Source organism: Trichomycterus rosablanca, chromosome 1, assembly GCF_030014385.1.
Source record: "Trichomycterus rosablanca isolate fTriRos1 chromosome 1, fTriRos1.hap1, whole genome shotgun sequence".
Taxonomy (NCBI): Eukaryota; Metazoa; Chordata; class Actinopteri; order Siluriformes; family Trichomycteridae; genus Trichomycterus; species Trichomycterus rosablanca.
In genome coordinates this window covers 32736550-32880728 of record NC_085988.1, presented here as the reverse complement: position 1 = coordinate 32880728, position 144179 = coordinate 32736550, and the positions used below count along the sequence as shown (strand labels likewise).

At 38.8% G+C, this 144179-nt stretch overlaps 8 protein-coding genes across 9 annotated transcripts; 2 read left to right on the top strand and 6 right to left on the bottom strand.

Annotated features, from left to right (window-relative positions):
• Window positions 1–6341: 6341 nt before the first annotated feature.
• On the bottom strand, window positions 6342–14041 carry sall1b (spalt-like transcription factor 1b). The gene is given in 4 exon segments (XM_063001808.1): window positions 6342–6835; window positions 6837–7141; window positions 7854–11074; window positions 13936–14041. Coding segments are annotated over 4 exon segments (3681 nt in total). The 5' UTR covers window positions 14018–14041; the 3' UTR covers window positions 6342–6762.
• Window positions 14042–37172: 23131 nt separating this feature from the next.
• rbl2 (retinoblastoma-like 2 (p130)) lies at window positions 37173–68290 on the bottom strand. Of its 2 annotated transcripts, none has more exons than XM_062991545.1 (22): window positions 68025–68290; window positions 64819–64949; window positions 64051–64251; window positions 61270–61334; window positions 57564–57692; window positions 56901–57052; window positions 56241–56305; window positions 55871–56042; window positions 54273–54436; window positions 53000–53112; window positions 51382–51485; window positions 51138–51275; window positions 49172–49336; window positions 45232–45325; window positions 44875–45105; window positions 42715–42974; window positions 40576–40752; window positions 40386–40457; window positions 40196–40295; window positions 38693–38910; window positions 38415–38579; window positions 37173–37625 (listed from the first exon to the last, which is right to left on the bottom strand). In XM_062991545.1, exons 1-22 carry the CDS (start codon window positions 68160–68162, stop codon window positions 37452–37454), a joined length of 3228 nt encoding a protein of 1075 aa, XP_062847615.1. In that variant the 5' UTR covers window positions 68163–68290; the 3' UTR covers window positions 37173–37451. The 2 variants fall into 2 exon arrangements, with proteins under 2 accessions (XP_062847615.1, XP_062847606.1); XM_062991536.1 differs by having other exon boundaries at window positions 37174–37625; window positions 38693–38916.
• Window positions 68291–76114: 7824 nt separating this feature from the next.
• Window positions 76115–80675, bottom strand: LOC134320417 (dynein light chain roadblock-type 2). Its single transcript, XM_063001798.1, has 4 exons — window positions 80603–80675; window positions 77009–77084; window positions 76484–76651; window positions 76115–76369 (listed from the first exon to the last, which is right to left on the bottom strand). Exons 1-4 carry the CDS (start codon window positions 80603–80605, stop codon window positions 76326–76328), a joined length of 291 nt encoding a protein of 96 aa, XP_062857868.1. The 5' UTR covers window positions 80606–80675; the 3' UTR covers window positions 76115–76325.
• Window positions 80676–81050: 375 nt separating this feature from the next.
• rccd1 (RCC1 domain containing 1) lies at window positions 81051–86477 on the top strand. Its single transcript, XM_062991514.1, has 8 exons — window positions 81051–81317; window positions 82186–82401; window positions 82903–83068; window positions 84017–84138; window positions 84256–84354; window positions 85870–86016; window positions 86098–86127; window positions 86218–86477. The coding sequence occupies exons 1-8, from the start codon at window positions 81107–81109 to the stop codon at window positions 86376–86378; spliced, it is 1152 nt and encodes a 383-aa protein (XP_062847584.1). The 5' UTR covers window positions 81051–81106; the 3' UTR covers window positions 86379–86477.
• Window positions 86478–86565: 88 nt separating this feature from the next.
• cib1 (calcium and integrin binding 1 (calmyrin)) lies at window positions 86566–90844 on the bottom strand. Its single transcript, XM_062991525.1, has 7 exons — window positions 90639–90844; window positions 90341–90375; window positions 88983–89082; window positions 87708–87861; window positions 86965–87083; window positions 86787–86875; window positions 86566–86695 (listed from the first exon to the last, which is right to left on the bottom strand). Exons 1-7 carry the CDS (start codon window positions 90687–90689, stop codon window positions 86674–86676), a joined length of 570 nt encoding a protein of 189 aa, XP_062847595.1. The 5' UTR covers window positions 90690–90844; the 3' UTR covers window positions 86566–86673.
• A 3439-nt stretch (window positions 90845–94283) lies between these two features.
• On the top strand, window positions 94284–105918 carry metap2b (methionyl aminopeptidase 2b). The gene is made up of 11 exons (XM_062991504.1): window positions 94284–94501; window positions 97313–97414; window positions 97516–97575; window positions 97674–97776; window positions 97993–98154; window positions 98734–98915; window positions 99017–99111; window positions 101915–102011; window positions 102098–102201; window positions 103859–103974; window positions 104893–105918. The coding sequence occupies exons 1-11, from the start codon at window positions 94348–94350 to the stop codon at window positions 105143–105145; spliced, it is 1428 nt and encodes a 475-aa protein (XP_062847574.1). The 5' UTR covers window positions 94284–94347; the 3' UTR covers window positions 105146–105918.
• Window positions 105919–111367: 5449 nt separating this feature from the next.
• LOC134318095 (galanin receptor 2b) lies at window positions 111368–112291 on the bottom strand. The gene has a single exon (XM_062998884.1). It carries the CDS (start codon window positions 112289–112291, stop codon window positions 111368–111370), a length of 924 nt encoding a protein of 307 aa, XP_062854954.1.
• A 2626-nt stretch (window positions 112292–114917) lies between these two features.
• Window positions 114918–117042, bottom strand: pthlhb (parathyroid hormone-like hormone b). Its single transcript, XM_062998775.1, has 2 exons — window positions 116921–117042; window positions 114918–115284 (listed from the first exon to the last, which is right to left on the bottom strand). Exons 1-2 carry the CDS (start codon window positions 117040–117042, stop codon window positions 114918–114920), a joined length of 489 nt encoding a protein of 162 aa, XP_062854845.1.
• Window positions 117043–144179: the final 27137 nt, after the last annotated feature.

The following is a 144179-nucleotide window of genomic DNA, read 5'->3' as shown; positions in this document are numbered from 1 at the left end:
ACCAGCTACAGTGTGTGCAAACCTGATGAAGACTTACAGGAAACATTTGACCTCTGTCATTGCCAACAAAGGTCATGTTACAAAGTATTTAGTTGAACTTTTGTTATTGACCAAATACTTATTTTCCACCATAATTTACAAATAAATTCTTTAAAAATCCTACAATGTGATTTCCTGGATTTTTTTCTCTCATTTTGTCTCTCATAGTTGAAGTGTACCTATGATGAAAATTACAGACCTCTCTCATCTTTCTAAGTAGGAGAACTTGCACAATCAGTGGCTGACTAAATACTTTTTGACCCAACTGTATATGCTCTAGTGTCTACTCATCATTGCTCATGTCTAAACTATTTTTACCCTCTGAGCACCAGATGTCATAATCTAACAGCAACATCATACCTTTTTGTTTCTTCTTATCATATCTCCATTGAAATATATAATATTAATCACTATATTACAGTTGTAATGACAGCTCTGTTAGCTTATGTGCAACTGTAATGACATTACATATACCTGTAACAACACTGTTGTAATACCTGACATCAACTGTTATGACACCTTGTATGACAGGTTTATGGCATGCTTATGTTAGTGTAATGACGATTGGTACATTAATTAATTAATTCATGCGTATATTTATGGTTTGTTGTACCACCTCTTTATCCTGGTCAGGGTTGCTGTGGGTCAGATTTACTGTATTGTATTTTAAAAGGCAAAAAGCAAGTTGATTTTCCATTGTATAGAAATCATGATTGAAAAATAACTGTGTTTGCTTAGATAACACAGCTAATATTGAATTAATCAACAGAGAACCTTAGTTTTTTTCACATACTGTCCAAAACTGACATCTGTAATACAGTGTACAGATCTAGAGGGCATAATAATACCTGTACATGTAAATACTCACACGTTATTATACTTTAAATATCTAGTTAACCAAACATACTATTAGAACAGCAGCCTTACATTAATTCTATAGTGTTGTTAATACAATATGAGCGGGTGGCACAGTGGCTCAGTGGGTAGCACTTTCGCCTCACAGCAAGAAATTTCTGGGTTCGTTGGGGTGGTCCAGGCCCTTTCTGTGTGGAGTTTGCATGTTCTCCCTGTGTCTGCGTGAGTTTCCTCTGGGAGCTCCAGTATCCTCCCACAGTCTCAAGACATGCAAGTGAGGTGAATTGGAGATACACAATTGTCCATGACTGTGTTTAACATTAAACTTGTGAACTGATAAATCTTGTGTAACCTGTTCTGTCATGAATGTACCCAAAGTATGTAAAACATGACGTTAAAATCCTAATAAATAATAATAATAATAAATACAATATGAGACACAGAGTGCTATTTAAAATATTATAGTAATTAAATATCATTTTTTCAAAATTTCATGTGATTTTCATCAATCGCTTTATAATGGTCAGGGTTATAAAGTGCAAGTGCAAGACAGGAATAACCTGAATAGGGGGCCAATCCATCACAGGGCTTTGGTTATCCCTCTCAGCCAATCATATCTGTGTATATGCCCGGCCATCCAATAGCACTGCTTAGATTCGATCCCAGATCTAAGCATTGAGGGGCTAGCATAATAGACCTCTGCACCATCTGAGCATTAATAGTAATTAAATATATATATTTACCAATACTTACCACCATTTTACTAATACTAAATCAAAAATAGAGTTAGTGTGAATTATATAGGGATTAAAATGCAGAAAAATGCTGTTGATGGCGTATTCTAAAAAGTCATTCTACTATTAATTCACATTAAAAATGCTGATTAATTAAAACATATTATAGTAAACCGATCTTATTCAAAACATAGAAATGGCACAATATTGTGAGCACATGTATCGTTTAGGGCCAACAGAATCATCCATGAACTAGGAAATCATTGAATATAATGCAAATTGTTAGATTAAATGTTGCATTATGATACATAAAATATAGAGATATCATTACAAAGAATACACTTTTAACCCCGTAGCTATTTACACATGTTATTTCTACAAAACATGGCAGAGCCAGCGCTGATCTTGTCTCTGGAAAGTACCACAGCAGACACCAACTGACCTCACAGCACAGAAACAGTTGACTAAGCTTATATGATTGATATGATCTGAGCCATACATGCACCCAGCACAAAGCCATAATCACTGTGCTATCAGTAGGGTTGGGGTAAATAGGTTTAAGCCCCGGTGGAGATTTGGCTGCTGCACTGTTATTGAATATTTCCATTGTCAGGCTAACAAAAGTATGACGATCATGCAGAAAATCCTTACAAAGGATTTGCTTTATTTGCATTGTAAACACTGTGCTGATCTCAGCAGTTTTAAAGAGAAATAAGAGAAGATTGAAAAGTGCTGTTTTGTCTGCATGTAATGAGTCCTCAGAACATGTGTCCAGGACCAGAAAAAGTCTCTCACTTTGATAGAGACACAGCAATGTTCAAGTTTTGTTGGTTTAATTTTATTATTTGGTTGATTCCATAATTAAGTTAAGTTTACACACTTAACCTGATACACATTTGCAACGATACATACAATATTTATTTATTAGGATTTTACCGTCATGTTTTATACTTTGGTTACATTCATGACAGAAATGGTAGTTACTCATTACACAAGGTTCTTCAGTTCACAAGTGTAATGTCAAACACAGTCATGGACAATTTTGTATCCCCAATTCATCTCACTTGCATGTCTTTGGACTGTGGGAGGAAACCGGAGCTCACGGAGGAAACCCACACAGACACGGGGAGAACATGCAAACTCCACACAGAAAGGACCCGTACTGTCCCACCTGGGGATCAAACCCAGGATCTTCTTGCTGTGAGGCGACAGTGCTACCCACTGAGCCACCGTGCCACCCGTTGATACATACAATATAAAAATGTATTTGAAAAACAACACTGTGCAGATGTTTAATGAGTCCTGTTTAGCTAAACATTAGTCTCAGGTATTTGATGTCTTCCTACATTGGAGAAAAGCAAATTTAAGATTATATTTTATTTTCCAAATGCTGAGTGTTACAGTGAAAATAATATAATTTTGACCCATTAAAGTTTGTACATGATTTTAACATTGCTTGTCAGAAATTGCATAAACAAACCTCAAATAGTTCTTGTTAGAAAAAAGTAAAAAGTTTTCATAATGGAACATTTTAGACAACTTTCTCCTGATGCATGTGGTAAACAGTGGAATGAATACAAGCATGTTCCATGGGCTTTTAAATCACCTTATTTTACATCAGTGAACATTTATACCGATCAGCCATCACATTAAAACTACCTCCTTGTTTCTACACTCACTGTCCATTTTATCAGCTCCACTTACCATATAGAAGCATTTTGTAGTTCTACAATTACTGACTGTAGTCCATCTGTTTCTCTACATACTTTGTTAGCCCCCTTTCATGCTGTTCTTCAATGGTCAGGACTCTCCCAGGACCACTACAGAGCAGGTATTACTTGGGTGGTGGATCATTCTCAGCACTGCAGTGACACTGACATGGTGGTGGTGTGTTAGTGTGTGTTGTGCTGGTATGAGTGGATCAGACACAGCAGTGCTGATGGAGTTTTTAAACACCTCACTGTCACTGCTGAACTGAGAATAGTCCACCAACCAAAAACATCCAGCCAACAGCACCCTGTGGGCAGCGTCCTGTGACCAGTGATGAAGGTCTAGAAGATGACCAACTTAAACAGCAGCAACAGATGAGTGATCGTCTCTGACTTTATATCTACAAGGTGGACCAACCAGACAGGAGTGGACAGTAAGTGGACAGTGAGTGGACACGGTATTTAAAAACTTCAGCAGCGCTGCTGTGTCTGATCCACTCATACCAGCACAACACACACTAACACACCACCACCATGTCAGTGTCACTGCAGTGCTGAGAATCATCCACCACCTAAATAATACCTGCTCTGTGGTGGTCCTGACCATTAAAGAACAGGGTGAAAGCAGGTTAAAAATATATGTAGAGAAATAGATGGACTACAGTCAGTAATTGTAGGAACTACGAAGTGCTTCTATATGATAAGTGGAGCTGATAAAATGGACAGTGAGTGTAGAAACAAGGAGGTGGTTTTAATGTTATGGCTGATCTGTGTATTTCTGAACTGCAGACTATTAAGTGGGTATCATCCTAGGACTTTTATAAAAGGGTTTCAAGATGTATGTTCTGAAGCTGTTCTGAAGGTGATGGCTGCTTCAACTCTTTATTTGGTCCATAACAACTTATTGCTACTGGCTAATGTTAATGCTAGTGTTTCTGATCTTTTACTATTCAGAAAACCATTCATTTTATGACCTTTTAATAAGTGACTTCACTCTACAAATTACTTAACATGTTACTTCGTCAACAATGTAAGTAATTTGTTATTAACCACACCAAAATAAAATAAAAAATCAGTTGTCAACACAAACCTTTGTAAAATTTGCTTAGGAATTCAAATGCAGGAAAGAAAAGCATGTCTGTTTTAATTCAAGGCCTGCCTTCTTGTCATTATTCAGACACTTATCAGTCACTGCATTTGAGCCAAAGTTGCAGAAAGGCACCCCATCTGTCTGAGTAAGATATGTATCTTATGAGTAGAATGTATTTTCTGTATCATTCCAGTTGATTGCTCATTTTATAATGCTAATGGGCACAGGCTGGTGTTGGGTTTCCCTGCCAGCTGGCCACTGCTACCAAAGGAAGATGCTTAATAGGGGTTGACAGCTCATGGATCAGAACTCATTCAGCATGGGTTCTGGTATGTAAGATAGTGGTGGTATCAAAGGAGTTCAATGCACTATAAGTTGTTACACATTCACATCATCACAGTATTAAAATTATCTGCAATTTGAACCACAGTAGCCCTTCTGTTGGTCCGTACCAGACGCTATAGCTTTCGTGGCCATTGAGTCTGGGCTTGTCCCTCATTGAACCACTGTGAGGTACTCACTGCAGTTGCCTCTTAACACCCCTTGGTGTTTTGGAGATACTTCAATCCAGTAGTATGGCTATAAGGTCTTTATGTTGTTCATATATGCTGCATTCAACATGTACTACATTCAACTACATTCAACATTCAGGGTTAATAAAACTGAATATCTGATATGAATCTAAACAGAATTTTTGATCTAAATGTATTTTAAGTGTTCAGGTTTTTTTCTTATACATTATTCAAATTCAAATAGATTGGTATTATATTTATTCAAATATCTAGATCTCAAAACATGTGGAAGCCATATACCATTTACACTAGTAAAAATATAATTAAGTATAAATATAAGGACAAAAATGGTTTAAAACACTTCTGAATAACACAAATCCTTAATACACAGTATTGTTACCAACATGGGTTTGTACTACCATGGTGCATTTACCGACCTTGTGGAGTTGTTTTAAAGTCATTTACTGTAGTGATATATATGAATTATATGCCATTTAAATGTATAGGTCTTTTATTTAATTAAGGTAGCAGAAGAGCTATAGCACATTATTATTACTGGGTTCATTGTAATGTAAATTCAGAAGACAGAATGTCCCAGATTGAAATCACAAGTGAAAGATGTGCCTTTGGTTGGGCTGGTGGAAACACTGACAGCATTATATTGAGGTGTACACAAAACTCTTACAGTTTACTGCTAACTTACAGTACTAACAGATTTGTATAGAAATAGACAGTAGATTAGCTGCAGCATAAAAAATATGAAATACCACTTTTTATATATTTTTATATTATGGTTTATATCAATGCTCATGTTCATAGTTTGATTACAATAATGCCTTCTGAGCTAAAAATAAGTGAGAAACATGTTACCAATAATTTTATCAGTGTTTTAAGGTTATGCATTTTGACAATGCAGTCAGTTTCCCTGTCATATGTGATTAATAAATTCAGTTTTCAGAGATACGATTCAGTTCAGCTTTGACAACATATTCCTAAAACAGCAGAAAGTAAACAGAATCTCAGCAATGTCCACCATGTAAAAATTTCAAACAGGATCAGTCGCTTCTCTAAAACAAGTGGTGACATATATAAAATTTAAATGTTGAATAATCAGTTCATACCCTCAACAACACAGTGATACACAACCTGAAAAACCTGCTATAGCATCACATATAAACTGGAATAAGTTTTTATTGTACAAAGTAAAGACTTTTTGTGTAATGGTATCAGATATGTGCAAAATATTAATGCAATTAAACTGTTAGTACAAAATACTAACTAACAGTACCAGGTGAACACTGATAAGGCCTACCTTAAAATTATTAAAAGGAACCTAATATGAATAATAAATATTGAAAACAATAAATAATTAAAATTGTTAATAATATATCACACCTAGAAAACTGCAAAATATAAACTTGTTAAAATACAAACATTTGATTTGTGCAGACAAAACAATACATCAGTGCACCCACCGAGCAGCAAAATAGTATGGGTGCTACACAGTTCCAGGGCTTTGGGGACATACGTTCAAACCAACTATCAATGTCAATAAGCCTACCTCTAAAACAGCATGCTGAAGGTAAACTGGCCACTGTAAATTGCCTCTAAATGTGTGTAAGTGAATAAAAAGGTGAATGTGTAATGCCCTAATGCCCTGACAGTGGTATATTCCTGGCTTGTGTCTTGCTAGACCCACAACATCCATGATTAGGGTAAAGCAATTGTTGAAAAAGAATACATGAAATTTTAATTATGATTTTATAATAAATCATGAATGTTTTGTTTTCAAAAAGCCTGTTTAGAAACATTAGTTTTACTCTTTAACCAGAACTGAAATTAAAATTTATCCCATTCTCACTAAATCTCTCAAACCAAGGCTGAGCTTTTTTAGTTGACATGATACAGTTTTTCTATACATGCTGTCCATCAACCAATTATTGAACTCTCTCCATGCCCAACAGAAAGTGATAGGTGTGGAACACTTCAATTTTGAATCGCAGAGATTTCATTGCTTTTCAGTGCAAAAGGCGTTATTACATACTGATTCCAGATGCCAACAGGCTCACTAATGCTGGTCTTATCTTTTGTGTGAATCTCTGGAACTTTTACTGAACTGGATTTAAGGAAGCTCAAAGAGCCATCGACAAAGATTCTGCAGCCACGTCGTGCACCGTTCCCCATATGGGTTCCCAAATGAACCTGAAAACAAGTTAAGAAACATTGAGATTAGTGCACCACTTTATGAATATAATATATGAACCCCAGACTTACACATGTCTGCAGTTCTTACACCTAAAATTCAGTCTAATCTTTAGGTGGGTTTTTAGTGTGATATTTAAAATAAATAAACAGGATTGTCTGTGGCATGTTAATAACACTAAAGAAAAAAGATCTTAAAAATCTTACCATAATCATACCCCACAGTTAGGAAACCTTATCCTAACTACAAAGCAAGGTAGAGAAAGCCTAATGGTTTTAAGGCAGCCACAGGGCTTGAACAAACTAAAGTTACAATGAATTTAACATTGTGTCAAGTAATGTTTCAAAGAAATGTCAGGGTAGTGGTCTTTAACCAACATCTGAGGTTGGATGATGTAGCAAGACAATGATATAAATCAACATTCTTTTTCTGCCTTACTGTAAATGACAAGGTAACCAATTGTTGTTTTTTGACTGCTATTACAATTTGGGGCTATATCTAAATCATCATAATTCTTTAAAATAAAATTCAAAAAAATATATATTTGTAACTGGATTAAAATGTATGAAATTTTAGTCATTTGATCCAACCATTGTAAACCATACTTCCAATAAAATAATACAAATAAGTATCAGTATTGGTGTTTTGTTATTATAATGTTACAAGTGAAAACACAATATTAGACCATATGCAACCTGTAAGTAACTATACCTTTAGATTTCCTTTGGTGGTAAAGGCACGTCCACAGATACTGCAGGCGAAAGGTTTCTCACCAGTATGAGTTCTTTCATGAATCTGCAAAGCACTGGAGGAAGAAAAAGTCTTCCCACAGGTCTGGCAGAAATGCTGCTTGGCTGTCCGACGTGGTGGATATGTTGATGCTTTAAGATTTGCCACTGGAGGAGCTGAGGAGGTCATCATTTCTAATACAGGTTCTTTGCCATCTTTAATTAAGATGCTATTGAATTCCATCCTAATTTTTGATGAAATTAGGTGTTCCATAGAGGAACTTTCATTTGCTGGCTCAGACAAGACTAAACCTTGAATGTCTTGCTGCTTGTGGGTCAGCATGTGTTGTTTTAAGTTCCCTTTAGTGGAAAAACCTTGGTTACATGCAGTGCAAATAAATAGCTGCTCTTTGGTATGACTGCAATAGTGAACGTCCAAGGCACTTTGACAGGTACAAGTCTTGTTGCAGACATCACATGCATAGCTCCTAGAGGTTTCCTGCTTCCAAGACGAAAGCCTCATGGTCATGTCATGGTTCAGGATATCTGCAGCATTCAAATTAAGTGGACTTGTTAATTTAGTCCGGTTTGACTGTAAGAGACTAGAGCTGGTGAGCTCTTCAGATGATTTTTGAAGGTGTGTCTCAGTTGTGAGCAATGTACTATTGTTCAGTAATGAGCTCTTTTTCTGGAAAAGGTCACAGACTATTGATGACTTGGTGCATCTAGATTTTGAGCTAATCTGGTCATTACCAGATGTTTTTAGCACCAAATAGTTTCCATTCATTGAGCCATTGTCCAACCTAACATTTAGAAAACCATCCTCTTGCAAAACTGTCTCTTGAATCTCAGAACCACATGTATTAATTGTCTGGCGTAATGTGGAAGGTAGTAGACTGTCCATGGGAGGCTTTGCATCTTTAGTGTCAGAAACACAGTTGATTACTTCCATCGTTTCATCTGAGCAATTCTCATCCTGTTTACTTTCATCCCAAGATTCCTGGTAGCTTTCTGTCAAGGTTTCATTAGGAAGTTGTCCAACCATGTGCATGCGTATGTGCTGTTGTAAAACCATGGCATTTGTAAACTTCTCTTGGCAAATGGGGCACGAATGCTGCACTGTTATTGGTTGCATGGCACGATGAATGCTGTAGTGTGTTTTGAGGTTGCCTTTGGTTGTAAAAGTTCGTCCGCAGATCTTGCACTTGAATGGCCTCTCACCTGTATGTGTTCGGTAGTGCATTTTAAGAGCACTTTGGCAACTAAGCACACGATGACAGACCATGCATTTATTGGGGTCTATGCATTTTTTGTCTATGTTCTCCACTAGCTGCTGCAGCTTGGTGGTTTCTGAAGCTTCCGTGGAATCAGTAGGACTACCAAATCCAAATTTTGGCTTAATATCTTGGAAGAATAATGGGCTCAGTGAATTTGTATGGGTTGAAGCTGTGTCTGTGCAGTCTTTTGAACCATTGACAGAGGAATTTAAACTTGTGGCAATGCTCAAGGATGTTTTGAGCTCTTCACAACTCCTTTCTTTATCTTTATTGTTCTTACTGTTTTCAAATGTCTTGATCCCATTTAAAGCACTTATACCAGGACATGGAGGTCTGTCAATTTGTACCACTTGCATCTCTCTTTTAATAACGCTTGGAAGACTTGGCAGGGATGAGGTTAACAAACCAGGTAAGTTGGTCACAGATGGTTTGCTGTCTAACCACTTGGATGCCGACTGATCTGGCAACATGGACATACCATATGGGATGCCTGTATTTGTTGGAACATTGTCTAAGTACTCTGGAACTGGGTAGGGATTCATTTTTATGTTTGGATATTTCTCTTTATGGCGCTGGAAGTGAACTTTTAGATTTCCACGAGTTGAAAAGCGATTCCCACAGACGTTACACTTGTACGGTCTCTCTCCAGTATGTGATCGTAAGTGTATCTTTAAAGCACTGTCACTTCCAAATACTTTGGCACAAAATCTGCACTTATGCTTAAACAAACCTTCATCAAAAAAGCTTTTGTGTTTGAATGAAGTCACATTGGGCAGTTTGTGCTTTCTTTGCTGAGCTACAGCATTCAAAGAATTCAAGTCCTCTACAATTTCCCCAATGTTGGGCAATGTTTTTGCCACAATGTCATTTCCAGTAGATCTATGAGGTAGACTGTGATCATTCACTAATTTTGGTTGACTGGCATCAGCTGCAAAGGAATGGGAAGGTGAAAGACTGTCAATCTGCTGACTGTAAAATGCATTGTCAGGGGAAGATGGATAGCTATCAATTCTTCTTATCAAATGCTTGCTTTTATCTATATCTGTCATTTGGACCCCATATCTGGCATCTTTGGACCCCAAGATTGCTGTACCATCCTGGTTGCTGGATGAAACTGGGAGCTTGCTTTGTTTGATTTTGTTAATGCTGGCAGATTGATTTGGAAGACTTTGTGCTAACCCTGCAGCATCCACTAGCTGCTGGGAGAGGTGGGTGCTGAGTGTCATAAGGGGGTTAATCAAAGAAATTCCCAATGTACCTTGACAGGTGGGGTAGATTTCTGATGTATTTGGATTTTGCGATGCTAACAGTAAAAGTTGATGTTGAATTTGTTCAATGAGCCTTAACTGCTGTGCCTGCTGTTGCTGCAAGGCCAAAAGTTGCTTAATCAGCCTTGGTGTGACTGTGCTGCAATTATTACTACTGTCACTGTTAACCTCTGCATTCAGACATAGCTCCTGGGAGAACTGAGCCACAGCAACTTTTGTACTTTCTAAATTCTCAATAAAGACGTTGGTGCTGGTACACGAGGCTATACTTAAGTCAGGTGGAGAGTCTGCTTCAGCCAGAACTGATAAAGACACTGAAGTAAGTGGGGCAGTGGCTGTACAGTCATTTCCAACTTTATGGGCATCTTCAAAACTGATGCTCTCGGACATCGGTGTGGATTCCTTGTTTTCCTTAAGTAATCCTTCAGTACTGATGTTGTCATCCCTCTGTTCCTTCATGTGCTGATGAGGTGGACTAAACGTAAGAGATGAAGCTGGAGATGCTGGTGCATCATTATCACTTACTATTAGAACTAAATCATTCTTAGTGCAACTCATTTGATGCTCTTGGAGATGTGAGAGGGTAAGGAACTCGGCGCAGCAACTCTCACAGGCGTGGACATTCCATGGTGGAGACGTGGTACTGATTTGGGTGTCATCTGCATTATAATTGGAAAAAAAGACAAGAATTGTTGGTTTAAATAAACATTCTCTAAGTCCATATCCTAGCTTGAAGATGATCAAATCTTATTATGCTCTCATTAATAATATTGTAATGACATCAATCGCAACAACATGACACGCCTTGCACATATAAAAATTACATAGCAAAGACTGATTTTTTATATAGTGTTTTTGATAGTTATATACAATTCATATATTTTTAACACTTTTTTTTTTAAATGGGTGCTCTCAAATTAATTTGTTGAATATTGACTTTATTTTAATGTTATTACTAGGGATGTAACGATACACTACCCACGATGCGATACGATTCACGATACTGGGTTCACGATACGACTTTTTCAGATTTTTTAAACAAAATGAAATTGAAGACAAATTATGACAAAGTTTCCTTTTATTATTTGTCTTAAGACAATAAAATAAAATACTGTATTTGTGATTATCTTTTATTTATCTAAATAATGAATGTCCTCTTATTCTGAGGTAGGTACAAACTATGCCAAATAATACTTATTGTGTAAAAATTTTTTTTATACAAATAAAGAAAGTATCCTCACATGAATAAATTTGGCTGGAAAATCGATTCATCTTAAATGAATAATCGATTCGAATCGTGGCACATGTGAACCGATTTTTAACTGTCTTGTGGTGCATCATTACATCCCTAGTTATTACATATTTCACAAATGTATAAACGACTTGAAATATTCCACAAGCTTTAATTAAAAATGTTTGCATTCCCAAAATGTTAAGGGGTGATAAATTTATATTACTCTTTAACAGAAACTTACATAGAAAACCTCACAATACTCAGTGTTAGATAAGTGCATCCCTTCTACCTTAAGGGCATTATATTTTAGTTTTTTGCCTATCAATTATTATGGTATTTGTACTACACACTAAATAGTATAATAGTTAAAATAAAAATTAGAATAAAATGTAATATTAAATAAAACAAATGTGTATGCAGGTGCTCGGGTGGCACAGCTGTAAATTATACTAGCTCACTACCCTGGGATCCAGGATTAGGAATCCCCAGCAGTTTTATTGACCAGTCAGGCAGCTACATACAGACATGATTGGTATGTCTGAGGGAGAGGATGGCCGAGGCCCCATGATGGATTGGTGTCCTGTCTGGCATTTGTTACTGCATTGTGCCAAGTGATTCTGGGAAAACTAGATCCACCACGACCCTAACCAGGATAAAGCAGTGGTAAAACATGAAAATAAAATAAAAGAAGTGTAAAGCTCCATGCTCCTGGGGATCCAGCCTTCAGTCACTGTCTGAAGGCATCTTCAGACAGTGATGTGGACAGTAATGTGAACAGGTTTTTGAATTTTGAACCTCTGTCCAGTTGCACAACCCAGTTACACCTCACCTTAACTCAGATCTAACAGAGAGTGAAACTCAGCTTTTCCAATATAATTGTTATCCAAATTCTGATACAGCAAAGCACTCCTGCATCATCACGCCTTGTTGTCCGAAAAGTTGTTGCATACGTGTGAAGGCACCATTGATGCAAAGAGGTACATTCGGGATTTTAAGAAAAAGTGAGATCTCCCGGGAGAGCATGAAACTCCACACACGGAAGGAGCCAGAATGCTTCAAACAAATCAAACCCAGAACCTTCTTGTTGTGAGATGACAGCATTACCCACTATGTCACCATGCCACCTATATAAGTAGTTCACATGCTTTGAACTACTTTATCTTGTCAAAACAGTTTAATATATTAAAATATGGCCTATACATGCCCCAGAATAGTTAAGCTGTCTGAACCTACTGAGGAACAAGTATATAAAATGATATTAAACATAAGCACTAATACAAGCTATGGTGAACAGCATTAATAAAAACAAGTACTGTTACGTATTTGTTATTTTAATAATTATTTGTACAATCACAGATAATAAACTGGCTGTTGTACTGTACCAGACTTATTATTAAAAGTTACACATCACAAAGAGAAATCCTCATTAACTGCTTCATTCTGATCATCACTATGGTAATTTTATTTAATGAATTGTCGATAGCATGGTGGTGCAGCTAGTAGAATTGGTCCCACACAGCAACATGTAATGTCAGTCTGGGTTGCCTGAAATCACAGCTTTTCCAAATAGACTTTGCTTTTATCCCAACAAGTGCTAGTAGAGGAACTGGGGCAGCACGGTGGCTCAGTGGGTAGCACTGTCGCCTCACAGCAAGAAGGTCCCGCGTTCGATCCCCAGGTGGGGCGGTCCAGGTCCTTTCAAAGACATACAAGTGAGGTGAATTGGAGATACGAAATTGTCCATGACTGTTTGACATTAAACTTGTAAAGTGATGAATCTTGTGTAACCTGTTCTGTCATGAATGTAACCAAAGTGTGTAAAATATGATGTTAAAATCTAAATAAATAAATAAATAAATAAATAGATAGCAAAGGAGCTGGCTACTCTAAACTGTTCTTTGTTGTGACAGATTGATTAAATCACTGTAAGTATTACTGCTTGTGCCTATTGTTTCTGGATAGAACCAGGCCCACAGTAACACTTACCAGGATGAAGTGGTTAATGAAATAAATAAATAAGTAAATAGTTAATTAATTAATTAATTTGACGATTTAAGCAGCTAAACAGGTTCAGTAGAAATAAAAATAAAAATGATTGTTAAGTTTTAAAAAGACAAATTAAAAAACTTTTTTTATTGAGTCAGAACAGTCAGATAGATGGACTGACTACACAAGCTAAAGAAATGTTTTGTTGTTTGAATCATGATCTTTTATTGTAAATCAATAATAATTTAATAATTTAACAAAAACATCAAGCCATACTCTGGTTGCTCAGGTAAAACCTACCTGATTGAGAGTGTTGAGTAGAGGTGAGAGGAGGAGAGTCCATGTAAACACACTGAGGGTTGGACTGTTTTCTCCGGGACATGCTGTTCCTTCATCAAACAGAATTGAACACTGTTCCGTACTTTATAACTTCTCCACTGAGGTAACGTTTACAACAATACTGGTTATATATATAAACTACATAACAATGTTAACAACCACCCGACCGATAAATAATTCTAATCCATCCTCACAATCAAGCGGGTCTGTGCCAACTACTAAAGCGAGAGTAAAGGTGTGCATTCTCTGAGAGGAAAGCCACACCCACCTGCATTCCTATTGGACACTGCTACAGAGAGGCGGGAGCGGGAGGAGTAAATTAGGTGGTGACAGAATGAATCAGAAGACAGCGTGCACTGAATCACATATCAAGTTAAGCGGTTGTACACTCTATGATGTCAAAAGTATATGGACGTCCCTTTTATTACTTCACTTGTTGCAGCCACAGACGTTCTTAACAGATTCACAAAATTAATTCAATAAACTTTTTTTTGTTTGCCTTCTTTATGGAAACATTTTCTTGTTCCAGCGATACTGTGCCCTTGTGCACACATCAAGGTCCATAATAGCATTGTTTAACACACTTCATTTAGGATCAGGGGGGAGTTCAATAAGCTCATCATCATCATCATCATTATCATTTACTGCATAAATGTGATGCAAAACAGAACAACTAAAACTTAACTTAAACTTAAGAAGTGTGTACGTGTCTTTTTAGTTTGTAGGTGTCTATGCCCAATGCAAATAAAAAGCCAAACTAAAGATAAAAAAAGAAAAATACATATATATTTTAACAGTAACAGTGATAGAATAATGCTGTTAAGACACTATTCTGTGTCAATAAATTAGGAATGGGCGGCTTGTGGCGCAGTGGGTAGCACTGTCACCTCACAGCAAGAAGGGCCTGGCTTTAATCCTATGGCTGGCCAGCCAGGGTCTTTTTTGTGTAGTGTTTCTTCTATGTGTGTGCCCTCTGATCAACTGGCAACCTATCCAGGGTGTTTAGTACTTTTCGCTCAATGAATCAGACCCGCCATGACTTTGATTACATTTTCTTTACAGACAAATTGTTAATTTTTAAATATTTGTAATGGTTTAAACTTTTCTTATAGTTTTTTGTTGACATGGCCAGATAAAAGAAACTACAGTATTTCTTGGCAAGTTACTTGGCAATGATTTGTTTCTGTCCTTGACTCACATAATTTATATTATGAAATCAGATTCACAAAAAAGCAATAATAAAAGTTTTATTTATTTATTATTATTATTTTTTTTAGCATGTTTTAAACATCATGGTTGTTTCTAATTTAGCAGCCCTTATGGTCATTTCTAATTGTATTGTATTTAAGCTTTTCTTTGCAAATTTTAAATGACTTTAATCATTTAACTGGATATAGTAAAATGTTAAGTGAATTATTACATATCTCTTAAAATATCAGAAACAAAAATAGTATTACAGATATACATCTGTGCCTAAAATTACATTATTGAAACAGTAATAGAAAGCTGAATATTAATATTATTAATATTAATAACACATCAACAACAACAACTACTACTACTACTACTACTACAACTACTACTAATAATAATAATACCTGCATTTTAAATTTTTTGTACAGTGTTACAAATTATGACATATGTGGCCTGGCAAAATAGATCAAACCATGAACAGTGCAGTTTTTAAGTTTGGTTTAAATAAAAACACTGGTGGGATGAAACGGATCCATTAAAGTGGTAGTACCACTCTATCATAAACTAACAGCAAAGTTCTCATACACTGTAAGTGTTTCTTTTTGAGTGTAATATGAGCATATTTTACAATGAACAACACTGTCACACAAACAGCACATTTTTCTTGTACTATCACTCCTCGTCTTTCAGTTTTATGAACAAAGGAGTGTTGACCAAAATGAACTGTGTAATAGGTTTGGAATTTTGCTTTTCCCTTTGATGGAGCATAAACATGACTATTACTGTCAGCTTGATCTTTTGATTTATGTTTCCTCAGTGTAATGGTCAAATACATAAATATATAGTGTATATATTTGTAAATGTGTGTTAAGGGTGTGTATGGGGGTGTGTGGATGTTTTTAAGTGTGTGTGTGTGATACAGAACACACCTGGTGTACTTCACTACATCCTATGAGTCATTTGTTGCTGTCATTAGATATGAAGGCCTCTGCTGAGTGCCACTATGCCTTGCCTGAGGTTTGTAACAACAGATAGGAGAACGACAAATGACACCTTTACTTCCTGTAAACAAACCTTGCTAATCGTCTCTATTGCTGTCAGACAACAGACCCTCATGCCAGACATGTACAAATCTGTTAATGTTTATTTATCATTGGAATATAATAGCATTACTCTAGAGCTTGCTTTGTAATGTACAGTAGTTTAAAAGATTCCAGGATAATACTGGGATTTAATCATTTATATTGGACTTTTGGAAAATGAAGCCTGAGAAAGTGTTGTGTTAAATGGTAAACAGCCATTTTTAAAGAGCCTTAATGCATATATATTAGGTTTTCTTTATCTCAGTCCTGAATGTGTAGAATTGTGTATTTGCTAATGTGAATACAGTGAAGGTCAAAATTTTACAAACACTTGTCAAAAGCATGTTATGTCAGTCTTGCAGACAGTTATTTTTCTGTGACTAAATGATTAAATAACGTAACTGTTTGTCCAAAAATGTCTGAAATTAAATGTATGTCCACAGAACTACTTTCTTTGTTGTGACGATTAGTGTGCATGTTGGGGCTCATGTCTGTTACTGTTAAATGGACATAAGCTAATGGCGGATTAGTGAAGTATATAATAGGACAGTGTATTAGAGCATGTAATTAGAGGTGAGAAAATGGAAATTCACCAGAGCTCTCTATGTGGAGCATTCAAGACAGAGTTGCCAGGTTCTCTGTTTTCTTTGTTTGATTAATTCATTATTTCAACAGTATGTGGTATATATGTTAAAACCCCATCCAAATACTGAGTTTAAGTGTTTCAACCACACCTATCAGCTAACAAATGTATAAAATTAATGTAAAATACATTATATGCCTCCGACTTTGTGGAACTAATTGAGAAAGGTATTTTTGTATTTCAGCCTGACTGTGTACAAATTCAAGTTTAATAGTCCAAGAGGCTTTAATGTCAGTTCATCCTTATACAAGTACATTATGAAATCAAATAGCATTCCTCCAGGACCAGGGTAAAACTTAGGCCAGTGCAAAAAATACAAAATAAAAACAGAACTACACAATACACAAACAAGGCACATATTCTAACAGCGATAGAACCAAAAGACAAGTGTAGTGTTGGCCAGTACACAGTACTGAGTAAATATCAAGTAAGAAAAAACCTATTTTGATATATAAGTAACAGTGTAGCAAAGTCAACAAAAGCACGAAACTCCACTAGTCTTGAATCATTGCTCACATGTCTATCCTTCCATGTCTATCTAAACATCATTTCCTGACCTTTGACTAAATTGACACATATTCCCATAGACACACTGTAAAATCTCCAAAAGCCCTCCTCAAAGATTGGAGATTGTTAAAGCTGAAAAAAGTGTGGGGGTGGGGAGAAATTCCATATTAATGCCCATATTCTTGAAATGGAATGGTCAATACATTTATGGTCAGATGTCCATACTGTATTTTTAAGAATATAGTGTATATGCATGCATATAATTTTCTTGTGTTTAAATGTATATCATCTACTATTTATTTTTTGGAATATCTATCTAAATATAAGAAAAATATTAAATAAATGTTATTAAATACTTTTCAGTAGACTCATCTAGCCATTGAGCACTTCTGAAAAAATACATATGTGCTTTCGCATATACTGATTTTATATTTAATATGTAAACATTGCATATATTGTTTTATATGTAATATGAATACCTTGCATATATTGTTCTCCAGATGTAGGGCTGGCACACTTATGTAGTGACATGATTCCCAATGTCCTCAGGTACTATAGATTCCTCCCATATTTTAAAACATGCTGAACTGCTCCAAATTGACCCTAGAATAAGTCTTTACAGGGTGTCCAGTGTGTATTCTTGAATAGTACCCAGTAAAGAAGGAACTAAAAGTAAATGCATAAATGATTATATTTATTTTTACTTACTGCCTTACCCTGGTCTTCATATTCTAGTCCTTTTTTTAAATGGCTGTTTCCTGTTTATTAAAGCAAATTCCAATAACCTTCAACCATAAGGGCATAAGTGTCTATTGTCTAGCATCTGTTTGCATAAATGTATTCCATATTTATAGTTTGTCATTCATGTTTGGCAGGTCCTAGGTTTATGCTGTAGTAAATCTAGCTAGTAAAGCTGTCAAAAGGGAGTGTATTTTTAAAGACTGGCAGGTAATGGAATGGCAGATTAAATATTTCTTTAGTAAATCCATATATATCATCCTTTGTATTCAGCCTAAAAAAACTTTTCAATCTCCCATCTTTTATGACACTATCATTTATCATGGCCTAAAACACGGAGTTGCTACTTGTTATGTACATCAGTCTTGTTCCTGTACTGGCCATTTCGTCAGATACGCCCACCAAATAGGTATTGGCAGGTATACAATTACTGATTGTAGCCAGTCTGTAAAGTTAAAGCTCCTGTGTTACCATGATTCGTCACACCCCTCTAGTGATCACCACATGAATATTTACTGCAGGTAATAGTTAAGGTGCTTGTAGACATTTTACAACACATTACAGACAGTGATACAGCAATGTGTGTGTTATGCTGACATCATATACAGATGGTGCAGCATTATAATGAGTACCTAGATAAGATTGTACTACTGTTGCAAGTTTCCTCTATTGGTAAATGCTCCTGCTATGGTTGGATAAAGTCCATAGGTCTTACAAATGGCTTTGCATCCCTGTCCAGTCTAATATATTTGTTAATACATTATGTATCATAAGATCATTCATTGTCATAATATGGGAAGATTATTTGGACGTTTACATGTGTGTATATGCATGTTCAATTTTAGTTTTTTCTTGTAACAAATTTACCATTTACCCATAATCTGTTAAACCTTTCTATCTGTTCTTGTTTCAGATTTGGTCATGATCAGGAATATATTAAATGTTGAAGGGAGTTACTTATGGTAAACATGGTCAAATCATTATGGCCAGATGACAGCATTAAAGCATTTTAAAAATAGCAAGGAGTGCTTACAGGCAGCTGTGGTGAGCATCCACCGACAGCCACAAACTGCTGACAGGGTTTTGGGCAGACAAGACTCACTGATAGCAGAAGACATGAAGGCTTTGATTTTTGGTATAGACTAACAGAAGAGCTAAATTGGCTTATTTAAATTAATTACAGATAATTTTAATACTGGGGATTAGGCAAATGTATCAATTGTTTCCTTCTGAGCACCATCAAAGGCACCTACAATGGTCACACAAACAACAGACCTGGACATTGGACATGGCAACAGGGTAAACTGTGAGGCCCAATGGGCCTAATGTTTTGGCTCATCAGTTTGAATTAAATAGCACAAGCTGCATTTGTCTACCACCAACACCTATGTCACTTTTGTTTCAAACATGTATTCATACAGCACATATTAAATGTGAAATTAAACACCCAGTGTAGATGCAAATGTTTCAGGAATCCCAGTTTTAAATATGCTGCTGAAACTATTATATCTTGAGACATAAACAGTGTGGAAGCATCCGTGATTAACAAGGGTTCAATGCACATTAAATAAATGAATGAGTGAAGTATTACAACACAGCATGTAGTGAAATTTCAGACAGTGACCTCACACTGACTAACACACTCAGATATGTGGGTCTTTCATAGAGTCCATAGTATGGACACACACACACCCACCCAGCCACCCCCACACACACCCAACCCCACCCACACACACAACCACCCACCCACACACACACACACCCAACCCCACCCACACCCACCCACCCACACACCCACCCACACACACCCAACCCAACCCCACACACACACACACACTGACAAACTTCCCAGAAGCACTGAATCAGTCTGAGTCAGCCTTGAGATGTTCAGTACAACACAGGTGTTACTCATCAGTTAATTTTTAGTCCACATTTATACTGATAATCTCGTACAATGATTTATTTTTACTTACCATGTTTTTTTGGAGGTGGGAGGAAACAAAAGTATCTGAAAGTAAACCACACAGACATGGGAAGAACATGCAAAAACTTTCATGGTCAGTAACCAGAGGTAAGATTAAACCCTTAGGACCCATGTTGATGTGCAGTGCATACTAGAAAAGCTGTGCTTTAATAATTATAGCTTTCTTGCATTATACATACTGTCCAAACATTTTTACAATTGAAGTTTGTATTATTATCATGAGCTGGGATTCATGTAGTCAAAATTATGCAGATTCCAGTGAGTTGATTTGGTCATTTCTGTCATGCCCAGTGCAATCAGGTGCATGAAATTAAGCTTATGATCAAACAATCTACATAGACAATTACTGAAAGATGTTATGTCACCTTTCTGTAAGTTCTGTTATTCTAAAGTGGAAATATCTAGGAGCCACAACAACTCAGTTAAAAAATGGCAGGCAAGACAAGTTCACAGATCAGGATCACAGTATTTCCTCTCATTCTAATGTCACACTTTGTTTCATATCATGAAAAAATAATAATTTAAGAGAAAGACAACCTCTAAATATATACAAATACAGTTTCTAATAAATGATTTATTAAAAGAAAACAAAATATCCAAGACTAACTGGCCTTGTGTGAAAAGTAATTGCCTATTTAGTTACACAATTTACCAATTAGCCAAATTTACATTTTCGGCATTTAGCAGAAAATGTAAGTCGCTCTTATCCAGAGCGACTTACAGAAGTGCTTCCATAGTGAACATTACCTAAATCTATAGTTTAGGAAGACAACAGTTCAGGAATACAAATCTGCAGAAAACCCTGATAGAACCAAAGGTCTTTTTTAATGCAAGAAATAAATAAGAGCGTTAGTAAGTACATGTCAGCTTAAGTGCTAAGTAAAGAGAATTTTAATCGTCTTTTGAAGACAGCGAGAGACTCAAATGTTCGTACAGACAGGGAAAGCTCGTTCCAGCACTTGGGTTGAAGTACAGAGAGGAGCCTTGGATGCTTGTGTTCGTCGAGTTCTGGGTGGAAGATCAAGTCGAGTGAGACTAGTGGCTCGGAGGTTGTGTGGTACAGATTTAAATAATAAAACACATCCAGACTTGGTTACTGCCAGCCCTGCGTACATACAGCCTCTGAGTTCACCTTTGTCCACTGTTGGAACCCTTCTGACGAAAAGGTTGAGAACTGTCGGTTTCCAATATTGTAGCACTAGGTTTAGACTGAAAGTCACGATGCAAGCATCTCCCACCATGTTAAATATTGCAGGTCTGATTTAGAACTAGTAGTTAGCAGGACTCCATCTAGTGGTAAAACACAAGTTAACGTCTTGGGGTTATTGTATTCAAATTCAGAAATATGCAGTCATATAAATATATATATATAAATATACAGTGGGGAAAATAAGTATTTGATCCTGTCACGTGGGAGAAAGGAGGACTCAAACGCAGAGATAATATAAATTAAAGATCTTTATTTTTATTTGATAAACAGAAATATAACAGGAAAACAAAAAACCTAAACTAAAAAACCGATCGGAACCTCCGACGGAAGCCGCCGGTGAAACCGGCAGAAAAAAGGCAATAAGAAAAACTAAAAGAGAGCGGACACGAACCCCGGTCTTTTGGGTGAAAACCGGGGACTTAAACACCGCGCCAACCAGGCACGGAATGAAGATACGCGTGAGCGCAGAAAGCGCTACTGAAATCGGCAGCGGAAGCTACAAGCTCCGCTGAGCGTTGACCCCAGCACAGCGGTAGGCTGGCGGGGAAGTGATGCGGAGCGCACGGCTTACGGTCGCGGTGACAGGGGCACTCCGATCTAAAAAGGGGAAAAAGAGACAAGCACAGTTAGGAAGCTCCACTTGCGGATTCAAACCGGGGTTGGTGGCAGACCGGCCAAGCGCTTAACAAAGTCGCCACCCAGCGGTTACCGAATCCAAATATAATGTTCCATAAGAGATACTGCAGCAAGGTAGCACCAGCGCCACACAGTGGTCCGGTGCGCACCCGCTAAGCTAATGGCTAACGAAACAACAATAGGCAGTTCAAAGACTGCGCGGCATCGCACCACCCTATTTCAATGAAGACAAAAGAAAAACCTCAATACCTCAAACCTTGCGGTTTCTACATGCCCGAATGGCCTTATGCCACCAGGGCTACCACCTAAGGCTACGAGAACGGCGTGGGCGAGCTACCACCGGCAACAGGAAACAAACAAAAGGTGCGACACCCGCCACTGTGTGATGCTGGCTTAAGTAGTCATCGCCACAGCTGCGGGTGATCAGCCCTAATTGGTGACCCACTACTTATGGCCTTGTTTACTGAGCTCTGTAAGACCTGTTTCGCTGGGAACCCGGGGCACGTTCACCAGCTACTACAGGCTTCGTTATAGAACCCCCTCCTCTAGGGACAGCTCCTGAGGTCCCAAGACCCGCAGCTAGGTTCCGTCGGAACTCGCGGATCAGTTCCGGGTCCAGGATCTGGCGAGCCGGTACCCATGAACGTTCCTCAGGGCCGTAACCCTCCCAATCCACCAGGTATTGGGTGCTACCCTGAACCTTCCTGCTATCCAGCAGTCGGCGAACCGTGAAGGCAGGGGCCCCCTGGATGATACGAGGGGCGGGGGGTTTGGGAGGGGGTAAGACTCCCCCGCACATAAATGGTCGGAGATGGGAGACATGGAAGGTTGGATGCACTTTCATGTGGGGAGGAAGCTCCAACCTATACGTCACCGGGTTTATTCGCTTTACCACCTTGAATGGACCAATGTACTTGGGTGCCAGCTTGTGTGGGGCACCTCGAACGGGGAGATCCCTCGTCGAGACAAGTACTCTTTGGCCCGGCCGGAAGGTAAGAGCCGGCTGCCGCCTGCGGTCAGCCTTGCGCTTCATAGAGCGCTGGGTGGCTACAAGGGCCTGCCTAGCTTTCCGCCAGGCGGCGTGGCAGCGGCGGACATGAAGCTGTACAGACGGGACCGCTACCTGCTGCTCCTGCTCAGGAAAGAGCGGCGGAGGGTACCCGAACTGAGCTTCAAACGGTGACATACCAATCGCCGAATGATGCAGGGTATTGTGAGCAAACTCTGCCCACATCAGCTTATCCGACCACGTGGTCGGATTCCCTGCCGTCAGGCACCTGAGCATCTTGCTCAGATCCTGGATCAGCCTCTCCGACTGCCCGTTGGACTCCGGGTGATACCCGGAGGATAAGCTGACCGAAGCGCCAATAAGTTGGCAAAAGGCCCGCCAGCACTGGCTTACAAACTGCGGGCCCCGATCTGACACAATGTCTGATGGGACCCCATGCGCTCTCACCACATGTTGCAGAATGATTTGCGCGGTACCCATGGCGGATGGCAGCTTGGGCAGCGGAACAAAGAGGCAAGACTTGGTGAATCGGTCGACAATTACCAATACAGCCGTGAACCCTCTGGACTTTGGCAAGCCTGTCACAAAGTCCAGGGAGATGTGGGACCACGGTCTAGCAGGTATTGGTAACGGATGAAGAAGGCCCCTTGGGCGTTCTCTGGGGCTCTTGTTCAGAGCACACACAGAGCAGGTACGGACAAGATCACGTACCTCATTCTCCATCCCCGGCCACCAAAATCTTCGGCGCAACAAAACCAGGGACTTAGTCACGCCTGGGTGCGCCGCAAACGGGGAAGCATGAGCCCATTCAAAAACCTGACGCCGTACGGATGAAGGTACGTACAGTCTGTCAGGAGGTCCCCCATCGGGGTCGGGTTCGGCCCTTTGGGCGTCCCGAATGACCTTAGAAATGCCCCAGGTGACTGGGGCCGCTATCTGGGTCGAGGGGATCACGGGATCAGGTCCGGTCTCCGACCTAGTCGGCTCCCACTGTCTAGACAGGGCATCCGGTTTAATGTTTTTGGATCCCGGTCTGTATGACAGTGTAAAGTGGAACCTTCCGAAAAATAAGGACCACCGGGCCTGACGAGAGTTCATCCTCTTTACTTGTTGGATGAACGACAGATTCTTGTGATCCGTCCAAACAAGAAAGGGATGTTTGGCCCCCTCGAGCCAGTGTCGCCACTCCTCTAATGCCAATTTAATGGCCAAGAGTTCCTTGTCTCCAACCGGGTAATTCCGCTCGGCTGGAGTCAAGCGGTGCGAGAAGAAGGCACACGGATGCAACTTCTTCCCTGGCCCCACTCTCTGGGACAGCACTGCCCCTACTCCAACCTCAGAGGCATCCACTTCGACCACGAAGGATTCCTCTGGGTCAGGTAACTGCAAGACAGGTGCAGTTGTTAAGAGAGCTTTGAGCTTATCAAAAGCTTGTTGGGCCTGCACCGACCATTTGAAAGCGCCCTTACCTGTAAGGGCCGTCATTGGAGCAGCGATAGAGCTGAAGTTCTTAATAAAACGCCGAAAAAAATTTGCAAAGCCCAAAAATCTTTGCAGTTGGCGTAAAGAACCTGGAGTTGGCCACTTCTCCACAGCAGATACTTTAGCCGTGTCCATGCGCAGGGTGCCCTGGGAAACCACGAACCCCAGGAATGAAACCATGGGGGAGTGAAAGACGGACTTCTCCAACTTGACAAACAAATGATTGTTGAGCAGGAGCTGGAGAACTCGTCGGACATGCCCTATGTGTTCGTCGATGGACCGACTAAAGATAAGAATGTCGTCTAAGTAAACATAGACGAATTTACCAAGAGTCTCCCGCAAGACCTCATTGATAAATCTCTGGAAGACTGCGGGGGCATTCATTAACCCAAATGGCATCACCAGATACTCATAGTGGCCAGTGGGCGTAATGAACGCAGTCTTCCATTCATCCCCCTGCCTGATCCGGATCAAATTATACGCGCTGCGAAGATCGAGCTTTGAAAAAACAGATGCTCGCTGAAGGGCTTCGAAAGCCGTGGCCATCAGCGGCAGCGGGTATCGATCCTTGATCGTTAAGGCATTTAGACCGCGGTAGTCGACACAGGGGCGCAGGGTGCCGTCCTTCTTACTTACAAAAAAGAACCCTGCCCCAGCTGGGGAGGACGAAGGACGGATGAACCCCTGTTTGAGGGCCTCACGCACATACTCCTCCATAGCGACCTTCTCTGGACCGGAGAGCGAGAAAAGGCGCCCTCTAGGGGGAGTAGAGCCGGGCAACAAGTTGATGGCGCAGTCGAACGGTCTATGGGGGGGCAAGTCCTGCGCCCGGGACTTGCTAAAAACCTCCCGTAAATCATGGTACACAGGAGGAACTGTGGTCAGATCCGGGGTCTCCATTCTGAGTACTGGCGGAGTGTGCCTCGTGCCAGCCTGAAGCAGGCACGAATCCTGGCACCGTGTTCCCCAGATGAAGATTGACCCGGTGACCCAGTCGATCTGGGGGTTGTGTCTTTGCAACCACGAGTGACCCAAGACCACCTGGAGGTGAGGAACGTGAGTCACTAAAAAGGTGATCCGTTCCTCGTGGTCATCTAGGCGCAACGTTAACCATTGCGTCCGATGGGTAACCGGGCTGCCCGCTACGGCTCGACCATCCACAGCATGGACCGAGACCGGCTTGGTTAGCGGTTGGACCTCTATCCCCAGCCTGTGTACCAGATCAACATCTATAAAACTCTCCACCGCCCCCGAATCAACACATGCCCTAAGGCTTGTGCCCCCCGAACCCCAAGACAACCGGGCCGCAAGAAACAGGCCCTGAGTAGGGATGTTAATTGGGCCCTCTCTCGTGTCCCTGGCACGAGAGCGGCCTAGTTGTTTAAAGGAGGCCTAGATCGAAAGGTCGAGCCCGATGCCGGGCGGGCATCGGGTCTTGACGATCCAAGCTGCATGGGTTCGGGCTCTGGTTCGGGTGGAGGGGCAGTGGGAGTGGCTTGCGCGCGAACAAACTGAGGACAGGTGTTCCGCTCGCGCGCACGCTGGCGAAGGCGAGTGTCAATGGAGATTGCCAGTGTGTAAAAAGCCTTAAGTGTGGTGGGTGGATCCCTAGTGGCTAGCTCATCCTTGACTTTACCTGCGAGGCCACGGTGAAAAATGGCTGTAAGGGCCCCCTCGTCCCAGCCGCACTCTGCGGCTAGCGTTCGGAACTCTACCACAAAATCGGCTACCGATCGATTACCCTGGGTTATGTCGAGCAGGCGTGGCCCTGCCTCACGGCCCCCCAAAGGGTGAAAGAAGGTCTCCTTGAGAGCATCCTTAAATGCACTTTCGGAAGAGCACTCGGGGGCGTTCTGCTCCCAGAGGGCGGTAGCCCATTCTAATGCTCTTCCGGAAAGCAAGGAGACGATGTAGGCGACTTTAGAGCGTTCAGTAGGGTAGCGAGAGGGTTGTAGCTCGAACGCCAGCGCACACTGCAGGAGAAAGCCGCGACACCTCTTAGCGTTCCCCGAAAACCTTTCGGGGGGAGGGATAGGGGTGTCGCGGACTACAGGCTCCGCAGGTTGGGCTACGGGATTAGGAGTGGGCTCCAAGGTAGGCGGGTGCCGGGTAAGTGCTGCTACCCGTTGAGCCAGCTCATTGAGGGCCACCTCATGTCTGCCCAACGCCTGCCCTTGGTGGCGTAAAGCGTCCGCGAGGGGTCGGGGCTCTGCTGGGTCCATTACTGGTCGCACCTTTCTGTCACGTGGGAGAAAGGAGGACTCAAACGCAGAGATAATATAAATTAAAGATCTTTATTTTTATTTGATAAACAGAAATATAACAGGAAAACAAAAAACCTAAACTAAAAAACCGATCGGAACCTCCGACGGAAGCCGCCGGTGAAACCGGCAGAAAAAAGGCAATAAGAAAAACTAAAAGAGAGCGGACACGAACCCCGGTCTTTTGGGTGAAAACCGGGGACTTAAACACCGCGCCAACCAGGCACGGAATGAAGATACGCGTGAGCGCAGAAAGCGCTACTGAAATCGGCAGCGGAAGCTACAAGCTCCGCTGAGCGTTGACCCCAGCACAGCGGTAGGCTGGCGGGGAAGTGATGCGGAGCGCACGGCTTACGGTCGCGGTGACAGGGGCACTCCGATCTAAAAAGGGGAAAAAGAGACAAGCACAGTTAGGAAGCTCCACTTGCGGATTCGAACCGGGGTTGGTGGCAGACCGGCCAAGCGCTTAACAAAGTCGCCACCCAGCGGTTACCGAATCCAAATATAATGTTCCATAAGAGATACTGCAGCAAGGTAGCACCAGCGCCACACAGTGGTCCGGTGCGCACCCGCTAAGCTAATGGCTAACGAAACAACAATAGGCAGTTCAAAGACTGCGCGGCATCGCACCACCCTATTTCAATGAAGACAAAAGAAAAACCTCAATACCTCAAACCTTGCGGTTTCTACATGCCCGAATGGCCTTATGCCACCAGGGCTACCACCTAAGGCTACGAGAACGGCGTGGGCGAGCTACCACCGGCAACAGGAAACAAACAAAAGGTGCGACACCCGCCACTGTGTGATGCTGGCTTAAGTAGTCATCGCCACAGCTGCGGGTGATCAGCCCTAATTGGTGACCCACTACTTATGGCCTTGTTTACTGAGCTCTGTAAGACCTGTTTCGCTGGGAACCCGGGGCACGTTCACCAGCTACTACAGGCTTCGTTATAGATCCCCTACTGATTTTGTAAGTTTACCCCCTTACAAAGACTTGAACAGTCTATAATTTTTATGGAAGGTTTATTTTAACAGAGAGAGACAGAATATCAACAAAAAATCCAGAAAAAAAACATTAAATAAAAGTTATAAATTAATTTGTATTTAATTAAGGGAAATAAGTATTTGATCCCCTACCAACCAGCAAGAATTCTGACCCCCACAGACCGGTTATGTGCCCATGAGGCCATGGCTGGATTACTGACCGGGCCAGTGGGGCCAGTGCTCAGGGGCCCTTGAGGTCAGGGGGCCCCGGGGGGGCCCTGGCCCAAAACATTTTGCGATGCCTATCAACATTTATGATACAATATATTTTTATTTCCGAGAGCCCTCCATTTTAAGGATCCTCTGACTATTAGGGACTTTGACCCCAGGGCCTCTTGGGTGCCCTAGCCATGCTTTTGGGGCCCCTAGCCATGCTTTTGGACCCTAGCCATGCTTTTGGGGGCCCTAGCCATGCTTTTGGGGGCCCTAGCCATGCTTTTGGGCCCCTTATGAAAATGGATGAGGCGTTGTGGCACTGCTCTGACTTCGACTTATGGCTATTAGGGGTCCTAGGAAAGAGGGGGGCATATTTTTAGAGGGCCCTGGTTATGAGAGCCCCTACCAGGGGGCCTTAGAGAAGAGCAGGGCATACCATTAGAGGGCCCTTGATCACGAGGGCCCCTGCTATGGGGCCCTTGACTTCCATAGAAGTCGTTTACCATGGCTCCTTGACTTTCTAGGGACCTACAAATTGCCAGGCAAGCTACCATATTTCATAACAGACGTTTTGTTGCAAATATGCGATTCAGGCCCTTACTTAATGTTTCTGAATTTGTATTGTTTTAAAATTATTATGTTCAATTTCTCTTAAGCGCAGAGACACAAATTAATTTAGCAATTTTGCAATTATTTAAATTTAAGACAAGCAATTTCAAGCAGTTTGAATGCATACACACACTTAACTGAGCTATTTGATGTTCTTTTCATGCCTGACAATATGTCCAACAGTGAGCTCACTTTAAAGGCTAACTCACTCGCTGCAGCATATCCTTCAGAATGATGAATTAGTGGATGACTTTGCAAGAAAGAAGAGTAGAAAGAAACTTATATAAAATAGATTCTTGTGTTAGGGTTAGTTATTGACAGGTTGTTTAATGTATTAATTTATTTATGTTTTTGGAGCGGGGGGGGGGGGGGGGGGGTGCCCAGGGGCCCAGGGGCCCAGGGGCCCAGGGGCCCAGGGGCCCAGACTATCCTTAATCCGTCCTTGCATGAGGCACACAAATTAGTCCTGTCCCTGTATAAAAGACTCCTGTCACAGAATCAGTTTCTTCCATTCAAATCAATCGACCACCATGGGCAAGACCAAAGAGCTATCAAAGGACGTCAGGGACAAGATTGTAGACCTGCACAAGGCTGGAATGGGCTACAAGACCATCAGCAAGAAGCTTGGTGAGAAAGAGACCACTGTTGGTGCGATAATTCGAAAATGGAAGAAATACAAGATCACAGTCAATCACCCTCACTCTGGAGCTCCATGCAAGATCTCACCTGGTGGGGTAAGAATGATTCTGAGAAAGGTGAGGTCAGTCCAGAATTACACGGGAGGAGCTTGTCAATGATCTCAAGACTGTTCAAGTCTTTGTAAGGGGTAAACTTACAAAATCAGCAGGGGATCAAATACTTATTTCCCCCACTGTATATATATAGTAGCCTATATATATATACAGTGCTGGCCAAAAGTATTGGCACCCCTGCAATTCTGTCAGATAATACTCAATTTCTTCCAGAAAATGATTGCAATTACAAATGCTTTGATATTAAAATGTTCATTTAATTTGTCTTCAATGGAAAACCACAAAAAGAATTGTCAAAAAGCCAAATTGGATATAATTCCACACCAAACATAAAAAAGGGGGTGGACAAAAGTATTGGCACCCTTTGAAAAATCATGTGATGCTTCTCTAATTTGTGTAATTAACAGCACCTGTTACTTACCTGTGGCACATAACAGGTGGTGGCAATAACTAAATCACACTTGCAGCCAGTTAAAATGGATTAAAGTTGACTCAACCTCTGTCCTGTGTCCTTGTGTGTACCACATTGAGCATGGAGAAAAGAAAGAAGACCAAAGAACTGTCTGAGGACTTGAGAAGCAAAATTGTGAGGAAGCATGGGCAATCTCAAGGCTACAAGTCCATCTCCAAAGACCTGAATGTTCCTGTGTCTACCGTGCGCAGTGTCATCAAGAAGTTTAAAGCCCATGGCACTGTGGCTAACCTCCCTAGATGTGGACGGAAAAGAAAAATTGACGAGAGATTTCAATGAAAGATTGTGCGGATGGTGGATAAAGAACCTCGACTAACATCCAAACAAGTTCAAGCTGCCCTGCAGTCCGAGGGTACAACAGTGTCAACCCGTACTATCCGTCGGCGTCTGAATGAAAAGGGACTCTATGGTAGGATACCCAGGAAGACCCCACTTCTGACCCAGAGACATAAAAAAGCCAGGCTGGAGTTTGCCAAAACTTACCTGAGAAAGCCAAAAACGTTTTGGAAGAATGTTCTCTGGTCAGATGAGACAAAAGTAGAGCTTTTTGGGAAAAGGCATCAACATACAGTGCCTTGCAAAAGTATTCAGCCCCCTTGAACTTTTCAACCTTTTGCCACATTTCAGGCTTCAAACATAACGATATAAAATTGTAATTTTTTGTGAAGAATCAACAACAAGTGGGACACAATCGTGGAGTGGAACGAAATTTATTGGATATTTTAAACTTTTTTTAGAAATAAAAAACTGAAAAGTGGGGCGTGCAATATTATTCAGCCCCCTTGCGTTAATACTTTGTAGCGCCACCTTTTGCTGCGATTACAGCTGCAAGTCGCTTGGGGTATGTCTCTATCAGTTTTGCACATCGAGAGACAGAAATTTTTGCCCATTCTTCCTTGCAAAACAGCTCGAGCTCAGTGAGGTTGGATGGAGAGCGTTTGTGAACAGCAGTTTTCAGCTCTTTCCACAGATTCTCGATGGGATTCAGGTCTGGACTTTGACTTGGCCATTCTAACACCTGGATACGTTTATTTGTGAACCATTCCATTGTAGATTTTGCTTTATGTTTTGGATCATTGTCTTGTTGGAAGATAAATCTCCGTCCCAGTCTCAGGTCTTTTGCAGACTGCAACAGGTTTTCTTCCAGAATGGTCCTGTATTTGGCTCCATCCATCTTCCCATCAATTTTAACCATCTTCCCTGTCCCTGCTGAAGAAAAGCAGGCCCAAACCATGATGCTGCCACCACCATGTTTGACAGTGGGGATGGTGTGTTCAGGGTGATGAACTGTGTTGCTTTTACGCCAAACATAACGTTTTGCATTGTGGCCAAAAAGTTCGATTTTGGTTTCATCTGACCAGAGCACCTTCTTCCACATGTTTGGTGTGTCTCCCAGGTGACTTTTTATAGATATCTTTGAGAAATGGCTTTCTTCTTGCCACTCTTCCATAAAGGCCAGATTTGTGCAGTGTACGACTGATTGTGTCCTATGGACAGAGTCTCCCACCTCAGCTGTAGATCTCTGCAGTTCATTCAGAGTGATCATGGGCCTCTTGGCTGCATCTCTGATCAGTCTTCTCCTTGTTTGAGCTGAAAGTTTAGAGGGATGGCCGGGTCTTGGTAGATTTGCAGTGGTCTGATACTCCTTCCATTTCAATATGATCGCTTGCACAGTGCTCCTTGAGATGTTTAAGGCTTGGGAAATCTTTTTGTATCCAAATCCGGCTTTAAACTTCTCCACAACAGTATCTCGGACCTGCCTGGTGTGTTCCTTGGTCTTCATGATGCTCTCTGCGCTTTAAACAGAACTCTGAGACTGTCACAGAGCAGGTGCATTTATACGGAGACTTGATTACACACAGGTGGATTCTATTTATCACCATCAGTCATTTAGGTCAACATTGGATCATTCAGAGATCCTCACTGAACTTCTGGAGTGAGTTTGCTGCACTGAAAGTAAAGGGGCTGAATAATATTGCACGCCCCACTTTTTAGTTTTTTATTTTTAAAAAAAGTTTAAAATATCCAATAAATTTCGTTCTACTTCACGATTGTGTCCCACTTGTTGTTGATTCTTCACAAAAAATTACAATTTCATATCGTTATGTTTGAAGCCTGAAATGTGGCAAAAGGTTGAAAAGTTCAAGGGGGCTGAATACTTTTTTTACTTTTGCAAAAAAAAACGAGGCCTTCAAAGAAAAGAACACGGTCCCTACAGTCAAACATGGCGGAGGTTCCCTGATGTTTTGGGGTTGCTTTGCTGCCTCTGGCACTGGACTGCTTGACCGTGTGCATGGCATTATGAAGTCTGAAGACTACCAACAAATTTTGCAGCATAATGTAGGGCCCAGTGTGAGAAAGCTGGGTCTCCCTCAGAGGTCATGGGTCTTCCAGCAGGACAATGACCCAAAACACACTTCAAAAAGCACTAGAAAATGGTTTGAGAGAAAGCACTGGAGACTTCTAAAGTGGCCAGCAATGAGTCCAGACCTGAATCCCATAGAACACCTGTGGAGAGATCTCAAAATGGCAGTTTGGAGAAGGCACCCTTCAAATCTCAGGGACCTGGAGCAGTTTGCCAAAGAAGAATGGTCTAAAATTCCAGCAGGGCATTGTAAGACACTCATTGATGGTTACCGGAAGCGGTTGTTCGCAGTTATTTTGTCTAAAGGTTGTGCTACCAAGTATTAGGCTGAGGGTGCCAATACTTTTGTCCGGCCCATTTTTGGAGTTTTGTGTAAAATGATAATTGATTTGACTTTTTTTTCATTCTCTTTTGTGTTTTTTCATTGCAAGCAAAATAAATGAAGATATTAATACCAAAGCATTTGTGATTGCAATCATTTTCTGGAAGAAATTGAGTATTATCTGACAGAATTGCAGGGGTGCCAATACTTTTGGCCAGCACTGTATATATCCCATGTTCATGACTGGAATAAAGCTATTTTAGACACCATTAAAGTGTCATAAAGTCACATAAAGTGTAGCAGAAACAAAAGTGTGTTACAATCTATGTATAGAGCAATCTAAAAAGTTCAAAAAAATTATTTAAATAAAAATTTAGACCTCTTTTATGAAAAAAGTGTGTATTTGTTTGTGTACAGACCACTATTTTAAGATCAATACAATGAAATTAACAAATCAAATTGCTATCAAGTGCCACCCATATTGTCATGAAGAACACTTACTCTAGTACCCATGGTGTGATTTTGGGACATTTTTACTGTAGGAATTTGAAATAATGGCATAACAAACTTATGTAAAATGTCAATTCAGTTCAGTTTACACCGTATTTAAAGTCCAAAAAAATTAACAAATCAAATTGTTTTCAAGTGCCACCCATACAGTCATAATTTGATTTGTTAATTTTTCGTCCTCCATAAGCTAGTGTTCATGTAACGTTAAGGTTGTTAGAAATCGGCTGCTTCTGCCTAGTTCACCAACCTGACCAATCCTGCTGTAGAGTGAGGATAGGACCCGCCTACTTTATTAACATACAGACACAGAAATACAGAAATAAATAAATGCAGAAATGTGGAAATACAGAAATAAATAAATGCAGAAATGTGGAAATACAGAAATAAATAAATGTATAAATACAGTAAAAAATTAATGTAGAAATAAATAAATAAATGTAGAAATACAGAAACAGCCCAAATAAAATCTGATGTATGGAAATATAGAAATAGATTCAAGCCATTTTATTTAAATATGTCCTTTTTCATGACAAAAATGTTTTTAATAATTTATTTATTGCATTATTTATTTGTGCATTTATTTATTTATACTTATGTAATTTTTCGTCCTCCATAAAGGTACTGTACTAGGTAACAAAAGGTCACTGGTTCAAGCCCCACCACGGTCAGGTTGCCACTGTTGGGCCCTTGAGCAAGGCCCTTGACCCTCAATTGCTTATACTGTCACAGTACTGTAAGTCACTTTGGATGAAAGGTAAAAGGTAAATGTTTTGGAGGATCCAAGTATTACTTAGAAGTGTCAGACACCCAACCCTCATTTTGTCACGTAATTTGAACCATGTATGCAGGTGTGGGGGATTTTTTATAGGTTTGTGCAGTCAGCTGAATGTACAAGTATCAAGCAACGCAACACATTCAAACAGAGAAACAAACAATAATCACATGGTAATAAAGTTGCCAACAACATTTGTCAGCTTTATCTTTTACCCAATTTCTGAATAATTGAGTCTTCATGGCAGTGGTGTTACAAAAATCTTATGTCGTACCTGCGTTTTGACCTTCTGTTGTGATGCCAATAAAGCTTTTAAAAAGTGAGGTTACATCCAATTTGTGCAGAATATTTAATGTGCACTTGCATTACAGTTAGAATTAGAATGCCTTTATTTGCCATATATACAGTGTATCACAAAAGTGAGTACACCCCTCACATTTCTGCAGATATTTAAGTATATCTTTTCATGGGACAACACTGACAAAATGACACTTTGACACAATGAAAAGTAGTCTGTTTGCAGCTTATATAACAGTGTAAATTTATTCTTCCCTCAAAATAACTCAATATACAGCCATTAATGTCTAAACCACCGGCAACAAAAGTGAGTACACCCCTAAGAGACTACACCCCTAAATGTCCAAATTGAGCACTGCCTGTCATTTTCCCTCCAAAATGTCATGTGATTTGTTAGTGTTACTAGGTCTCAGGTGTGCATAGGGAGCAGGTGTGTTTAATTTAGTAGTACAGCTCTCACACTCTCTCATACTGGTCACTGAAAGTTCCAACATGGCACCTCATGGCAAAGAACTCTCTGAGGATCTTAAAAGACGAATTGTTGCGCTACATGAAGATGGCCAAGGCTACAAGAAGATTGCCAACACCCTGAAACTGAGCTGCAGCACAGTGGCCAAGATCATCCAGCGTTTTAAAAGAGCAGGGTCCACTCAGAACAGACCTCGCGTTGGTCGTCCAAAGAAGCTGAGTGCACGTGCTCAGCGTCACATCCAAATGCTGTCTTTGAAAGATAGGCGCAGGAGTACTGTCAGCATTGCTGCAGAGATTGAAAAGGTGGGGGGTCAGCCTGTCAGTGCTCAGACCATACGCCGCACACTACATCAAATTGGTCTGCATGGCTGTCACCCCAGAAGGAAGCCTCTCCTGAAGTCTCTACACAAGAAAGCCCGCAAACAGTTTGCTGAAGACATGTCAACAAAGGACATGGATTACTGGAACCATGTCCTATGGTCTGATGAGACCAAGATTAATTTGTTTGGTTCAGATGGTCTCAAGCATGTGTAGCGGTAATCAGGTGAGGAGTACAAAGATAAGTGTGTCATGCCTACAGTCAAGCATGGTGGTGGGAATGCCATGGTCTGGGGCTGCATGAGTGCAGCAGGTGTTGGGGAGTTACATTTCATTGAGGGACACATGAACTCCAATATGTACTGTGAAATACTGAAGCAGAGCATGATCCCCTCCCTCCGGAAACTGGGTCGCAGGGCAGTGTTCCAGCATGATAATGACCCCAAACACACCTCTAAGACGACCACTGCTTTATTGAAGAGGCTGAGGGTAAAGGTGATGGACTGGCCAAGCATGTCTCCAGACCTAAACCCAATAGAACATCTTTGGGGCATCCTCAAGCGGAAGGTGGAGGAGCGCAAAGTCTCGAATATCCGCCAGCTCCGTGATGTCGTCATGGAGGAGTGGAAAAGCATTCCAGTGGCAACCTGTGAAGCTCTGGTAAACTCCATGCCCAGGAGAGTTAAGGCAGTTCTGGGAAATAATGGTGGCCACACAAAATATTGACACTTCAGGAACTTTCACTAAGGGGTGTACTCACTTTTGTTGCCGGTGGTTTAGACATTAATGGCTGTATATTGAGTTATTTTGAGGGAAGAATAAATTTACACTGTTATATAAGCTGCACACAGACTACTTTTCATTGTGTCAAAGTGTCATTTTGTCAGTGTTGTCCCATGAAAAGATATACTTAAATATCTGCAGAAATGTGAGGGGTGTACTCACTTTTGTGATACACTGTACATATACATGTGTACAGTACAATGAAATTCTTTTATCGTATATCCCAGCTTGATTGGAAGCTGGGGTCAGAGCGCAGGGTCAGCCATTATACGGCACCCCTGGAGCAGAAAGGGTTAAGAGCCTTGCTCAAGGACCCAACAGTGGCTGCATGGCAGAGCTGGGATTCAAACTCTCAACCTTTTAGTTAATAGCCCAAATCTCTACCCACTAGGCTACCACTGTCCCAGTGGTAGATGTGTTAGATGTGACAACAAGTTTTATTAGCCAGTGTACTGTTCAAATAATAGCCTACGCTTTCCAAACAAATACAGTATTTGATCAATGAGGTTTATTACAGCGTATGATCAGGGCTGCAATGTGCAGGTGCAAGCGAACAAACTGTCAACAAAATACTGACAGTCAAATCCTAAAATTAAATGCCCTGTTTTACAAAGTGCATATAAAAAAAGTGGTTAAAATTGACATATACTCGCTGTCAATGCAATGTGCACACAATATTCTGTCAAGTGTGCTTAAAATAGTAGCCATAGAATTGGTGAGAATCTAATAAAGCACACTATTTAGGATGTAGAATGGTATTTGGAACACAACAGCAGTCAAATTTCCATGCTCAGCCTGAGAGTGAATTTCATGCTGATATGTACATGTGCTGATATGATGCTATTAATTTTTCTTTTATTCCCCTCAGTTTTATGGGAAGCTTTAGCCCCAACAGACTTCTAATACCTCTGCCTATGCATAAACGTGCCAAAAAAAAATCATACTGAAGTTCCAAATGTCATTTCATTTTTGTCATTTATTCAATACCATATGAGAAAACTCATGCAAGTTCTATGTTAACCGAAGATACAATGTTGAAGAAAGGCAAGGAGAGAAAAAGGCACTTTTCTTTTTAACATGATAAACATGAATTGTACTATCACACTTTAAAAATGACAACACACACTTTCACTAATAAAGTAAAATAATACTTTCTACAAAAAATGTAAGAAAAGAGAAAAGATTTATCTCTCACTTGTACCATGCAGATGCAGGACAGAAGGACAATAAATATATATTTTAACTGGAATACAGCATACACTATTCACATGTCATATTAGATGCTGGTCTGTAATTCTTCTCTAACAAAAGTTAGAAAATTGCATAAATATATTAGCTTTATAAATCACACAACTATTACACTTAAACAAAATGTATTTACAGGTACGATCATTTCTTATTTATGAAAATGAACTTTACAATATAAAATTCTTTTATGAAAATATATTTTCAAAAGCCAGTACAATGTGAAAAGTGGCAATTTTTAAAATTATTTAATGGTTTTTCAGACATCTTTGTAAAACATAGTATGGTATGTTTTGAGGAAAAGTATGTAATGATATATTGAATGAACTGAATATAATATATTAATATAAGATTATGATTTATATGTATTTACACTCTATACTAAAGCATAAATTCCCATAAGCTCTTTATAAACTATGTTAAATAATAAGCAGGTGTATTAAAATAGTTAAAACTTCATGTGAATGTATTAAAAAAAAAAAAAAAAATCTTTTGGCAAGATCCGAGTCTTGCAATGTGTGACATTCTCTTAACTCCTGGTGTATAAGAATAAGCCTTGTTTATGTGGTTCGATCCTGTACATTTGGACCTCAGAACTGTGCGATTGTCTGCTGATTAATGAGAAGAGTTGCGATCATTGGCCACATCCTGCAGGCGGCGGAGAAGGGCATTTTGGTTCTCCTGGCACAGCCTCTTTGCAGGAGACTGCTGCTCCTCCTCTAGAACCATGCAGCGCTTCTTGGTGGGCGTTTCACCCGTGCGGAGCATACTGTTAATCTCCTGCAGCCGCTGGGAAATCACAGGGGAAAATTTAAATCAGATGAGACATAGAGATATATCAAAGCAATACCAAGTTGTCAGTTTCCTAGCTACACCTTGTGCCACAGCTTTAACATTCACCCCTATATTTTTATGTTACTTTTTGATTTTTCTTTACTGCCAGTTTGGCACTGTTAGGCGCTCAATTGCTTTGATTGTATTTGGTCACAGTTTAAAAGTTGCTTTGGATAGCATCCACTAAATGCCATAAATGATGAGCTCCAGTCAGTTTTCGTATACCTACAAAGGGCATCTATTATGGGAGGATGTAATAAAAAGGCAAATAAATGTATTGTAGGTAAAAGGCAGATAAACTGGCAACAAATTTTACACGTTAGAAACTGTGTGAGTGGTGCCCAGGTGGCGCAGCAGGATATTCCGCTAGCACACCAGCACAGAGTTTCTGAATTCCTCAGTTCGAAACTCTGTGTTGCCACCGGTCGGCTGGGCGCCATCTGGCGGGCATAATTGGCAGTGCCTGCAGCAGATACCAATTGGCCACCATATCTGCAGGGTGGGGGCCAGACTATGTGTGGGTGGGTGGGTCTTCATACGCTGTGTAAGGACCCTGAGAGGCGGAAGAGACGCCTGTGCAGAATGCAGGGGCGAGAAGAGGAGGTCTGTGCACGTGTCGGAAGAGGTGTGTACAGCGATGTGCTCTCTTTGGATGCAATCTCAATCTCTAAGCAGCGGAAGACAAAACTGAGTGCGCTAAATCGGGAGAAAAATGTGTTCATGTGTCGGTCTGTTTCTCTTTACATTTGAAGGACTGGAACAGATGTAGTAGTAGATCTTGTCTCGGGGAGTAAGAGGACTGCCGCTTTTGTGGGGAGATATATAAATGGAGTGGTTGTGAGAAAGGAGAACTCTGCGTGGTGAGCCGATCCTGAGCGATGGATACGGACACAGAGGTGGCGTCTCTGCCTACACACATCACAAATCATGAATAAAAGTCACAGATTAGCAAATCAAAAAATTTAGAAATTACTGCATCAAACAAAACATGAAATGTTTCCCAGAAAAGCTACTGCACCCACCCCGGCTTTAAGAGAGCTGGAGGAGTAGCGCAGGGCAAACTGTTTGATCTGTTTGATGTAGACATTATTGTAGAAGCGAATCAGGTCCCCTCGCTCTTCCTCCTCCTTCTCTGGCTCTGGCCCATGGGTGCAGATTGGTGTAGAGGAGGCACTGCCAGGTTGAGGTAGGGGCAGTGTACTCGTGGAACGCATAGAGACTGGACTGCTGTCATCACTGACTGTTGCTTAGAGAGAGAGAGAAATGCACTTTTTGTATTACAAATGTTTAATGCTGTACAAAGGTTTGTTTGTTATTAGGATTTTAATGTCATGTTTTACACTTTGGTTACATTCATAACGGTAGTTACTCGTTACACAAGGTTCATCAGTTCACAAGTTTTAATGTCAAACACAGTCATGGACAATTTTGTATCTCCAGTTCACCTCACTAGCATGTTTTTGGACTGTGGGAGAAAACCGGAGCTCCCGGAGGAAACCCACGCAGACACGGGCAGAACATGCAAACTCCACACAGAAAGGGCCCGGACCGCCCCACCTGGGGATCGAACCTTCTTGCTGTGAGGCGACAGTGTTCTTCTATTTTTTGTTTGGTTTGGTGAGTTTCCATTGGAAAGGGGCATTGGTGTGTGGTTGTATTATGGTACAGTGGTACCTTGAAATTCAACGGCAGTTGGTTCTGGGAATGGTGCCAAGTTTTAAAGGCTTTGTGTTTCAAGGTATTTTTTTTCCATAAGGATTGTATGGGAAACCTGTTAATGCGTTTTGTGGTCCTGTGGAACTGCATACATTTTAGGCTAATGTAAAAAAATGGGGTTGTTTTTGACACTTATACACTAAAAATAACACAAATATAATATAAAAAACACTGAAATAGGATTGCAAAACAGTTAAATACAATAAAACAATAAAATAGTTTTTGCACTGGCTGTGCAGTTATTTTCTATGTAGTGTGGTACACAAAGCTTAACGTGACATTGTACTAAAACAACGAGTGAGAAATTTCATTAGTGGAGAGAACTTATGAGCAGTAATAACTAAGAGAGGTTTAATGTTCCTGTATCATTCTTTTAATACATTACTACATTGTCACTTTTTTTTTTAACAATAAGCATTTTAGACTTTCTCAGGAAATCTGATTCTCACCATTTCTGAGCACCCCGAGCTATAACACCAGTTTAAAAGTGAAACAGGAGGAAAATCCAGCTAAACACAGATACATGTGGACACTTTCAGAGTGGATTTGACGGTTATTCCACACAAATGCTGATTCGTCTCAAAGAACTTTGATGACGTTTTACCACAATGCTAAAGCCAAGCACTGAGCAAACTGTCAGTCGCACACATTGAGTTTAAGGAAAATGTTGAGTTTAAAGGTACAAATTTCTTGATGAAGGGCATCGAGTTTGAAAGATTTCAATTTCGCTGACGTCAAGTTACAAGGTACCACTGAACCTTTATTTATCAGTTAAAGATCAAATAAAACAGTGGAGTATAAGTTGTTACCTTGTTCATGCCCTCCCTCAGATGGCGACTCCTGTCTACTGCTTTTACTGTTGCCTGACTGCTGTCTTCTTCTTCTGGATATCAAAACACTCCTGTACACCTGCAATATGATCATTATCATTATAATCATCATCCTCAGTATTCAGTTTTAAAGTATACTGTCTGTAACTAAAATGCTGTCAGTTCTTACACTGCTGCTGGCCTGAGGCTGAGACCTGTAGCACTTCATAATGTTCTGAAACGATTTGTCCTCTTTAGTTACCTGCTCAACAAAAAAAAGAGAGGGCAGCGTACAGAGCAGTACAATACACATTTTTTCTTCTATTAACACATACTTACAAGGGTTTATTTGATGCAACTTTTTTCATTGTCTCTCTCACCTTAGTCATAACATAGATGGCACACATGAGCAGCTGGTCGAGGTGTCGATCCATCATCAGCTCAGTGCAGTTTACCAGTGAGTATTCAAAACAGGTCCAGATCTTCCTGCGCAGATCTGTACCAATGTCCAGCCTCGCACACAGATCTCTCAGACGCACACTGGCCAGGTGATACACCTGATACACACCAGGTATAAAATAAGGTCAGAACGCTTTGGGCTAACTATGACTTCTGCACACATATACATTCAAACTTCATTCTTATATTCAGGAAGTAAAGTATCGAATAATGCAGAATGTGCTGCAGTGAAATGAAGAATGGCAATAGGCATCATGGTGATGGTCACACTGACAAGGATATGGTTTGTTAGTTTCTTTTTTTACGTTTTTAACATCATATTTTACACTTTGGTTACATTCACGACAGAACAGGTAGTTAGGACGGATGTGAAGCCTAGAGAAAACACTGAAAATAGCAAGAATGACACATCCAGGCTTTTGAGAACAGGTGAATCAGAAAACTGCTTAAACTATTATGGAGGAAGATGATGACCACTGAGCAAGTTTACAAGATGGTCAGAATGGAAAAGAAGCTACTGAACCACAATAAGTCTCACAAGTTACGTTACTTTGAGCATGTGACAAAGCACCCACATGTCACCACTGAGGGTGGTGGAATGACAGGACTTAGGGAAGGACAATAAATACCAGAGATAAACTGGATTGGCATGGATTGCTTCATCAGGGGCTAGTAAGTGTTTGAATCTCAGCAATGCTACTGGCTGGCTGAGTATCTACACATACATGATTGGCTATGTCTGAGAGGGAGGGATGGCTGAAGTCCTGTGATATATTAGCACCTTCATCAGGTTATTCCTGCCTTGTGCCCAGTGATTCCAGGGGAAGCTAGACCCAATGTGACCCTGATCAGGATAAAGATAAAACAATTAAATGATAAAATAATATTACACTGTAGGGATGTAACAATACACTCTACCCACGATGCGATATGATTCACGATACTGGATTCACAATACGATTTTTTCTTGAATTTTTTTTAAACAAAATGAAATTGAATTTTAACAAATTATGACAAAGTTTCCTTTTATTATTTCTCTTTAAAAAAATTAAATGAAATCTTTTATTTATCTAAATAATGAATGCCCTTTTTTAAACCATTTTGCCATTTTTGCCATTTTAAAACAAATCCCACATTAAATAAATAAATGAATAATACAAATAAAGAGTAGAGAAGTATCGTCACAAATAAATTTGGCTGGAAAATCCCGTACAACTCTGTTGCACCCTCTGCTGTTTAAAGTGAATATCGATTCATTTTACATGTAAACCGATTCGAATCGTGGCACATGTGCACTGATTTTTAACTGCCTTGTGGTGCATCGTTACATCCCTATTACACTGTGCATCTTAACATCTCCTGGGTTTAAATTAGCAATAAAAACACAAGTATTATTAGAACAAGGATTTAAGCACGAGTGTGTTGAGGTTCTTAAAACACCTCTTGTACATACATTATATGGCCAAAAGTATTTTGACACCCAATTGTGAGCTTGTTGGACATTCCATTTAAAAAACAAATGGTATTAAAACTAAGTAACCTCTTTGTGATCTTTTCAGTTGTAACAACAGCCAGAGAAAAGCTTCTCACAAGACTTTGAAGTATGACTTTGGGAATTTGTGCCCATTCAGTTGATAGAGCAGTTGTATGACTGGCCACTGATGTTGGTCGAGAAAGCCTCAACTGATGTTCCAGTTAATTCCAAAGTTGTTCAGTGGGGCTGAGGTCAGGGCTCTATGCAGGCCACTTTTTTAAACTCCACAGGGGCACAGTCATGTGGGAACAGAAAAATGTTCTGCAAAGTTGGAAGCATATAATTTTCATTATATAATTGATTAATTACACCTGTTAGCACCTTTTTTGTCCCAATACTTTTGTCCATATAGTGTGTAAGAACTCCAACATGCTCGTGCTTTAATCCTTGTTTTGCTGATACACTTGCATTTCAATTAATAATTTAAATCCAACACAGCCTGCTAGAATCAGCAATTTGATATATAACTGCTTAGTCATTATGTTGAGCTGCTTATGCTTTAAGCCACAGCAATGTCCTTGCTCACCTTGCGAAAGAACAGACAAAGAGATCCCGTTCTTTGTGCTCTGTTGGGAGGAGTTCCCTGCTGAGGGCTCATCTTGGCTTGCTTACTGGATGTTGGGTTGTTGTGAGCAGTGCCAGCAGACATAGTGGCTGTCAGCTGTTGGGTGTTCAGTGTTCCAGTCAAAGCCTGGGCAGTAAGAGGCTGTAGGCCTGTTCCACTCTGCCCAGTCATTTTCATTGGAACCGGAATAAATGTAATGCCCCCACTCTCATTGGCTATACCTACAGAGTGGAAGATTAGATGAACATACATTAGCTTGGAATTATTTGCAAAATGCTTTTTAATTGGGCCCTTACAAATACTGAAACAAAAGACTCAAAACACATACAGCAAGAGAGAACCCATGTTAAACACTGCTACATGTTAAAACACAGCTGTGTAATTATCTGTATAAGCATTAACACTATATAAAAAAAAAACTGTCTGTTTCTCCTGTGTGCTTGTTGCCTGTGGCATGAATGTAAGAGAGCTGAGACATGTCCAGTGTGGGATTGATTGACTTCTTATTTATTGACTTTGACTTGATTCCTTAGTGATACTTGATGTCCAGTATACATTTGAGGTAAATTCCTACCACTAATTAAAATACTTTTAGATAAGTGTTTCTGGTTTGTTGCTGGCATGTTGAATCAAGCCCTGCATCACAACCTCAGAGAGAGAGATGTGCAGAATTAACAGAAAAGCTATCTGGCAGAAAGACTGGGATTTTAAAGGGACTCCTCCAGCTGAAGTGAATTGTGCTTCATAAGGCGCAGAGACTGCTGATTAAAGGAACCAGCCATGGCAGATGCGCAAGTTACTGTAATCTGTGCTCCCTGCCAGTCAATACAGCATTTTTGGATGGATATACACTGAACGATCAATGGCATAATAAACACCTGGGTAAGAATGGGTTGGTCCATCTTTTTGACTAATTAGGAAATAGACAAGGTGGCAACAGAAAATGGGACTCCTAAGTCCAGACGACCGCCTTTCATATTTCCAGGGTTCTTTGACGCCTTTCTTTGGCCAATGCAAGGCGTTGGTTGTGATGACAGGTGGTCAACAGTGGCACACGTCTTGGCCTATGGCTGTTGTGCCTTGGTCGACACAGTGTACGTCATATGGTTTTGGCCGAAATTGGTTGCGCTTGCCCTCTGTTGTACTGGTGGGTGAGCTGTTCAACTGTGGCACGTGGATACCAGTCATGACACGCAATGCTTGCCTCTCAGATCAACCACACGTGGCCGGCCGCTGAGTGACCTTTGGCTGGGTGTTTGTTGATGGATCCTCCACTCTTGGTACACCCGTGATACCGTGGTACTAAAAGAGCCCACAAGTACAGCTGTTGCTAAAACACTGGCACCACACCTCCGGGCTCCAACTATCTGTCCGCAGTCAACGTTGCTCAAGTTGCGCCATTTATTCAGAGCTGGTAAATATTGCCCTCTGTTGTGCAGTGAACAGGTTAACAGAAGACTGATAAAGTGCCCCCAATTGGTGGTTACGTCACAGTGATCATATGCCATCTGCCAGTGACCATTCAGTGTATGTATATCAAATGACTGTAATGTACAGTATATTCCATATAAGAACATTCTGTAGTCAAAATAACATGCATACACAAAATACACAAAAAAACAAGTCACTTTAACCACCTACATTCTCAGTTTACCATTGCATATACATAGAGATCAGATTTAAGTGTTGAATTGTGCAGCTTTGGATGACAACAGACAGCTGTAATTTGTTTATCAAAAGTTTTTTCAGATATAAAGCACCTGGAACCTGGAACTATATGAATCTGGCTATATAGCACAGACTTACACACTCACTCACATTCAGCAGGTAGAAGTTCCTCCAGAAGGGGGAGCTACTGTAATCTTTGTTACCATATAATGGAGTGTAATTTGATGGAGTGTAAATTTTATTAAGAATTAAAGGGCTGATAAAATTGATATTGGTCAGTAGAAAATTGTGTAGATGCAATTTCTCTCTAAACTAGACAATACATTATGGTTTATTTATTATGGTACTCATTTCATAGAACTTATTATACAGTAAAAACTACTAACAGGGCTTCTTATACAGTAAAAACAACATAGAAGTAGAACATTATTAATATTAAAGTATTTTACTTACCTTGTACAGGTATAGTAACAGTCTGACCATTGTTAGCAGTAACAGTAGCAGTAGCCATCGTGACAACAGTCTGGCCTGCAGGTATAGTGCTGACCAGGGATGGCTGGCAGACCCTGACAGGTGCAGCAGAGTCAGAGGACGCCTCTGAGTCTACAAAAAGTCGTTTGCATACTGAGCTTGTTGGAGGAGAGCTGTAGCGATTATGAAGACTAGTCGAAGCCGGGGACACACCTGATGAAGAAACAGTATTGAAACACTCTGAACAAGAGCTTTAGTAAACCAGACGAAAATAAAATGAGCAGGACAGAAGTCCTGTATTAAAGTTTCTTATTCATTGTATATTACAGTTAACATTACCTTTTCCTGCTCCTGCAATTTTAGCACCGAGTTCATTAATTTTGTGGTTGTGAGGGCTGTCTGATCCATCCTCCAGGTACTGAGGCGGCATTACCTAACATATACAGACATTATTATTATTATATATTATAATTGGTTAGAATTTAATCTTGATTTAGACTTGGAGTACCTCATTTATAAATCTGATAAGTATAGTAAAAACTGCCTAAAACATGCAAGGTTTTAAAGTGATTATCAACTAAAATATAAAAAAAATAGTTCAATTGCAGCTGTAAAAGAACAAAAACAGGCAAAAATCTGATTGTTGTAAACACTATACCTTAATGCGCCAATTCATAATTTTAAATCAATGCTTTTTCAAATGTAACTGAGCTTTACCAATTTAGCATAGTGAGGAAAAGAACAGATTTAGTTGTTAATGGCAGATATTTCTATTTCTAAAATACATTTAGTGGTTACTAACTAGGCACAATGAATTTTATCTATACCTGTTGGTTGGACATGCAATTTATGGGGAAAGTTGGAATATCTAAGATGCTTGTAAAGGCTTGCAAGATGAGAAAGTGATCATTGTAATGACGTAACATCAGTACAGTGTGTGTGACTTTCTATATGGAAATACAGTTACTAAAATAATAAAAAAATAGAAAGATATAAAAACTAAATATCAAATTTAAAACAACAGAGTCTCTAATATTACCACATTACGCCAAAACTACAATAACATTGACAATACAAAGATATGAAACACAACAATTTACAAACATAAATAACTAATAACAAAATGTAACATTTCAAAAGTGAACATTTGAAAATGAAAGGACTGTCATTTGAAACAATATACTATATACTACAAATAATAATATTAAATATTTATATATACTGTATATATATATATATATATATATATAAAAAACACCCCAATTTTTCCAGTTTTTATTGAAATTTATGCAGTTTAATGTCTTATTGTACTCTGAAATGAAGACACAGAACAAAAAAACAACTGAAGTTAAAAAAATAAATCATGGAATTAATTTATAAACCAAAATGTATTATAAAAGTTTGATTCATTAAAGTAGATACCTTTGGCATATAAAACAGCTGAACACACTCGTGGCATTCTTTCTACAATGGAAATTAAATATTCTTTAGAAAGTTCTTCCCAACTCTGTTGCAGAAGTTCCCATAAATGTGTGGCACATGTAGGCTGCTTTGCTTTCACTCTTCTGTCCAGTTAATCCCAAACCAGCTCAATGGGGTTTAAATCTGTAGACTGTGCTGGCCACTCCATGTTTTCAAGCTTACCATCTTGTTCTTTTTTCCAAAGGTCCTGGCAAAGATTGGACTTATGTTTTGGGTCATTATCTTGCTGTAGGATGAACCCCTGACCAACTACGCGCATCCCAGAGGGTACTGCATGGTGCTGTAGAATGCTGTGGTAGCCGTTTTGGTTCAGGGTACCTCTCACTCCGTACAAGTCACCGACCCTGGATCCAGCAAAACAGCCCCAGACCATCACGCTTCCTCCTCCATGTTTGACAGTTGATGTCACACACTGAGGAACCATCCTTTCGCCTACTCTACGGCGTACATAAATCCTGCGTGATACACCAAAGATTTCAAATATTCAAAGATTTTGATTCATCAGTCCATAACACCTTCTTCCAGTCTTCAATAGTCTATTGGCGGTGTTTCATGGCCCAGGCAAGCCTCTTTTTCTTATTCTGACATCTTAGCAATGGCTTTCTTGCTGCAACTCAACCTGTCAAACCTGCAACTCGAAGTCCTCTCTTCACAGTTGAAACTGAGGCTTGCTTACTACGACCACTATTAAGCTGTGCTTGAAGCTGTTGAATGCCGCCTATCACACAAGCTGTTGACTCTCAGAAACTTGTCTTCTAATTCTGTTGTGGCTTTGGGTCTGCCAGACCTCTTCCTGTCAGAGTTTGCCCCAGTTTCTAAGTACCTTTTGATGGTGAAGGAAGCTGTACTCACTGACAACTTGATTTTCTATTTTTCTATAGAAAAGACCTATATTTTTAAGTGTTATGATGGTCTGTCTCTCTTCCATTGTTAATTGCATTTTTCTTGCCATTTTTATAGCAACACAATACTTTCTGCAGAAGAATACATGTTCAAATAATACTCACAAGGGGATGGTACCACAGTGTGTTCCAACACTACTTTTATGCAGACAAAGGGGGTTGTAAGCAATCAAGAAAAATTGGAAGACCCCTAGGAATTGGTAGCACCAACTTTAAAGGCTTGATCAACCTCCATTACTGCAGAACAGCTTTAAGTTGTTAACCCATTTTTTGTTCCCTGAAAAAGGCCATTTTGTATAATGCTGAAATGTACATTATTTTTCAGTTTAGGGTAACCACTTTTTTTAATCTCTGACAGTTCAGCACTTACCTTTATACCACTTCAAGCTATTCATTGGACTTGAACTGCTTGAGTTTCAATAAAAAAACTGCAAAAATTGGGGTGTTCTAAAACTTTTGACCGGTAGTGTATATAGTATAGTTGCAATCAAAATTATTCACCCCCATTGCAAATTAGGCGTATTAGCAAAATTTGAATATAAGATGTTTGCAATGAACCAAACAAACAAGAACAATTTAAATAGCTCAACACAACTAATATAACAAGGCATTTCTCCAATTTTAACACAAAATGCTACTTTTAATGCAGTCTCAGAATTATTCAGCCCTTTCATGACAATCATCTTTAGAACTCAATAGAGCACCCTTTCTCCATTATGACCTGCTGCAAATGTCATGCATAGCCAGACACCAGCTTCTGGCAGCATTTTCCAGAGGAGTTCTTCATGGACAATGGCCTCCACTTTGCTAATATTATTGCGTTTGCGTGCTGCAATCCCACCAAAGATTTTCTATGTGGTTCAAGTCGGGTGCCTGTTAAGGCCATTCTAAAATCTTTCAGGACTTCCTCTGAAACCAAGCCTTGGTGGCCTGTGAGGTATGCTTGGGATCACTGTCGTGTTGGAAGCTCCAGTGACACCCAAGCTTCAGCTTCCTCACAGAAGGCATGACATTTTCTCCTAGGATTTCCTGATACTTAATTAAATCATGCCCTCTGCATGCTTAAGTTTTCTTGTGCCATAGAAAGCAAAGCAGCCCCAGAGGATCACTGAGCCAATGCCATGCTTTGCTAGAGGCAGTGTTCTTTTTTTAGTGTATGTTTCATTCTTCCTTCTCCAGACATACTGTTGATACATAGGCCTTTTGCTTTATTGTTCCATAGAACATAATCCCAAAACCTCTGTGGCTTTTGGAGTATATTGTAGCCAACTTGTGCTTTTGGATGTTTGGGCATGTAGACCGTTAGCATTTAGGATGCTTACTATGGTAATCCAGGTATTGCAGTCAGTGTTCCTTTAACTTTGTGAACTATGCTTCCAAGTGTATCTCTAGAAACATGCAGTGCCTTTACTATCTTTTTGTATAATTGTCCCTGTTTGTGCAGTTTTTTTGACAATTCTCTTGACTTTATATTCTAACATGCAATCAAACATTACAGTCAACAAATTCTCAGCCAGTCCAGGTATTTGATGTATTTTTTCTTATTTGATGCAACTTATGAACACCTTGATTAATTGCATCAGATGTGCTTGAGACAACACCTGATTTGCAAATGTCTGCTCTGAGGGATTTTGTTCAGAGGGTTGAAAAATTCTGAGACTGCAGTAGTCATTAAAAGTAGCATTTAGTGTTGAATTTGGAGAAACCACTTGTTATATTAGTTGTGTTGAACTGTTTAAATTGTTCTTGTTTGGGCACTCAGGTGGCACAGCAGTAAAACACTCTAGCACACTAAATGTTTCAACTGATTGGACTGTTATTGCATTAAACACTAATAGGATACAGTCTTCAAGTCTTAATAATGTATGGGTTTTGGAACAGGTGTTGTGTCTCACCTCTTGGCAGTATGGAACATGATTCTTGGCCCCTTTGATGCTGTCCCAGATTGGGGAACTCTCTTTCCATGCCAGACTCTCCAGCACCTGCTCCTCCACATGGTTTAGATGCTTTACCACCTCTCTAACCAGACCCTCTTCCGCCCGAACCAGTACCTCAATCACCTGAGGTACAGAATGGAATAAAATAAAACATTGCTATGTCTATCAGTGCTTTCTGAGTATAAAATGCTTGAAGCTATATGAATGTTGCCATTGCATTGCAATATCCTGGGCTACTCTGCTACAAGTGACACAAGACAGAGGGCATTAGAAAAAGCTGATATATCTGTGCAGCCAACCATTGCAAAGCGATGACGGCATAGTGACATGACATAACAATGCATATACAGTGGGGGAAATAAGTATTTGATCCCCTGCTGATTTTGTAAGTTTACCCCCTTACAAAGACTTGAACAGTCTATAATTTTTATGGAAGGTTTATTTTAACAGAGAGAGACAGAATATCAACAAAAAAATCCAGAAAAAAAAACATTAAATAAAAGTTTTTAATTAATTTGTATTTAATTAAGGGAAATAAGTATTTGATCCCCTACCAACCAGCAAGAATTCTGACCCCCACAGACCAGTTATGTGCACAAAAGGCACACAAATTAGTCCTGTCCCTGTATAAAAGACTCCTGTCACAGAATCAGTTTCTTCCGTTCAAATCTCTCGACCACCATGGGCAAGACCAAAGAGCTATCAAAGGATGTCAGGGACAAGATTGTAGACCTGCACAAGGCTGGACTGGGCTACAAGACCATCAGCAAGAAGCTTGGTGAGAAAGAGACCACTGTTGGTGCGATAATTCGAAAATTGAAGAAATACAAGATCATAGTCAATCGCCCTCACTCTGGAGCTCCATGCAAGATCTCACCTGGTGGGGTAAGAATGATTCTGAGAAAGGTGAGGTCAGTCCAGAATTACATGGGAGGAGCTTGTCAATGATCTCAAGGGAGCTGGGAGCAGAGAAATGCTGGATATGACCCCAAGAACACCACCCCCACTGGGCATTTCTTTGCCTCCAAACACGGCGAGTGGAGTTGATGCCAAAGAGCTCAATTTTGGTCTCATCTGACCATATCACATTCTCCCAAGCTTTCTCTGAATCATTCAGGTGTTCATTGGCAAACTTCAGACGGGCCTGTACATGAGCCTTCTTGAGCAGAGGGACTTTGCGGGCACTGCAGGATCTCAATCCATTACGGCGAAGTGTGTTACTAATGGTTTTCTTGGTGACTGTGCTCCCAGCTCCCTTGAGATCATTGACAAGCTCCTCCCGTGTAATTCTGGACTGACCTCACCTTTCTCAGAATCATTCTTACCCCACCAGGTGAGATCTTGCATGGAGCTCCAGAGTGAGGGCGATTGACTGTGATCTTGTATTTCTTCCATTTTCGAATTATCGCACCAACAGTGGTCTCTTTCTCACCAAGCTTCTTGCTGATGGTCTTGTAGCCCATTCCAGCCTTGTGCAGGTCTACAATCTTGTCCCTGACGTCCTTTGATAGCTCTTTGGTCTTGCCCATGGTGGTCGAGAGATTTGAACGGAAGAAACTGATTCTGTGACAGGAGTCTTTTATACAGGGACAGGACTAATTTGTGTGCCTCATGGGCACATAACCGGTCTGTGGGGGTCAGAATTCTTGCTGGTTGGTAGGGGATCAAATACTTATTTCCCTTAATTAAATACAAATTAATTTATAACTTTTATTTAATGTTTTTTTTCTGGATTTTTTGTTGATATTCTGTCTCTCTCTGTTAAAATAAACCTTCCATAAAAATTATAGACTGCTCAAGTCTTTGTAAGGGGGTAAACTTACAAAATCAGCAGGGGATCAAATACTTATTTCCCCCACTGTATGCTTGCAGCACCAAATCTGCATGTGTATTGAATCTTACTGTTAGTTTGGTATTAACATACCTTGTAAAAGTGGTAAGGCGGAATGTCAAAAATCTGCAGGACCCGCTGGAATTCACCAGGTGGGTGGTAGGAGAACATTACAATTTCCAAACAGCAGGCTATCAGAGAACGGTGAAACATGTCTTGCTCTAGAATACACTGGAAAAGACATGATCATTCAGCGTGTGCTTTATACTGAATTTAAATGAGTCAAATGTAATATTAGGACACATACAAGATTCTTTATAAAGAACTTTAAACTTACAGAAAGGTCACTATCTCCAAGTCTTCTCTTCTCCTGATCAATGATGCCTTCCAGAGTTTTGTAGTAGAGTGCCTCAGCCAGGCAAAAGTATTTTACTGCAAGATCTGCAAATAATGTGCAGACAGGTACAAATATTTAAGTGTATTAGTGTCATATTACTGATCAAAATAGAACAGTAATTTCCACACACCAAATGCTACACAGTACAGCTCAAAATACAAAGCTATTTTTTTTATTACAGTAATTTGACCCATTTTCCTTCTAAATCCAACAACTACCTAATAAGCTACCAATATGCTTTAGATCTTTTGCCCATGCACTCACTGTGTAGCTTTCTGTAACTCTTTATTTTCCAAAACCGCTTTATCCTGGTGAGAGTTGTGGCTGGTCTTTTTTCACCGGAAAAAACTGGGCACAATTACGATTTGCAATAGTCTGCACAGGACACCTGTCCATCGCAGGGCTTTGGCCACCCCTCTAAGACTTAGCCAATGGTGTCTATGAAGATGCCTGGCTGTCAAGTAGCACTGAAATTTTATCCCAGCTCTCAGCGTTGGTGGGCTAGCATAGACTGTTGTGCCACCCTAGTGCTGGGCAACTTTTCTCTTAACATAAACTAATGTTTAAGGGAGATGGCAATGGATTTTTGAACTAGATTGTTAACAAAATATTGAAGGAAGCATGCAAAATGGAGAAGCAGCATAACGGTTCCAATTTTTATGAATAAGGATGATGTGCAGAGCTGCAGTTACTATAAAAGCATAAAGATGAAAAGTAAAAAAGCTATAAAAGCATAAAGCTGCATAAAAATCTGGGAAAGAGAAGTGGAAGAAATATAGTTTCATGCCAGCAAAGTGCACCACAGATGTGATGTTTGCTTTGAGAATGTTGATGGATAAGCATGGGGAAGGCCAAAAGGAGCAATAAGCAGGTCAATTAGTAACAGGTGATAAAAGGAGGATCCACCAGAGGCTCAGTCAAAGATGGGTCGTGGCTCACAACTTTGTGCCAAACGTCATGAGGGAAATGTCAATCAGTTGAAAAAGAACATTCCTCAATACAAATTTAGAAATAATTTAGGTCTTTCATCATCTACTGTACATAATATTGTGAAAAGATTCAGGAAATCTGGGGAGGTCTGTGTACAGCAAGACCAGAAACTTGTGTTAAATGTGCGTGACTTTTGAGGCCTCAGACGGCATTCAATGACAAAATGTCATGCTACTAAAATAGATTTGGGCTAGGCAAAACTGCTCTCTCTTTACACAGTCTACTGCTGCAACAAAATATGCAATCTGAATCTCTATTATACAAAGTCAAAGATTAACTCTACGCTCAAATACAAGGCAGTTTTCTGGGCCTGATATTATCTCAGATCTCAAACTGCTAAAATGTGTATCCTCAGTTCCCAAGTAATTAAATCCTATTAAATCCTATTTGTAACCAATAAGGTTACAAACTTTTTTGAGTGCATTGAGGTATGAAATTCTAAATTTGTTTATATGCACAAAATGCAATCAATTGGTCAGTGAAAACACTGGAAATCTTTTGCTTTTTACAAAATATCCATTTTTTCCAGGAATGGTGTTTATACAACAGACTTGATAAGATTTCCAACCTCTTGCAAGGCTTTTATTTTCATCCCCTTTAGTTTCGTAGGTCTTGAGAAAGGTTTCAGACATCTCCTTCAGTCTGTCAGCAATGGCCTCACTGGGGTTTCTTGCACAGGCCCTGTGTTTCAAAGTTAAGACATTTTATTTAAATCACAGTCTGCAAATATATGCATATCAAAAACATATAATTAGTGCTTTTTGTGTGCTTTTCTTTAATTTAAGATTTTAATTTAGGGTTTTAACATTGTTTTTTTTTTAAATAAATAAATGCCCCCTTAACCTGCACTATATGGCCAAAAATATGTGGGTACCTGTGCCCATTAGGCAAATAAAGTCAGGGCTTTGTGCAGGTTCCTCACTCCCTATCTTGTCGAACCATGTGTTTATGGACCTCTCTTCGTGCACAGCAGCACATTCATGCTAATATAGAGAAGAGCCTTTCTTAAACTGTTTTTACCAAATTGGAAGCATTTGCAGTTTAAATTGGAAGCAGGCTCAGTTCTAATAAGGCACACCTTTGACACTGAGCTGTTTAAAAATCCCAACAACACTGCTGCACCTGACGCACTCATACCAGTACAACACACACTAAAATGTTATAACCGTGTTAGTGTGATTGCAGTTCTGAAAATGGCCCACCACCCAAATTAAATCTATGTATCTATGATGTACATGTTTCTGACCAAGCTGTCAACTGAGTCCACAAGGGTGGCATGAGGGCCTGACGTACGCCAATGTCCTGTGCTCACAGCCAAGCACTGTGCAGCTCAAGAGGCATTTGCCATTGGTGCCCCGTTCTCTTCACAGATAAGAGCAGGTTCACACTGACCACATGTGACAGATGTGAAAGAGTCCGGAGACACCGTGGTAAATGTGAAATGTCTGTGATGGTCCGGGGAGGCATATCCTTGGAGGGTTACACAAACCTCCATGTGAATGCCAATGGTACCCAACAGACAGCTGTTAGGTACCATGATGAAATTCCCAGAGTCATTGTTAGGCCTTACACAGGTGCAGTGGGCCCTGGGTTCCTCCTGGTGGAGGACAATGCACAGCCTGGATATACCTGAATGCAGTGGGAGCAGCTAAAACACCTAAACTCAAATCATTTAAAGGGGTGTCCAAATATATTTGGCTATATAGCTCATCAATGTCTGATTTATTGCTATTTAGCTATAGCATTAATCACAGATATGTAAGCTAACATTTTAGACATGCTGTGGACATATTCTGTAATGTTGTGCAATTGTAAATGTTGATATGTATGGTCTGTATTACTTAAGCGTGTCTCTGAGTCTCTGGCTCGGTCCATGTTTGAGTCCTGCTAGGAGACTGTGCAGACGTGCAACACCTTGCATTGTTCTGGACACTGGAGTGCTGGTCCCACTCTCCTGTAAATACGCCCTGCCTGTCAGTGGAGTGGACACTTTCAGAGCAGATGCCTATGAAGTAAACATATACTGTAGGTGTCATTTCAGACTAAGTAATCACATCATTTACCTTAGATTGATACAAAGTTGAACATTTTTAGTTTATTACTGTCCAGAAGAACAACAATTGTGAGGGACACAGTGCCAAGTAAAGTAACTTATCAAGCGGCTTAAATACTGTACCGGCATCACTCTTTAAAATGTTCTCATCTTTTAATACATACACACTTACTCTCACTATTTTGATTAAAATATTTGATAACTAAGTACCAGCAAATTTTGAATATGAGATTAACAGCACAATCATTTCAGAAATGTGTTAACACATTTTGCCATTCGGTTAATGGCTATAATAAGTAGCAATAGAGTTGGGAATGCACTGACATCTAACACCCACAATATATACAAAATTGTAGACATGCTAATATTTCATTATTAATATCATATAATAATACTGCCTGGCAATAAGAAATAATACCAAATACAGTACTGACCACATTGTCTACACTGCATTCACTTCATTCATTCACTTGTTTTAATTATTAGTAACACTTAGTCAATTGGTCTAAAAGTCACACTATATGGCCAAGATTATGTGGACACGTTCCATTCCAAACTTTGCATTAATTGATTGCCGTCCCTCATTTGTGGCTACAACAGCCTTTACTCTTCTGGACAAGCATTCTGGACAAGCAATCAAGGGACAGTGGTAGTTCAGCGGTTAAGGTGCTGGACTAGTAATCAAAAGGTTGCCGGGTCAAGCCCCACCATTGCCAAGTTGCCACTGTTGGGCCCCTGAGCAAGACCCTTAACCCTCAATTGCTTGAATTGTATTCATTAATAATTGTCATTTTAGCTAAATGCCGAAAATGTAAAAGCATTTCATAAGATTTTGGGGCATGTCAGTAGGAAATGTGCCCTTTCGGTCATAAGAGCAAATATAGGGTCAGGCACCTTGGCCGAGAGGGTCGGGCTAGCAATTGAGGTTCTATTTCTTTTCAAAAGTGTTTAATAGGGTTGAGGTCAGGGCTCTGTGAAGGCCACTGGAGGTCTTCCATACCAAACTCTTCAAACTACTTTGCTTTGTGCATATAATTACAGGCATACTGGAACAGAAGAGGCCTTCCCCAAATTGTTGCCACAAAGCTGAATGCATATAATTAATTTTAAATTAGTAATTGTAACATAAAATAAACTGTTAGAAGTGGGTGTGGTTAAAACACCTAAACTTAATCATTACGAGGCGTGTCCACATACTTTGGGCCAAATGGTGTAAAGCTTGTTGCCATTTTAAAATCAGAAGTTAAATGCATCCTATAGAAAAGTCAATGTTTAAGGAAGGTAATGTACTTAAAATGACCTTCAAACTGGATTGCCTGGTATTTTGAAAACAAGCAGTGTTTGTGTGCACACATGAATGAATGACTTTATACTGCCTGTACTTACACTAAGAGATTTGTGCAGAATGTTGGCAGGACGATCCTTATTCTCCATTCCTTCACACAGACATGTTGCTGGGGTACCAATATCCTCTTTCATTGCCTCTTCCAAAAATATTCGCTCATCCAGAGCTCCTGATGACAGGATGTGCTCCTCGTATGCTCGGTATAGAGATGTCCTAGGATGGATTGATTTGAAAAAACATTCTCATGCATAAAATATTGGCAATTCATGTATATGTTCAGTTTTCATCAATAAGCTTAAAGTGAGCTTGCAGTCTTGTTTTATGCTTATCTATGAAGCATGCACCAGCAGTTAAAACAACTAATTTATTAGCTATGCTAGTTGTTTTATCTGCGCAATTCTACATACTTACAGACTGTCCCCAAAATGAGCAGGATCCAAAAATCCTGTAAGTGTCTCTTCTTTTCCTTTTAAAATCTGAAAGGCATAAATAATATACACTTGTAGGGGACATACAGTTTTGAGTTATGACTTTTCAATTATTTAATGACTGAAGCAAAGACCTTTTTGTCACAAGCAAAAAAAAAAAAACCTTTCACAGTTTAGGTCAAAGTATAAATAATGTAAATGATATTATTCATTTTGTGTTTTTAGAATATTCTATAACTTAAATTAACTTTGTAGCATGACCTCCTTATTTCTTGTTACTAATAAGAATATTGCTGGTGACTTTTCTGTGTTTATATAAACAAGGCTAGTTTGACTTATTAAAGGTATTTTGGTCTCTTGCCAGGTTTGGAAAGAAAACCCAAACTGGCACTGAAATGCTTAAAGAAAATCCATTAAAGCACACGACAATAACAAGCTAGCTTGTATTACTCATGTTTTAGCAGCTTCTAATTTATGGCAAACATACATTCTAAATACTCCCAATAAATATTTAAAACAACTTTGGACAATAATCAGAACAGTTGTTTTTGCACCACAAGTGTATACAGTTACATAATTACTATCTAACAAATCATTACTGGCTCAATATATAATGCACACGTCTTACAGCAGGATTTCTCACCTTGCGCTCGAACAGCTTCTTGATAAAGGGCTTCCAGAAGTGTTCCTTTACTCCTTTAGCCTCAAGTACAAGCCCATCGTGCAGTTCACAAAGCTGCTCTATAAAGCAGATCGGCCCTGCACCTGGCTTATAGTCCTTACTGCTAATACCTTCTGACAAACACACACAGACACACACTTTTTTTTTCAAAAAAAGAAATCAAGATCAAACTTTAATTTTGCAACAATCAAATTATCACGTTAATTGAGGCCCAGTACAAAACACTCACTCACTCACTTTTTTAACCATTAACCCAATCAAGGTCGGGGGGAAGGGGGGGGGGGGACCAGAGCACCCGGAGGACACAGGCACAGGGAGAACATGCAAACTCTGCACACCTATATTGCTGTGAGGCAGCAGTGCTATCCACTTAGCCACCGTGCCACCCCAGTACCAAACAATAAAATATAAATATTATTTATTGTGCATCACAAGTTTGTTTTTTTCCCCCAAGGGTTTATGAACAAATTTCAGATCGCGAACTTTAATTATTATAACAAATAAAATTTAACTTTGAGACAAGACAATCATTATAACAACTATAAAAGTCTTACTGGACAGGACACTATTAGGTTGCTGTTGTATTTGGATGACAAAATGAGAGAGTCATACTTGGTCCTTTACCTTTGAAGGAAGGGTTGAGCAGATCTTTGCGGCTGGAGCAGAGTAAAGCGTTGGAGTAAACCAGGTCAAGTGCACAGAGCAAAAGGTGATAGGAGTTTACCAGGTCATCACTGATCATGGGAAAGTTTCCTACAGACAGAAAAAAATGGATGTAAAGTGTATGGTATAGAAGCATACTTTAAAACTAGTTTTACCAACTGACCTTGGAAAACTTGGAATTTCGCCCATTGTATTACATTCAAACTTACGTAAACATTTTAATCTATGATTAAAAAACAATTTTAAGTGTATAAAGTACATGGCTGAATGAAAACTGTGCCAGCTTTGATAAATCAGACACACCTGTTAAAAAGATACATTTGCCACCCATGAAACATAAACAGCACTGATGATACCATGTTTCCAATAACGGTAGTATGATGATTACTTATACCAAGTTCACAACGTCCCTTTTAACCAGAGAGCAGAGCTAAACGTGCATTCCTGGACTCTATACCCATACAGACACGCTAGATTACAACTGGGAACCAGGCATTACCCAATTTAAACAATAAGCAGAACCAAGCTTTAAAACTACCATAGCGCACCTTGGACATTATGACAGACAGGAGCCTGATTCATTTGCACAACAGGAAAAGTCTGCAAAGTGTAGACTACATTGCAAGGTGGCATGGTGTAAATTTATTTCTTCCTGTTTAATGAACTTCTATGACTGAAGCACTGTGTACACCGGACAAGGCCCAGGCAATAATGGACATGGTCTTACCAATAAATAATGACAAATCTCCCTGTCAGGTATTTTGCTCTGGCAACACTCCACACAGTCAAGTCTGCTTACCGTCATTTATAGAGTATTATGAGATTATAATAACAGAGACATGCTAACCCACATTTTAACATAGAAACAAGAAAATGTTAATAACAAAAAACTATTTTAATATAATCTCTGTATATCGAGTGAAATAAAAGGTTAAACAAAGTACAACTTGACATTACATTGCAAAGTAAGAAGGACAACACTTATATCAGATTAGTTTTCTGGACTGTATAATCCTTATGTGCCTGTCTTATTAATATTCAATACTCTATGTGTACTTACAAAATCATCATCATAGTTCACAAAAAAACAAGCTGAACTGAGAAGTCTAGACCATTCCATACACATGAGAAAAGCAGAATGAAAGCAATTTATACTAGAGTGTAAAAAGAGGGAACTATAGTCTATCCCCACTGGTCTAGCAGATAGCATTGGCTACTCATATGCAGACAAGCCCTGACTTGTCATCTGCAGTGGTTGCTATGATAAGCAATGCATGATGCACATGCCCAAAAATGATTGTTTCAGCTAGTGTGCTTTCTTCCCCCTGCTGTTCTCACTGGGCACTCTTAAAAAGCCTGAGCCATACAGCTATCAAACCCTACTGTTCTGTAATGTCATATGGTTTGTCACATTTCATGCTGCCCTGTGCTTATGCATTAGCACATCCATGCATTCAAATGATTTTTCGAACTATTTTGATGACTGTAAGCCTGATACTGGACATTTTATCCTTTTAAAATTTCATGCACCACTTAACATCTTCACTGACATTTGCAAGTTCATTGGTTCAGGCAACCCTGTTTATAGTGCTTCTGTTTACAACAAGGATTACAGAATACATCTTTCATACTCTGACACTAACACAATACTCTCATAGTCTTTTTTTTTTTTACAGTGGTTAAGCAAACTGAGTTCGTAGAAAGGTTGTACAAAATCATTGCAATAGGTCAACAGAGAGTGCGGCTGCAGTCTCCTGGAGCTCCTAACTTAAACAAACAAGCCTACACAGGCCCCTAATAATGATTGGTAATCACATGACTAAGCATAAACACTTGCTCTGCAAATCCTGCACCATGGTGAATGTGTGTTAATTACTTACTAATCAAAAGACACTTATGCAAGAACGTAGGACTGACACGGGACTGACACGACCCCTTTTTTGAGCCAGGAGCAGATAAACGCAAAAGCCCGAATCATTCATTTATTTTCTTATCCGTTTATCCAGTTAGGGTCGCTGGGGGTTGCTGGAGCCTATCCCAGCTTTTCAATGGGCGCAAGTCACACGGTAACACCCTGGACGGGACGCCAGTCCATCGCAAGGCAGACACACATACACACACACATACACACACCCATTCACTTATAGGGCAATTCAGTGTCTCCAGTTAGCCTGACTGCATGTTTTTGGACTGTGGGAGGAAACCGGAGCTCCAGGAGGAAATCCACACGGACACGGGGAGAACATGCAAACTTCGCACAGAAAGGACCCGGAACGCCCCGCCTGGGGATCGAACCCAGGACCTTCCTGCTGTGAGGCGACAGTGCTACCCACCGAAGCCCAAATCACAACAGCTTAATTAGTATTAAAATATTTTTTAAATGACTCTTACAGTGTTTTAAAATGGACGTTTATCAGTTTAATCTTTTCTTAATTTAATGCTATGGCCGGGGGTTCAAAGGTCCACAGGTTTTATTCATTCATTTTTACTACATATTTGTAACATGGCTCATCTGCTGAATGAATTCGGCGGTAAGTTATATTTGGAGTGGTGTCCTTCCGAGTTGCCATTTTGGCCAGCAGAGGAGACACAGAGGCGAAGACTGATGTGTCAGTTACTCTTGACTGACAATCATTTATGCCTCATGAGCATTAATTCCCTCTAGGGCAAAATTGTTCTATGTATCAGGGTTTTTCAGCTCCCTTTTCTGGTGAACCTCCTTTTCTTTGAAACTGTGGTGCTGGGCTGCTTGGTCTGGTCTGATTTTTGGCTGGCATGCAATGCCAGCATGCCATACCTTTCTGGAAACTTACCCCAGTGTTGCAGCATTTTGGGTCCTACGATAGAACAGCCCAGGGAGAGCAGACTGCCCCAGAGGCTTTTCTGAAGTGGACCCCACAGGGTGCATCAGTTGGTGGGGTTGAGGTGACACTTTTGCATTGTTGGAACCAGCAGGTTCTGTAAGTTACCTATCTTTCCTTTTTTCTGAGAACTGAGTTGTCGCAGATGGCCAGAGCAGCATGCCACATTGTGCCAACAAATTCTCGGGTTCTGTGCTATCCCTGTTCTAACCATTTTCTTTAATGCAGGCTGTAAATGTGTTTCTATTACATTTACATTTACATTTTTGGGATTTAGCAGACGCTTTTATCCAAAGCGACTTACAGTACTTTGACAGTGTACTGTCTAAGCAATTGGAATTTAAGGGCCTTGCTCAAGGGCAGTGGCAACCTGGCAGTGGTGGGGCTTGAACAAGCGACCTTTTGATTACGAGTCCAGTACCTTAACCGCTAGGCTACAACTGCTTTGCTATTAAAATAGCCACCTCATTCATTTGTGCTTGTTACCCTTTTTTCTGTGGCTTCTTAGCCACAGTATTATTCTACCTTGTTTAAACATTTGCACTTGGGTTCTATTTCTATTCTTGCAGGTGTAGGGCTTCGACAATTCGCAATTCAGTACAGCTTTATCCTGTTCAGAATTATGGTGGGTACAGCACCACATGAAAACACTGAATGCAAGTCCATTTCAACAAACACTCACAAATTTACCTAAAATCTTCAAAATAGTGGAATACCTGGCTCCTTATTTTTTTTAAAAGCATACCAAATTAAAAAGTTTTTTTTTTTTTTTTTTTTTTTTTTTTTTGCCATGTCAGGTTCTTTACCTTTTGCATGCACAAACAGGACCCAGCAGAAGTGGAAGAGCTCAGCAACGGTGCAGGGGTGTCGCCTGAGGACACAGAAAACAAGTCAGCTCAGACCGAGTCTACCGATGGGCAAAAAGACAAAAAACGTACTGCATACAAGACAATGATCTAAAACATATGTCTACATTAACACTAAAATGATTTGCTGAACACAAAATCAAGCTTCTGCAAAAAAAAAAAAAAAAAAAAAAAAAAAAAAAAAAAAGAAAAGAGAAAGGAGTACACAAGAGAAGACATTGGAAGATCTGTAGAGATTCTGTAAAGAGGAATGCTCTCAAATTTCCTGCTCTGTATTCTCCAAGCATATAAGATGCTATAGGAGAAGATAAGTGCAGTGTTTTTGGCAAAGAGAGTTTTAACAAAGTATTAAATGCAGGAAAGCAAATAATCGTGGCACATGTGGTTTTGTTAAAATCATTAAAGGATTTTTTCCAGAATAAATTTACTTAGAAGTTTGATTTGTCTTTTTTTTTTTTTTTTTTACTTAAACTTATTCATGAAAAGGTGATTTTGTTGTTACCCTTTTTACTCAGCTTTACCAGGGGTGCCAATAATTGGGGGTGGGACTGTATATTTAAAAGTAATGGGATTAAGAAAGGTAATTAGCTACTACTGTATGAGCAACCTTTGACAATGTCAGTAACTGTTACATGTAAAGTAACTACACAATATATAATAATAATAATAATACATTTTATTTATATAGCGCTTTTCAAGATACTCAAAGACGCTTTACATAAGACAAATAATCAAAACAAATACGTACATACACCATACAAATCATAGTACAAAATCAAAATAGTACATCAACATCAAGAATAATTAAGATAAAAACAAAGAGAGCAGCATAAGACAGTTCATTAAAAATTAGCTAAATTATGAGAGAGAACAACAAATATAGAACAATTTCTTAAAATTAGACAGAAACAGGACAGATTTACATGCAATCAGGAAACTGAAAACTTTACAAGTTTTAGGATCTAGGACTTCACATTTCTGTCGTGATCTAAGTATAAAAACTATTAAAAAGAATAGCAAAAATAAAAGCATTTATTTTGTGTTGTTACAAGTTAAATGCCACTCTGAATAGATGAGTTTTGAGAAGTGACTTGAATTTGGACAGGTCAGGACAATCTCGTAGGTGTTTGGGGAGAGCATTCCATAAAGATGGAGCAGCTATGGAAAAGGCCCTGTCACCCCAGGTCCGGTGCTTGGTCCTAGAGGGTATGGACAGTAGGTTAGCCTCAGAAGAGCGAAGGCTACGGGAGGGAATGTGCTGATGGAGCAGGTCGGTGAGGTAGGATGGGGCCTGATTATGGAGAGCTTTGTGAGTGAATAGAAGAATTTTGAATTGAATGCGTTGAGCAACGGGAAGCCAATGAAGTTTTTGTAGAACAGGTGTAATATGATCACGGGAGCGAGTATGAGTAAGGAGGCGAGCAGCTGAATTCTGGATATACTGAAGTTTTTTTAGGATTTTGTTAGATGTACCATAAAGGATGCTATTGCAATAATCAATTCTGGATGTAATAAAAGCATGAATCAAGGTTTCGGCGGCAGAAAAGGAGAGTGATGGACGTAGACGTGCTATGTTTTTTAGATGAAAGAAAGCAGTTTTGGTGATGTGATTTACATGGCGGTCAAAAGAGAGGTTGCTATCAAAAATTACACCAAGATTTCGGATGTTAGAAGACGGAGACAAAGTGTCATTATCAATGGTAATTTGAAAATTTTTTGTGGTTTTTGCCAGGGTTGTAGGACCTACGATGATCATATCTGATTTTTCACAGTTTAATTTGAGGAAATTAGCTTTCATCCACAATTTCATTTCAGTGATGCAATTTGTCAGAGTGGAGTGAAGTTCAGTATTAATGGATTTGGAGGAGATGTAAAGCTGAATATCATCAGCATAGCAGTGGAAATGTAAACCATGCCGACGTATGATGTCACCAAGGGGGAGCATATAAAGAATAAACAAAAGGGGACCTAACACTGAGCCTTGGGGAACGCCTTGGGACAGTGGAGCAATGGCAGAACTACAATTGTTGATATTAACAAACTGTTGTCTGTTTATGAGATATGACCTTAACCACAAAAGGGCAGTACCAGTGATGTTGACAGAGGATTCAAGGCGGGACAGAAGAATGGAGTGATTAATGGTGTCAAAAGCTGCAGTAAGATCAAGGAGGACGAGAATATTAATTTGTCCAGAGTCTGAGGAAAGAAGAAGGTCATTTGTGACTTTGAGGAGGGCTGACTCAGTGCTGTGCTGGGGGCGGAAACCAGACTGAAATGATTCAAATAGATTATTGGAATTTAGGTGATCTTTGAGCTGTGAGGCAACAACACGTTCCAGTATTTTCGACAGAAATGGAAGATTGGAAATGGGCCGAAAGTTACTCATAATGTTAGAGTCAAGTCCAGGTTTTTTAAGTATGGGAGTAACAGCAGCCAATTTGAGTGATTGAGGGACTGAGCCAGAACTAAGAGAGGAATTGATTATCTCTGTGATAAGTGATGAGATAACTGGAAAACAACCCTTAACAAGTTTTGATGGAGCAGGATCCAAAACACAAGTGGAGCTTCGCATCCCTGTTAAGATCTCAGATAGGTCCAAAAGAGACACAGGTGAGAACTGAGACAGAGGCTGGGTAATAAATTGAGATGAGATAGGCGGAGAAACAGAGATATACAGGACTGAATACAGTACATATAGTAAACACTTATCTTAAGACTTACCTTTGTTTCCTGCCTCTGTGAGCTCTAGGGGGTTCCTCAGAGGGGGGTTTAAATATGTCTTTGAAAATAGGGACGTATTTCTTAAAAATGACAGATGTCACAGTAAAGTTCCTCTCCAGCTTTTCTGTACTCTGCCGGAATTCCTTTGGCAAGTTGGCCATATCCTGCCATTTCTTCATTTTGCTGAAAAACTCAATTAAGCTGTAAAAAAGGGAGTTCATACTTACTTGAATGTGTAGTATTACATTTACAACTTTATTCTTTTTAAAATCATTCTTATTGTTGTTTACTACATTGACTACTGTTCTTGGTTTTAAGAGGTGTCAAACAGATCAATATTTAACTGTACTGATGAAAAACAAATAACAGACAATTTAAATGTTCCTAGAGTCAGCAATCATGTCCTAAGATCCTAAATGAATCCCAAGAGAACAAACAGAAAAGAGCACAGATGGGCTATTGATTTTAATCCAGTTAACAACTGATGTTTAAAATGTGACGAACACTTACCAAAACATTTTTACCGTGTAAACGTCTATTAAATCATATTTGCATACTTCAGAAGTAGCCTTTATATAATATGGTATTAATACATTTTAATTATTATAGTATATTATTATTAATAATAAAAGTATAAGCATATGTGCATGTACATTTCTGCCTCTATTAATCCACTTTTTAGAATCTCTAATCTTAAAACTCAATGCATCACTACACTGTGACATACCACATGTAAATATATATTGGTTTGTGTGGTGGTAGGCACACCTCTGTTGTGTAGAGTGTAAAATCCGTGTGAGAGACACATAATTTCCTTCAGCTATGCCTTTACCCACAGTAGGCACTGACGTTCTGCAGGAAACATATAGGGCACATGCCAGCCAGTGTAGTTCACTGCCCTAATAAAGAGAAAGAGAAAGAAAAAGAAAACAAAAAAAAACCAGTAACAGATCAATGTAATAATAAATTACACAAGTTTCTAATATCCACAGGCATCAGAACCCTGACAAGTATATATACATCAAATTTCCAACTTGGTGCAGCATTTTATCACACTAGCCCACCACAACTGTAATATGGGTTTGAATCTCAGCGGTGCTATTGGACAGCCAGTTGTCTGCACAGACATGATTGGCTATGTCTGAGAAGGGAGAAGGGCCGAGGCAACCAGTATTTCCTGGTGGAACCAGACCTGCCATGACCCTCACCAGAATAAAACTGCCAACATATAAAGATGACCATATAGTTATATAAATAAGTATAAATAAGTTAATAAATATAAATAAGTTAATAAAATATACATATTATAATATGACATACTGTAGATAAAACTCCTTAAAATATATAATATAAAAAATATGTATATGTATAGAATGCATTTGAACATTATGTATAGAACATTATTAAGCATTATTATAGAACATTAGAACATTATATAGACAATTGAACATTATTAAAACATTTAAATGTTATGTAAAGACTATAAACTAATATATGCGATTAATATTTCAGCCTGCATTTACATTTTCGGCATTTAGCAGACACTTTTATCCAAAGCAACTTACAGTACTGTGACAGTACACAATCTGAGCAATTGAGGGTTAAGGGCCTTGCTCAAGGGCCAAACAGTGACAGCCTGGCAGTGGTGGGGCTTGAACCAGCAACCTTCTGGTTACTAGTCCAGTACCTTAACCACTAGGGTACAGCTGGCCTGTATTACTTATCTATAGTTTATTACTTATTTATTACTTTAAAACGTATCAACCTTACATACAATTGTGATATAATTATATCCAGTATATCTATCTGTCTATCTATATCTATACATATATGCATATACATACAGATGCATACATACCTGTCTACACACTGCTACACACGTTACATACGTTCATACATAGTGTGTGTGTGTGTATATACAGTATATATATATATATATATATATATACATACACATACACATATATATATATATATATATATATATATATATATACAGTCCCTGACAGAAGTTCTGTCGCTTATCCATGTTGTGGAAACAAAAGCTTATAACCTGACTTTAAATTCATTGGTTTTAGAAATAACTCATATGAAAGCTGAAACCCTCCCAAATGAGGTTTAATTTACGAAAATAAATTTGCTTCACTGCAGAAATATTGATCATTTAATGAACACAGAAAGGTCAGATTTTGGCAAGACAAAAGTTTTGTCGCCCACCGAAAGTAATGTGAAAATCAAACAAATAATTTACTTCAAATACAAAGATATGTTTCATAACATTGGTGAATGAAGTTGTGGTGCTATTATTAATATTTTGTGTGACTTCCATGAGCTTTAAGGACTGCATCCATGCGGTTCGACAATGATTCATACAATTTATTGATGAAGTCATCAGGAATAGCAAATAATGCAGTCTTACATGCCTCCCAGAGTTCATCAAGATTCTTTGGTTTTGTCTTCCAAGCTTCCTCTTTCATCCTACCCCAAACATGCTCAATGATGTTCATGTCTGGTGACTGGGCTGGCCAGTCCTGGAGCACCTTGATCTTCTTCGCCTTAAGGAACTTTGATGTAGAGATGGATGTATGAGATGGAGCACCATTCTGCTGCAAAATTTGACCCCTTTTATGATTGGGAATGTAAGAGGTAGCTAATACTTCTTGATATTTTAGGCTATTGATATTGCCTTCCACCTTGCAAATGTTTCACACACCCCCATACTGAATGTAACCCCAGACCATGATCTTTCCACCACCAAACTTAACAGTTTTCTGGTGAATCTTGGATCCATACGGGCTCCAGTAGGTCTCCTGCAGTATTTGCGGCGGCTGTGGTGTAATTCAACTGAAGATTCATCTGAGAAATCCACCTTCTGCCACTTTTCCAGCGTCCATCCGTTTAGCAGGCTGTGGGCCTTGGCAAATGCCACACGGTTTTTAAATTGCCTTTTGTTTAGTGCTGGCTTCTGGGCACTGATTTGACCATGGAGGCCATTTCGAGACAGAATCCTACAAACTGTTCTAGTTGACACAGGGACTTGAGGTGACCAGGCCTGGTGGAGCTCTGCTGCAGTGGAAGAGGGGCTGGCTTTGGATTTTCTAACCAACAAACGTTCCTCCTTAGCAGTTGTCTTGCGGGGTCTGCCTGACCTGGGCTTGTCAAAAACATCTCCAGTCTCTTCAAATCTTTTTTTAATTCTTTGTACTTGACGCTGAGACACATTAAAGGTGCCAGCCACCTCTGCAGTGGATCTGGTCTTCAGCCTCTTGATAATCAAGGCTTTGGTCGCAGGGTGGATTTTTGGCATGTTGTCAGAGGTGAAGTTGCAGTTCAAGTGAAGGTCTGGGGTTCTGGGGTTCTTTTTATACACACCCACTAATTAACCGATCAATTAGTGAGCACAGGTGAGGCTGTAAACTAGGATTGGGTGCATTATATGACAAGGCGACAAAACTTTTGTCTTGCCAAAATCTGACCTTTCTGTGTTCATTAAATGATCAATATTTCTGCAGTGAAGCAAATTTATTTTCGTAAATTAAACCTCATTTGGGGGGGTTTCAGCTTTCATATGAGTCATTTCTAAAACCAATGGATGAATTTAAAGTCAGGTTATAAGCTTTTGTTTCCACAACAGGGATAAGCGACAGAACTTCTGTCAGGGACTGTATATATATACATATATATATACATATATATATATATATATATATATATATACATACACATACATATATATATATATATATATATATATATATATATATATATATACATATATATATATATATATATATATATATATATATATACATATATACATATTACATATTACATACATTTATATAAACACACGCACACTGTACTGTGTGTTAAGGCTGGCAGTGTGTAGACAGAACAATACTCGGCTGAATATACCGGAGAGAGAAGCGCACAGGGCCCGGGGAGAGCAGCAGTATATAAGCTTACTCTCTTACCTCAAGAGTATAGTTTTTGCTGATATTCTCATAGCTCTTCCATGCCCCGTTACTCGCCTCCTCGTCCATGTTCAGAGCTCGACACAGGTCTTCAAACGCCGATCTTATTTTCGGCACAGCTTCTTCCTCCTCGCTCATGATTCAAACCGCACAGTATCCGCTATTCTTATAGTTTCTTACTATCTAATGCATGCGATCATCTGTAAAATATAATATTCTGTGGTAAAACCCGGCATTTGAATAGCTAAGTGCAGAATTACAGGCTAAACGAGTTATTTCAGTGCTGTACCGCAGACTGAAGCGACACTATTATACATTGTAGCCATTTAAATACCCTGTGAGTGACAGCTACGACTTTGCGTAGCAGATGTACGTCAGGTGCGCACAGCGAGTTCTTAAAGGCAGCGCATTTGCTCATTCTAGCGTAAGTTTATATAGGAATAGATATTCTGTACGTAGGCGCTTAACATGCGGAACTGATGTACCCGCCCACATTGCACAACCCCTAAATGTTGTTGTTGCCTTGACAGTCGGTTTTGCTCTGACAATGTAAACCTACCTTCCTGTTCACTTCACTGTACTACGCTGTATTACGGTCTATACCACAAACTAAATACTATTGTACATTTAAGGGATTTTAGAGATTGTTGACATAGGGATTTAAAAAAAGTAAAAAACGGTGTTCTAATTAAAATGAAAAATACAGATTTGTGCAATTTAAAAATGTAATATATGTATTTGTATTTAATTTCTAGCTTTTAAAACCTGGTAAAATTAATGTTAAACAGGAGAATTATTCATACGTATCAAAAATGTCATAACCACACATTACATATTAAATATTACATATTTAATATTAAGTTGCCAATGATAACTCAGTGGTTAAGGTACTGGACTAGTAAACAGAAGGTTGCCGGTTCAAGCCCCGCTACCACCAAGTTGCCACTGTTGGGTCCCTGAGCAAGGCCCTTAACCCTCAATTGCTCATCGTGTAAGTCGCTTTGGATAAAAGTGTCTGCTAAATGCTGAAAATGTAAATGTAAGTTGGGTCATTTTGTAAAATGCAGTAAAAAGAAGAATTTGTGATTAATTCTCTCAAATATTTATATCTGTCAAAAGTACAAAGAAAGGACTCCTAGTGATTTAATTTTTAAATCTCTAAGACATTATTACGTGTTTGTGTTCATCATTTATACATGTATTCCATTATAATATTATTCCAGTATGTATGTACCTCTAAGTATTTGCAAGGCTACATCTAAACAGGCTGTACTACGGAGCCCCTTAGGGGTCACTAAGGAAAAAAAATATGTGAAGACGAAATCCGTACCCTCAGTTTAGTAAACCGTACGCACGGATTAGTAAACCGTACCCTCAGTTTAGTAAACCGTACGCACGGATTAGTAAACCGTACCCTCAGTTTAGTAAACCGTACGCACGGATTAGTAAACCGTACCCTCGGTTTAGTAAACCGTACGCACGGATTGTCTGCGCTACAAGGTTTACTGTGCGCCCACACCCCGTTTTACGGTAATACAGTTGCGAAGCATTGAAGAGAATAAAGCATCTTTTTACAGCTGGGGTGATGGGATAGCAAACTTATTAAAAAGTCAAATCAAAATCTTATCAAATGCCACCCCACAATCATAAATAACACGAGTACTCATCTTGTGATTTGAGACTATTTTACCTTAGGAATTTAGAATAATAGGATTGCAAACCAACGTAAAGTGAAATGTACAGTATAAATGTCTGAGACTCATAAAGTCAGTAAGTAGAAGTAGAAGTATTCTTTAAGAGTCTGATGGGGCGATTTGATAATAATTTGATTTGCATTTTACTTTACGTTGGTTTGCAATCCTATTATTCTAAATTCCTAGGGTAAAATAGTCTCAAAATCACAAGATGAGTACTAGTGTTATTTATTGATTTATTTATTGTTTATTTATTGTTATTGATTTGACTTTTTAATAAGTTTGCTATCCCATCACCCCAGATTACTACAGTAAAGATGTATGAAATGTATTCCATTAATAAAAGAGTTAATGCTCTTAAAGAAAAAAGTGGAGTACTTTGATAATAATTTGATTTGCTTATTTTAGACCTTTCAAATTGGTCTGTAAGAATTCCACTTGTTTTAATGGAATTTTAAAATTATACATTTGCATAATTTTACCATGTTATGTGCTTTTGTTGCCTATATATATATATATATATATATATATATATATATATATAGTTGCGAAGCATTGAAGAGGATAAAGCATATTTTTGCAGCTTAACATACTATATATTAGATATAACAAACACACACACACACACACACACATATATATATATATATATATATATATATATGTGTGTGTGTGTGTGTGTGTGTGTGTGTTTATTATATCTAATATATTAAGCTGCAAAAAGATGCTTTATCCTCTTCAATGCTTCGCAACTGTATTACCGTAAAACGGGTTTTAGGCGCACAGTAAAACTTGTAGCGCAGTTAGCGTGACCGCGGACGGACTTTAAACTAAGAGTACAGTTTACAAATCCGTGCGTACGGTTTACTAAACCGAGGGTACGGATTACTAAACCGAGGGTACGGATTACTAAACCGAGGGTACGGTTTACTAAACTGAGGGTACGGTTTACTAATCCGTGCGTACGGTTTACTAAACTGAGGGTACGGTTTACTAATCCGTGCGTACGGTTTACTAAACTGAGGGTACGGTTTACTAATCCGTGCGTACGGTTTACTAAACTGAGGGTACGGTTTACTAATCCGTGCGTACGGTTTACTAAACTGAGGGTACGGTTTACTAATCCGTGCGTACGGTTTACTAATCCGTGCGTACGGTTTACTAAACTGAGGGTACGGATTTTGTCTTCATATATATTTTTTTCCTTAGTGACCCCTAAGGGGCTCCGTACTACGGAGCCCCTTAGGGGTCACTAAGGAAAAAAATATATATGAAGAGCGTAATCCGTACCCTCGGTTTAGTAATCCGTACCCTCGGTTTAGTAAACCGTACCCTCGGTTTAGTAATCCGTACGCACGGATTGTCTGCGCTACAAGTTTTACTGTGCGCCCACACCCCGTTTTACGGTAATACAGTTGCGAAGCATTGAAGAGAATAAAGCATCTTTTTACAGCTGGGGTGATGGGATAGCAAACTTATTAAAAAGTCAAATCAAAATCTTATCAAATGCCACCCCACAATCATAAATAACACGAGTACTTAGCTTGTGATTTGAGAGTGTTTTACCTTAGGAATTTAGAATAATAGGATTGCAAACTAACGTAAAGTGAAATGTACAGTATAAATGTCTGAGACTCATAAAGTCAGTAAGTAGAAGTAGGAGTATTCTTTAAGAGTCTGATGGGGTGATTTGATAATAATTTGATTTGCATTTTACTTTACGTTGGTTTGCAATCCTATTATTCTAAATTCCTAGGGTAAAATAGTCTCAAAATCACAAGATGAGTACTAGTGTTATTTATTGATTTATTTATTTATTGTTTATTTAGTGTTATTGATTTGACTTTTTAATAAGCTTGCTATCCCATCACCCCAGATTACTACAGTAAAGATGTCTGAAATGTATTCCATTAATAAAAGAGTTAATGCTCTTAAAGAAAAAAGTGGAGTGCTCTGATAATGATTTGATTTGCTTATTTTAGACCTTTCAAATTGGTCTGTAACAATTCCACTTGTTTTAATGGAATTTTAAAATTTTACATTTGAATAATTTTACCATGGTATGTCTTTTGTTGCCTCTATATATATATATATATATATATATATATATATATATATATATATATGTATATATATATACAGTGTATCACAAAAGTGAGTACACCCCTCACATTTCTGCAGATATTTAAGTATATCTTTTCATGGGACAACACTGACAAAATGACACTTTGACACAATGAAAAGTAGTCTGTGTGCAGCTTATATAACAGTGTAAATTTATTCTTCCCTCAAAATAACTCAATATACAGCCATTAATGTCTAAACCACCGGCAACAAAAGTGAGTACACCCCTAAGAGACTACACCCCTAAATGTCCAAATTGAGCATTTTCCCTCCAAAATGTCATGTGATTTGTTAGTGTTACTAGGTCTCAGGTGTGCATAGGGAGCAGGTGTGTTCAATTTAGTAGTACAGCTCTCACACACTCTCATACTGGTCACTGAAAGTTCCAACATGGCACCTCATGGCAAAGAACTCTCTGAGGATCTTAAAAGACGAATTGTTGCGCTACATGAAGATGGCCAAGGCTACAAGAAGATTGCCAACACCCTGAAACTGAGCTGCAGCACAGTGGCCAAGATCATCCAGCGTTTTAAAAGAGCAGGGTCCACTCAGAACAGACCTCGCGTTGGTCATCCAAAGAAGCTGAGTGCACGTGCTCAGCGTCACATCCAACTGCTGTCTTTGAAAGATAGGCGCAGGAGTGCTGTCAGCATTGCTGCAGAGATTGAAAAGGTGGGGGGTCAGCCTGTCAGTGCTCAGACCATACGCCGCACACTACATCAAATTGGTCTGCATGGCTGTCACCCCAGAAGGAAGCCTCTTCTGAAGTCTCTACACAAGAAAGCCCGCAAACAGTTTGCTGAAGACATGTCAACAAAGGACATGGATTACTGGAACCATGTCCTATGGTCTGATGAGACCAAGATTAATTTGTTTGGTTCAGATGGTCTCAAGCATGTGTGGCGGCAATCAGGTGAGGAGTACAAAGATAAGTGTGTCATGCCTACAGTCAAGCATGGTGGTGGGAATGCCATGGTCTGGGGCTGCATGAGTGCAGCAGGTGTTGGGGAGTTACATTTCATTGAGGGACACATGAACTCCAATATGTACTGTGAAATACTGAAGCAGAGCATGATCCCCTCCCTCCGGAAACTGGGTCGCAGGGCAGTGTTCCAGCATGATAATGACCCCAAACACACCTCTAAGACGACCACTGCTTTATTGAAGAGGCTGAGGGTAAAGGTGATGGACTGGCCAAGCATGTCACAGAAATGTGAGGGGTGTACTCACTTTTGTGATACACTGTATATATATATATTTATATACAGTGTATCACAAAAGTGAGTACACCCCTCACATTTCTGCAGATATTTAAGTATATCTTTTCATGGGACAACACTGACAAAATGACACTTTGACACAATGAAAAGTAGTCTTTGTGCAGCTTATATAACAGTGTAAATTTATTCTTCCCTCAAAATAACTCAATATACAGCCATTAATGTCTAAACCACTGGCAACAAAAGTGAGTACACCCCTTAGTGAAAGTTCCTGAAGTGTCAATATTTTGTGTGGCCACCATTATTTCCCAGAACTGCCTTAACTCTCCTGGGCATGGAGTTTACCAGAGCTTCACAGGTTGCCACTGGAATGCTTTTTCACTCCTCCATGACGACATCACGGAGCTGGTGGATATTCGAGACTTTGCGCTCCTCCACCTTCCGCTTGAGGATGCCCCAAAGATGTTCTATTGGGTTTAGGTCTGGAGACATGCTTGGCCAGTCCATCACCTTTACCCTCAGCCTCTTCAATAAAGCAGTGGTCGTCTTAGAGGTGTGTTTGGGGTCATTATCATGCTGGAACACTGCCCTGCGACCCAGTTTCCGGAGGGAGGGGATCATGCTCTGCTTCAGTATTTCACAGTACATATTGGAGTTCATGTGTCCCTCAATGAAATGTAACTCCCCAACACCTGCTGCACTCATGCAGCCCCAGACCATGGCATTCCCACCACCATGCTTGACTGTAGGCATGACACACTTATCTTTGTACTCCTCACCTGATTGCCGCCACACATGCTTGAGACCATCTGAACCAAACAAATTAATCTTGGTCTCATCAGACCATAGGACATGGTTCCAGTAATCCATGTCCTTTGTTGACATGTCTTCAGCAAACTGTTTGCGGGCTTTCTTGTGTAGAGACTTCAGAAGAGGCTTCCTTCTGGGGTGACAGCCATGCAGACCAATTTGATGTAGTGTGCGGCGTATGGTCTGAGCACTGACAGGCTGACCCCCCACCTTTTCAATCTCTGCAGCAATGCTGACAGCACTCCTGCGCCTAGCTTTCAAAGACAGCAGTTGGATGTGACGCTGAGCACGTGCACTCAGCTTCTTTGGACGACCAACGCAAGGTCTGTTCTGAGTGGAACCTGCTCTTTTAAAACGCTGGATGATCTTGGCCACTGTGCTGCAGCTCAGTTTCAGGGTGTTGGCAATCTTCTTGTAGCCTTGGCCATCTTCATGTAGCGCAACAATTCGTCTTTTAAGATCCTCAGAGAGTTCTTTGCCATGAGGTGCCATGTTGGAACTTTCAGTGACCAGTATGAGAGAGTGTGAGAGCTGTACTACTAAATTGAACACAACTGCTCCCTATGCACACCTGAGACCTAGTAACACTAACAAATCACATGACATTTTGGAGGGAAAATGACAAGCAGTGCTCAATTTGGACATTTAGGGGTGTAGTCTCTTAGGGGTGTACTCACTTTTGTTGCCGGTGGTTTAGACATTAATGGCTGTATATTGAGTTATTTTAAGGGAAGAATAAATTTACACTGTTATATAAGCTGCACACAGACTACTTTTCATTGTGTCAAAGTGTCATTTTGTCAGTGTTGTCCCATGAAAAGATATACTTAAATATCTGCAGAAATGTGAGGGGTGTACTCATTTTTGTGATACACTGTATATAGTTGCGAAGCATTGAAGAGGATAAAGCATCTTTTTGCAGCTTAATATACTATATATTAGATATAATAACACACACACACACACACACACATATATATATATATATATATACAGTATATGTGTGTGTGTGTGAGTGTGTGTGTGTTATTATATCTAATATATAGTATATTAAGCTGCAAAAAGATGCTTTATCCTCTTCAATGCTTCGCAACTATATATATACTGTATATATATATATATATATATATATAGAGGCAACAAAAGACATACCATGGTAAAATTATTCAAATGTAAAATTTTAAAATTCCATTAAAACAAGTGGAATTGTTACAGACCAATTTGAAAGGTCTAAAATAAGCAAATCTAATTATTATCAGAGCACTCCACTTTTTTCTTTAAGAGCATTAACTCTTTTATTAATGGAATACATTTCAGACATCTTTACTGTAGTAATCTGGGGTGATGGGATAGCAAACTTATTAAAAAAAAGTCAAATCAATAACAATAAATAAACAATAAATAAATAAATAAATAAATAACACTAGTACTTATCTTGTGATTTTGAGACTATTTTACCCTAGGAATTTAGAATAATAGGATTGCAAACCAACGTAAAGTGAAATGCAAATCAAATTATTATCAAATCACCCCATCAGACTCTTAAAGAATACTCCTACTTCTACTTACTGACTTTATGAGTCTCAGACATTTATACTGTACATTTCACTTTACGTTGGTTTGCAATCCTATTATTCTAAATTCCTACGGTAAAATAGTCTCAAATCACAAGATGAGTACTCGTGTTATTTATGATTGTGGGGTGGCATTTGATAAGATTTTGATTTGACTTTTTAATAAGTTTGCTATCCCATCACCCCAGCTGTAAAAAGATGCTTTATTCTCTTCAATGCTTCGCAACTGTATTACCGTAAAACGGGGTGTGGGCGCACAGTAAAACTTGTAGCGCAGACAATCCGTGCGTACGGATTACTAAACCGAGGGTACGGATTACTAAACCGAGGGTACGGATTACTAAACCGTGGGTACGGATTACTAAACCGAGGGTACGGATTACTAAACCGAGGGTACGGTTTACTAAACCGAGGGTACGGTTTACTAAACCGAGGGTACTGTTTACTAATCCGTGCGTACGGTTTACTAAACCGAGGGTACGGATTTCGTCTTCACATATTTTTTTTCCTTAGTGACCCCTAAGGGGCTCCGTAGTTATCGTCTCGTTTTTGTCATGAAAAAAAGGTTAGTTGACGATAACTATGTCAACGAAATTAACACTGGTCACTACAAACCATAACAAATCTCAGCTCTGAAGCTTAACAGTCTTAAAAAGTACATGAAGACATTTTGACTTTAGACATTTTACTTCATTAACATTTTTCCACAGTAAAAGGTTCACGTGTACAATCAGTAGAGTTTCATTTAAAAAAATAATAAGTGAGAAAAGGCGAAACAACCTCTAAGGTGATGTGTGTGCAGGGAACAAAGAAGCTATATAATAAACAAGCTGTGTAGGATAAACTTGAAATGTACATGGCTGTTTATGAGCTGGAATTCTATTCACTTGGGTTCTGAATGACGATTAGTAGATATTCTTTATCTGCAAGTAAAAAAAAACACAAAGAAAGTTTAAATGGACTGTACATCAGTATTCCCTGTGTAGTAGTATTGACCAAAGCAAAACATTTTATACAGGATATGTAAAGTCACTTACCTGGTGCAACCATAATTTCGTGTTTCTTAGATCTGACGCGTAGGAATGTAAGGTCATTCTGAGGATCGATGTCTCTGACTGTGCTCCTGGCTTTCATCGCAAGCTGATGTAGCAATCCTGCATACTGTACTGTGGTGGAATTGTCCAGTGTTGTTCTGATAGGAATACCTGGAATACACAGGCAAGGGAAAATGTTAAGATGATGACAGTAAATGTCATTTCAAGTAAGAAGCAACCGGTCACTTGCGTTAGAGGCGAAGATAAGTGTAGTTAGTACAAGTGGCGAGTAATTACTGCAGTAAATTAGAAATATGTACAGTTGGGAGAAAAAAAAGAAAAGTGGGAAATACATGGTCTTAATGTGAGTCTTCTAAACTAAACAACATAGAATATGCTTGAATTTTGGTTGCTGTTCTGTAAACAAAGCTAGAAAAAAATCTAATTCTTGCACTCATGTAGCTATACCTCTACCTTTAAATACAGGTAAAAAATAAAAAGTATATTTAAAAAAAAACAGTATGTTACCTTCAGCATTTACTACTATGGTCCCAATGACACCTTTGTGTGCCTGAATTCTCTTCAGTGTCTCTTCTACTTCAGCCTGGAAGACAGAAGCAGAGAAATCTAACATGAACACATTCTAATCCAATGAAGGGCATTGCAAGTACAAAATAACAAGCAAGCCCAGGTTGAATCCCAAATGGTTCATGCTACTGGTGGCAATTAAATCATCATAGGTGGTTAGTTTAACTAGATGAATCATTATATTATATTTTAATGATTATCTTGGGTTTAAATTCTGCCTATGTATAATCTGCCCTTAAGATTTTTTGTCTATTTTAATAATAGTGTTATTTTAATTAATAGTGTTTAAATAATAATAAATAAACAGATCACTGATATACACGGATGAGCCAAACATTTTGACCACCCCCCAAAATTATGCATAACAATTTTTGGCAATTTTGATTTTTTGGCAATTTAAAACTGTAAAAAGATGGCATTAGTATTTACAACTAATAGTTTGTCACTGCATTGAAAAATGAATGATGTATGATGAACAGCAAAACCAATGTGTTAAAGTACAGAAGCAATTCAGTAATAACTAGTGCACCTTTGCTAGCCTGACCTGGTTAAAAAAACAACTGCTGTTACATGTACAGTGTATCACAAAAGTGAGTACACCCCTCACATTTCTGCAGATATTTAAGTATATCTTTTCATGGGACAACACTGACAAAATGACACTTTGACACAATGAAAAGTAGTCTGTGTGCAGCTTATATAACAGTGTCAATTTATTCTTCCCTCAAAATAACTCAATATACAGCCATTAATGTCTAAACCACCGGCAACAAAAGTGAGTACACCCCTTAGTGAAAGTTCCTGAAGTGTCAATATTTTGTGTGGCCACCATTATTTCCCAGAACTGCCTTAACTCTCCTGGGCATGGAGTTAACCAGAGCTTCACAGGTTGCCACTGGAATGCTTTTCCACTCCTCCATGACGACATCACGGAGCTGGCGGATATTCGAGACTTTGCGCTCCTCCACCTTCCGCTTGAGGATGCCCCAAAGATGTTCTATTGGGTTTAGGTCTGGAGACATGCTTGGCCAGTCCATCACCTTTACCCTCAGCCTCTTCAATAAAGCAGTGGTCGTCTTAGAGGTGTGTTTGGGGTCATTATCATGCTGGAACACTGCCCTGCGACCCAGTTTCCGGAGGGAGGGGATCATGCTCTGCTTCAGTATTTCACAGTACATATTGGAGTTCATGTGTCCCTCAATGAAATGTAACTCCCCAACACCTGCTGCACTCATGCAGCCCCAGAGCATGGCATTCCCACCACCATGCTTGACTGTAGGCATGACACACTTATCTTTGTACTCCTCACCTGATTGCCGCCACACATGCTTGAGACCATCTGAACCAAACAAGTTAATCTTGGTCTCATCAGACCATAGGACATGGTTCCAGTTATCCATGTTCTTTGTTGACATGTCTTCAGCAAACTGTTTGCGGGCTTTCTTGTGTAGAGACTTCAGAAGAGGCTTCCTTCTGGGGCGACAGCCATGCAGACCAATTTGATGTAGTGTGCGGCGTATGGTCTGAGCACTGACAGGCTGACCCCCCACCTTTTCAATCTCTGCAGCAATGCTGACAGCACTCCTGCGCCTATCTTTCAAAGACAGCAGTTGGATGTGACGCTGAGCACGTGCACTCAGCTTCTTTGGACGACCAACGCGAGGTCTGTTCTGAGTGGACCCTGCTCTTTTAAAACGCTGGATGATCTTGGCCACTGTGCTGCAGCTCAGTTTCAGGGTGTTGGCAATCTTCTTGTAGCCTTGGCCATCTTCATGTAGCGCAACAATTCGTCTTTTAAGATCCTCAGAGAGTTCTTTGCCATGAGGTGCCATGTTGGAACTTTCAGTGACCAGTATGAGAGAGTGTGAGAGCTGTACTACTAAATTGAACACACCTGCTCCCTATGCACACCTGAGACCTAGTAACACTAACGAGTCACATGACATTTTGGAGGGAAAATGACAAGCAGTGCTCAATTTGGACATTTAGGGATGTAGTCTCTTAGGGGTGTACTCACTTTTGTTGCCGGTGGTTTAGACATTAATGGCTGTATATTGAGTTATTTTGAGGGAAGAATAAATTGACACTGTTATATAAGCTGCACACAGACTACTTTTCATTGTGTCAAAGTGTCATTTTGTCAGTGTTGTCCCATGAAAAGATATACTTAAATATCTGCAGAAATGTGAGGGGTGTACTCACTTTTGTGATACACTGTACACCGATTATGCATAACGTTACGCTCTTTGTTTCTACACTCACTGTCCATTTTATCAGCTCCACTTACCATATAGAAGCACTTTGTAGTTCTACAATTACTGACTGTAGTCCATCTGTTTCTCGACATGCTTTGTTAGCCTCCTTTCATGCTGTTCTTCAATGGTCAGGACCCCCACAGGACCACTACAGAGTAAGTATTATTTGGGTGGTGGATCATTCTCAGCACTGCAGTGACACTGACATGGTGGTTGTGTGTTAGTGTGTGTTGTGCTGGTATGAGTGGATAAAGACACAGCAATGCTGATGAGAGAATGATCCACCACCTAAATAATACCTGCCCTGTGGGGGTCCTGACCATTGAAAAACAGGATGAAAGCAGGCTGAAAAGGTATGTAGAGAAACAGATGGACTACAGTCAGTAATTGTAGAACTACAAAGTGCTTCTATATGGTAAGTGGAGCTAATAAAATGGACAGTGAGTGTAAAAACAAGGAGGTGGTTTTAATGTTATGGCTGATTGGTGTATGTTATAGGGCATTTTCTCCCTATGTTTTGTTAAAAAAAAAAAAAAAAGCTTACTGGAGGCAAAAAGGAAATTGGTGTGTTTTTATTATAACTCTGCAAATGAATTCTGAAAAAAAAAAAGAATTGTGTTCCCTTTTCCATTTTTAAGAAATAGCTTTTAGTGTAAGGACATCACTGATTACCATACATATGTTGTTTATATCTTAATTGCACCATAATGATACTAAAGACCAAATATATATTCAAATTTAAAAAAAATTCTGTCTACTTTCTGTTACTGTCTTCTGATCAGGGTTGCGGTGAAACTGAGCGCAGAACAAGAATGCACACTAAACAGGGCACCAGTACAACAGACTCGCCCACGTACTCACCCAAATACCTAGTGGCAATGCACAGCAGACACTCTACATACTGGTGTGGTGGTAGAAAACCCACTCTGATACGAGAAGAACATGCCAAACTCATCCATCAACCACATTGGTTCGTGATAAGGCTCATATTGAGTTCCACAAGACAGGAGCTGTGTGGCATCATCAAAATGATCTGCTGCGCCACCGTGCCACCCAAATGTTCAGGAATTACTGAGTTTATTTATTTATCTGTTAAATCCAACAGTCACTCGATCCAGAGGACTTACGCGTTGCTAAGGTACAAACAATAACATTAGAACCGACAGCTTAGATTTGAACTGGCAGCATATTTAACCCACTAAAAAGAAATTTAAATACTATAAATAGGCTGTAAGAAGAGAAATAAGAGCATTATTATTTTAAAGGAAAATCTATTTACCATGTTCCTATGAAAAACCTCTGTGTTGTTTCTCTGTTGTAAGTTTGCGTTGCTGTGTGGAAACGGAAACGTGAAGCCGTAACTAGTCAAAAGTACAAATCATTCAACTCTTCATTTTACCAAAAAATGCCAAAATATATTAAACGCTTAAAAAAACTATGAAACTCAAACAGTACGTTTAATATAAATGCACTGATTTACTGTAAGTATATTGTATATAAATACTTATTATTATACTGAATAGGTCTTTTATTTCGTTGCAGAAGCAGTGGCTGATTTTACACATTTCATGCTATGAACTAAATAAAGTTTATTGTTTTATAAACATTAATGTAAATTAAAAATAAAACCGTCCTTTATTGTACAGTATTATGTCTGTTATTGAGCCTGGTTAGGACTTTTATTTTGTTCCACTCGCGATTGCTGCTGCTTTCACTGAGTTCATGCAATGGTGCAGGTGGTATCAGAGTAAGACCAGTGCAAGTTGTGTTTAAGAGGCGTTCAATGAACTGGTTTGGATTTGGATTTAATGGTTTTGGACAGATAAACCCGCAGCTAGAAGATGGGACCATTACGGACAAAGTGGTAATTCCTGTAGTGCTGGACACATTGTGCCATTGTAAAAAAGCAGATCCCAGTGTAAACATTCAGACAGAAACACAGGGAGTAAAAGTTGGAGCTAGTTGGAGCAGAAGAGTTGTATTCCACACAAGTGGTGTGTTTTATCTCTCCTTATTTACAGTGTTGTGAAAAAGCAAATAACCTCTTTCTAATTGCCTGTTATTTCATATTCATGTTTTCATATCACCATGTTTACCACCTTCAACAGCTAAACACATTCTGAATTTTGAATATTCTTTAATACCCTGACACGTCTTGTCTAACATATCTTAATGGATTATGTGGTGTGCACAGGAGCACAGTTATGACCTTTACCAAACTGTTGCCACAAGTGTTTTTTTTGTGGATTAGGTGGCGTGTCCTCATACTTTTGGTCAGATAGTGTCTTAATAAAGATGCCGTCTTGGTGTAATCGCAGTTATTTGAATGGCCCACCATCCAAACATGATCTGGTTAGTGGGGGTCCTATGGGGGGTACAGTGGGGTGGAAAAGCATACCGAGCAACAGCTAGACTACAGTCTGTAATTGTACTGTGTTCTGGAAGTATTTGTCCCTTCCCAATTTTATTTTTTTATTTTTGCATATTTGTTACACTTATATGTTTCAGATTAACATTTTGTTACATTTACATTTTCGTCATTTAGCAGATGTTTTCATCCAAAGCGACTTACAGTACTGTGACAGTATATTGTCTAAGCAATTGAGGGTTAAGGGCCTGTGGCAACCTGGCAGTGGTGGGGGCTTGAACCAGTGATCTTTTGATTACTAGTCCAGTATCTTAACCACTAGGCCACAACTTATCACACTGCTTTTAAATTAGACAAAGTAAACCCAAGTAAACAAATTGGTTTTATTATTTTAATTTATTATGTCAAAATATATAAAAAAGATCACATTATATGCCACCAATACATATGTTTTTTTAAAATAAATGTTTAATTGTTAATGTGTAAAATTGTAGGTGAAGGACGTGTGTGCCTGTCAGGCTTTGTGAACAATTCTGTAAATTCTGAAGAATACCACGTCCTTGTTCCGGAGAGTAAAGGATGTGAGGACGTGCTTATCAGTGAGAGGTATTTAACCCTCAAATTTGCCCACAAAGTTGAGTGCTGGAGTCTGAAGAAAAATGAAAGAACACTTGCTTGGACTGGAACTCTGGATGCCACTGAAAACTTAGGTAAGGCAGACTGTTATGTCCCAAGTTTCCAGAAAATGTGTTAGTATTTATTTATTGATATTTATCATTAATGGTATCTAGTAAAAAAAGCTGCATCCCAATTTTACTGTACATGATACATTCACATTAATATTTCCCATAGTATAATATTGAGTGCATGAGTTATTACCCTTAAAAGCTTCTGAGAAGGACTTGAAGACTTGATGGTGTAAGCTCACCAAATACTACTTGTAAGAACGTAGATGAGCAACAGCCAATAACAACAAGCAAAATAACTGGAAATGGACTAAATGGCACGTTAAATAAGTACAAAGCCAATGGTGGTGATATTATTTTGAACATGCTATTTACAGCAGTGGACAGTAGTTGCTTTAGCATGATACAATAACATGAACCAATTAAATCCACCCTTGTGGACCTCAGAAAAAAATGATGTGATACAGTTTTTACACACTATGATTTTAGAACACACGAGTGATTGTGGTTTTCAATTTTTTATAGGAGAAATTGTACGATTGCCTATGGTGGCAGGGGGCTACATAGCATTCAAGCCTCCATTTTTTCGGCCACTTTCTCCACATCTGAAGGCAGTGAACCTGGCACTGGGTACAGAGCATGCTGTACTGCTAACAGCCACTGGAACTGTCTACACCTGGGGATCTGGCAGGTAAGAGCCAATGTTCTGCAAAATCTAAAATTGATTATGAGTTTCTTGGGTTATGGTAGCATGTACATATGTTATTACTATTATCCATGTTCACTTTCTTAACTGCTTATCCAATAAGGGTCACGGGGGTTGCTGGAGCCTATCCCAGCTTTTCAATAGGCACAAGGCACACAGTAACACCCTGGACGGGGTGCCAGTCCATCGCAGGGCAGACACACATACACACACCCATTTACCTATAGGGCAATTCAGTGTCTTCAATTAACCTGACTGCATGTTTTTGGACTGTGGGAGGAAACCGGAGCTCCTGGAGGAAACCCACGCGGACATTGGGAGAACATGCAAACTCTGCACAGAAAGCACCCGGACCGTCCTGCCTGGGGATAAAACCCAGGACCTTCTTGCTGTGAGGCGACAGTGTTACCCACCGAGCCACCGTGCCGCCTTATATTATACAGTGGATATAAAAAAGTCTACACACCCTGGTTAAAATGTAAAGCATTCTTTAGCTGTGGAAAGGCGCAATATAAATTAAACTATATTATTATTATTATCATTATTAGCGTTCAGATGGCGTTCAGAATTATGCTAGCCCACTACTGCTGGGATCCACAGTTTGAATTCCCAGTGGTGCTATCGGTCGGTCATCTACAGTACATACAGACATGACTGGCTATGTCTGAGGTGGTTGAGTGAGTAAGGCCAAGCAATAGATTGATGTCCTGGCTGGAGTGTGTTAACTGCATTTCACCGAGTGTTTTCACGGTACAACATGAACAAATTAAAATAAATTTAAAAAAATATATATATATATTAATACAAATATAAATATTAATTTTATTATTCCTGTGCTGTCTTTAGTAATACATTATTGCTTTAAAGGTAGAATATTAATTTACACTGTATAGATTAATGAACATGTTGACTGACTTGCCATGTTTTTGACAGTCATGGTCAGCTGGGTCATGGGAACCTGGTTTCAGAGGATGAGCCACAAGCTGTAGAGGCACTGTGGGGTGTTCCAGTAAAATCTGTCACTGCAGGAGGCTGGCACTCTGCATCCATCAGTGGTAAGAATGAAATGTCACCATTTCAAACCTCAAGTCAGCATTCAGATGGTCCCAAACTGAAACTCTTACTTCAGTAACACGTGTCCTATATCGACTTGATCTTGATTTTTTGCACAGCTGGTGGAGATCTGTATGTATGGGGATGGAATGAGAGTGGCCAGATTGGCCTACCATCTAAAGGTTTCAGGGAGGACTTTCAAAAAAGACATAGCACTGGTGAGTCAAGCCTAGAAATCTGTAGACATTCTTTTAGGTTTCTTTCACTGCATGTTCTCAGTTCATTTCTTTTCATTCCTTCATTTTAACTTGGTTCCTTCCATGATAAAGGGGTGTAGACACTAACAATTGTGTTAAACGATACCTCCTTACTCACTGAAGCATTCACTTTAAAAAGAAATCAATTATTAATGACTTGTATCTCCTGACACTGTGTCTAACAATTTTGAACATACATAATATGGCATAATTATACACCAATTATACGAACATTTTAATACACTATAGCCAGTACAAGATAGACTAGGCGCTGTGTTATTTCACCAGATTATTGTTAGTGGATTCTGTATATTATTTATAAATATTACGTTTTAGGAATATGGAATATTTACTGAAAGAATTATTTTAAGCAAATAAAAGAAAATATTGTAACATTTTGGCCCATGGTAAGTAAAGAAGCACATTTGTAAATGAATAAAATGAATTAGAAAAAACAATTTTGACCCAAGAGCGCCTCCTTTGGGTTATTTTGTACTTTTTGTATGACGTTTTTGTATAAATACTGAGTTTATTAAACGCGATATTATTACTGCAGCTTTAAAATATTAAGAGATATGCTCATTTGTTCTTAATAACGTTACTCTTTTTTAGGTTTTCAACAGACTACATTGCAAATGCTGCTACATAAATGCTAGCGGTACCCTAAGCATTAATAGGAAACACCCACAGGATTTAATTTTAAAACCTTGTTATATGAATTTTAAATGTCATATAATTCCTTAGTTTGACAGTCAGTTTTACTTTTGCTTCGTAAAACAATGCAATGCACATTTTAAGTAAAAAGATAAAAATCACATTGTCTTAAACATTGTTTATTACAGAGTCAAAAGCTGGGAAGCTAAAATGCATGTTGTGGATTGAATCTGAATCAAAGCATTTCTGGCTAATAGTAAATCTATCAAATATATATCTTTTAGACTTTATGTCTTTCAGTCATACTATAAAGTATATATTTAGATGGCAAGCATATCTTACAATAATTATATGGTTTTTATATCTGCACTCATCCAAAGTAAACTTGAAGTACTGTATGTGCAAGGTATGTGGCTTCTAAAAAAGTCATACATTTGATGAACTTTGTGCAATACCTGTTAACTTTCATTATTTTTTGTACATTTTATATTTATTTATATTTCTTACATTTCAATTTTTTTTAATATATGTATAAACACTTTTCTATATCTCTTTAAGTTGCTGTAATGATGCAAATTTCCCCCTGTGGGATAATAAAAGGGTTTCTTATCTTATTAACTAAAAATAAAAATACATACCTCTACTTGTCTTGGGAGAAGCTGAAGAAGTCCATAATTTTCTACAATTTGGATATTTGCATGGAAATCACATTTTCATTAATATGGATCCTTAAATATGGTTTGTCAAGGTTGGATCAAGAGTCACAAAAGTGTCAGTTATTAAAAAGCACTTTCCCTTTCTGTTGTGTATATTTTGGCACAGGGAAAGACGAAATGACAACCAACAAAGCAGAAGATATAAATGATGTGTTCATTTCAATTCAAGCTTTGCCTGCCCTACTTGACGTTTCAGAAAGCGCTGAAATCATCAAGGTCAGCTGTGGATCCCGCCATACAACTGCCATCACAAGTAAGATATGTTACCGCATTTTTCTTCTATAGTACTACATTAACAGTTCAAATTATTCAAAATGTTCTCATTTCTTTGTAGGCACGGGAGACCTGTATACATGGGGATGGGGTAAAACATTTTACTTTCTGGTTTGTCAGCTAATATATCTAGCAAGTTATATTCTGTGTCAGATCAACTCTGATTTTATTTCTGTTAAAGGTCAGTATGGTCAGCTGGGTCATGGTTCAGAATGCAGTTCAGACGAACCGAAAGTTGTGGAGTACTTCATAAGCAGTGGATTAAGGGTGGAAGATGTTGTTTGTGGTCTGTGGAACACATTTGTGTCAGCTGTTCCAAGAAACTATGTCTCATCTCCTTAACATACAGGATCTCTTGCATAAGGATTCCCAAGTTATGTTATGAACAGCAATAACGACAACAACAATAATTCAGTAAAAAGATACATTTATCAATTATATGTCAAAACTGTTAAGTTAGAAATGAGAGTTGTACATAGAATGTAAAAATGTGTTCATTTATAAAAGCAGTAGAAATACTGATGTAAAATTAGAACAACAATTAAAATGTTTTATTAATACAATCAGTAAAAGAGCAAAGTGCAGGTTTAATTGAAAACACACTGGACATCAGATATTGTGCAGATCTTCCTAATCTTTACAGCACAATCTTGAATGAGCTGGAAAATAACAATTATTTATTGGTTATGAAATGTCAGCACACATAAATGAACCAATTAATTATAGCAGTTTCTTTGTAAGGTTTCTTACCTTATGAAATCTGGAGACCTGGAGATAACATGCTGAAATTCTGAGAGGTTTACAGTTCCATCTTTATCAATGTCGGATTCCTCAAGAATCTGTAGAATTGAACATTGTGCTCAGTTATAAAAAAAAAAGTTTAAAATGAAGGACTTGAATGTTTTGTGTGTGCATGCAGTGTGTTTACATTGCTTATGAGCTGTCTCATTTCTTCAGGGGTGAGTCTCGTGTCCGCTGTATCCCCAGTCAGACAGTTCACCAATTTCTCAAGATCCGTAGCATCAAGTGTGCCATCATCATCAAAGTCTAGAGAACAGTATTATTTCATTAGTTCTTAAATCTCTTTCAAACAACTCAATTCTTGTCGTAAGACCCTGATTTAAATGAATTTGGAGTTCCACAATGCTTTTGGGAGGATGATGTTTTGTGGATAAGAGAGACTGCACACCAACACTTAATCATTATGCCAGCTATAAAGAACCATGGAGACTGATTAATCTTAGGTTAATGAACTGTGTTAATCGTTATCTCTGTGTTCATTTTTATTTCATTTTTATCAACTGCTTTATTCTTAAGGGTTGCGTCATTTCCGCTTCCAAAGGAATCACTAGACACAAGGCAGAAATTCCCTGGATGACACATCAATCCATCACAGGGATGGCCAGTCATGTCAGTGTATATCCTGGGCTGGCTGCTGAGATCCGGGTTCGAATCAGTGGGCTAACATAATAGACCAATCGCCTGTTGTAATTTTTTACTTCATTGATAAACAAAAAAGTAAAGACATCTAAATAATTCTGAAAGGCTCTGAAACATTTTAACTGCATTAGAAACTACATTGTTAGTTTACATATGCAAGTAAAGGGTATATAAAACGGTGACATTAGAAACTTACCTTTGTTACTAAGTTGTGTCTTAATCAAGACTTACCGAAAATTCTAAAAGCATAGTGAGACTTAATTTCCAGTGTTGCTGAATCACTGAAGGCACTAAGTAGATCCAAAAAGTCTTCGAAGCTCAAGCTCCCATCCTTCACATCCGAGGTGGAGAATACATTACAGATCCTTTTTCGAAAGGGATTGGACTAAATTGTAGACAGACAATAAACAGCATAGAATTACTGACATATGGCATGTGTCCTTTAATATAAACAACAGTGATACTATTATATGTATATGATATATGTTTTGCAATTCTAAAAAAATTTCAATTTTAAATTTACATCTTGAAAAAATATATTTTCTGCCCATTGTTTAGGCCACCTGTACTATGATGACTTAAACAGTACTATAAATAAACTTAAAATGTCTTTTAACTTTATACAAAATTAACAGAAAGAGGTATTTGGTATTTAGAGACAAAAATGTTTAACATTAGTACTTGGATGATGTTGGCAGACATCTAAAGTAAAAAAAAAAATCTTAGCAGCATTGTGGTTTAATTTTGGCTTACTGCTTTCTCCAAATGGTCTTTAATTTACCATGATCAAATTACAGAGTTCTGTTCTTGTTCTGTGCGACAAATACATTCCGCTAAATGTGTTCTGTTCTGGGTATTTAAGCAACAATGATTGTGAGAAGTTCATTTGCTTATATTTCACTGTGTAACTTATAAGTTGTTCCTGCTGCGTTCACTCTTTTGTTAGTCTATGTTAGTATGTATTAGTATATATTTATTAGTAGTATATTTTAGACATATTTACACATACACACACAAGTCTCAGCATTAGAACCACAACCCAAAAATGTTCATAGCACTGCCTATTTGCTAAGAAGTATGCATTTTACAGTCAGGGATTATCAAATGTTTGGCTGTTTGTAGTACCCAAGTAACATATGACCAGCATAAAGACCTGAGTAAACTTAATATGGTTAAAATTGTTATGGCCAGATGACTGGGTCGAAGTATCCTTAAAACAGCAAGCGGTGCTCACAAACAGCCATGGTCCATACCCACTGATAGTGATCTAAGGGAGAGCTAAGCTCAAAACCACTGAAAGGTTTACAAAGACTGATTAATACCAGACGACATGGAGGTTATTGTGTCTCAAATTGCAGATATTTTTAATATTGGTGATGGAGGGAATGAGTCACAACATACAGTGCCATGGTTGTGCCAACCTTCTTATTTGAAAATGATATAGTATTAGTTAATATTTATAAGTATTAATGAATTATTATGCAAATTATTATGCGATTTTATTACCTTGAGTTCAGGCAATGTTAGAATTTTGCTCATGGGAATCCGAGAATCAAGATCCTGTCTGTCATTTCTTTCCTGGAGTTCAGTGAATCGTTTATGTGCCCTAGCGAACATATAAAACACACTGTAAATACTGATGTGATGGGTTGAGTAATAAATTATGCTAACATTAGCCCTGTAATACACAAAGTGACACAAACAAAACCTAGTTATTGGAGGTACATTTCTGATGTAAATGTTGAAATCACTTAAATTACAGGTATAAATGCCCTAATTTAAATGTTCACGATGTTCAAATTATCACAGGGACTTTAATATTATTATTAGCCATAACAATAAACTGATGAAACAAACAATATTGATATTGTGAAAGGAGCTATATACTGTAGATAAAGCTTGCATTCATCACTGTTTGAGCTGCCTTATGGTTGCCTTAGTAAATAGTGTGGCCTATCTCTGCTTGTCCTTTTGTGGTGCTTCATAAAGTTTTACCAGCGCAGTGGACAGACCTTATATGTCACTATGCTGCTGTAAGCACACAGCTGTATTAAGCATACAGCTGTATAAATTACAGCTTCCAAAGGTCTCTGGACTTTGTGTTCTGTCAGTATAGACATACATCATCTTTTAGGCAGATTTCCAGTTGCTTTAAATGTCTTTACATTTTACAGTTTACATTTTCAGCATTTAGCAGATGTTCTCATACAGAGCGACTTACAAAAGTGCTGCAGGGTGGCACGGTGGCTAAGTGGGTAGCACTGTTGCCTCACAGCAACAAGGTCCTGGGTTCGATCCCCAGGGCGGTCGAGGTCCTTTCTGTGTGGAGTTTGCATGTTCTCCCCGTGTCTGCATGGGTTTACACCGGGTGCTCCGGTTTCCCCCCACAGTCCAAAGACATGCAAGTGAGGTGAATTGGAGACACCAAATTGTCCATGACTGTGTTTGATATATTATATATATATATATATATATATATATATATATATATATATATATATATATATATATATATATATATATATATATATATATATATATATATATAAAACACTTTTAGATCTTTTTCTTTCAATGACTGTACTTACATTAAGTGAGTGAAATATAAAAAGGATAAATGATAAACAATGTTTTTTATCCAGAATTGCAAAGAACATTAACATTTAAATCATTAAACAGAAGTGCTTTACAGTCTGCTCAACCCTGTTAAAACAAATGTAGGTGGAAGAACTTTTTTCATACAGATGCCAAGAATTACCAAATAAAATGAAAAAGCATGATTAAAAATCTGAACAACTGACATCGCATCCTGTAAGAACACAAAGCAGTATTGGTGTATTAGGCAGATTTACTGTTTTACTTACAGCAATATTTCTTGCTTCGTTAGGAAAGTAAGTTCCTAAAAACAAACAGCAAGAAAGTTAAACGTTATTAAGTTATATAAGATTACTCTTTAATGTCGACCAGATTAATAACATCTTATATGATTCATCAGCGAAAGTAAAACTGCTCATAAACAAGTAGCTATTGGGTTTAAAAGCTAACGGAACACAAAAGCAAAGTAACGTAATTAGTGCTGAATGGAAACATTAGAGCGATGGCTATCGATGCTAATAGCAATGCTAAGCTAGCTATAATAGTTGATTGATTATTTAGCTTTACCTGATATTCCGATAATCGATCCTTCGGTAGTTTACTGGCAGTTGCACCCATTTCAGTAAATGTAAGTAGGTAGTTTCCAGAAAACAGTAGTAATGGTTAGTAAACGGCAGCTATTTTACTAAAGCTAAACAACTTTATTCATAACAAACTCCACTTTCCCGTCCCTTCTACTTCCTCATGTGTGTGAGTTTCTATAGAAACATTTGCACGGAGGAGCAAAGTTCAGGAAGTAAACACATGTCATTTCTTTAGAATTACAATAGGTGGCGATTATTTCCTAAATAATATCCGAGTCCAAACTGAGTGATTTAGTATGAGGTATAATTGCTAAATTAAAATGCAACCAGGCTGTACGTTGACTCGGTGGGTAGCACTGTTGCTGCCTCACAGCAAGATCTTTTGTTCGATTTTGTTCTGTGTGGAGTTTGCATGTTCTCCCTGTGTCTGTGTGGGTTTCCTCTGGTTGCTCTGGTTGCTCTGGTTTCCTCCACAATCCAATGAAATGTTTAATTTAAGATTCTATTTAATAGGAGATACTAAAGTCCCCCTAGGTGTGTGTGGGTCATGTCCATGAAATGTTGTATTGTGTATGCGTGTATGTATGTATGTATGTGTGTGTGTGTGTTTGCCTTGTGATGGACTGGAGACCTGTTCCAGTAAATCGTACCCACTATTACCCTAAATAGGATAAAGTGATGGTAAACAGACAATGATGTTGAAATGCAATCAAATGTGAAATGCAATACACGTCATTGCTCTTCCATAGTGCCAAAATGAAAAACAAAATCTCTATGCTTGACTTCTTTACTAAAAAAAACACTATGATGAATTTGTGTCAGAATTGTGTACAATCGACTGTGAAATTAAATCAAGAAACAACGTCATTGCTTTCCACCACTGCAAAAATGCATTGTTTTAACATTGCTCGAACTCTTAACAGAAAAACAATGGGCAGCACTGTCGCCTCACAGCAAGAAGATCCTGGGTTCGATCCCCAGGTGGGGCGGTCTGGGTCCTTTCTGTGTGGAGTTTGCATGTTCTCCCTGTGTCCGCGTGGGTTTCCTCCTGGTGCTCCGGTTTCTTCCCACAGTCCAAAAACATGCAAGTGAGGTGAATTGGAGACACTAAATTGTCCATGACTGTGTTTGATATAACCTTGTGTGAACTGATTAACATTGTGTAATGAGTAACTACCGTTCCTGTCGTGAATGTAACCAAAGTGTAAGAACATGATGTTAAAATCCTAATAAACAAACAAATAAACAGAAAAACAATACATGTAGGTTTTCAATTAAAAGATAGATAGAACTTTATTAATCCTGAGGGAAATTGTTTTATTACAGCAGCAAAACACAGAACTCTACACATATTGCACAACCATACAATATAGAAAAAAACAGTAAGGGAGGGATATACAGGGGCATCGCTATATACAAAGATGGAGTAAAAAAAAGTATAATGTAAAGTATCAATATACACATTTATTATTACCATTATAATTACCACTACCATTATCAACAATATTACCATTACTATCACTAGATTATTAATAACAATAATAACAATATAACAATAAGAACAATAAGAACAATAACAACAAAAATAATAATGACAATGACAATAAAAAATGTGACAGCAAATGTTACATAAAAGAATAAAATGCTGAATTTGTGTCAGTATTAAATACAAATCATCTTGAAATGCAATCAGCTTGCAGCTGCACTACTTTGCACTGTGTGGTGCTTTGAATGTGCCAAAAGCAAATGAAGTACATTCATTGTATTTCAGTCCTGTAGCAGTGCTGTATTCGTGCCACAGTTTAAAAGTAATCACTGTAAAATCACAATCCTTTAACAAATTAGGGGTGTGGTTATGAGAAAGCCACTACAATGATTTGCCTGAGGATTCAAGATTGATGGAAAGACCATTAGCAATCTCAGGTATGCTCAAGACTGTATTATTGGTTATACAAATTACTGCAGATTGTGCTAGTGAAGTGAAGTCAAGAATGGCAATGGGCATGACAGTAATGGTCAAATTGACAAAAGTATGGAAAAACAAGTCAATTAGCACAATCACCAAGCTACAATTGATGAAAGCTTTGGTCTGGCCAGTAGCCACATATAAATGTAAATCCTGGACACTGAAGAATAAGGAGGAAAGACACATTCAGCTATTTGAGAACAAGTCTGAAAATCTTATGAAGGAAGATGACTAGAACATAACCATATTAAGTCCCACTTAATATGGTTAAGTTACTTTGGGCATGTGATGAGGCACCCACATGCCACCACTGAAGGACTTGTGGATAAACTTGATGAGGAAGACCAAGAATAACCTGGACTGACCATTTCAATCTGTATTATCAGGAGCTGGTCTGCTACAGACATTATGAGACAGAGGACATTGGAGAAAGCAGACCCTGCTGTGCAGCCAACCATCACAAAGCAATGATGGTGTAGTGACGTGACATGACATGACAGAAATTAAGGCCTAAAATATTTAAGGAATAATGTATAAAAAATTAATAACCGATACATTAGGAACCTTCTTGTCCAAAAAAATTTGTTTAAAGACATACCTCACATACCTGGAGATAATATAAAATGGCATTTAGTTTGGACTTATTTTTTATATTCTTTATTTATAATAATACCAAGATACTACCCAGTTACCCAGTTAATGCTAGATTAATTATATACCATTAATAATTATTTACCATCTCTGATAAGTGTGTCTTTTTTAAAAGCTTTAGTGAGTCGATTGATCATTTATTGTATCTATACCTTTTCCTTTTCGGGTGGATGTGAGCCTTGAGCCCCTCTTTAAACAAGAATTATGTAGATTGTTAACTGTCTTAAAGCACTTTAGATTTATATAAAGATAACCCATTTCTAAAGAGGGTTTTATGTTATTGTCTCTTTTATTTTATATGTTATGCTATTGGAACAAGATTCTTTAAATGATTTGTAATTCCTCTTGCTTTGTTTTTTTCTTTGATATTTGTATTTTATATTGTTGTTGAACATATACTGGTTATTATTGTATTAATGTTAAAACATATATTAGTGTGTAGTAGTACTTAAACAGCAGCAATAGATGAGCAATCGTCTCTGACTTTACATCTACAACGTGGACCAACTAGGTAGGAGTGTCTAATAGAGTGGACAGTGAGTGGACACAGTATTTAAAAACTCCAGCAGCGCTGCTTTGTCTGATCCACTCATACCAGCACAACACACACTAACACACCACCACCATGTCAGTGTCACTGCAGTGCTGAGAATGATCTCCCACCTAAATAATACTTACTCTGTGGTGGTCCTGTGGGGTCCTGACCATTGAAGAACAGGGTGAAAGCAGGCTAAAAAAGTATGTAGAGAAACAGATGGACTACAGTCAGTCAGTCAGTCAGTCAGTGTATGTACTGTTATATTTACTGTATACTGTTACTTGTATACTGTTATACTGTAAAGAAAAATGAAGGCCCCTACTTTTAAAATCCAGTGACGTGCTGTGGCAAAATGGGGTGCGGAGCTGATCACAAGTGTACAGAACGGCGTGTACTCATATTACTCTTATTTTGAAAGAGAAATGAAGTATCGTGTGATGGTGCAGTAGCCCTGCAGCTAGATGTCACTGCTTTCCCACGTGTGTATGTGTGTGCTGCTGCCACTGCGGGCTCTCTTCTGCGCTCCACTGTCCAGACATGGCGGATCAGGAGTTGAAGGAACAGGAAACTCCTAAAGTGGAGATCGTACAAAACGGAGATGCATACGAACCCAAAGAGGAGTCCGAGCACGTCGATGAGGCCTCAAAGAAAAAGAAGAAAAAGAAGAAGAAGGCTAAAACTGCGGCCGTAGGTAAGAAAACTGCTGTGTGTGTCGCTCCTCATGCTAGTGTTCGTGCCATGCAGCCTGCAAGCTCTTTAAGCTACTCTGCTAGCACAGCACAAAATCTGCTAGTAGCCGCACACAGTTTCCACCGGGCCCTTAACGGGTTGAGTAATTCTTCACAATGTTTTAGTGAAAAGTGATTCATTAATCGAATTCCATGACTAAAAAGAAACTATTGTAGTCATTGGCTTACGCTAGCTGCTTTATTAGACGTGTTAATGAGAATTAAGCTAAGCATTAAGCCTACATGTCTACCTCAAAAAACAATCAAATATTTGTTATTAGTTAATAATACTAGTCATTTTAATTCTGTAAATGACACATTTTTTTGCGTTTGTACAAAAATGCATACTACCGCACTAAATAGTAAGAATTAGTAAATTTTTTTGAGAATGCTTTGTTAAAATGTAACGTTTACGCAATGATAAGCTAAACTTGCTTATTAACTGATTAGCTAGTAGTGTTGTTGGTCGCAGTCCCGATCCTGCGTTTTTTAATGTTCATATGTTTTAAACAGAAAAGTATCATAAATCTGTTGTTTGTTTGTTTATTAGGATTTTAACGTCATGTTTTACACTTTGGTTACATTCATGACAGGAACGGTAGTTACTCTTTACACACGGTTCATCAGTTCACGAGGTTATATCAAACACAGTCATGGACAATTCAGTATCTCCAATTCACCTCACTTGCATGTCTTTGGACTGTGGGAGGAAACCCGGACTGCCCCACCTGGTGATCGAACCCAGGACCTTCTTGATGTGAGGCGACAGTGCTACCCACTTAGCCACCGTGCCGCCCTAAATCTGTTGTTTCACTAAGCATTATACACATTTTTTGACCTTGCTTAAGCTATAATAACAAATGGAATATTACTTAAACATGGTAACACTCATAACAAAGCTTGTTCAATGTCATAAGACAGCCTAGAATGCTGTATGGGTATGAGATGTGATTTGCCTTTTTTCATCCAATCAACTGGAGTAATTCAGTCATATTTAATAGACCTAACAAATTATATATGCAAATCTTTAATATTCGATTGATCAAAATGATAGATAAATCCGTAATATATCTCACTGTTTTTAGGAACAGCAACACTGACAAGCTGCTGTTACAGCTCTTAAATGTAAACACAATGCCCGGTTGCAATGACAACGTAAAACATATTAGTAACACAGTGATAGTGAAACTGACAGAGCTCAGAAATGCTTTGTACCATAAACATTTATAGTGACCTTGTGTTTGTGCATTATATACAAACCAGGGTGGCACGGGGGCTCAGTGGGTAACACCGTCGCCTCACAGCAAGAAGGTCCTAGGCTCGATCCCCAGGTAGGGTGGTCCGGGTCCTTTCTGTGTGGAATTTGCGTGTTCTCCCCGTGTCTGTGTGGGTTTCCTCCGGGAGCTCCGGTTTCCTCCTACAGTCCAAAGACATGCAGGTGAGGTGAATTGGAGATACTAAATTGTCCATGACTGTGTTTAACATTAAACTTGTGATCTGATGAATATTGTGTAACCTGTTACTACTGTTTCTGTCATGAATGTAACCAAAGAGTGTAAAACATGACATTGAAATCGGAATAAATAAAATAAAAAAATATATACAAACCACATTTCTAGAAAAGCTGGGATGTTTTGAAAAACACAAGCTGTGCTTTGGTAATTCTCTTGAAACATTATTTACCTGATTGAAGTAGAAAAGTAGAAGGAAAAGATTTCCAAGGGTTTCACTAATCAACGTCATTGTATTTTGTAAATATAAACATATTTAGAATTTGATGACTGCAACACACTCCAAAGATATGGGACAGAGGTGTGTTTATCCCTGTGCTCTATCACCTTTACTAGTAATGAGATTTTTAAGTGGTTTGGGAACTGAGGACAGTTTTGCAAATGGACTTTTTTCTCCATTCTTGCTTGATACAAGAATTTAACTGTTCAACAGTCTGGTTGCTGTCTTCTAAATCTCCTTTTCATGCTCCCTCATACATTTTCATTAGGTGAAAACAAAGCTTGGCACAAAGTTGTGAGCCATGACCCATTATTACTTGAACAGTCTGACACTGTGGCGGAACCTTCTTTTATGCCCAATTATGATTCCCTTACCAGTTACTAATTCACTTGTTTACTGTTGAACACTGTAACTAAAATATTCTGCAAACCTTTACTCTTATTTTGTCTCTTTCCCAACTTTTTGGAGTCACAGTTTAAATGTGTTTATAATAAGAAAATACAATGAAGTTGATCAGTTGAAAAATTGTAAATCTTTTCTTTCCACTGTTGTAAGTTATATAAAGAATCAAGGGAATAAGCAATCTCATGCTCTTCTTTTCTCTGCATTTTATAAAACGTTCCAACTTTTTTGCACGTGGGTTTTGTAGTTTATAAGTACAGTGCAGTTCATTTTTGTTTAGGAATTTAAGGAATTATCTGGTGGAAATTGCTTATTGCAAGATGTTTGTAGAAAAATGCAGCTGTTCTGTTGTCTCTGTGTTAAATTATTTATTTTCTTTATGATCAAGATTTCTGTACACTTTAATGCACAATTTTTCATTGGGAAAGGTATAACATATTTATTTTTTGTAAAATTGACCAAATAAATAAAAATATATCATCTATTTTTCTTCTCTCACACACGTTCTCACACCCAGTTTATTAAAATATAGAAAATACCACGACCTGACATTTAAAAAAAAAAAAAGCCAGCTGACTTCAGGGTTAAATCATTATATTAATATTGTTAATTAATAAGACAATTTCTGTGATTATGAACAGGAAATGCTAATGGAGATGGAGACCTTGACATAAATAAAGTGGCAAAACAGTTGGAGCAGCAAGCGTTAAATGATCAAGAAAAGGAAGAGGACGGCGAGGATGGTCAGTTTTTGTGTACCTAACTAATGGTTTCATTATATATTTTTTAATCTGTTAATATGCCTCATATATGCAGCTTTTTATCTAACATAACATCTTTTAAGATGGTGAGGATGGTGACACAACTGGAAAGAAGAAGAAAAAAAAGAAGAAAAAGAAGGGATGTAAGTTACTTTCAGTTTAATTAATAATACACATTAGTCAGAAATATTAAGCATTTTGATATTTAAATTCATTTGGTTCTTATTCTCCACTATTTCAGCCAAGGTGCAGACGGATCCTCCATCTATTCCCATCTGTGAACTTTATCCTGGTGGAGTTTATTCCAAAGGGCAAGAATGTGAATACCCACTTTCACAAGATGGGTAAAGACTGTTACTGTTTTTGTATATTCAGTAAGGTCACATGCAAACATACAGCATTACCCAGCATTTTGTGCTTTAACACAAATTGTAAGGTCAATGCCTTCTGATATAATAGTACTTTTGAGCTTTTCTCATACAGTAGTTGTTTTTCTGTTTGTGTTATTAGCACCAAACATTTCTAAGAGGTTCTCAGTGGTTTTTTTTTGCTTGTAACAGGTGCAGTGCATCATGGAGAATGAGCAGTGAAGAGAAGCGTGTGCTGGATCAGGCTAATGAGGAGATGTGGAACGACTTCAGACAAGCAGCAGAGGCTCATCGGCAAGTCAGGGGTTATGTCATGAGCTGGATTAAACCAGGCATGACCATGATCGAGATCTGGTAAGTCGAGATTTTACATTTTACTTTCCTGTGATTGCTGTTGGAGATAACTTGCATTTATAAACACAGTGACGAACTGTGCTTATTGAAATGGGTTTTCCAAGGTATTCCAGTTTTTGACCTTGCCCTGTATGTTTAGAATTTAATGTGGATTATCAGAATGTTATGGACTGTAGATGGTGAAATCTCTAAATTGTTGCAATCTTGTGTTGAAATGCATCAAAGCTGTTAAATTATTTCCTTGTACAGTTTCTTTACAAAGTGTCTGATCTCGACCCATCCTTGATAGTAATTGACTGAGGCCTTTTCTTAAATTTCCTTGTCACGGATGTTAATCATTTCTCAAACTTTTCAGTATTACTTTGCCCTGTTCGAATATTTTGGATTGTGTTGCAGGCATCAAATTAAGCAATTAGCAAACACTTACAAATATCAATAAAGTTATTGAGCTAAAATTCAAATATCTTGTTTGTGCTGTTTATAATTTGTACAACACCGTTAGCGAATCATACATTTGCATTTTACTTTACCAACCTTTTTGGACCTGGAATTGTACATCTCTCATTTCTTTTGTTACAGTGAAAAACTGGAGGACTGCTCAAGAAAGTTAATTAAAGAGAATGGACTGCATGCCGGCCTTGCCTTTCCCACTGGATGCTCCCTCAACCACTGTGCTGCCCACTACACTCCCAACGCTGGCGACCCCACGGTGCTCCAGTACGACGACGTCTGCAAGATCGACTTTGGCACACACATTAATGGTGTGTGGTTTCAGCTGATCAGAATTTGGGGTTAACCCATGTTTTCTTTCTGTCGCTCTGCCTTTTCATCTTTTTTCAAGAAGCTGTGTTTGCTCTTGTAGGTAGAATTATTGACTGCGCCTTCACCGTCACCTTCAACCCAAAGTACGATAAACTCCTGGAGGCTGTTAAAGATGCTACAAATACTGGAATTAAGGTAGACTTTTACAATTAGATATCAGTAGTTACTGTTTTTGTTTACAATAATGTTTCTAATATAGGGTTATGTCTAGAATTGGTCAGCAAAAATGAGTAGGTTCAAGAAGAAGCATTTCACAAAATCCTGAACTGTTGTATTACACTTTATATTAGAACCATGGCATTGTGAGAAAGATACAGAATGGCGACTAGCGAGCTGTGAAATGAGGAGAACGGGTTTGCACTTAGGGTGGCTAGATTTCTCATCCTGAAATTGCTTGTCGCAGCTTTATAGCTCTTCAATATGATTTCATTCGCACAATATATGATTTATTATTTAAAGCCTGGTGTTCAGTGGAACAGCCAGCAGAAAGCAGTTTTGGTGTGAAAGGTTTAAGCACTGCAGTAAGCGCAATATGTGCCAAACCTCACAGTGAACATAGCAAATTAAGCTGTTATCTTTCTATTTAGGCACAGCATAGGCATCATAATGTCAGTGTGATTTTGTGATTTGAATGACATGATGGTGTATTTACAGGTCTGTTGTTAAAAAATCTGATAGCAGAATCTGACACATTATTGTGCGATGCGTCATATAAAATTCTATAAAATACAGTTTTTTAATCTTGAATAATGTTGCAGGTAGTGGTTTTATGTTTAAAACCAAATACAGCTGGGTCTCCCTGTAGTATATGTTGACTAAAAGTTATGGATTTAAACATCTGAATGTAAACGTATTTTAGTTTGCAGTAAACATATTGTGGTTTGTGCATTAGACTGTAACACTGGACTTCATACCGCCGACATATATATCACACATTCAAATTCATATGAACACCATGAATAATAGACACACACCTGTATTTTTAAGTTTTTTTTTTGCTATGGGGAACAGGGTAGATAATAGGAAAAACAAGTACAACCCACATATTTTTGTCCTGGGTTCTAAAATTCCAAACCTATGTTTACATACATACGATTTCTGCAACTATGTCACTGAATTGTTGGAATTTGTACTTTTCTCATTTTCTAATGACTAATTATTATTGACCTTAACTGTTGACTTTGTTGTGTGCCAATACAAGTAGGAGTTAAAGAATACATAACCTTTTGCCAGAGTCTAGACGAAAACCTGAACTGTCACCATAAGAGCATGTTTGTTCTGATAGGCAGATAATAATAAGGTCTGGCATTAATTACAAGCTGCTGGAACATTGGTAACACTGTACATAGCCACTAGTACATAGCTACAAATTTGACCTAAGCTTGGACTTAGTGGATAGCATGCAAGGAAAAAGCCTGTCTTGAGTTTGCTGCCAGAACTAGGGCTTCAGGTTACAGACTGTGACACACGGGCTTCTTTCTTGCACCAGCTATAGTCAATCATAATCATGTCACGAAGGAAAGTCATTTTAAATTACTTTCTGTATCAGCAAATTAATGATTTAAGTTAATATAGGTGTATGTTTACCCAGAAAACACACAGAACCTTCTTGGACAAATTGTGTTCTAACCAGGGATGTAATGATACACACTACCCACGATGCGATACGATTCACGTTCATGGGTTCATGATACGATTTTTTTATTTTTTTTAAACAAAATGAAATTGAAGACAAATTATGACAGTTTCATTTTACTATTTCTCTTTAAAAGAAATAAAATAAAATACTGTATTTGTGCTTATCTTTTATTTATCTAAATAATGAATGCCCTTTTATTTCTGAGGTAGGTACAAACTATGCCAAATAATACTTATTGTGTAAAAAAACTGAAATAAAATTTTAAAACAAATCCAACATTATATAAATAAATGAATAATACAAATAAAGAAAGTATTCTTACATCAATAAATTTGGCTGGAAAATCCCCTACCTGGCAACTTTGTGATGTGCCGTCAACCAAGCGAGGTGAATAGTGCCAGTGCTTTCTGCTGTTTAAAATGAATATTGATTCATCTTAAATGAATAACCGATTCGAATCGAACCGATTTTTATGTAACACATTTTTGCATGTTTGTTACACTTATGTTTCAGATCATCAAACTGCTTTTAATATTAAACAAAGTAAACCCAAGTAAAAACTAAATGCTTTTATTTCATTTGTTAAAGGAAAAATGCTGTTCAGCCCTACCTGGCCCTGTGTGACAAAGTAATTGCCTCATTAGCAACAAAAGCAACCAGTTAATCAAATTAAACTGACAATTGTGCTTAATTTTACTAGCCACACCCAGGCATTATTACGGCCAGATCTGTTAAATCTAACCATCATTTAAAGAGAACCTGTCTGGCAATGTGAAGCAGGCTTGAACAATGATCCAAAGCAGTCAAGCAAGTTTACATCTGAATTTTGAGGTTCAGTGTTTGAGAGTGGCCTTGTCAAAGCCCTGACTTGAATCTCATTAAGCTGTTGTGGCAAGAACTAAAGAATTAAAACAATTCTCATCACAAGTTATCACAAAGGTTTTAACCACCAAGTGTGGCACAACCGGTTATTAGGTTTCGAGGGGAATCACTCTTTCACATGGGTGATAGAGGTTTTGTATAAATCTTTAATAAATGGAATGATCATTTAAAAGCTGCACTTTACTCGTGTTTTTATCTTATAATAAAATTTGTTGGTAGCAAAAAAAGAAGAAATTGGGTGGGGCAAATACTTTTTCACAGCACTATATCCCTTACTATTGTATGTAACTTTTGACTTCAAATGTCAAATCATTTTGATCCATTTTTGTAAAGGGAAAGATAGTTAACTTCCACTCATTAGACGTAGCTACCAGATTATAAACGTTCATTTATTAATTTATGGAGTTTGTGTGTCAGTGTGCAGGAATTGATGTGCGTCTTTGTGACATTGGAGAAGCCATTCAGGAAACAATGGAGTCCTATGAAGTGGAGCTAGATGGGAAAACATATCAAGGTATATTTTTGTGTGTTCCAGAATAACTGCCGGCCAAAAAAGAAACAAATGCAGATTAGTAATATTATGTCCATATCTCCCCATAGTAAAGCCAATCCGGAATCTAAATGGACACTCAATTGGACAGTACAGAATACATGCTGGAAAGACTGTCCCCATTGTCAAAGGTGGGGAGGCGACCAGAATGGAGGTGAGTTTCCCATCGTATATATTTATTTTTTGTTATGTTTTTGCCTTATTTGGATAGAATTAAATGTTATGGATTTAATAGTTTTAGAACAAACTCAAAGAATTGGTGTTCTGAGCATTAGTGTAGATTATTAGTGCTATATTAATTTTCTACTTTATTATTATTATGCTTTGTTTGACTTAAGTGACCATGACTGAAAACCTGTAACATAACTTGATTACCTGTGACATTACTTGATTCACACTTGCAAGTTGGGATGATTTTTTTTGGGAAGGCAACTTGTCTGCCTGTCAAATTTGTTTAAATGTACGAACCTAATGTTTGCCACTTTTGTTTAAATTAAATCTTTGATTAACCAACAAATAAGTCATTGGTTAATCATGCTGTCGGTTAAAAAGATTATTCATATTTATTTCCTAAAGCTAACAGATTATTATTATTATAAACGTAAATGCTTATAGGCGTTAATATAAATTCTGAATGTGTGTGTTCTACATAGGGATGCAAATTTTGCCAGTTTCGTTGAACCACTGACTTACCGTGATTAATTAATAGGAACCATAAACTGACAACCTTATAGCATCATATGGCAGAAATATAAAACAGTAGGATAAACATAACTTATTGGTCTACTTTAAATCCTTTTCAGTCCAGTTTTGTACTGTTGCAATGTGAGATATTTAACCTCCCAAAGAAAACAAGGATTTATATCTCTAAACGTTTCTGCAGACCTAGGCTTGGCTTTAAATAATGTCAATATCAGCCAAATGATTCAGCAGATGAACAAAGAAAACGAATGATGTAGTATTTTAGAGTCTCAGGATATTTTGTTAATGCTGCCATATGTCAATCATTCAATATTGCTGATCTTAAAACCTACTGCTAGTGTGTATGACCTAAAATTGGGATACAATATGATCAAATCATTAAGAACTCCATAACTACACTTGAAAGCCATCAAAACTCAATGAGCACAAGAGAGGTGTTAGAAGCTTAGTGGTGCTTACTATTGGTTATTAAGGCAAAATATGTTCTGGGAGTTAAATAATAGTGTACATGGACACTCGGTGGTTTTCATTTAAACTCAAAAGCAGATTGAAATTGCTTATGTATTAAATTCTTTCTCTGGTTACTAAGACTTCTTGTATATATGCTTTAAATTTTGTACACATATCCATAATGCATTTTAGTGTAAGGTGGGTTAAATGTTTCTGCACTTATAGTTATGATATCAAAATGCCTTATAATAAACATGCTCTAGTGATAAAGGTGGTCAAACGTACTAGGATTCACAAAATTGTTTGTAGACTTTTATCAACAGAGTCTATATCATACTGTAGAATTTTGAAATGGTCAGGCTGAACCTACAGTAGCGACTGTGTTTGTAAAAGTGTGGGAGCAAGTTGGCTTTGCCTGACCACATTATCAACAACATTGCTAGAACACTTGGCTATCAGCTGCTGGCAGCATCATACAGCTGAGGTGTGGTTAAGCTCACTCTGACACTCAGCTCTCAAGTATTAAGTTCTTTTTAAAAATTAACTACTTGTGACTTGTTACAGGAAATAAACTCTGAAGGTTTAACAAAAATGCACCATTTACTATTAACAAATAAATCTACACCAAGCTTATGTTGTGTATTGTGTTTTTTTTACAGGAGGGAGAGGTGTATGCCATTGAGACATTTGGAAGTACAGGAAAAGGCATGGTGCACGATGACATGGAGTGCTCACATTATATGAAAAACTTTGAAGTTGGACATGTACCTATCAGGCAAGTTCCACATATTACAAACAACAAAAGTCCTGGAGTACCCTTATTATTAGAACATAAGACTGAGTGTGTTATTTTCTGACTTTTAGAGTCAATACATAGTGTTTCTATTGGGCTCAGTATTATAAAATCCTTGGTTGGTATCAGATCAAATTTGATGGATTATGTAATTCAGTCCACTGTTGCTAGGGGTAAGCTTTGGGTGTTCATACCCATCCATTTATCCAGACCCCTGAAATCCAGTTTAGTTAATTTTATATTTTTATGTATTCTTTAAGAAAGCCTGGCAGCTCTGCCATCTGGCAGGCTGGGCGCCTACAAGAACAACGTTTGGCTGTTGTTCGAGGAGGGTGTCGGTGGGGAACTCATAGCTGATGCAATTACACAATTACCTAATAAAGTTCTACTACTACTACTACTACTCTGCTGGCTGATTGATGGCGCCTGCACAGAGACGGGGGATAATGTGATCAGAATGTGTCTCTCCGTACACAAAGCTGATCCACATACGAACTCACCTCATGCAGGTGAAAAGATGCAGTCGGTACTGCACACGTGTCGGAGGGAACATCAGTAGAGAGGAAGCATTAATGCAATTGGGTAATTGGATACGACTAGATTGGGAGGACAATTTGGGGGGGAAATGCAAAAAAAAAAAGAAATTTGGAAAAAGGACTGGCATCCTTCTAGTAACTGATTAATGATAGAGGCTTCACTTGTTTAGTTCAAAGAATGGTAATTATTTCTGGTTTTATGTATGTTTTATGCCAAATGTGTATAGAGAGAATGTATTTTTATATATACATTTTGTATATACATATTATATTTTATATTTGTTTAATTTATGAAGGCTTTGTGATTGTTGCATGATTACAAACTGGGTCTGATTGTTTCATTTTGCTTTCTCTGTCCTTACAGACTCCCAAGGGCCAAGCATTTGCTGAATGTTGTGAATGAAAACTTTGGTACGTTAGCATTTTGCCGCCGCTGGCTAGATCGTCTGGGTGAAAGCAAGTACCTAATGGCACTAAAAAACCTTTGCGATCTGGGCATCATCGACCCATACCCACCTCTTTGTGACACCAAAGGCTGTTACACTGCTCAGTTTGAGCACACCATCCTACTGAGGCCAACCTGCAAGGAGGTGGTCAGCCGTGGTGATGATTACTAAAGCCTGTGCTCACCAATTTCTCAAATTTTCACTGAAAAGTCACCTGATGTGGTTCAGTATGCTGGACCGGGGCTGCATGCATGCCCACACAAGCTTGGGCCTGTTGAGGTTGAGCATGATGGTAACATTAGTTTACTGGAATAACACTCTGAGGTTCTGGCTTTCTGAATGCAAATCAAATTTTAGGGCTTACTGCCTTGTGCTCTAACTGCATCTACTGAGCATGTTTATAATAAGTGTAAGATTTTGAAAAATTGGTGGACTTCTCTTAATGTATATCCCACTTAGCCCAGGGAAGATTGTTAAAACATAATGCAAAAATGTATTAAATAGTGTAAAAAGAACTTCATATTCACTTATAAGCAAATTTTCTATTCCTAATGCTGGTGTCATTTTTTTTCTTCATTTTATTTGTTTCCCTTATTCGATTGAGTTCCTTTTGAACCATGGACAGAGTCGTACTGCAGAAGCCAAGTTGTTTTAATTACCAAACACAGGAACAAGTCAGTGTGCATATGTCTTTGTTGGCTAAGGAAAAGGCAATCCTGTTCTACCTTTGATTCAAACAAGATGCATTTTACCTGCTAGTCCTGATATGTTTAGTTGTAGCTGAGCTTTGTTTGTCACATTTCTCTGGGTAAAGCACAAAGCTGTTTTATTTTGAACTGCTAATAAAACTTGTAAGAAATTACTTAACCAATTAGTTAAACTTGTTTATTAAAATGTAAAAACTATTAATATTCAATTAAAGCCACACCGTATGATCATCTTTATTACTTCTCACAATATCTGTTAATGTTGCCTTGATTTTGTACACACAATGATCAAAGTTTGTCAGCTTTGGTTCGATCATAACGAACCCTGGTGTGATTGCTCTGTTGGTGCAGTTTATTACAGAAAGTATGAACACTTCCTTTCAAACTCTGGTGTGCACCAAAAGAGCAGACCGACATTACTTGAGCAGAGGGGTCTCGGTCTATTTTTAAATGAATTCTGGAGAGATTAATTTCAGGTACTCTATAAACACAGTTCGTACCAAACACAGTACGTGATGTCACAACATGCAACACTAAACACGTCCTGAGTAAAAACTGTGCATTGAAGACAGTTATCATTATAAATGTAAATGTGCATCAGATGAATTTCTGGTGCTGTTTTAACTTCATTATCCATTTAACCATCTTCTTGTTGGTAAAAATATCACCAGATATACACAATCCTGATAAATACATTAAGCCCAGCATGGTACTTTTTTTTTATTGTTTTTTAACTTGGTTTAATTGTAAATATGTGAACGCTTAACAAACGAGGACTAAACTTTTCATGGTTGGTTCTGACCTTGGGAACTAAACTACAAGTATAAACACAACTTAAATCTTTACAGATTTACCTTGTCAGTATTTTCACACTTGTGAAAGTAAAGGTAAAACCAACATGAAGTGGCTCTGTAAAGTGTCAAATCCACCAGAACGCCTTCAATGCACCTTGGAATAACATGTTACAAGCCTAACAAAATGACCTCCTAAAATATTAGAAATTCAATAAAAGTATTTTTTTCTAAACATATTTTAACTGTTTGGCAGCTGAGATCAAAACACAGGATCTGAAGAGTGATGTTTATAATTCCCCATAGCTGTTTAGTTGGAAATACTGTATATAATTTGCTTCAAACCGTCATACTTTTCATACCCGGTAGATGGAGTCAGTCACATCACGGTATCACACTATGCTTCACATGTCAGACAATTCACCTTCATGCTTTTGGGAAATGGGGGACAACCTGAAGAAACCCACATTAACATGTTAAACTCAGAAACAAGCATCAAACCCAGGACACTTTTTTCACCTCCAAAAATTACAAGTTTTGGCAATGAATTAGAACCCTTCAGTTAAAAAAAAAAAATACATGGCATTAAGGAACTATATCACATTTACTAATATAATACACTGATCAACCATAACACTAAAACCACCTCCTTGTTTCCACATTCACTGTCCATTTTATCAGCTCCACTTACAGTGGTGTTCAAAAAAATAGCAGTCCAACACCATTAACCTGATAAATCACTGTTTTTAGTAGAAATGCTATTTCTACATTAAAAAAAAAAATTACTTGAAAGTGTAGTAGAGTAATGACAACAAAACAAACCCAACAATTAACACATGCATGCCACTCATTCTGAGTAATCCAAGCATTGATTGAAAGTGGGTTGTTCAAAATAATAGCAGTGAGGTGTTCAATTGGTGAAGTCATTCATTCTGCAGAAGAACGGGTGTCAGTTTTGGTCCTTATTTAAGGTAGGAGGGTTGGCAAATGTTGCACATGTTGGTCATAGCGCATTTCCTTCTGAAATACTGGGTAAAATGGGTTGTTCCAGACATTGTTCTGATGAACAGCATACTTTTATTAAAAAGTTGATTGTAGAGGAAAAAACATACAGAGAAGTGCAGCAAATTCTAGGCTGCTCAGCTAAAATGATCTCAAATGCCTTGAAGTGACAACCAAAACCTGAAAGATGCAGAAGGAAGCATGGAACTACTGTTCGAATGGATCGAAGATTAGCCAAAATAGCAAATACTCAGTCAATGATCACCTCCAGAAAGATCAAGGAACATCTGAAGTTACCAGTGAGTACAGAAGATGATTAAGTGAAGCCAATTTACCAGCAAGAACTTCTTGCAAAGTCCCGTTGTTAAGAAAAAGACGTGTCCTGAATGGGTTCAAATCTGCCAAGGAACACATTGACTGGTCCAAAGAGAAATGGCTCAACATTTTGTGGACTGGTAAAAGCAAAATTGTTCTATTTGGGTCTAGTAGCCGTAGACAGTATGTCAGACGACCCCCAAGCACTGAATTCAAGCCACAGTTCACTGTGAAGACAGTAAAGCACGGTGGTACAAAATGATGATATGGGGATGTTTTTCATACCATGGTGTTATGCCTAGTTATCACATACGAGGGATCATGGATCAGTTTAAATATATCAGAATACTTGAGGAGATCATGTTGCCCTATGTCAAAGAAGAAATGTCCTTAAAATGGGTGTTTCAACATGGGTGTTTCAACATGCAACACAGATCTCAGAAACAATTGTTATGCCACTAAATATTAGTTATTATTAGTTAAATATTAAAGTAAAGTGAAACCTCAAACATTTTTTTCAGTTTATAGATAAATTTTTTGAGTTTTTAAAGAAAAATGCTGGCACTGCTATTTTTTTGAACAGCCTAATATTCATTTTTCTTAATTTTCTGTAAAGGATTGACACAAACTGACTAAATGTTGTTAATGTTTTAAATTAGAATTGAAAGTGTAGTATTTTCAGTGCATTTGCATTTATGGAAATAAAAGTTATCATAATGATTTTGTGCTTTATTCACTTTTTTAAAACCACTGCTATTTTTTTGAACACTATAGAAGCACTTTGTAGTTCTACAATTACTGACTGTAGTCCATCTGTTTCTCTACATACTTTTTTAGCCTGATTTCATCCTGTTCCTTAATGGTCAGGACCCCCACAGAGCAGGTATTATTCAGGTAGTGGATCATTCTCAGCACTGCAGTGACACTGACATGGTGGTGGTGTGTTAGTGTGTGTTGTGCTGGTATGAATGGATATGACTAGTATGAGCTGATGGAGTTTTTAAACACCTCACTGTCCCTGCTGGACTGAGAATAGTCCACCAACCAAAAACATATATCCAGCCAACAGCGCCCCGTGGGCAGCGTCCTGTGACCACTGATGAGGGTCTAGAAGATGACCAACTCAAACAGCAGCAATAGATGAGCGATCTACAAGGTGGACCAACTAGGAAGGAGTGTCTAATAGAGTGGACAGTAAGTGGACACAGTATTTAAAAACTCCAGCAGCGCTGCTGTGTCTGATCCACTCATACCAGCACAACACACACTAACACACCACCACCATGTCATTGTAACTGCAGTGCTGAGAATGAGCCACCATCCAAATAATACCTGCTGGTGGTCCTGGGGGGGTCCTGACCATTAAAGAACAGCATGAAAGGAGGCTAACAAAGCATGCAGAGAAACACATGAACTACAGTCAGTAATTGTAGAACTACAAAGTGCTTCTATATGGTAAGTGGAGCTAATAAAATGGATAGTGAGTGTAGAAACAAGGAGGTGGTTTTAATGTTATGGCTGATCAGTGTATTTACCAATAACAGTTAAAGTGGTAATGTTAACGCTTCGTTTGATGTACATTTTTATTAAACAAAACTTTTATTTTAGTGGCTTAAATCATGGTCAGTGGGAATAAATTCATCAACGTGAGTGGGAACCGTACAGCTTTAGGTGCTGGGGACAGGGGTCCAAACTTCTGTCCCCCACATTGCTACGCTGAGGATGTTGAATTTATATTATGTAGTTTTGACATTAATCTACCAGATGGCAGTATAATACCATTACAGCTGGCACAGACGAGCTAATATACAGACAAAACAAGTCCCAGTTCCAGAAAAGTTGGGATATTGTGTAAAATACAATAAAAAGAAGAATCTGTTATTTGTAAGTTCTTTTAAATCTTTATTGAGCTGACAAAAGTAGAAAGAAAAAAATCCAATGTTTCCACTGATAAAATTCATTGTAATTTATAAATTTCAATACATGTAGAATCTGGTGCCTGCAACACACTCAAAAAACTTTGGAACTGAGGCATGTTCAGCACTGTGTTCCATCACCTCTCTTATTAATGAGACTTTTTAATGATTTGGGAACTGAGGACACTAACTGTTGCAGTTTTGCAAGTGTGTTTTTCTCCATTCCTGCTGGATAGAAAACTTCAGCTGCTCAACAGTCCTTGGTCGCCACTGTCTGATTCTCCTCATGCTGCAACATACATTTTCAATAGGAGACAGGTTTGTCCCACTGTCCTAATAGGTGTCAACGTTCTTTTGGCCACATACTGTAGGTTATATATTGCAGAATACAGTACAGCCTTTTGACATCTGTTACACTGACTTAATGAACCATGTGATTTAGCTGGTTATTTTAGTGTGGTTCTGGTGTTTTGAGTTCAGCATGTTCCCAATCTGCCACTTCACAAAACATACTCGGAATAAAACAGGCCCAACTTAAATTGCCTCTAGGTGTGAATGTGTGTGGTGATCTGTAATAGATTAACATCCTGTCCAGGGTGTATTATCACCAGGTGCCCAGTCTATATTTATATATAGTGGTACCTTGTAGCTCAACGTCTCCTAAACTCAAAATCTTTGAAACTCAACGCCCTTTGTTTGAGAAATTTGTACCCTTAAACTCAATGTTTGCCTTAAACTCAACGTGTGTGCGATTGCTGCTTTGTTCAGTGCTTGGCTTGAGAGGTGCCGTAAAATGTCATGCGAACATGAGACGAATCTGCATTTGTGTGGAATTACTGTCAGATTCACTCTGAAAGTTTCCACATGTATCTGTGTTTAGCTGGATTTTTCTCCTGTTTCACATATAAACTTGTGTTACAGTCGGGGTTCTGAGAGAATTAGCTTTTCCTACAGAGTCTAAAATGCTTATCATTAAAAAATAAAAATTAATGTATTAAAAGAACAACATAGTAGGCCGCTCAGGTGGCGCAGCAGTAAAAACACACGCTGCAACCAGAGCTGGGATCTCGAATACATCATATCGAATGTCAGCTCTGCCTTGCCGGCTGAGACTGAGCGGCCACATGAACAAAGATTGGCCTGTTATTTCTCAATTAAATTGAATGTATAGTTTAATAAAACTACAAATATAAATAACTCGCACTGTTTCTCTGTCTAAAAGTGTTTCCAGAAAGATTATATACTGACTGACCACGCAACATCTGCATTTGATGTTAACATAAAGAACTTGATTTGGTGCAAATGGTTACACAATGGCACAAAGCACTTAAACTAAAACTAGAAATTCACTTATACCATAAAGAAGTTAAAAACAAGACCATGATGCTTAAACGACCCTGTGTTGGTATTTATGTGTGGCTTGTGTTCCTGCAGGATGATTTAAGTGGTACATAAATCATAGTGGTTTGAGTTTAATTCAAATTGTTACAAGAAAAACTAATGTAGAGCAAAAAGCTGAAACCAAGAAAAAATATTTAAGTTATTCATTTTATTTTTTAAATTGCCACTGTTTTATGCTGTAAGTTTTACAATAAAACATGATCTTTTCACACAATATGTTCAGCTCTACATTTCGAAGATCAGCAAAACCCTGTTGACAACTTAATAGCTTTCTGTCACACTGGTGACTTGGGGGTGCACCTTGTTGCGGTTGCAGGGAAATAGCCAGACTCCCTGCATGCCCCGGTAACGTTTGGCCAGTAGAACATACAGCAAAGGATTAACACAAGGGTGCAGATATTGCAGCACAGTGCAGGTGAAGTAGAACATCTCCCAGGCCTGGCCATGCTTATAGAGACCCAAATACACACACAGTTCAAAGACATATCCTGGCAGCCAGCACACAGAGAATGTCCCTGCTGCTAGAAACACCATTACAGAGGCACGCCGTGTGTTTCGAGCACTGGTCAATGACATCACTGGGCTCTTATGAAGAAAACAAGCCAAGCGCACATAGCTTACTGCAATAACCAGCATTGGAATGAAGTAGCAGAGCACAAACTGGCTTAGTATGACCTGATAGTGGTGCTCTTGGGTAGTAGGCAGGCAGAATGTAAAGTTGGCAAGCCCTGGGCTGATTCGCACCTTAGTAGCAAAAATGCGCAAGGGCAAACTGATGAAGAAGCTCAGAGCCCAGGCCAGGACAAGCATTAGAAAAACCAGGTCTGTGGTTGGTGGCTGGTAAGGATTGGTGATAATCATAGCTCGGGCCATTGAGACAGCACACAGCGAGTAGGTACTTGCAGAAAGCGAAAATGCCAGCATAAACTGGTAAATCTTACAGGACGTGTCTCCCAATGGCCAGGTGAAGCTGGCAGCTGAGTGCAGGGTGAAGGGGATGAGAAGTAGCGTAAGGAAGTCAGCAAAAGTCATGCTAAGGAGCAGCATGTCTAGACGATTCTTACGTAAGGTGTTGTGTTTGGCGAACAGGGAGAAGACCAAAAGGTTGGCCCCGAAGCCCACACCCAGGATCACGCCACAGGTACAGGCAAAAATCACACCATAGCGGTTGTTGTAGACCTGCATGGCAAGTTAAATAAAAAAATGTTGACAAATGTTGTAGCATCATGCAACTTCAATTAAATGACCACTGATAATTAATAAATGGTACTCACCATATTGGTTGAACATTTGAGAAGTCTGTTTTACCAAATATCCTTACCCATTGGTAAAAATACTAATATTTGTTATTAAAAATCACATAACATGACAATGGAACATGTCTTGCTATGAAATTGGTTGCTTCATCTCAGCTCTGGGTTGTAAGAGATAATACTGCCTTTCAGGAAGTTCAGGCAATTAGTTGCACATGACATAGTGACGTTTAAAGGTGCAGAGACAGCTTTTCTCCTCACCACTATTCAGATAGTCATATACTTTTATTTCTCAGCTTTTTTTTGTGTTGTTTCAATCCAAGCCAAATAAATAAGCATGTGAATACTAAATAATTTGTAATTGCAGCAGTTTTCTGCATTTTTAATAGAAGCACAAGGTTTCCATTATTATTGGCCAAGACTGTATGTCGTCATACAATGTCTGTCCATATTTGTTATGTTTTATGTTCATTGATTAATTCCGTCTCCGGTATCACACCCTAGCGCAATCCTTTAGCGCTGCTATGGTGAATTGATTTATATGATGCCATAGTCTTTCTAGTGACAGACGCTTATCACTCTCTGCTTTTTATTATCACTTTGTAAGGCCTAATGCTAAACCTCTCAGGAAGCTGACACACGCTGAATTACATAAAGCTTCCATTAATGTGTAATTAGATGCACATCTTTTACCTCTTTATTTACACATTTACACCAGTGGGTGGTTAAGTGGTAGTGTTAAACACATAAGATGGAAAATTCCATGTTGTGCAGTAAGTCTGAAACAAGGATCTTTGATTTCTGTTAGTTAAACCCTTTTGGCAAAGCCAACTTATACATTAAATACATTTAAATCAAGAATTACCTACTAAAATTACCCCCTATCAATACAAAATATTAGTACATAAAATTATGTGTATTTGTGTGTACAACCCCAAATCAGAAAAAGTTGGGACAGAATAGTAAATGCAAATAAAATAAAAATGCAGTGTTCCTTACATTTCCTTTGACTTTTATTTGATTGCAGACAGTTTGAACCCAAGATATTTCAGGTTTTGTCTTCTTAGCTTCATTTCATTTGTTAATATACCTCCATTCTTGCATTTCAGACCTGCAACGCATTCCAAAAAAAGTTGGGACGGGGCAATTTAGGGCTAGTAGTAAAAAAACAAAATAATGATGTGATTCTAAACAGGTGATGTAAACAGGTGATTGTAATCATGGTTTGGTACAAAAGCAGCATCCAGGAAAGGCTGAGTCTTTGTTGAGCAAAGATGATGAGAGGATCTCCAGTTTGTTAACAAATGTGTGAGAATTTTTTGAAATGTACCCGGAAGGTATTTGCATATTTCTCCCTCTACAGTGCATAATATCATTAAACGATTTAAAGAACTGGGAGGAATTTCAGTGCGTGAAGGCAAGCTTAAGCTGAACACCCGTGATCTTCGATCCCTCAGACGGCACTGCATCAAGAATCGCCACTCAACAATAGCTGATATAACCACATGGGTGAGGGATTACTTTTGGCAAATCTTTGTCAAGCACTACAATACAGAGTTACATGCACAAAAGCCACTTACAACTTTAATGTGCAAAAAAGAAGCCTTATGTTAACCATGTCCAGAAGTGGTGTCGACTTCTCTGGGCTTGAAGGCATCTAGGATGGACCATCACACAGTGAAAACGTGTATTGTGGTCAGATGAATCAGCATTCCAGGACTTTTTTGGAAAAAAAATGGATGCTGTGTGCTCCAGACCAAAGACGAGAAGGACCATCCAGACTGTTATCAGCAACAAGTCCAAAAGCCAGGGTCTGTCATGGTATGGGGCTGTGTCAGTGCCCTTGGCAAAGGTCATTTACACTTCTGTGATGGCAGCATTAATTGCAAAAAGGTACATTGAGATATTGGTAAAATTGAGCTATCATAATAGACCGCTCCATCAACTAAGCACAGAAGAATTACCGATACAATCATAAATTACATTATGCTTTGATATGTATTGTTTGTGCATTTTATTAACAATACTGAAAATGAAAAGCAAAGCAGAAGCATTTTACAGCATAAACAAAGAAATAACCAGAAGTTTCAAAATCATACTTATGTACAGAAGCATAGCACAGCTTTCTAAAGTGCAATATTTAAAACTGTCGAAAACTCAGCAGCAGTGTGTACATTCAGAGATTAAGTATGCCACTTTATTAAATAAATAAATGGATTATTTAGTTAGCAGACTACATGTGAAATGTGTAGGATTACAGGCTTACAGCTGCAACATGAGTTTTTCTCCTCCAGTAAAAATACCAGTGTTAATAAAGAGTGTCTGGTAAACTGTAAACTCTATAGTTAAGCAGATCGACAGTGCTTAGGATAATGGATAATAATAGATCTTTGTCAGTTTTGAATCACTGTGTATTATTTTTGTTGATGACAGAGATAAACAATGGAGAAGAGCTTCAGATGAGAAGTCCAGAGTGGTTCACAGTTTTAATTAGGCTGACATTTTTACCTTAAATATATCCAGTCACTTTGTTATTGACTTCTTGATGCCACTTGGGCCTAAAGTATGCATGGCCATCCTCTTTTTCTGTTGTGGGTTTTCCACTTCCCCAGGCATACTCTCTTCTTTTTCTTAGTGGGAGCTGGCAAAAGAAGCTCCTTGTTGGTCTCCTGGGGCAGGCTTTCAATACTGCTCATGCTGTCTATCTGAAAGCCCAAGATGAAGTCCTTGGTGCTGCTGCCAGCTTTGGGAGCAGGGGCACCCCAGGCAATGGGTTTGCGACTGTCATACACATTAGAGGAAGTCTCCCATGTATTTGCAGTGTGTACTTGCTCAAAAATCTCATGCAGCCATAACTGTCTTTTTCTGTCTTGGGTATGGCGTCCTCTGTCATGCATAAGCTGGGCGTGACTCACTGAACGTCTCCTAAATAAAAGATTGATAATTTTATTCAAAATATGCATTTTACACATATGCTAATCATATTTTGCACATTTAAAATAGGGATAAGGCACATAAACTAAAAATCTGTAGTCATATTGGTATTACTGGTACAACTTGATCCATTTGACAATGGCAATTTGATCCATTTGACTAAATAAAATGAATTAAACCGATGAAAAAATCATAATAAATAATAATCATTGTACAATTTAAAATGCAAATTATTAATGATAGGTGTAAGAAAATGTATTAAACAACAGATTTATCTCAACAGATTGATCTCCCACTAATGAATGCAAGTCATGTCCATAAGTCTATTATTTCTATCACTAAAATGTGTTCATTTATTTATTCATCTGTAATAAATGCCATTGCACACACCTATTCACTTTATTTAATTTCACCTAAAAACAGTCCAACATTTTTTTTCATCTAGACCAGCCATTTTAATTTCTGCATGTTTGTGCCTAGGTGGCGCAGTGGGATATTCCGCTAGCACACTGGTGCTGAGATTCTAAACTCCTCAGTTCGAAACTCGGCGTTGCCATAGGTCAGCTGGGCGCCATCTGGTGGGCATAATTGGCAGTGTCGGCAGCAGATACTAATTGGCTATCGTATCTGCAGGGTGGGGGTCGGACTGTGTGTGGGTGGGATGTTCATATGCTGTGTAAGGACCCTGACTGGCGGAAGAGACGCCTGTGCAGAGTGCACGTGTCGGAAGAGGCATGTACAGTGACGTGCTCTCCTTGGATGCAATCAGGTATCCCTTAGCAGGGGAAGACAAATTGACTGTGCTAAATCGGGAGGAAAATGGGTAGAAAATGCATTTTTTAAAAACAATTCTGCATGTTTAAGGAGGTGGTAGGAAATTGGACATGGGGAGAACATTCCTCACACACAGAGGGATTAAATATCAGTCCTTAGGATGCCAGTGCAGTGTAGCAGGAACACTGCTTGTTGTACCATAACACTAAAATATTGATATTAAATTTAGAATTGTCCAGTATAATATTGCATTAGTAAAGCAGAGCTACCACACAATAATTTTTAATGGGATTTGCATGCAGTCTTATTCCTTATGTTTGCATAATGTACTGCACCAGTATAGTGAAAAGGACCAAAGTTCAGGTTTATTCTTGTTTAATGCATTTTTTGTGACATTGTAGTCATTAAGCTACTGATGTCCACCTTTAGTCCTGGGTTCTTTGAGTTCTACACCCAGCACACCTTAAAGCACATTATGTGATGGGTTAGATCAGGTTTGTCAGGATTAGAAAATCTCTTTTATTTAAAGCAATAAGGCATTAATATGTGTTTTTAGGTTTTTAAATACAGGGAGGCAGATGACTGGTACAAATACAGTTTATTAGATATTTAGGATCCACCCACTTTTCCAATGAAATAAAGTCCTCTTTGATGCTATTTTCAAATTAAAATAATACCAGACTTGCTGCACCATGTAGTGTATACAGATAGGAAATTCTGACAGCAGGAAAATTAGTAACTGTGCAGACCAGTGTGTCCCCAGAACTAAAGGTGAGAATTTTCACCTTGCAAGAGTAGTTTGTTTGTCATGTTTATTTGTAATTGTGAGTGTTTGTAGGGCATCAACACATACATTCTGTTGCTGAGAGCATGTATGGGCTGCCCCTGGACTGGTAAAGGAATGCTCAGTAAGAGCACAGCAAAACTCCACTGCTTTAGCATCTTGCTTGAACACAGAACTCTGAAGACCCTCATCTGGAAAAGATAAAGTAAAGATAAACTGTAAACCATGCAAATATCAGGATAAAATCATGTTGTTAGCCATTTATATTTATTTATAATATGAATTATAATCATGCATTATGTGACACTTATGCATTTGATTAACTATAGCATATCAAGTTAGTTCAATTAGAATACAGTAGTTTTTTACATAAATATATTAAACCATTCATACCACATTTGACAGTTATATCAAGGGTTTTTTAGTTAGTTCAGACTGGGAAGTCAAATTCAATGATTATATATCATATAACTATATAAGAGCCCAGAGGAAATGTCATGTTAATGCCAGGGTCTCAATCTTGGACCTCCCCTGCCCTGACTGGGAACAGCATACAGAGAAGTATGAGTTCTCCACCCCTCATGCAGGTGGCTTGACCAGCCAGCAGAGGTGGCATTTGCAGCAATAAAAAGGAACTCTTTTGAACTTCCTTCCTAAGACAAAGCTAGTTGTGTCTGCTAGATTGCTGCTGTTGGGCCCTTGAGCAAGGCCCTTAACCCTCAATGGCTCATATTGTATACTGTAACTGTACTGTAAGTCGCTTTGGATAAAGGTATCTGCTAAATGCTAAAAATTTAAATGCTAGATGCCCCACCAGGTTGATAGCTGGTCTATAGCACAGCTAATATTTAAACTCGAGAGCTTAAGATCTCAGCTGTGGTGGGCTAGCACATTAGAACCCTGCACCACCTGAGCGCCCAAAGGTGGGACTGTTTGAGTAATGTTGCATAGTTAGTATTAATTATCATTAGTCATTAGTTATGATTGGATTTTTAACACTAATACCATGTAAGTAATGCCTTTATGGTAACTAGATAATTAAATAACTGCATAAATAAAATAACTTAGCTTGAACATGATTATAGTATTATAATAACCTACATAAATTAACAACTACATAAAAAAATGTGTGGAATTAAACCATTGTACAAGGTAAACATACTTACATGTTGTTCCGCAGAGAGTTTAGATTGTATTGCATCCTGCTGATGGATACATAACATCAAGCATACCTGTGTTTTTACTCAAACATGTCTGGTTTACATTAGTTCTTGGCTAATGGCAGTATATCCAAATGTAGTAGATCCAGTGATCAGTAAGCCTATCTTAGATGAAATCGTCCTCCAAATGTGTGGTAAAGGACTGGCTGGCTGCTCACTCTGTTGAATAGGATTTATGGCACTCACCCTAAGCTGTGGATGTCTCTGATACCCAGTGGTCCAGCAGCAGGTTTAACAGAATGAGCAGGCAAATTTAGAGAGAGTGTAAGCCTGCCAAAGCGTACAACACACTAACCCCACACACACACACTTCACAGGCATACACCTTCAGTGGAAAGTGGTTGGGTCCTAACCTTGGCGAGAGAGGAATAGGGGAACATTGAATAATGGACAGGAAAGTGACTGGTAGTTCAAAACTATTATACAGTTTTATATCTAGAGAAAGTTATAGCATTAAAATGGCTTTTAGATATATATACAGTGTATCACAAAAGTGAGTACACCCCTCACATTTCTGCAGATATTTAAGTATATCTTTTCATGGGACAACACTGACAAAATGACACTTTGACACAATGAAAAGTAGTCTGTGTGCAGCTTATATAACAGTGTAAATTTATTCTTCCCTCAAAATAACTCAATATACAGCCATTAATGTCTAAACCACTGGCAACAAAAGTGAGTACACCCCTAAGAGACTACACCCTGTGCATAGGGAGCAGGTGTGTTCAATTTAGTAGTACAGCTCTCACACTCTCTCATACTGGTCACTGAAAGTTCCAACATGGCACCTCATGGCAAAGAACTCTCTGAGGATCTTAAAAGACGAATTGTTGCGCTACATGAAGATGGCCAAGGCTACAAGAAGATTGCCAACACCCTGAAACTGAGCTGCAGCACAGTGGTCAAGATCATCCAGCGTTTTAAAAGAGCAGGGTCCACTCAGAACAGACCTCGCGTTGGTCGTCCAAAGAAGCTGAGTGCACGTGCTCAGCGTCACATCCAACTGCTGTCTTTGAAAGATAGGGGCAGGAGTGCTGTCAGCATTGCTGCAGAGATTGAAAAGGTGGGGGGTCAGCCTGTCAGTGCTCAGACCATACGCCGCACACTACATCAAATTGGTCTGCATGGCTGTCACCCCAGAAGGAAGCCTCTTCTGAAGTCTCTACACAAGAAAGCCCGCAAACAGTTTGCTGAAGACATGTCAACAAAGGACATGGATTACTGGAACCATGTCCTATGGTCTGATGAGACCAAGATTAATTTGTTTGGTTCAGATGGTCTCAAGCATGTGTGGCGGCAATCAGGTGAGGAGTACAAAGATAAGTGTGTCATGCCTACAGTCAAGCATGGTGGTGGGAATGCCATGGTCTGGGGCTGCATGAGTGCAGCAGGTGTTGGGGAGTTACATTTCATTGAGGGACACATGAACTCCAATATGTACTGTGAAATACTGAAGCAGAGCATTATCCCCTCCCTCCGGAAACTGGGTCGCAGGGCAGTGTTCCAGCATGATAATGACCCCAAACACACCTCTAAGACGACCACTGCTTTATTGAAGAGGCTGAGGGTAAAGGTGATGGACTGGCCAAGCATGTCTCCAGACCTAAACCCAATAGAACATCTTTGGGGCATCCTCAAGCGGAAGGTGGAGGAGCGCAAAGTCTCGAATATCCGCCAGCTCCGTGATGTCGTCATGGAGGAGTGGAAAAGCATTCCAGTGGCAACCTGTGAAGCTCTGGTAAACTCCATGCCCAGGAGAGTTAAGGCAGTTTTGGGAAATAATGGTGGCCACACAAAATATTGACACTTCAGGAACTTTCACTAAGGGGTGTACTCACTTTTGTTGCCGGTGGTTTAGACATTAATGGCTGTATATTGAGTTATTTTGAGGGAAGAATAAATTTACACTGTTATATAAGCTGCACACAGACTACTTTTCATTGTGTCAAAGTGTCATTTTGTCAGTGTTGTCCCATGAAAAGATATACTTAAATATCTGCAGAAATGTGAGAGGTGTACTCACTTTTGTGATACACTGTATATATATATATATATATATATATATATATATATATATACAGTGCCTTGCAAAAGTATTCAGCCCCCTTGAACTTTTCAACCTTTTGCCACATTTCAGGCTTCAAACATAACGATATGAAATTGTAATTTTTTGTGAAGAATCAACAACAAGTGGGACACAATCGTGAAGTAGAATGAAATTTATTGGATATTTTAAACTTTTTTTAGAAATAAAAAACTAAAAAGTGGGGCGTGCAATATTATTCAGCCCCTTTACTTTCAGTGCAGCAAACTCACTCCAGAAGTTCAGTGAGGATCTCTGAATGATCCAATGTTGACCTAAATGACTGATGGTGATAAATAGAATCCACCTGTGTGTAATCAAGTCTCCGTATAAATGCACCTGCTCTGTGACAGTCTCAGAGTTCTGTTTAAAGCGCAGAGAGCATCATGAAGACCAAGGAACACACCAGGCAGGTCCGAGATACTGTTGTGGAGAAGTTTAAAGCCGGATTTGGATACAAAAAGATTTCCCAAGCTTTAAACATCTCAAGGAGCACTGTGCAAGCGATCATATTGAAATGGAAGGAGTATCAGACCACTGCAAATCTACCAAGACCCGGCCGTCACTCTAAACTTTCAGCTCAAACAAGGAGAAGACTGATCAGAGATGCAGCCAAGAGGCCCATGATCACTCTGAATGAACTGCAGAGATCTACAGCTGAGGTGGGAGACTCTGTCCATAGGACACAATCAGTCGTACACTGCACAAATCTGGCCTTTATGGAAGAGTGGCAAGAAGAAAGCCATTTCTCAAAGATATCTATAAAAAGTCACCTGGGAGACACACCAAACATGTGGAAGAAGGTGCTCTGGTCAGATGAAACCAAAATCGAACTTTTTGGCCACAATGCAAAACGTTATGTTTGGCGTAAAAGCAACACAGCTCATCACCCTGAACACACCATCCCCACTGTCAAACATGGTGGTGGCAGCATCATGGTTTGGGCCTGCTTTTCTTCAGCAGGGACAGGGAAGATGGTTAAAATTGATGGGAAGATGGATGGAGCCAAATACAGGACCATTCTGGAAGAAAACCTGTTGCAGTCTGCAAAAGACCTGAGACTGGGACGGAGATTTATCTTCCAACAAGACAATGATCCAAAACATAAAGCAAAATCTACAATGGAATGGTTCACAAATAAACGTATCCAGGTGTTAGAATGGCCAAGTCAAAGTCCAGACCTGAATCCCATCGAGAATCTGTGGAAAGAGCTGAAAACTGCTGTTCACAAACGCTCTCCATCCAACCTCACTGAGCTCGAGCTGTTTTGCAAGGAAGAATGGGCAAAAATGTCTGTCTCTCGATGTGCAAAACTGATAGAGACATACCCCAAGCGACTTGCAGCTGTAATCGCAGCAAAAGGTGGCGCTACAAAGTATTAACGCAAGGGGGCTGAATAATATTGCACGCCCCACTTTTCAGTTTTTTATTTCTAAAAAAAGTTTAAAATATCCAATAAATTTCGTTCCACTTCACGATTGTGTCCCACTTGTTGTTGATTCTTCACAAAAAATTACAATTTCATATCGTTATGTTTGAAGCCTGAAATGTGGCAAAAGGTTGAAAAGTTCAAGGGGGCTGAATACTTTTGCAAGGCACTGTATATAGATAGATAGATGGATGGATGGATGGGTGGGTGGGTGGGTGGGTGGATGGATGGATGGATGGATGGATGGATGGATGGATGGATAGATAGATAGATAGATAGATAGATAGATAGATAGATAGATAGATAGATAGATAGATAGATAGATAGATAGATAGATATATTGATATATTGATAGGTAGATACAGTAGATAGATTGATAGATAGATAGATAGATGGATGGATGGACGGACGGACGGACGGACGGACGGACAGACAGACAGACAGATACAGTGTATCACGAAAGTGAGTACACCCCTCACATTTCTGCAAATATTTCATTATATCTTTTCATGGGACAACACTATAGACATGAAACTTGGATATAACTTAGAGTAGTCAGTGTACAGCTTGTATAGCAGTGTAGATTTACTGTCTTCTGAAAATAACTCAACACACAGCCATTAATGTCTAAATAGCTGGCAACATAAGTGAGTACACCCCACAGTGAACATGTCCAAATTGTGCCCAAATGTGTCGTTGTCCCTCCCTGGTGTCATGTGTCAAGGTCCCAGGTGTAAATGGGGAGCAGGGCTGTTAAATTTGGTGTTTTGGGTACAATTCTCTCATACTGGCCACTGGATATTCAACATGGCACCTCATGGCAAAGAACTCTCTGAGGATGTGAGAAATAGAATTGTTGCTCTCCACAAAGATGGCCTGGGCTATAAGAAGATTGCTAACACCCTGAAACTGAGCTACAGCATGGTGGCCAAGGTCATACAGCGGTTTTCCAGGACAGGTTCCACTCGGAACAGGCTTCGCCAGGGTCGACCAAAGAAGTTGAGTCCACGTGTTCGGCGTCATATCCAGAGGTTGGCTTTAAAAAATAGACACATGAGTGCTGCCAGCATTGCTGCAGAGGTTGAAGACGTGGGAGGTCAGCCTGTCAGTGCTCAGACCATACGCCGCACACTGCATCAACTCGGTCTGCATGGTCGTCATTTCAGAAGGAAGCTGACGCACAAGAAAGCCAGCAAACAGTTTGCTGAAGACAAGCAGTCCAAGAACATGGATTACTGGAATGCCCTGTGGTCTGACGAGACCAAGATAAACTTGTTTGGCTCAGATGGTGTCCAGCATGTGTGGCGGCGCCCTGGTGAGAAGTACCAAGACAACTGTATCTTGCCTACAGTCAAGCATGGTGGTGGTAGCATCATGGTCTTGGGCTGCATGAGTGTTGCTGGCACTGGGGAGCTGCGGTTCATTGAGGGAAACATGAATTCCAACATGTACTGTGACATTCTGAAACAGAGCATGATCCCCTCCCTTCGAAAACTGGGCCTCATGGCAGTTTTCCAACAGGATAACGACCCCAAACACAACCTCCAAGATGACAACTGCCTTGCTGAGGAAGCTGAAGGTAAAGGTGATGGACTAAACCCAATTGAGCACCTGTGGCGCATCCTCAAGTGGAAGGTGGAGGAGTTTAAGGTGTCTAACATCCACCAGCTCCGTGATGTCATCACGGAGGAGTGGAAGAGGATTCCAGTAGCAACCTGTGCAGCTCTGGTGAATTCCATGCCCAGGAGGGTTAAGGCAGTGATAATAATGGTGGTCACACAAAATATTGACACTTTAGGCACAATTTGGACATGTTCACTGTGGGGTGTACTCACTTATGTTGCCAGCTATTTAGACATTAATGGCTGTGTGTTGAGTTATTTTCAGAAGACAGTAAATCTACACTGCTATACAAGTTGTACACTGACTACTCTAAGTTATATCCAAGTTTCATGTCTATAGTGTTGTCCCATGAAAAGATATAATGAAATATTTGCAGAAATGTGAGGGGTGTACTCACTTTCGTGATACACTGTATATTGATAGATAGATCGATAGATAGATAGATAGATAGATAGATAGATAGATAGATAGATAGATAGATAGATAGATAGAATGATTGATAGATCGGATGGACGGACGGACAGACAGACAGATTGATTGATATATTGATAGATAGATTGATTGATATATTGATAGATAGATAGATTGATATATTGATAGATAGATAGAGGGATGGATGGATGGATGGACGGACGGACGGACGGATGGATGGACGGACGGACGGACGGACGGACGGACGGCCAGACAGATAGATTGATTGATTGATATATTGATAGATAGATTGATTGATATATTGATAGATAGATAGATAGATAGATAGATAGATAGATAGATAGATAGATAGATAGACAGACAGACGGACGGACGGACGGACGGACGGACGGACGGACGGACGGACGGACGGACGGACGGACGGACGGACAGACTGATTGATAGATAGATAGATAGATAGATAGATAGATAGATAGATAGATAGATAGATAGATAGATAGATAGATTGATTGATTGATATATTGATATATTGATAGATAGATAGATAGATAGATAGATAGATAGATAGATAGATAGATTGATTGATTGATTGATTGATTGATTGATTGATTGATTGATTGATTGATTGATTGATTGATAGATAGATAGATGGATAGATAGATTGATATATTGATATATTGATAGATAGATAGATAGATAGATTGATTGATTGAATGATTGATAGATAGATAGATAGATAGATAGATAGATAGATAGATAGATAGATTGATTGATTGATTGATTGATTGATTGATTGATTGATTGATTGATTGATTGATTGAATGATTGATAGATAGATAGATAGATAGATAGATAGATAGATAGATAGATAGATAGATAGATAGATAGATAGATAGATAGATAGATAGCATTTTTGATGTGTAAAGAGACGACTGAAGCCAACTTTTAAAAGCGTGGCTCACTAAGTAGTGTGGGTGCTGCAAAGTACTACCAGTCAGCCAGAAGGACATGATTCTGCTGATTCTGCCAAAGCCCACCGATTTCCTCAACAAGTGGGCCTGTTACAATGCCTATTCAAAATGATTTTTTTTTGTATACTAAATTTATATTCTAAATGCTTGAGCTATGCTACTGTTTAACTCTGTAACCAGGCTGTCACTGTTAAATGTTGCCACTATATTAATTAAAACTATAATTCAGCTCATTGTCAATGACTTCATCCAGTTCAGGAAATCAAACTGAACCTAAATGAATTATGCAGCCTGTGTAGGAAAAATAGTTTACTCACTAGGCAAAAAGAACAGATAGATATGCAACAGTGGGTGAAAAAAGCAAACAGTGTTGGCTGACCACTGTCCCAAGAGATTCTGACCATAACCTCAGTGAAACCCAGCCTGTGGGTACGTGTTCTCCTCTTCTAAGCAAACCTCCTAGCCATTTAATGGTTAAGGTGGTTTTAAAAAATACACAATTCAGTCACACTTCATTTAAAAGTTTAAATAAGTTAAATAAGATGACCTTAATGCCACTTTCTATATGAAAAAGCACATTCACATACAACCCCAAATGAGTGTTTCTTACATTTACTTTGACTTTTATTTTAATGCATACAATATGAACCCAAAATATTCCATGTTTTTTTCTTCATTTAATTTGTTAATATACATTCATGCCTGCATTTCATTCCCAAAAAGTTGGAACAGTAAAGCATTTACTGTATAAAATAACATTCAAAAAGCCTCTGTACTGTGCAGTTCACCTCACCCCTTGGTCCACCTTTAAACCAGGTACGAACAGCACTTGTTAACAGTGAACTTCGAGTGGAGCATTATGTCTGTTTTGGAAATCTGGTTACCAAAAAAAAAGGAAACTAAGACAGAAGAGGGAAAAGAAAGGACAGAGGATTTTACATTCATTCATTTTAACATTAAAATGACTAAAACTGAAAGACAGCCTTCGGTTGTTTTTTATAGAGGGTATCAGTCTTGCATCAGATAGTGAATTGTAGTGCACAATGTTGCATGCATGTCTGCACAGTGTTACATTTTCACATTTGCCATGGCCAGGGGTGGTGGTGTGCTGATCTGATATCTTCTCAGGGGGCCACTGTTAGTACTTGAAGTGCCCTTAGGTAGTGCTCCAAACAGCCTTGGAATAAAACACTTAAATAAAAAATAAAAAATAATCTATGTAAAATGTAATTGACCTAATTGGTTCCGAAAAGTAGGAAAGGCTTTAGATTTTACTTTAACTGTTAAAATTGTGTATGCAGCGCCCAGGTGGCACAGTGGGATATCCCTCTAACACACCAGCGCCGAGATTCTGAACTCCTCAGCTCGAAACTCAGCGTTGCCACTGGTCGGCTGGGCACCATCTAGCAGGCATAATTGTCAGTGCCTGCAGAAGGCACGCTTCTGCTAGGGCGGGATGACCGGACTATGTGGGTGGGGCCTTTAAACGCTGTGTAAGGACCCTGATTGGCAGATAGAGAGGCGCCTATGCAGAGTGTATAGTTAAAAAAGGCTTCCGCTAAGGGCTGCACGTGGGTCAGAGGAGGCATGAGCAGCAATGACTATGCTAAATTGGGAGAAAATGCAGAAATAAAATAGTAAAAAAAAATTGTGTATGCAATTTATTTAAGAAAGAGAGAGAGAAAGCAGTGCTAGCCTTAAAGAGCAGTGGCCCAAACTAACATTAATAATTGCCTTATTAATATAACTAAGTTGTTTCTAACACTAAACTTACTCAATTATTATCATTTTCTTTCTTTTGGGTTCTATACTCAAATGTCTCTTAGTTTTTGCAAAAAAAATCTTTAAAAAACTGGGCAGAAGAAGATGGCTCTCTTTGCTACCCTAAAATTGGTACCTTTCACCTAAATCTCTCTGAAGGTGCTTGGTGTCAGTGTTCTATTCCAAAAAGAACCATATAGGATACTCACTGAGCAATGTATTTGAAACACCTTTGGTGAATACATTAATAAATTGTTGTGTAATTTTTACCAACCACACAGATTTGTGTGGGCTTACAGTGAAGGTTTTACTAGTCAGAATTTGTGAGTATACATATAATGATCTGTTGCTCTGTACACCTGTACCCTATTTATCAACTGAAAAGGACCGCATAGGACCTCCACTGACCACATGATGTTTGGGTGGTAGACCCTTCTCGGCACTGAAATAGCACTAACATGGTAATAACATGGTAGTGTGTGTTCTGGTATGAGTGTATCAGGTGCAGCAGTGCTGTTGGTATTTTTGAATACCTCCTAAACTTACTTGCCTTTTAATATAGGAAAACACACCCGATTAGCATCTGTTATAGATGTACAGTTAGAGACTGGAGCTATTTTTTATTTTCATGCACATTGAAATGAATTAAATCTTTTATTAGTTGACTCTTTTTGATCACCAGACTTTATATTTTGGTTGGAGCACCATTGTCCTCCTAGCACTGACACTAAAATTCCAAACAACATTAATGCATCTGATACACTCATATTAGTACAACACACACTACCATGCTATTACCACAGTAGTGTCATTACAGTGATGAAAATGGTCTATCACCCAAAGACCCTTTGGTCAGTGGGGGTACTATGGGTGTCATTTTTAGTTGATATACAGTATATGGTACAATGTGGTGGAAATAAGCAACTGTAAGTATGCCCAGTTCATTTGTATAGTAGGTGTAGCTTATAAGATGTTTGATGAGTGTATATTTAAATGAAAAAAAATGTTGTTCCTTTACACCTTAACACCATGTATATTTCTTTAATACAAAATTTGTTTGTTTTACAGTTAACAGTGTTACAGTGTACAGTTTATCTATACATACACACACAGTAATATGTAACACAAAGTCTGCAGCACAGCATGTAGAGAGCAGCTGGGCTTATGCAGAACTATGAAGCTCTAAGCATAACCGCAGGTAACTGAACCAGGCAACCAGAAAAAGTCTTTTTTTGTAGTAAAAAAGTTTGTGGTCTGCTCACTGAGACAAGTAAATGAATAAAATGTGTCATTTAACACCCTCTATATTACCCCATTGACCACTGGCACTTGACCCTCTCAGCACTTGGACAAACTCTGATACAGCACCTGCATTAAATTGGTTCCTTTCTATAAACCAGCTTTAAGTGTATAATATGTCACTTGAGAAAGAGGCCAGCATTGGTCAACTAAACCACCCAGTATGCCATCTTGCTGTGAAGTTATTAAGACTGATGTCCCCAGTAAGTCCAATATTTTTTGTTCTACCACTGAACGTCGGCAATTTATCATCCAAACATCCCAGTGGTTTGTGTTGTGTAGGTACTTTTGGACCTCAGTCCGGTGGGTTTGATTCAGTGCCAGAGATAATATGGCCACCTTGCCAACAGACCGTTTAGAGCCCAAGCTGTGAATGCTTGTCTGATAGTTACAGTAAATCCTTCTGCTAGCAGCACTAAGGAGTTTGGAAACCTACAACGCTGCCTTGCCCACCCTTCCCAAACTTCCCACCACCGTTTTGCTGCATGAGCCTTAATTCTACAGGCTGACTTTTGGACTTTGTAAGACACACGATTTATTAGTCAGCTTTAACTGGCACACTGTTGTTATGCATAAAAACCAAAATGCCAAAATGCCAAGTACTTTTTTAATAAGACTGATGCAGAAATGACAATGTATTATTATGGGCACATGGATTTTAAATTTGTGGTGACATTTACTAACAAGAACCCTCCAGTCAGTGGTTGTAAATTGTTTATTTGATGTCTGGAGTATGCATTTTTTAATGTTAAATGTTTCTTAGGGTGGAAATAAACATTTATTTTAGAAATGTTACTTGTCAAGAGGAATGTGCACCATTAATCTGTTTACCCACATCAATTATTTACTTAATAATTACAGAATTACACAATATGCACCAACTGTTCTTGATGCAGCCATACAGCAGTCATTAACTTTGCCTTGTAATGAGCTCTTTATGCCAAGTATTAGCATGGCATTAGAGAAAATATTTCACTTTTCACTTGTTTTAGAAATGAAAAGCAGGTGGCACCCTATGTGGTCTGTCATAATTTCAGTGGTAAGAAAACCGCAGCACAAACATGTCTTGATTTTATCTAATCGTCTAGAGGGAAAACTCTTCCAGTAAATGGGTGGTTTATTTAGCAGCGTGCTATCCAGCCATACATAAACTGCATATTAAATATTTACCCTTAAAAGGTGGTATTTTCTAATACCCCTTTTATAAGCTTCACCTAAAATATACAATTACTTTCAGCAGTGCTATTACACAATACTTCACAATGCAATTCAATGAAAAGAAAGTATTTATAAAATCATGGTTCAAATCCAAGTCTGAAAGATGATAGGTAAGGCAATTTACTAGCGTTTGAATGATCATGCATTACTGGTGTAACAAACCCCTGACCCCACTCCTTCACTGCTGAGAGGGAGCCTGAGGAGAAGTCTGGGACACAGCACACGAGAGCTGTGTGTGCTACTGCACAGTAAGGCCTTTCGCTGGCTGCCATGGCGTTGGCGACCACAGAATTGCTGTGTTTACTTTAAAGCTGGTGCATAAGAGAAGAGCAGACCACCGGCACTCGCCACCCGCTGGGCTCTGGGCAAATCCTACGGCTCATCTTTGTTGAAAATGGCACATGTACCTGCTGCCTGCTCAAGGCCAGGCTAAATTTAGCAACAAACTAAGAAACATGTCTCATTCTTAAAAATCTGTTTATGTTTCCATTGAGAGAAGATTATTATTATTATTATTATTATTATTATTATTATTATTATTATTATTATTATTATATTTTCTACTTATTTGAGCTATTTTCTATGCATTATTTCTGGCTATTATTATTAGCACTGTCTAGTTCACAGCTTACCATTTAATTATAATTATACATTTTCACCTCGCAAAAAAGTTTGTAAACTTCTTGTAATTGCCTGGATTTCTTCATTAATTACTCAGAAAATGTTGTCCATTTTTTATCAACTATAACAGAACAATACATTAGTCCTAAACTAACATCACACAATCAATTGCATGTTTTTATTAAACACAAGAATAAAGCCGCTCAAGCGGCCACATGAACAATGATTGGCCTGTTGTTCAGATATGGGCGGGAGATATGTTTTCTCTCTCTCGCACTCGTGGAAGACGGTCGCACTTCTCCCTCCTCCCTTATCTTCCCTGCTTGGCTTCTCCTGTATCGTCTTGTGTGCTTGTGTGCTTAAGGAGCTTTTTTTTTCGTGTTACCATAATGTGCTCCTCAGGGAGCACAGTCTGGTTGCTGGTTTTTTTTAATCTCCTATCCTCCCAATGTGTTTATTATTTCTTGTTTCTTATCCTGTCTTCCCGTCCTGTCTCCCCCCCACCCTTGTCTGGACGGGTGGATGGCTAATTTCGCTGTAATTGTACTTGTTGCAATTTATAGTGACAATAAAGTTCTACTACTACTACTACTACTAAGCCGGGTGGGGTCTCTCTCTCATGACTGGTGCAATTACGACGCTGATTGATGGCACCTGCACAGAGATGAGAAAAGAGTGCTCTCAGGGTGTGTCTTTCCGTACACAATGCTGAGCTGCACTGCACTCGTCAAAGTGCAGGTGATAAAATGCATACGGCATGTTGCCCACGTGTCGGTGGGGGCATGGGTTAGCTTCGTTCTACTCAATCAGAGCAGGGATCGGCATTGGTGGAGAGGAAGCATGATGCAATCGAGCAATTGAATGCGCTAAAAAGGGAGAAAAAGGGGAGAAAATGCATAAAGAAAAAAAAACAAAACAAAAATGAATCCTTTACAGGGTGTTAGAGGAATAAAGAACCTTGTTGTCAATAACTGTTAACACATTTATAGAAAGCAATGAAGTTTATTTTTAGACTTATAAAACATTAAGTTTATAAAGTTCATGGGATTTGTTAAATTAACAGTCCATTTTGTAACCAATTACTTAAATGTTCATTAAAACTATCTTTCTGTACAATTTCTTGGTACAATTCTTTTTTCTTTATTTCACCAATCCCCCCCCCACTTTTCTCCCCTTATCTACTGTACAGTAGTTGTATCCAATTACCCTGATTGCATTATGCTACCCCTCTACCAATACAACCCTCCACTGCTGACTGAGGAGCTTCGCAACTGACACACGCACCCTTCGACACGTGCGCAGTACCGACTGCCTCTTTTTTACCTGCACGAGGCGAGTTCATATGCGGATCAGTCTTGTGCATGGAGAGGAGAGCCACACCCTGATCAGCACCATTCCCCAACCCTGCAAAGACACCATCAATCAGCCAGCAGAGGTTGCAACCACACCAGCCACGAGGAACCCCGGTCCAGCTTATCCCACCCTGTGAACAATAGCCAATCGTTGTCCATGTAGCTGCCCAGCCAGATGGCAAATACAGCTTGACTGTTACAGATTTGATCATTTCATCTTTTTAAAGAGGCTACAGTGAAACAGGGGGTTAGAGTGAAGCAGAAAGGGGATAAAAAATATATAACGTTAAACTTATGTGGATCTGCAGCAGATTATCCAGCTTTTTCTAGTAGTGAGGTGTCTTAACAGCAGTCATGTCATTAGACAGAAGATCAAATTTAGCTCTTAAATTCCTTCTGTTGCTACATAGTTCATTATCAACCAAAACAAATAATAATAATAAATAAATAAATAAATATATATATATATATATATAGTCAAGATGTTTAAAACTGGAAGGAATAAAGAGGGAATTAACACTGTGACAAGTGGTGGAAACATGGGGTAAGAGACAGGAGGGGTAGGAAAATAAAATTACACTAAGTAACTGAAAGATAGAGCAGTCTCAATAAATGACAGGTTTTTTATATTCATCTGATTCAGAAATAGCGTTTGTTTGTTATTATATTATTGTTTTAAAAAATTGGTCAGATTTATAGATGCATAAACCATCCATAGAGATGCAGTCAGGAAAGGTAGTTGGCAGCAGTATTCAAATATAACTGTTCCCATAATCGTGGCACGCTGAATCAATTGGCCGAGAACTATTATAGATTGTTTTATGACCCAGACCAGTTTTCTTTAGAAAAGGTAGTAGGGTTTTGCTTGTAAAGGTAATTGAGTTTGGCATAATGAATAAGCACTTTTCTGCCAGGTTCTGTACATTGGATACCCAATGTGGAATGTCTGTGATACAGCGGATAAAAAAAGTCTACACACCCCTGTTACAATGCCAGGTTTTTGTATAAAATAAAAGAAATAAAAACTAAAATAGTGTTGTTGCATATATGTGCACACCATCTTATAATTGGGGAGGTGGCTGTGTTTAGAATGAACATTCAAACTCATGTTAAATATTTCAATCACATTCTATCTCATCTTAAATAGTAGTCAGTGAAACCTGCCATCAATTAAAGTGACTCTGATTAACCCATATAAAGTTCAGCTCTTTTAGTAGAATTTTCCTGACACTTTGCATCTTACAGCAAAAGCCATGGTCCACAAAGAGCTTACAATGTATACAAGGGATCTCATTGTTAAACAGTATCAGTCAGGAAAAGGGTGCAAAAATTTTTCCATGGCATTACATATACAATAGAACACAGTGAAGATGGTCATCAACAAGTAGATAAAAAATATGGCACAACAGCGACATTGCCAAGAACGGGTCGTCCCTTCAAAATTCATAAAAAGACAAGAAGAAAATTGGTCCAGAGGGCTGCAATGAGGTCTACAGCAACATTAAAGGAGCAGCAAAAATGTAGTATTGGTTGTGTACTACATGAGACAACAATATCCTGTATTTGTTATATGTCTGGGCTATAGGGTAGGGTGGCAAGACAAACATCCAAGCCAAGCTACATTTTTTAAAAACACATCAAATCTGCCAAAAGCATGTGGGAATGTGTTATAGTCTAATGAAACCAAGGCTAAACTTTTTGGCCAGGATTCCAAAAGGTATGTTTGGTGCAAAACAACACTGTGTATCACAAAAAGATCACCACACCCATAATGAAGCATGGTGGTGGCAGCATTATGCTTTTGGCAGTTCTTTAGCTGAAACTGGGGCTTTAGTCAAGGCGATGTAAATTATAAACAGTTCAAAATATCAGTCAATTTTGGCACAATTTGACTCAAATGACCCAAAGCATCCACATCAACAAATGTAAGGCTTCACCAGAGGAAGATCAAAGTTTTGGAATGGCCCAATGGAAAATCTGTGGGATGACCTGAAGAGGGCTGTGCACAGGAGATGCCCTCACAATCTGACAAATGTGAAATGTTTTGCAAGAGTGAACAAAGATTGCCAACATATGCCATGCTGATAAACTCACTCACTCACTCATTTTCTTAACCGCTTATCCAGGGTTGCAGGGTTGGGGGTGCTGGAGCTTATCCCAGTTTTTCAATGGGCGCAAGGCACACAGTAACACCCTGGATGGGGCACCAGTCTATCGCAGGGCAAACACACACACACACACACACACATACACACATTCATTCACCTATAGGGCAATTCAGTGTCTCCAATTAAACTGACTGCATGTTTTTGGACTGTGGGGGAAACCAGAGCTCCCGGAGGAAACCCACACAGGCATGGGGGGAAACAGGCAAACTCAGCACAGAAAGGACCCGGACCGCCCTGCCTGGGAATCGAACCCAGGACCTTCATGCTGTAAGGCGACAGTTCTACCCACCGAGCCACCATGCCACCATGCTGTCATAAAATCAACAACAAAGTTTAACAAAGTTTTAGTGTAATGATTAGTATATTTATGCAACCACATTATGTTTTTCCCCCTTTTTCAGATTTCAGTTTGTTTTTTAACTTTAATTGTACAGCTTATTGATCACATTAACACTGGAAAAAGCTCTGAAATGATTCATTTTGGTCTCATTGGTCTCATTGGTCATTGGCATACTAACAGGGCTGTGTAGAGCTAACAGGGCTGTGTAGAGCTAACAGGGCTGTGTAGACTTAAAATATCTACTGTAACAAGCAGCAATCACCAAAATAGAACAAGGCTACTTATCACAGTATGTAGGCAAGGGCACTGGCTTTCACCTTTTCGAGGTCTGTTAAAGGATTTGAAAATGTACACATTACTTCTCAATGAAAGCCTGTATCAACATTAGTTCACTTTCATCAATGTCTGCCAAACTAAACATTACTATGGTTTCAATTAATAAGTGGACAAATAAATAGAGATGCTTGGCACATAATGCATATGAAAGCGGGCTGCCAGGATTTGGGAATAAGTAAGAGATGTTGACATTTAGGTGTGTGTATATTAAGTGTAGTTTAGACATTTGACAGGGGAATGTTTCTTCTACTTCTGAAACCAATGATCGTGTTCTTTAACACTCCAGCTGACACTGGCATTAAGCATGGTGGTCTTAGTGGCTGTTAAGCCTTGAAAATTGAAGCTGCGATGCATTAGTTAGTCAAGTATTGACTTTGCTTCCCGGAATTCTGTAAATTCTTTTATCAAGCACATAATAATATAAAAACATTACAACTCTCATTGGCCCTGTTGTAGCATAGCATTGACAGACTGGTTTGCTAGAAAGATGACATACTATGCCAGATTAGAAGTCACTGAGTCCTTCCACAGTTAGTGTTTGCCTATGTAGTCTGTAAGGCTGAATGGTCAGTTTTAATATTGGTTTAGGTCAGGGGCGGCTCGTTCCTTAGGGCGATCGGGCGACGCACTACCAAAGGGCGAAAGGGAAGACATTTTTCTATCCCAGCTGTGACTGTTCTGGACAGTCTGTCTTGCCTCAGAATATTATAGTCCAATCAGCGTCGAGTTGTGTTCCGTACAGTACCGCCCCTTTTGGGGCGACTTCAGTCTGACTAAAAATCGCCCCGGATTGCTCTCATAGACTCTCATGTTAAGGCTCTTTTTTTCGAACTGCAGGCGTTGCAATGCAATCTGAATGGGTTCCGGGAGGGCTCGCACTTACATGCTTGCGTCACACATAGCCTGGTGTCGCGATCTCGTCACCATGACTACCATTACCTCAGTTCATTAACTCCATCGTGTAATCAGGATAAATTAGCAACTAAAGAATTAGCGCCACCCAGACCAAATTTAAACATCAAGTATCTACAAAGGGGGGGGAATCATATAAGTAACAAGTAAATTACAAGTAAGTAATGTAATTTTTAAATTGTGAATTGTGATTGCACTTATTGTATCTCCCCAATTGTTTAATTGTACTTCTTTATTCATTGCACATCAGCCCCGATGCCAATCATTATTCTGGATCTGCTGCACCTAAAATAAAATGCTATCTGATGAAGACTGAATTAAATTGTTAGGGTGAAGGCTTTACTTAATTTTATGATTAATGGTAAAGCTGGTCTCTCTCCATGTTCAAAGTTATTTGTAAGGGCAAACTGACAGATGACTTAAGATGTTAATTATTTAAGCTTTAATTTACCCATTGAACGGGTCACCTTGGCCATCATTGCAACAATTGTTCCCCCTGAGAGATTTGGCAGGAGCCGCCACTGGTGTAGGTAATTAATATGAACACCTGAAAATGAGCTTTTTGTACATCCCATTTCAAAGTCATGTTTATTAATATGAAGTTGCCTTCCCCCCAAATATATAACAGCCTCCTCTTTTTTTGAAAGGCTTTACACAAGATGTTCGTATGTACAGTATATGGCAACTTTGAGCTCATTCAGTCAAAAGAGCATTTGTGAAGTCAGGTAGTTATGTTGGACAAGAGCGTCTGACCCACAACCAACATTTAAATTTATCAAATGAATGTTTACTTGGGTTGAGGTCAGGACTCTTTGCAGGCCACTAAATCCACAATAAACTTAGTTGCCACAAAGTTGGAAGTATATATAAATTTTTACATTACTTAATTTTACAGACCTGTTAGCAACAGGTATGTTAAAGCACTAAAACTCTGTGGTTTGGAAGTGTTCACATACTTTTGGCAATATAGCATGGCAATATATGCATGGCAGTGGCTGACTTCCTACCTGGAAAAACATTTTTACCAGGTGTCATGGGTGGGATTTCCATGCAATTTTGAATCTTGAGTCCCACAAGTCTCTGTACTTTGTCCTCTTCTTTTCAGCTCATGTTGCAAACATGACAACATTATGTCGATTCCTCCTTGCCAACATGCAAATCATGCAAGTTTTTTCTCTTTATGGTCAGAACAAATCAACAATTGCTCTATATGGAAGCCACTCAGATTCTAGTCCACTCACTTGTCATTTCGAGGCTGAACTACTGCAACTTCCATCTGACAGGTCTTCCCATGTCCACTATCAAACTTTTCAATAAACCCAAATTCTGCTTCAATCACCCCACTGCTGTATTTTCTTCCCTGTCTTCCTGCAGCTGTCTGCATTCAGTTGAACAATGATGCTAGCCTAAAAAGCCAACCTACCTTAAAGAACTTATCAAATCCTATTCTGTTCCACATACCCTTTGAGCCAGAAGTCTAGCTCATTTTGATCCACCAATCAGAACTCAATGAGAACAGGCATCAAGGATATTCTCCAGCACCCAGGTGGTAGAATGAACTTCCCATCTGAGTCTCTTTCGATTCCTTTTAAAAGCTGATTAAAGACCCACAGGGTAACAGGGTTTCAGCAGATTTGTATTCTTAGGTTGTCTATTTGTACTAGATCAAAAAAATGTCTGTTGTCCAGCAGTTCTGGATAAGAATGTCTGCTAAACACTGTAAATGTAAATATAGATTAAAATAATATTAAAAATCTTAATATGATTTTATTATTTGGCATCTTGGCTAAAGCCTAAATAAAATCGAATCCTGGGTCTAATTACGAATGTTATAAGCAAAACACTGCACTACATGTTGTTATTGCGTAATTTGTATAAAAGACAATGTGGGATAGAACGGTGGCACAGCATGTAGTGTGAATGCCGAACAGCATTAGAGTCCTAGGAATCTGTGTTTAAACCTTGTCTTAAGTTACTGTCTGTGAGACGTTTACTTAGTTATTAATCAGTTTTTTCCCATGTTCCAAAAACCTACAGAAAGTGGACTGTACATCCTGTCCTGGGTGTATTTCTGCATTGTGCCCAGTGTTTCTAAGTGGCACAAGACCCATCTTAAACCTGATTAACATAAAGTGGTCATGAAAGAGCAATAAATTAATGAGACTACATTTTTCATAGTATTCTGTTTTATTTATTAAAAATCCACAACCACGAAAATGTACAATTGACATTTGTAAATCTTTCATCATAACTGTACACTCATTCTCTTTTAAACCCCCCTTTATACACACAATTATTAATCATTACTTTGTACTGCTCAGATCCTTTTCACAGGGCTTCACTGTTATGCTGTAATGGACACTTTTTGTGATTTTTGGCACACTTGATGTTATTTTGTATAAATTAAATACGTTGATGGGTGTGGATGCATCTTGTATAAGTATGATATTTTTAAATTTTCATAGTCACCACTATATTGGCAGCCCCATGTTAGAAAACCCTGTGCGGATTAAGTGCTAAGTTTTGCATGTGGTTTCACTTAGAGTTTAAGCACCATCAACATAAGCTATAGCTATATAATAGAAACATAAGTAAGGTCAGAGTGGCATGCTTTCACGATGCAGTGCCCCTAACCACAGGAAACTGAAATGCTAAAACACCAGACAGTGGTCAGGATCAACATGCATATATTTACTGAGCAATCATTTTTATTAAGCATTTTTATTGAGCTGAAAAGGCTGTAAAATTGAGAAGTGTAACATTTGGTCAAAATCAGGTAGCTGAATAAATAAACCTAAAAAGAATATATTGACAACTCTGCTCAACCCTGCATGTTAGTAACATTCCTTCGTTTATTCATTGTCTGTTTTACCACAGACACAGGCTTCATTAATGCCTTCCTTATTGAATCTAACTTTAAAGAACCTTTATGGCTAAAAAGCAGCACATATTGCAATCTAAAGAAATTACTAGAGATGACAAAAAGATTCATTTCAAACAGAAAAAACTTGAAACATTAATAAATCTTTCAGACAATCAAAGTTTCTCCAGGAGCAACTGACCACTTAAAAAACATCCAAGGAACTGCAGGCCACCTCAAGGTCAGCACTAATGATTCCACCATTAAAAGAGACTGGACAAAATAGTATCATTGGGATAGTTTCAGGACAAAATACTAACAAAGGTGAACTTAAAGACCTAAACATTCTCACATTAACAAAAAAAAACACCTTAAAGTGAACACGTTTAACTTGTGGCTTGTACCTCACGGCCGCTTCATGACGGCCGCTGGGAGATTTCAGTCACAGATGCTCTCATTTTGCAGCTGTTAGTGCCTCACAGCTTAAGGAACAGAGTATTATGCTTCATTCATGGTCCCAAGAGTGTGGAGCATTATAGAGTGTAGCCATGCATTGCTGTGACACATGTACTGCAAAGAAAGCCCCTGGAAAAAAAGTCCCATGCCCCACCCCAGTTAACTTAGTGTTCAGTATCCCACCTGGGTTGTATAAGCCGTCAGTCATCTATGTGGAGTATGTGCGTGATTTGCCTCAGTGCTTGAACTTTGTTGCTAGCAGCAGCACAAAGCCAGTAGATGCCAAAATAATTTATGATGCTTGGTGCTAATGTGAGCAACTCCAAACGTGGGCCAAAGTCTGGCTGTACAACCTGCAGAGGCATAAGGGGCTCATGGGAGAGTCATTGCACTGTATTGGACTGCTCCCGAAGGTCGGGACTCTTGGAGGTCTGGGTGCAGCGTACGATGGCGATGGTTCATCGTGATCTTTTGCGACAAACTGGCCCAAGCTGGGGGAGCTGATCCAGCAACAGCACCAGTCACTGTACCTGTATGCCTGACACTTACATGATTTCCAGCTTTGAGTTAAAGTGTTGTGTCAATGGATGTGGAGCAACAGAACAGTTGGCCTTGAAAAGGGGTTATATGGCAGACAGTGCAGGTTTGCCAGGAGAGTGGGCACGGCCATTCAGGCACTCGAATGATGCCATGCTCCACTTCCGTTTTAGCTTTGTTGTTGTTAACTATTGTTGTTCATGTTGTTTATTAATAAAGAGGTCTTAATTATGTTACATAATGGTAATTTAGAGACCCCTTGTTGTATGTTATGTGTAAATGTGTTACTTAAGTCTCAGTTACCCCTGCATTTCTTCAATGTGTTAGTAGTCATGTGTACCTCTCCGCTCACTAGCCCTTATACTGTATTCTCTTTAAGAGCTGTGTGACCACAGTTTTCTTAAATAAATCAAGCAAAGAAATCTCTACTGCCTTGTCCTAGCCTTTGGTCTTGTCACAATATGTTTTTGGTGTATGTGCAATTGCAAAATATACACTACCGGTCAAAAGTTTTAGAACACCGCAATTTTTCCAGTTTTTTTATTAAAACTCAAGCAGTTCAAGTCCAATGAATAGCTTGAAGTGGTACAAGGTAAGTGCTGAACTGTCAGAGATAAAAAAAAAAAGTGGTTACCCTAAACTGAAAAATAATGTACATTTAAGCATTATAAAAATGGCCTTTTTCAGGGAACAAAAAATGGGTTAACAACTTAAAGCTGTTCTGCAGTAATGGAGGTTGAACAAGCCTTGAAAGTTGGTGCTACCAATTCCTATAGGTCTTCCAATTTATGTACGTTTTAAAGTAGTGTTGGAACACACTGTGGTACCATCCCCTTGTGAGTATTATTTGAACAGTATTGTTGGGCAGAAAGTATTGTGTTGCTATAAAAATGGCAAGAAAAATGCAATTAACAATGGAAGAGAGACAGACCATCATAACACTTAAAAATGTAGGTCTTTTAAATAGAAAATCAAGTTGTCAGTGAGTACAGTTTCCTTCACCATCAAAAGGTACTTAGAAACTAAGGCAGACTCTGACAGGAAGAGGTCTGGCAGACCCAAAGCCACAACAGAATTAGAAGACAAGTTTCTGAGTGTCAACAGCTTGTGTGATAGGCGGCATTCAACAGCTTCAAGCACAGCTTAATAGTGGTCGTAGTAAGCAAGTCTCAGTTTCAACTGTGAAGAGAGGACTTCGAGTTGCAGGTTTGACAGGTTGAGTTGCAGCAAGAAAGCCATTGCTAAGACGTCAGAATGAGAACAAGAGGCTTGCCTGGGCCATGAAACACCGCCAATGGACTATTGAAGACTGGAAGAAGGTGTTATGGACTGATGAATCAAAATTTGAAATCTTTGGTTTATCACGCAGGATTTATGTACGCCGTAGAGTAGGCAAAAGGATGGTTCCTCAGTGTGTGACATCAACTGCCAAACATGGAGGAGGAAGCGTGATGGTCTGGGGCTGTTTTGCTGGATCCAGGGTCGGTGACTTGTACGGAGTGAGAGGTACCCTGAACCAAAACGGCTACCACAGCATTCTACAGCACCATGCAGTACCCTCTGGGATGCGCGTAGTTGGTCAGGGGTTCATCCTACAGCAAGATAATGACCCAAAACATAAGTCCAATCTTTGCCAGGACCTTTGGAAAAAAGAACAAGATGGTAAGCTTGAAAACATGGAGTGGCCAGCACAGTCTACAGATTTAAACCCCATTTAGCTGGTTTGGGATTAACTGGACAAAAGAGTGAAAGCAAAGCAGCCTACATGTGCCACACATTTATGGGAACTTCTGCAACAGAGTTGGGAAGAACTTTCTAAAGAATATTTAATTTCCATTGTAGAAAGAATGCCACGAGTGTATATAATACATTTTGGTTTATAAATTAATTACATTATTTATTTATTTTTAACTTCAGTTGTTTTTTTGTTCTATGTCTTCATTTCAGAGTACAATAAAACATTAAACTGCATACATTTCAATAAAAACTGGAAAAATTGGGGTGTTCTAAAACTTTTGACCGGTAGTGTATTTAAGCGTTTGAATGGATTTTTAGTCTGTACAGTAATGCAGCACATGGTTCTGGTGGTATCCAACTTTACCTGGGTTTACTGCTCTTCACCGATTCACTGATTGTGTGAGTTGTTTTTCTACAGGTACTTCAGTTACTTCTGACATTCTAAAAATGTCAGTAGGTAGATTGGCTACTTTATTGCCCATAGGAGTAAATAAATAAATGAGTGAATAAGTGAGTACATCGATCAGGCATAACATTAAAACCAACTCATTGTTTCTACACTCACTGTCCATTTTATCAGCTCCACTGACCATATAGAAGCACTTTGTAGTTCTACAATTACTGACTGTAGTCCATCTGTGTCTCTGCATGCTTTGTTAGCCCCCTTTCATGCTGTTCTTCAGTGGTCAGGACTCTTCCAGGACCACTACAGAGTAGGTATTATTTGGGTGGTGGATCATTCTCAGCACTGCAGTGACACTGTCATGGTGGTGGTGTGTTAGTGTGTGTTGTGCTGGTATGAGTGAATAAGACACAGCAAAGTTCTGGACTGAGAATACCAAAAATATCCAGCCAACAGCGCCCCATGAGTTGAGATGACCAACTCAAACGGGGCCAGTGATAGCTCAGTGGTTAAGGTACTGGACTAGTAAACAGAAGGTTGCCGGTTCAAGCCCCGCCACCACCAAGTTGCCACTGTTGGGTCCCTGAGCAAGGCCCTTAACCCTCAATTGCTCATCGTGTTCCGCTCACTGTGTAAGTCGCCTTGGATAAAAGGGTCAATGACGAATAAGGAATTTCAACAGGCCAATTTTAAAATACTAAAAATAAGAGTGTTTCTTGCAATTGTTCACTTATTTAGAATGTTGTGTACATGTAAATTCCTATTAAAATTTTAAATTAAGTCATTTTAGTGTTTTTTCATCCAGATGAATTGGCTGTGGCCTAACAAAATGTCATGTGGTGCGACTGTGATTTATTTTAAAATTAATTAATTTTCTCAACATGCTTAACATTTTTTTTGCAAGTACTCAATAATATAATGTGTTTAGAAACAAATTATGTTATTACTTTAAGTTTTTGTAAATAATGTACTTGTATTTTTTGTTGTATAACATCAAATTCACTACCTTAAATGTACTTGACAGACTTATTTTTCCTGTAAATCACATTAAACATATATATATTTTTTTTTACAACTACCTTTAACTTAGGCATACTGCATCAGTGATTAATATTTTAGCAACATAAGTGAGATTTATTATTTATAATTTAATTCAGTTACTTCTGTTATTGGTTGCACCACATGATAAGTGGTCGCCCCAAATTACATGAAGACCTCTTATTGTTAAAAATCTATTTGAAGAGATCAATAAACAAATTCCCTACAACAATAAATTTAAACCAGATTTTATTAACATTTCATCAAACTGACATGAATAGAAATGTTTCACAAACTTTCCATGAAAGGGTGAACATGGTCTGCAACAATGTTTAGGTAGGAGCTACGTGTCAGAGTAACATCCACAAGGATGGCAGGACCCGAGGTTTCCCAGCACAATGTTGCCCAAAGCATCACACTGCCTCCGCTGGCTCGCCCTCTTTCTATAGTGCATCCTGGTGCCATGTGTTCCCCATGTAAGCAACACACAGCACCAGCACCCGGCCATCCACATGATGTAAAAGAAAACGTGCTTCATCAGACCAGGCCACCTTCTTCCATTGCTCCGTGGACCAGTTACAATGCTCATGTGTCCATTGTTGGCACTTTCGGTGGTGGACAGGGGTCAGCATGGGCACCCTGACTGGTCTGCGGCTAAGCAGCCCCATATGCAACAAACTGTGCTGCACTGTGTATTCTGACACCTTTCTATCAGAACCAGCATTAACTTCTTCAGCAATTTGAGCTACAGTAGCTCGTCTGTTGGATCTGACCACACGGGCCAGCCTTCACTCCCCACGTGCATCAGTGAGCCTTGGCCGTCCATGACCCTGTCACCGGTTTACCACTGTTCCTTCTTTGGACCACTTTTGATAGATACTGACCACTGCAGACCGGGACACACCCCACAAGAGCTGCAGTTTTGGAGATGCTCTGACCCAGTCGTCTAGCCATCACAGTTTGGCCCTCGTCAAACTCATCAAACTTTTCCTGCTTCTAACATCAACTTTGAGGATAAAATGTTCACTTGCTGCCTAATATACCCGCCCTCCCCCCCAACTAACATGTGCTGTGATGAAGAAATAATCAGTGTTATTCACTTTACCTGTTAGTGCTCATACTGTTATGCCTGGTCAGTAAATAGTGTTATGCCTTAATTATAGGGTATATTTTATTTTGCACTAATGATAGACAGCAGAAAAACATGTTAATGAAAAATCTATTTTTCTCCAGGTGATAAAAAGAACTACAATACACCCAAGCTATATGTACTTCATGTTTGTTTATTTATGCTGCATGTTTAACATAACCTTTCTCTTCTCCTAGCCAGGTACTGAGATCATACTGCAGACATAAATAAATATATAAATAAAAAAATAATAAATGGCTAAAAATGCATAATTACCAAAGTGAAATTACATTTACTAATTTTAATTTTGCATTTTTCAAAAAATTTTCAAAGTTTAAACATAAGTCATTGTTTCTGAAATATTAGTCATGTTGCAATAAATTATATCCCAAAAACTATAATAAAGTACTTTACGTATATAAATCATCAGTTTTATATACATAAAAGCACAAATACTGCCAATCTAGGACATAAATCCATCATGGAAATCACTCTGCAATGGTCGCACCGCATGATATTTGGTTGCACCACATGATCTTTTCAAGTTTAGTTCAAATTTACAGGCACAGAATTGGCCACCTTAACAAAATAAGCTAGCTTCCCACATAATGTAATTCTGAAATCTATAATTAAAATATATGTTTGTAGAAATAACTTAATATTCATTATATTTTTGAGGTCATACCACATGATATCCAAATATGACAACTACATACCAGCTGTTAAAAGGGTTATTTTTTTGAAAATTGAGTTTGAGTTACAAACCTGCTTGTTGCTTTCAAGGGCCCTTGACAAATAGGTGTATGATACAACTTCAAGTCTTTGACTTGTTTTCAACATTAAAACCCCAAAGTGGCCGTTTCTACATGGTCGCACCACATGATATTTCATAAAATGGGCATCATCGGACAAAGTTTGTTTGTATATTATGATGGAAATTAAAATAAAAATACTTTGCATTTTTGTACAGTACTGCAAAACACTTTAAAAATTATGCCGAGTAGGACAGAAAATAAAGACGAACAGGTGTAGAGAATTTAAATGAAGTTTTTAAAACAGAAGTCATGGCCGGACGGTCGCACCATATGATATTTTGACACTTTAAAAATAAAAAAATGACAATTTACTAATGTTTTGTGAAAATTTAAATTGAGTGCATATATGGGAGAGATACTACATACATATGGCATCTTTTTATGCATTTAAACATTTTCTTAACTGAAGAAAATGCAGTCGGACAGAAAATTTAGGTGTCACGTCAATGACCCAAAAGCGTCTGCTAAATGCTGAAAATGTAAATGTAAACAGCAGCAATAGATGAGCGATTATCTCTGACTTTATATGTACAAGGTGGACCAACTAGGTAGGAGTGTCTAATAGAGTGGACAGTGAGTGGACAC

Excerpts from the sequence above, each read along its gene's own strand:
- LOC134320417 (XM_063001798.1), bottom strand. Across the intron at positions 76,652-77,008 it reads CATAGTAGTAAATGCTGAAG|GTATTCCTATCAGAACAACA; the intron begins GTAACATACTGT and ends TGTGTATTCCAG. Across the intron at positions 76,370-76,483 it reads CGAAATTATGGTTGCACCAG|ATAAAGAATATCTACTAATC; the intron begins GTAAGTGACTTT and ends TTTTACTTGCAG.
- rccd1 (XM_062991514.1), top strand. The coding sequence starts at position 81,107 with ATGAACTGGTTTGGATTTGGATTTAATGGTTTTGGACAGATAAACCCG. Across the intron at positions 84,139-84,255 it reads GCACTCTGCATCCATCAGTG|CTGGTGGAGATCTGTATGTA; the intron begins GTAAGAATGAAA and ends TTTTTTGCACAG. Across the intron at positions 86,128-86,217 it reads CCTGTATACATGGGGATGGG|GTCAGTATGGTCAGCTGGGT; the intron begins GTAAAACATTTT and ends TTTCTGTTAAAG.
- metap2b (XM_062991504.1), top strand. The coding sequence starts at position 94,348 with ATGGCGGATCAGGAGTTGAAGGAACAGGAAACTCCTAAAGTGGAGATC. Across the intron at positions 97,576-97,673 it reads AAAGAAGAAAAAGAAGGGAT|CCAAGGTGCAGACGGATCCT; the intron begins GTAAGTTACTTT and ends CCACTATTTCAG. Across the intron at positions 102,012-102,097 it reads AGATGGGAAAACATATCAAG|TAAAGCCAATCCGGAATCTA; the intron begins GTATATTTTTGT and ends ATCTCCCCATAG.
- LOC134318095 (XM_062998884.1), bottom strand. The coding sequence starts at position 112,291 with ATGCAGGTCTACAACAACCGCTATGGTGTGATTTTTGCCTGTACCTGT.
- cib1 (XM_062991525.1), bottom strand. The coding sequence starts at position 90,689 with ATGGGTGCAACTGCCAGTAAACTACCGAAGGATCGATTATCGGAATAT. Across the intron at positions 87,862-88,982 it reads TAACATTGCCTGAACTCAAG|TCCAATCCCTTTCGAAAAAG; the intron begins GTAATAAAATCG and ends TCTACAATTTAG. Across the intron at positions 87,084-87,707 it reads CTATGCTTTTAGAATTTTCG|ACTTTGATGATGATGGCACA; the intron begins GTAAGTCTTGAT and ends ACTGTTCTCTAG.
- pthlhb (XM_062998775.1), bottom strand. The coding sequence starts at position 117,042 with ATGAGGGTCTTCAGAGTTCTGTGTTCAAGCAAGATGCTAAAGCAGTGG. Across the intron at positions 115,285-116,920 it reads CATGCTCTCAGCAACAGAAT|GAGACGTTCAGTGAGTCACG; the intron begins GTATGTGTTGAT and ends TCTTTTATTTAG.
- rbl2 (XM_062991536.1), bottom strand. The coding sequence starts at position 68,162 with ATGAGCGAGGAGGAAGAAGCTGTGCCGAAAATAAGATCGGCGTTTGAA. Across the intron at positions 64,950-68,024 it reads GCAAAAACTATACTCTTGAG|GGCAGTGAACTACACTGGCT; the intron begins GTAAGAGAGTAA and ends TCTCTTTATTAG. Across the intron at positions 51,276-51,381 it reads TTGGAGATAGTGACCTTTCT|TGTATTCTAGAGCAAGACAT; the intron begins GTAAGTTTAAAG and ends TGTCTTTTCCAG.